Source organism: Macaca nemestrina, chromosome 16 (genome assembly GCF_043159975.1).
Source record: "Macaca nemestrina isolate mMacNem1 chromosome 16, mMacNem.hap1, whole genome shotgun sequence".
NCBI lineage: Eukaryota > Metazoa > Chordata > Mammalia > Primates > Cercopithecidae > Macaca > Macaca nemestrina.
This window is the reverse complement of record NC_092140.1, coordinates 86350035-86494213: the sequence shown is the minus strand read 5'-3', so window position 1 is coordinate 86494213 and position 144179 is coordinate 86350035. Positions and strand designations below refer to the sequence as shown.

Below are 144179 nucleotides of genomic sequence, written 5' to 3'. Positions count from 1 at the left end.
AGACGAAAGCCACAAAAGCAAGAAAAGGTATGATGACCAGCAAATAAATGAGCCCTAATACAGGACGTCAGGAAAGGATGTACAGGCAAGAGGAGGAGAGTGGGAAAAATGAGGGTGTACAGTCTGACTGGGGGAAACTGGAAATATCTGAGTCTAGAGAGATTGGACTTGACTCTAGGCAGGAGACAGCCATGATTGCTCCCTGTGCAGAACATCCACAGTATGATTAAAGTCATTTGGGAAGAAAAGAGATTAGAGATAAGAAACCCAATCAGAGTTTTTTGTATTAATTCAAGTGTCATATGATGACATGATTATTTGAGTAGAAGTAGGGAAAAGGACAGATCTGAGAGACTTAGTAAGCCAAATCTTGGTGACTGGTCTATATGACATGTAATGGACTGGAAAGAGTCAAGGGTGATTCCAGAATTTCCTGATGAGAAGCCTGGTAGAATGGTGGTACCATCAACAGAAAGGGGAGCCAGTTAAGAAGGAAATATTTATACTCCCCTTTTTGGCCCCTCCTTTTTATTGTGGTACAATATATAACATAAACTTTTCCATCTTAGCCATTTTTAAGTGTGCAGTTCAGTAGCATTAAGTATATTCACATTGTTGCGAAACTGATCCCCAGAACTTTTTCATCTGCAAATCTGAAACTCTGTAAACAATAACCCTCCCTTTCTTCCTCACCTCAGCATTTATGCTCCTTTTAAGTAGACTCAATAATGCAGAATTTCAATTTCAATCAGAAACGATGCAGAATTTCAATCAGAAACGATGAGTTAAAAGATTCCTTTGTTTTTTGGACCTCGAATCTTATATTTATGAAATTTGCAGGCTGAAGCACATCACATGCTACATTCATTCATCCAACAAATGTTAATTGAGTACTGGCTAGTAGCTGATAATTGGGGTATGCTCTGGAGATAATAACATGAATAACAAATGACGCCTACTTTTAAGGCAGACAATAATACATTTGGTAAAGAAGATCCCACTAACAGTGGAGAGAGACTTGAAAAAAATAATCCCAGCTAGGTGGTATAAAGACTGAATCAGAAATGGGTTCAAGGCACAGTGATCAAACAACCAATGATCATCAAGCAATCCTAACTTAACTGGTGTCAGATGATGTCATAATTATAAATGGAAAGAATGCAGGGGAGGAGAGTAAATTTCTCAATATTGAAAGTATGGAAACAAGAGCTCTCCTAAGCAAGGACAATATTACTAGGGTCAGAATAACAGGTAAAAATATTTAAAACTGAGGTGAAAAAGACAAGTAACATTTGAGAAAACACAACCCTTGTCTCAAAGGTCATAAAATTGCTTACCTTTGTATATTCATTTAACATTTAATTATTTCCTAATTGAAAGTTAGTGACTTTCCTCCTAATGCTACAAAGTTTTAATTATAGGGAGCAAATTCACTTTATAATTAGCTTTAGACAATTTGGGTGAAGTATACTTTTTTCCATAGAGGACGGATATTTAGATAGCATTTCATCACTACACAATGCATTACAGCTCATCTAGTTCCCTAGAAAGCATATAGAAGGTGTTTTGGAAATTTATTTGTGTAGGTATTTTTCTGTTTCATTGATGCAAGGGGCTCTACTACTCTTTAATGTGGGAGGGCCAGAAATGCCAGCCATCCTGCAATGTGCAGGGTAGCCCCACACCACAGAGAATTGTGCTACCTCCTGCATGACTTTCTAAGATGCTACACGTTCATGTAAGTGAAAAACCTTTTTGTGATTAACTTAGCCTGCAGCCTAACTTCATTCTATATATAAATGCACTTTTTGGCACTATTTTAGTAAATACTGAATTTTCTAGGAATGCAAGTACACTGAAAATCCAAAGACAATTGTGATGTCTTGCTTGAAACTTTACCAACAGTTGTCTACCACTTTGGACATTCATGTAGGAAACTGTGTTACCAGCAGCATTGCCTCTTGTGGTATGAGAATAACCAATACAAAAACATCTTTAGCAGTCTGCACTTTCAGCTGTTTGTTCCAAGTTATCCCAATTTAATTTACAAATATTTTTATGTCACCCTTATTCCAAATGACAAATTTAAAGAAAAAGTATAAACATAGCTTAGTCTTACTGCTCTGAAAACCAAAGTTATTCATTATAGGCAGGTGCAAGTATCTGACCACTTTACTACGAGAAGTGGAGGTTGCAGTGAGCTGAGATCGCGCCACTGCACTCCAGCCTGGGTGACAGAGCAAGACCCTGTCTCAAAAACAAACAAACAAACAAACAAAAAATCCAGGATCCCCCATGTCCTATCTGTGACCATGGATCAATTATTTAACCTCCTGTGCCTCAGTGTTTGCAGGATGAGTGGCGAGTATTGAAGGTGACTCTTAAAGAGCCCGGCTCATAGGAGGAGCTCAGTAAAACAATCTTTACCAATTTCTCAATATTGAAAGTACGGAAACAAGAGATCTCCTAAGCAAGGAGAATATTACTAGGGTCAGAATGAATAATAGGTAAAAATATTTAAAACTGACATAAAAAAGACAAGTAACATTTGAGAAAACACAATGCCTTTCTACAGGCATGCCTTTACCTATGGAATACAGGCAATTTTATTATAAATTACTTTCCATTTATTTCTTACAGGTTTACAGATTTATATTATATTGAATTTTGAAATTTTATGTTTGTTAAATTAGTTATGAATTTCATTTCATATGAAAAACTTGAGGCCTGGAGAGGTGATAGGTCTTACCCAAGTTGGCTACCTATTTAGCGGCAAAATCAGAGAGAAGATTGTTTTACTGAGTTCGTCCCATGAGCCGGGCTCTTTAGGAGTCGCCTTCAATACTCGTCACTCATTCTGTAAACTCGTACTACACGTTCACCAGCGCTTGGCTTGTGCTAGGGCCTGATCTTGCCAAGCTGCACAGTTCTTGCCCTCAAGTGAAGGCAGACCAGAAAAAAATCAACTCTCATAAATGCGTAAGTATATGAAATGGTGGTGGTACAGAGAGAAGGAATCCAACTAAGCCTGTAGGGTTCAAAATCCTCTTCCAAGAGGAGGTGACCCTCAAGCTTGAATGGCAGATAGGAATAAGTGAGGTGAACAGGGAGTAGAAAAGCATTTCAAGCCGAGAGAACAGATAATCCTGGAGGAACGTCCAGGAGACTCCTACAGAACACGAAGTACTTCAATTGGTGTCAGCTGAGGGTAAGAACACAGAAGTGGTGAGAAATGGAGCTGGACAGAAGGGAAGGACACACCTTATGGAGAGCTTGTTCTCCCGAGCCAAAGAAATTGAAACTTCCCCTTGAAGTTCACGAAGGAGATGCTAAGGATTTGTTTTTTTGTTTTCTGGTGGTGGTGGTGGTGGTGTTGTTTTGAGACGGAGTCTCGCTGTGCCGCCCGGGCTGGAGTGCAGTGGCGCGATCTCGGCTCACTGCAAGCTCCGCCTCCCGGGTTCGCGCCATTCTCCTGCCTCAGCCTCGCGAGGAGCTGGGACTACAGGCGCCCGCCACCGAGCCCGGCTAATTTTTTGCATTTTTAGTAGAGACGGGGTTTCACCATATTAGCCAGGATGTCTCGATTTTCTGACCTCGTGACCCAGCTGCCTCGGCCTCCCAAAGTGCTGGGATTACAGGCTTGAGCCACCGCGCCCGGCCGAGGATTTTTAATAGATGTGTGACACTCTGGTGGCAGTATAAATTTTTAAATGGAACATTTTGCAATAACCCAGACAAGGAGTGATGAGGAACTGGATTAAGGGAGTGGCCTTGGGTGGGGAGGATGAAATAGAGAGCAATGATATAGGGGAAGCAGAATTCACAGAATTTGGTGACTGATGGAATTTTCCAGTTTGAGGGAGAGGGGAGACTTGAGAGTGACTTGTTACTGGCTTGGACAATGGGAATAATGAAAACCTTCACTACAGTGAATGTGGAGGAGGAAGTGGGTAGTTTGGAGGGTGAGGAAGAGAAAGAGTGAGTGTGGAAGGGGACATGCTGGGTACATGCATGGATGGGTATCCCGGTGCAGACACAGGTCTGAACTCAGAAGGCATTTCTGGACTAGAGGGATTAGGGATGCTGATCTAGGAAGTATCAACACAGACCGTCCCTCATTTAATCCCCACAACTGCCTTATGAGGCAATTGTTATAGCCTTATTTGATAGACAAGAAAACCAAAGCTTGGCCAGTCACAATGTTGTAGAGCTAGGACTTGCTCCTTGGTCTGAGTCCAAAGCCTACACTCTTTCTATGACCCCATGGGCCCTCCACATCAGGAGTTTTGTGATTTGCAGTGAAGCATTTTCCATTATCACATCGTGTTCTCCATAATGGTTGCATGGAGAAGCACATCTTTCCAGAAATCACTATAAATGACTTCCAGGTTTCCCAAGAAATCTGGAAATACCTGATTGTCAGAAACAGAGCAATACCTTGATAAGTGTGATAGCAAGACAATGGGAAGTCTCTGTTACTGCATTCTTGGAGTTCACATTACTAAGTCACAGCTCTAGACAAAGAGTGGGCAAAGGAGGGTCCCTCAGCTCTCCTTAAGGACGCCAGCATCCAGGAAAATGCCCTCATTGTTTTACACAAAGAACAACCACCACTCTCAGCTAATGGGTAAAATCCACTTCAGATAATAAACTGCTGCATTTATTTGATATCTTATTAGATTTGCTTCAAAGACACTAAATCAAAGAGTGGCATTGCTGTTCATCTCCTGAATTTCACATCAGGGAAAGAAGAGAGGGGGAGGTAGGTAGATAACTAGGCAGAGGACTTACTTGGAAGTCACAGATGGACTTAATGAGAACAACGAAATAAGCAGCCAGCAGGCCCCTGCCCTCCTGTGTCTGCACACGGTTCTCCCCCGCCAGGTGCTGACTCTTTCTGCAGCCCTAATCCCAAGGAGGTTCAAGATTGATGGCAACACAAGGTCCAAATATCTATCGCGTGCCAAAGTGAAGGAGTTTACACGCGATTAAAAACACTTTCACGTCACCACAAGACAGCAATCTGAACTGTGAGCTAAAACCTCAGCATACTCTGCCCCCATCATACCCCAGCCCACCCATGCCCTATGTTCTCAAAGAGCTTATGCAAGAATTCCCCACCTGGCTCCGCTCATTCCAGGCTTAAGCCATCCATAGGCTTCCTGGAAGCCATAAGACTTGAAACGCACCCTTGACCCTCAGCAGACTCATGACACTGGCCAGAGCTGCAGGGAGAAACCCTCACCAAGAGCTCTGTGCTCACTCCCAGATGGCCAGTCCTTCCAGGACTGACCAGATGGCTCAGACAGCAAGGCCTCTCTGTCTGGACATGCTAGTCACTTGATGAAAATCAAAATATGTGATGGCTGCAGTCATGACCCAAGGCTTCTGTCACCATCACGTTCCCAGATTCTTTGCATTTGGCTGGGCAAACAAACTGGACAAGGCTCAGCTGCTGCTTTTGCTATTCACAGACACCACTTACACTGAGTGATCCCCTTTCAAAACCTGCCCCTGTGATCCAAATTCTTCTGGAAGATGAGATTTCTGGTTAAGCAAAAGCCAGCTATGCACGGATAGTTTGAAAATTCTTCCCTCTCCTCATCTTCATGTACATCTGTCATTGCCATGCCATTGCCCCTCCCAGGCCCTTTCTTGTAGCAGTGATTATCTATCCCACCAGGCCACACTCCTGGGCTGGAAGATAGAAGCATGACCCATGACATGACTGAAGGTACAGAGTCTTCAGTCTGGACAGTTTAAACCATGATTTAACAGGATGTAGACAAAGAACCCTGCAGCTGGGGACTCAAGTTGCTTGCTCCAACTAAACCCAGAATCTGCCCTTTCCTAGTAAAGTAAACTGTAACCTGAATTTCTCAAAATTAGGACAATACTAGTCACTCTCCCTGTCCTGCTAACCTCTCATGCGTAATGTGAGAATAAAATGAAAGTACAGATGTGACTATGGTCTAACAAAGCCAAAAATATAATATATAGTATTACTACCGAGGGCAGATCAATTCCTCTGCACCATGTATCCCACCTAAGCAGGATTAATGTTTTTAGCACACTCAGTTTTTCCCACTCAAATATCAGATCCTTGGTTCTTAATTTTTTTTTTTTTTTTTTTTAAAGAGATGGGGTCTTTCTCTGTCACCCAGGCTGGAGTGCGGTAACTCACTCATAGCTCACTGTGGCCTCAACTTCCTGGGCTCAAGTGACCCTCCTGCCTCAGCCTCTTGAGTAGCGGGAACTACAGGTACGAGCCGCCACACCAGGCTAGAAGCTTGATTCTAACAGTCAGTAGTATCTGGAGGAAGTCTTTAACTGAATACCATGTGAAATTGAGAATAAGACTTTTCGAGAAGACTGGACTGGTATTCTGTAATGAGAATTGCCTATTATTTCACTAGATATTCTTGGACAATTGAACCTGATCCTAAATTTTCTCCCCCTCAGAAACTGGTGATAATCTTTAAGCAGTGTAGCTAAGATACAGCTGTCTCCTGGATCCGTTTCTTATTTCTCTACATCCTGAGCAGTCTATGTGCCAGGACATTTTCTTCTATTAATAAAGCCATCTTAGTTTGTGTCTCTGCAATTTCCCAAAGCAAGTCCCTAAGAACCAAGTTCATATCCTCTGATAGCAAGCTCCATTTCCGTTGACTGTGCTCAGCAGAACATGAGTTGCAGCTTAACACAGGAATCGATACAGGGCCCTCAGCTCTGTGCTCCTCCATCATCAGTTTCTTCACCTCAGACTGAGTCCCCATGATATGCCATACTCTGCATAGGACAAAATAGTGCACAAAAGCAAATGAGGTCCTTCCCTTAGAGGAGTTCATACTCCACAGCTGAGTTTGCCCAGGAGGCTGTAGTTCTCTTTATGAGAGCTGGTCCATGGGGTTTGTTGTAAACATCATCGGCAGAAAGAGCCACTTCCTGCTGGTATCTGGGTCTAACACAGATCCCTAATCGCCCAGAAATTTGGGTGCCATAACAATGGTGACATCTCCCCAGAAGTGGGCCCAGGGGAGCAACTTAGGGTATTCTCCTTTCATCACTTCCCAGGATTCCACTCCCAGAGACTTCTTATACCTGACTCCATGGTAAGTCTCTTAATTACATCAATACTCCCTTTGAGCACTTCCTATGGGCCAGGCCATGTGCTAAGAACTTTGCAATTAATCCTCTTAACAACTGTTATCATTTCTTTTTCAACAAATGAGGGAAAAATAGCTCAGGAAGATTAAGTAACAAATCCAAGCTCACTAGAGGCAAGTGCTGGTAGAATCAGGACTCTAACCTAACCTGACTCCAGAGACTCCCCCCAGATTGAAGAAGGTGAGTACAACACAGGCAGGAGGGTCCATCATGTTTACGGCAATGAGATTTTTCTTTTTGATCCATCTGTGGCTGAGAACAGAAATGACTCCCTTTCAGAAAAATCTAGTCTGGTCTCTGTGACTTGGAAAAAGAGTCAAGTGCTAAGTGAGCCATTCGGGACCCAAGAGGGTAAAATTAACAAGCATGACAGCAGCATTCATTTTTCAGTGTCAGCAATGTTCCAGGTATAGGGAAGGACCCTAATTATTATCAGGCCACACGCATGGTTTTCCTTCCTGCCTTGTGGCTCTCAGAATGGTCGGCAGGAGCTACAGGCATCTTCCTGCCACATGAGTGGAGCTAGCGGAGCCAAAACGTCACTCAGAGTCACCCAGGCCTCATCCCAGAGACTGACAGGAGCAACCACCACACTCAGTCCTCTCTCGGTTCCAGAAGCCACCATGTCCAAGCCAGTCCGAGCCAGAGAAAGGGGCCGGGCATGCCTTACGCCACCTCCCAGGATAGGCTTTGTTATTTGAATTTAAGGCCACCCTGAACTGCATGGCAGTTTTCTTAGTGGCCTTCCACAGAGCCACCCTTCTCAAGGCAGCACTCTCCGGGTTCTTGCTTCTTACAACCAAAGCTGGAACGAGGAACCTCAGATTCCTTTATGGGTAGGGAAGAGATTGCAGAGAAAACAGCCTCTTCGTGAAAAGCTGATTTGAAAAGGCATGCATAGATGAGTTAGAATCTGGGACTGTGTCCAGGTGGAAGTCTTGCCTGGAATTCCTAATGCATTCTTTCTGTTATTAAAATAATATAAGCAACCGGGGTGGCTTGTTGCTTCTCTGCATGTAGTCAATTTGGCTCACGCTGTGTGACCATTTAAAATCTGACCTCAAGTGGTGCCAATTTAAAAATCTTTTCATTCCGGGTATGTTTCCATTCCACACAACAAGCCCATGGCTATTCCCTAAACTATTTCTCCAAGCAAAGAGTAACTCAGTAGAACCAAGCCTCTTGCCAGACGTGATGCAATCAGCCAAGCCACCCAATGTCTTGTGTCCCTGGCTCCACCCCACTTTTCTCCCCATGGCCAGCTGTCTGGTCCACTTTTCCGGTCTGTCCTCTCTTTCCCTAGAGCACAGTCTTCCCTTTATTGTCAGGGAAGGTGTTTCCAGGTGGCTGGGTACACATGGCATTTTCTCCTTCTCACACAGGCAGAGAAGCTCTGCCCGGCCTCCCCCACTAAGCTGTGAGTCATCAACACACAAGATGACAGAGTCTTTTGCAAAGATAAATGATGGAGGTGGAAGCTCAAGATGTACCTAGATTTGCCTTCTAAGAGCTAGTTTGCAACTTCCTTTGACCTCTATATTCTCCCAAAGAAACATGAGGTAAAACACAGAAAAAGCGCCATGTTTTCCCTGAGGCGTTCAGCCTTCCAAGATGTAGCCAAGAGGAAACATTATATATGTATATAAATCTATAAAACCCTTATCTTGGTAGCTCTGATTCACCTATTTGTGTTGCCAAAATAACCTATTCAGGCTTTTAGGCATCCGGAGAAGTAAGAGTCACCCCTGGAACTCCTAAAGACCAAAGAGATGAGCTCATGCAAATTCTGCCATCCCAGTAACCTGCAAAGAAGCATCAAGAAGCTGCACAGGCGGGGCACAGTGGCTCACACCTGTGATCCCAACACTTCGGGTGGCCAACGCAGAAGGATCTCTTGAGGCCAGGAGGTCGAGACCAGCCTGGGCAACATGGTGAGACCCTGTGTCTACAAAAAATTTAAAAATGATCTAGGTATGGTGATGTGTGCCTATCATCTCAGTTCCTTGGGAGGTTGAAGCGGGAGGATCGCTTGAGCCCGAGAGTTTGAGGCTGCAGTGAGCTACAATCACACCCCTGCACTCCAGCCTAGGCAATAGAGTGAGACCCTGTTTCTTTTCAAAGAAGCAGCAGCAGAAGCTAAGGAGCCCAGCACCTCCGCCCTCCTGCCACCACTGCCAGTTCCTTCGCCAGGGCTTTCCTCTGGCCCTCTAAGGACATCCTATTTTATCTGAGGCTCAGAGCAGATGAAAAAGCAATTGTAGCACTTACAGCATCCACATAGGAACAGCCAGTTGTCATGATCTCTGAGAGGAAGGAAATAAGATGGTGTTTTATTTTTAAGTAGCCCAAGAGATTTCAATGATGGCATTAAAATTTTAATCACAAACTCCTTAAGTTAGAGGGAAAAAAATGAAAAAGCCCACAAAGGACTCATTGTAGAAGAGAGTTTCACCATTTGGAGTTCTTTTAGAAATTTGTGTCAGATCACAATTTGCTGTCTGGGAAATGTAAATTAGTTATTAATGAGCCAAAATTCTAACATCAAAGGCTGCGCAGCCACATGCCAGGGAGAAACAAAGAGCTCTCCCAGCACCGTCAACTGCTCCCCGCACTGGCCTGAATGCGGCATTCATCTTGACGTGCTTTACCGCCTTATTAAGGACAGCACTTTTCTCAAATGCGATGGCACAGGGCACCTGGATCATTAGCGTCACCTCCACCGGAGCGCCGCGTGACTGTCAGAATCCCAGGCAGTAGGCAGTGAGCGTGCACCAAAAGGCAGCTTTCCGCAAAGCTGGGCCGAGGCCCCCTTGCTGCCTGACTCGCACAGCTGACCCTTTTCAAAGCACATTTAATGTCTGCAGCATAACCGACCCGAGGGCCGTGGGGAACGCGGGTCTGTTTTTGAAGTATGCACATAGCCTTCATATCGGCAGCCCTTTTTATTTCCATTCTGATCAACAGCCTAGATATAAAATGCACACAGAGAATGAGAAAGAAGGACAGTTGTTTTTGAGCCTGTGGAAATGGCAGTGAGAGTCATCTCCCAGAAGTCCTGCAGGCGTTTGGAAATATTCATGTATTCGTTCTTTCAGCAGATATTGTCATGCTCTTGTTGGGTGCTGACAGTGGAAATATAATGATTAGCAGAATAGACAGACCCTACCCTCACGGGGCTCCCTGCCTAGTGAGGACAGACAGAAGTAACTGCTCTGATAACTACAGACAGTGCTGAGGGAACCCCCAGAGGCATGGGAACCCACAGCAAGGGGTCCTTGGCCTTGCTAGGGGACTGGGAATGGTTTCAATGAGGAGACATTCAGGCTGACAGCAGAAGGAAGAGAGAGAGTTCACTAGGCATTAACAGGGGAGAGGTCAAGGTTGACAGCACCCAATAAAGAGGTGAGAGTTGGAAGCAGAAAAATGAACGCCCTCCATGGCTCCCTGGCCTAGATTCCTTCTCTCTTCAGAGCGAGGCCCCTGACCTCGGCTGCCAGAATCTCTGGTTGTCCTTAACCAGAAGCTTGGAGCACCCCAGGTTCCCAAGTCCAAGTGACTCAGCCTCAGGTCACACTCGCTAGTGTGCCTTTTCCCTCAATGAGATTCTCATTTCTGTGATTCCAGATCCAGTAAGAAGGACCCCCTGTACCATGGTCCCGATGGCCAGCCCTCCTGCCATCACCGACAGACCGCCTGTCTCAGTGTCCTCCTGTTGTCTGCGCTCAGTTTCCCTGTTGCCACGTTTCACCTGTCCTCTGGACGATCCCCACCCTTGTGAAACCTTCCTGATGGGCCATCTGCCTCAGGTAACTCCTACAACCCAGGACCATCACTTCGCAGCACAGGGTCCACCTGCCTGGCTGCCATCCTCCCACCACAGCAGGCAGGTCACTCCCAGGATGACCCCCAAACTCCCCGTCCCTACAGGATGAGTCAAGCTCTCTGAAAGGCAGATTTAAAAGGTGGAGGAAGCGAAGGGGAGCTGGAGAGGAGAATAAAGCAGGCAAAATCAGTGTAGGAAGAAACCAGAAAGTATCAGAGCATCTGAGAGCGAGGCCCAGGCTTGGTAGTTTTGCTGTGAGGGGCCGGGATCTCTGGTCTGTGATCTGGGCTGTGCCTGCCTCGGCCTTGTCGCTCTCACTCCCCCATCCCCACCTTGACCCCTCACCTGGGATTCTATGTTTACCCACGTTGAATGTCTTTCAGTTCCTCCAACAGAATATAATTTCTCTTACCTCTGGATCTTCAAAAATATTCTTTTCTGGGCCTGGAATTTATATATCCTCCACTTTACCTGTCTAATCCATCTTTCGGCCCTCAGCCTGGACAGCAGTCTCCTGTCCCCCAGCACATCCACCCTAAATTGCCCTCTGAGATGGTGCCTTTCCTAGGCCTCCCGTATCTCTCTGAACTTCCTGTGCCAGGGGTCTCATTCCACTCATTTCAGCTGGAGGGTTATTTGTCTCCTCTGCTAGACTCCAAGTTTATAAGATCTAGGACTGCTTTTTTGTTCACTTTTTATCAATTTGATCTCATTCCTGGTTACTGGGTGCTCACACACAGTAAAAACCCAGTAAATATTTGTTCCATGAGTGGATTGATGAATATCCACACTAACATCTCCCCTTTCATCACCATCCAAGGAAGAAGCAGAATTATTTTCCTTAGACCATGGCCCTGAATGAGGAGCATACGCTACTGTCACCCGGGCACTCTCCTCTCTGAAAATAGCTTGGGAACATGGCAACTGTGTAGGGGTGCACGGATGCCTTCACTACAAGAAGCAGAACCCAGGGTCTCCCTGGTAAAAGGACAGATGTCAACCACTTAGCGTTATTAGAGTTGACCTCTTCCAGCCTCACCCACAGGGCCTCCTTAGGCAATGTCCTTCCCTGAGCAATCTCAGCTCCAAGGCCTTACAGAAAAGAAAATTCCTTTCACTTCCATTCTTGGATGAGACTGCTGACATCCCCCCGGGCAGCCTCCCTACATCACTGGGCTGACACTTTCTCCCTGTTTCCAGAGGTACCTACTGTTCCTGGCATACTCAGCCACAAGAGGCTCCCAGAGCAGCCATTCCTCCTCCCACTCTTCATTCAGATACGTTTTATAGATTTTCTAAAGAACCTTCCTGTCATTTTCATCTCATTTATAACCTTCCCAAAGTGCGATTCACAGAACAGGCAATAGAAGAAGCCCCGTGAAGGAGGACTCCCATGATCACATGAATTTGGGAGATAGAGCATGGGTCATTCCCATCTTGGACAGTCACAGAGAATAAAGCTGCAAGATGTCCTATAGGAAAGAATTCTGCTGAGAACTTGTGGGGCGCGCACGCGCGCACACACACACACACACACACACACACACACACACACACACACACAAAACCCTCAGTAAACCAGAAATTAAGTGGAAATACAAAGGACAGACCTGCCAGTCCCTTGTTCAGGATGCAGGCAATGGACTCTGAGAATTCTTCTCCTGTGGGACAGAGAGGACTCAAACCATTTTGTAAGAGAGGAGAGACTCAGTTCTCTGCTCACCAAACATGTGTTAACATCCTGCAGACAAGTGTTTTGCAGAACACACATTTGAATGTGCTGCCTTTGAACTTTTCTCCTCCATGCTTGCTGGCCCATGCTGGCCTCAAGGCTCTCAGATATCAAGAATTCGTTCATATCCTCTACACTCTTTTTTTGTGTGTGTGTGTGTCTCACTAAATATTGGCCTTCCCAAAGCTTATAGGGAAAATGTGATTACAGGATTCAAAATGAGAGGTATTCTGTCTCTTTCACTCTCTCTCTCTCTGCCTCTGTCTCTCCTCCATCATCATCTTCTTAGGTACCCTCTGCCTGGCCTCCAACTCACCTCACCCCTGACATCCTTCACGCTCACTAATCTCTGTGACTGTTGCTCTAGTAACCCCCGATGACCATGTCCAGCAACAGGCTTTCAGACCCCATTCTCTGTGATTCTCCAGTTTCCAATGCTGCCAAATGCCCTCCTGATGAACCTAGAGAATCCTTGGCTTCTCCAGTACTTCCCATTTCCTCTCCCTGTCGAAATGCCCCAATTCTTTATTTTTCTTCCTCTGTCTCAGAGATGTTGGTGTTTCCAAAGTCTCTGCCCTGAGCCCTTTGCTCTTTCTCTCTTGTTTGCACAGCCATTCCCCTGAATTATTCTCCATATGCACACATCACTCAACACTACCTCGTTGGCCTTCACCTTGCTCCTCGACATTTCCAAATACCCAGAAGTTTTGGGAAACTTGTGTGTTAAATGCTGATCTGAAAATGGTGAGTTGACTTTGGTTTTGTTTCTATTATCGTTGGTTATGCTGTTTCTGATGTGTTACAGTGGTCGAAGCACAGACTCTGATTACAAAACATAGCTTTCCACTCTGTTTTCACTCATTTACTTGATTGTATGTCCAAGCTCATGACTTCTTTTAAACGTATCAAAGCGGCCTATCACAACCATGTGTCCTATTGAATTACTGACTTCTTCTAGTAGAGTAAATCAGTTTAAACATGTTAAAATTCCCATATACCAAGCATATCTGTACCCAAATGCAGCCACATTACTGAATAATATTGAATGTTTTGTTTTGCTGCTTCAGAAAGAATTTTCAAATGCATTCCCTATATTTTCACATTTTCAGCTCATTTTTAACTTAATTACTATGGTTAGCTGAAATTTTTCAAGTCTATTTTTATCTGCTTCTCAATTTTTCTCCTATCATATTGGTAAAATTTGTTTAATCCTTTAAAGATTTTTTGGTAAATATTTATATATTTGTGCATAAATGTCTAAAACCCTATTCGTTTGTATAAAGTCATAAGGAGATATATATACACATATATATATATGTATATATATATGACTTAGCCAAATATTTTAGCTGTGCTAATCAAATTTGCTTTGCAATGCAAAGGGAGAAAAAGACATCCACGTAAAATAAGCTCCAGCCACATTCCAAATCCACGGTGTCTGAAAGTGAAGTCATCTTCCCTATTTGTCCTCTTACAGTCAGACTCTGTACTTCTTCTCCAGAAAAGCAGCATGAAATTATTTCTTTCTGCTCCTCTCTTTTCAGTTGCTGCTGTCTTACCATCATTTCCCCAATAGCTAAGCTCCAATGCCAGTGTTCTCTTACACCTCTCCTGCTTATTCACTGGCTCACCATAAAGCCCCAAACCCCTCAAAATCAACTGTAAAGTTCTCTCCACTTTGCCATCAGGAAGTCTCTCTTCACATGGAAACAAGTGTTCCTCAAAATACTCCTCCAACCAGAGACAGGGGCCTGGGTCAGCATTAGGATTCCTTTAAGACCCCACATATACCATCACACGTGAGCCCTCTGAAGAAGTACCTCATTGTAAGAGACAGTGTAAGAGATCCAGATAAGAGAAGAGAATAATATGATAAGGTACGAGAGTAATATGTTCTGCCATGAGAACACATGGACACATGAGGTGGGGAACAACACACACTGGAGCCTGTCAGGGGGGAGCGGGGAGGGAGAGCATCAGGAAGAATAGCTAGTGGAGGCTGGGCTTAATACCCAGGTGATGGGTTGATCTGTGCAGCAAATCACCATGGCACACGTTTACCTATGTAACAAACCTGCACATCCTGCACATGTATCCCAGAACTTAAAATAAAAGTTAACGAAAATAATAATAATAATAACATGTTTAGAATCTAGGAAAGAGAATCAGGGCACCTTCACCAAAGGAAAGTTCTGGATTCAAGCCTTGTAAAGAAAGCTTCATACCAGGTGCAGTGGCTCACACCTATAATCCCAGCCATTTGGGAGGCCAAGACGGGAGGATCAGTTGAGGCCAGGAGTTCAAGACCAACCTGGCCAACATGGTGAACCCCCATCTCTACTAAAAATACAAAAATTATCTGGGCATAGTGGTGCATGCCTATAATCCCAGCTACTTGGGAAGCTGAGGCATGAGAATCGCTTGAACCCAGGAGGAAGAGGTTGCAGTGAGCCAAGATGGCACCACTGCACTCCAGCCTGGGTGATAAAGCTAGACACTGCCTCAAAAAAAAAAGAAAGCTTTAACTCACTCAATCATAGTGTGATCTGACTGCCATCAAATCAGTCAAACTTGGATAGTTGATTGAGAAAGGAATCCATCAGGATCACTCCATCCATATTCATCTGCTGTCATCCAAGGAATCCCATCATTATGTCACTGATTACCAGCAAAGCTTGTTCTTTGCTAGACATAGTTTTTTGGAATAGAAGCAATTCAGACGAGACGAAATATTCCATGGGAAAACTTGGTCCCCTTTGTCTACTGCTGCCTCGACTCCAGACTTTTGTAATGTTTGATGATGAAAAATGTGATCTCTGGAATCAGATAGACCTGGGTTCATTTCCAGCCTGCCTCTGATATTTACCAGTAGGAACCACTGGGAAAAATCCTTAACATTATCACCACCGCTCCTATACTACTATTAGTAATAATTGTTATACCAGTAGCAGCTAAAATGTGTTGAGCTTTTATTGCGCACTCTAAAAATCTTCCCATCTGTGAAGCTGGACTAATAAAATCAACTTTAGAGTGTTGTGAGATAAGATGAGCCTGTATGTGTAAATTGCTCTGTGCATAGCATACAGCCAGGCGATTGTAGCTATCATTATTTTTTAATGTCCTTATCTGCAGGAGAGAATGTATTGTGTGCAGATGCACAGTCTCATCTCATGAACAGTAAATTAATAAAGTGATCTTCTTCTGGCTTGTTAATCAGCCTCTCAAGTGCCTGATAAGCTTTGCAAATACTGATAATACTACGTTCCAGTCTTGTATCATTAAGGACTAGAGTTTGGACTTTAAGAGACCAGAGAAGTAAGGTATTCTTGTGGTTGAGGTCACAGATTCTTGAGTCAGAATGCCTGAGTTCATATCTCAGGTCTGCCACTTAGAGACAGTACAATCTCCCTAAGCCTAAATTTCCTCATCTGTAGAATGGGATTAATGATAGTACCTACCTCATAGGAATCTTGTGAGGATTCAATGAGATAATGTAATCTTCACAACATTTCTATGGGTGGGTATCATGAATATCAATCACCATTTGACAGAAGAGGAAACTGACATTTAGAGAAGGGAGATTATTTGCTTTACATCAGATGACTAGAAACGGATGGAGGCAAAATTTGTATCCAGATCTGTCCAGCTCCAAAGCCTGAGTCCTTAACTATATTCCACCATCCAAGTGGCCCTCCAGCCTGTGGTACTGGACATTTACCTGAGTAAATCCAAGTCCTTTCATATACTTTAAGGTGCTTGAGGGAAGAAATTATGCATCTTATTCATCTTCGTTTTCCCTTCAGCACCTCGTCCCATATTTTATCCATTGAAATGTTTCTTAAACCAATGGTGAATGGCTAATAAAATAAATAAATGCATGCATGAATAAAAATAAATCAAAGAAAGAGATGCTTATTAAGAGAATAGGGTTTAAAAATATCCACAATCAAGAAGGGATGGACTTAAGAAGAGGAGGAGGAGAAAAATAAGGAGGAGGAAGAATAAAAGGTATAGCCAAATGCCATTACAATTCTTTGAGAGAAAATGGTATAGGAAGATAACCCTGCAGGTTAAGGAAGGTGCAGGGGGTGAGGAAGGAAAGCCTGAATACAAAGGCAGCAGCATGCACAGATCACTTATGGGAAGGCTAGTCCTGTAAAGGAAGGTGTTGTGAAGAGCTGTAACTAGACAGGGAAAAAGTCAAGTGAAGAATCACATTTGCTTTTTATAAAACAGGATGAACCTGATTATGCTGACAGGAAGAGAGGATTAACTTCCATATAGAAGAGAGAATAAGAGTTCTGGAAGGGAAAGTGATCATTGCAAAAATAATGTCCCAGAAGAGATAAAAGGAAGTGAATCTAGAGTGTTCCAATTCGTGGGTTACAAGTCAGTATTTTGGGGGTGGGATGGGATGGTATGGGATAGGGTGGGATGGTGTATTAGTCAGGGTTCTCCAGAGGGACAGCCAGTGGGCCATCTTTTAATCCATATTTCAGCTAACCAAGCAAATAAACTATTAGAACCTTTTTGGGTTTTTTTTGTTTGTTTGTTTTGTTTTGTTTTGTTTTTTTTTTTTTTTGAGATGGAGTCTGGCTCTGTCGCCCAGGCTGGAGTGCAGTGGCTGGATCTCAGCTCACTGCAAGCTCTGCCTCCCGGGTTTACGCCATTCTCCTGCCTCAGCCTCCCGAGTAGCTGGGACTACAGGTGCCCGCCACCTCGCCCGGCTAGTTTTTTGTATTTTTTAGTAGAGACAGGGTTTCACCGTGTTAGCCAGGATGGTCTCAATATTAGAACCTTTTTTAACTCTCTGAGCTGCAACATTAAATGCAGAGTCCCTATTTAGTGGGCCCAAATCAATAAATTTAGCCTTATCCACTCTATGTTCCTTCCACCACTATCCCACACCCTTAATATCAATTCCCATGCCTGTTCTCCAGATTTCTGCTTATATAAATTAGAAAACTCAAGCAGTTCTTTCCAAGTGTAGCACACCTCCTCATGGGTCACACTCTCAACCTCACCTCTAGGGGCCTGCCGGGACTTTAGTTTAGTTATAGGTCTAGAAGCAAACAGGGCTGTTGGGGGTGGCTCCTGAGGAGGATCAACATTATCTTGCCTAGCAACTGCCTCAGGGGAGGCTATCACTGTTGCCTCAGGCAAGGCTATCACTGTTGCCTCAGGCAGCACAAGGTTTATCTCCTCAGACAAAGGTGGAAAGGCTCATGGCAGCATGGGACGGGGAGGGGATGTTGCCACTACTGGGGATGAGGAAGCTGTTTCTTCGGGCAAAAAAGTTTCATCAGAGTTTACAAACTCAGTGTCCCCAGCTTCATCAGGGTCCTCCCACACGTCCCCATTCCAAGTTACAGGGTCCCACTATTTTCCAATCAATGTCCTCACTTTAACAGTAGACACCTGGCAAGGCTGTGCATGCACCTTCCGTTGCAGGTCAGCCACTCACATGATAAGAGCTTATGTCTGTCTTTCTACTATTTCAGCTCTTTCTCCATAGGAGATAAAACTGTCACTTGGGGCAATCTTAGCAGATTTGAGGCTCAATATCTATTCCTGAAGCCAGGAGTTAGAATCCAAGGGTTCATTTTTTTTCATCACTTTATCCACTGAACTTAGGAGCAGCCAACCAGCTTCATTATGTTCCCTGGTTCTCCACATATAATCAAAGGTATTATGTATAGAGTCACTAAACTCCTTGCCTCTCACGAGTGATGAATCAGGAGTGTCAAATGCATTTATCTTGCATAACTCTATAAACAGTTCACACCAAGGACTGTCAGTGTTCTCCATACTATTATAGAGTCCTTAGCATTTTTGGTCTAATCATATTAAGCAGCCAACTCCAGAAACTGCAAAACCAATGAAAGAACACTATTATTAATATTCTGTTCCTCTAGAACCACTCTTGGTACCAAAATCTGTATTAGTCAGGGTTCTCTAGAGGGACAGAACTAATAGGATGGATATATATATATATACATAGAGAGAGAGAGGAATTTATTAAGTATTAATTCACACAATCACAAGGCCCCATGATAGGACATTTGCAAGCTGAGAAGCAAGGAGAGCCAGTCCAAGTCCCAAAACCAAAGAGTCCCATGTTCGAGGGCAGGAAACATCCAACACAGGAGAAAGATGTAGGCTGGGAGGCTAGGCCAGTCTCCCGTTTTCGCATTTTTCTGCCTATTTTCTATTCTAGCCATGATGGTAACTGATTAGATGGTGCCCACCCAGATTAAGGGTGGGTCTGCCTTTCCCCAGCCCACTGACTCAAATGTTAATCTCCTTTGGCAACGCCTTCACAGACACACCCAGGATCAATACTTTACATCCTTCAATCCAATCAAGTTGACACTCAGTATTAACCATTCCAGATGGGATGGAAATTGTTGGAATGCCTCACATTTTAAGAGACTTGTTTCATGTGTGTACAGGTCACTATGTAAAGCCTATTTTTTACTGTGAGTTGTGGTCAAAATATGTTTGAAGCAATGGTCATGGGTGACAAGGTTAGATTTAAGTTCTCTAGGACAACCTCACTCTGCTGTTAGCAATGGTATTAGATGCCCGTCCTGACCGACTACAATTCAGATAAACCCACCCATTCCATCTTCTTTTTTCCCTCCCCTTCTTCTTCCTTCCCTCCCTTTCTTCCTTTTTCCTTCCTTCAATAAACATTTCTTGAGCATCTATCTACAGCCTACCATTCAGTTTCCTAGGCTCTGGGCACACTCCTATCCTCACAGAGCTCCTAGCACGGCACTTACTATCTAGTAAGAATGACCTCTGGACACCCAAGACTATTCGCAGCACAGGCCTGGGCCCACTCTCCTAGTTCTTGCTTTGCAACTCAATCTCTGACTCAACTTTGCCTTCCCTCTCCTCTCATATCTGGATAACTGGGATGGTCTTACTATGGCTCTAAGCCCTGCTCCTTTCCTCAAACACACTTAACTTCTGCCTCATATGATTCCAGCCCAGCCTGGCCCCAGCCTCAGCTCCCACCCAAAACTCACCCATATGCCCATGCTGCTGGCCAGCCTGCCTGAGCCCCCAGGTAGTGATACAGCCTCTGGCTCCCCAGGTAGTGAAGGAAGGATCCGTCCTCCCACACACGCAAAAGCAGTGTATCTCAGGGAGGTACCAGAAGAATGTAAGTATCCCAAGTGAACTTCACTCTTGTCAGAACACCAAAATTCCAGAGAGGTGTTCTCCGTTGTGACTTGGCAAAGCCTCCAGAAGATGGGCAGGGTGGCTTGCACACCGCGTTGATAGACTCGTCCTGCATGTGCAGGCTGCTCTATTTGGCCATCCATTTAGGTCAGGTTCTTGTTTTTCCAGTTTTCTTCCATTCCACACACATCCCTTTGTGACTGTGGTTTTTACTTCAGGCATTCAGATGCACAGTCTTAAATGTGGCTTCTTGCATTGAGCGAATTAAAACAAGAGAAAACTTTCTGCTGCAAGACTTGTGAAGGGGAAAGTCTACAAAATTTTCAATGTTTTAACACCACTGGAATGAGAGAAGAGGACAGCTTCAAAAGGGCCTGAGAAAATAGCTATTTCCAAAGCCCTCTTTCTTTGTTGTTTTGTTGTTTTGTTTTGTTTTAAGATGGAGTTTCACTCTTGTTGCCCAGGCCAGAGTGCAATGGCACGATCTCGGCTCACTGCAACCTCCGCCTCCCAGGTTCAAGCGATTCTCCTGCCTCAGCCTCCCGAGTAGCTGGTATTACAGGCATGCGCCACCATGCCTGGCTAATTTTTTGTATTTAGTAGGGACAGTGTTTCACCATGTTAGTCAGCCTGGTCTCGAACTCCTGACCTCAGGTGATCTGCCCACCTCAGCCTCCCAAAGTGCTGGAATTACAGGCATGTGCCGCCACGTCCGGCCTCCAAAGCCCTCTTTTATAGATGATCACACTGAGGTTCATGAAGTTAAGAAATTCACCCAATTTTAATAGCAGCCGAGATGTTCTATGAGGGGCCTCAGGAATGACTAGGGAAGGAGGGAAAGGCTCAGGAACTGGGACTCCACACCCCATTTCCTTTTCATCCAAAGCAGCTCTGCTTGTATCTGTTTCACATGCCAGCTTCTGCATGAGAATTAGTTTGAAAAGAGAGCTTCGCCACTTCAATAGCAAAAAAGCACACACACAAAATAGCATGCTATGGCATAATTTTTATAACATTAAATTAGACCCCACTTACATAAATGAGAAAAAAAAGTACCCTAAGAAGATGTCAAACTCCTGTTAATGATATCCATGCTGTTTCACCAGTTAAGGGAGTTTACTGATGCCTGCAAGGAACATTGAAATATATCCCAAAAGTAAGAAGGATTAATGGATGGGAGGATAGATATATGGGCAGATTGGCAATAAATCAAGTAGTAAAATGCTAATGGTAGGATTTAGATGGTGGGTTGGGTTTGTAGGTGTTCTTGGTAGAGTCTTTCATTCAACTTTTCTACTTATTTGAAAATTTCATAATATAATATTGGGAGAAAAAATTGACACCAGGTGCACATGCTCCAATAAATGTTTTCTTACCTTTTACTAGCTAGTTAAAAAAGAAAAGAAAATGAATATTATGCCTGTACTGCTTGGCCAATCTTGCTATTATGAGGAGAAAACAGAAATAAGCAATGTGATCGCTTTGGGAAATTAAAACACTACCTCAAATATTTTGCCAAATTAATCATTTATTAACCAACTTTTAATTAAGTAACTCTTTGAACTTCTAAGAAACTGCTGGGTCTAACTGAAGCCTCTCACATTTCTATAGTGCACTAACCTTTGAGAAGTAATTAAATAAGACCTTTTACACGCGTTGCTTTGTTTGAAGCAGATAGTTCTGTAAAATGTATAGGAAAGCATCGTCCCCATTTTGCAGATGATGAGACTGAAATTCCAAGACCACACAGCCATCTATGATCACATGGCTGGATCTTGAAATAAAGCTCATGATTTCCAGCTCCTGGGGAGGGTGATGGTAGCAAGAGGAGGGCAGAGTAGATCCACTGTGGCATTCATGAAGGCCTTCAGGTTGAAGAAATGCAAAGCAGCAAGATTGAAATGGACACATTAATGGAATGATCTGATCAGGTCTAGTGGTTAAACATCTTTGCATATTTCCTTCTTAACTTGTAAAGTATTACTTTACCTCTTAATGATGACCATTTTGCAGTAAATTATTTACTAATGTTTGCATCAGCACTCACAATTGTCTGCATTTCAAAATAAATTCTGGTTATGTATTGAAGTCCAGAAACAGTAGAGGGAGAATAGGAACTTGGAAGTCTACAATGTATTCATTATGAAGTTCTGGGGCATTAATCACTGAAATGAAATGGACCTCAGTGTCTTCCTCAATACAGTAGGAGATGCCAAATTGACAGGGAGACATAGACTTGAATTTTACAAGTAAAATGGATCATGATGATTATTTAGTCCCTCAGTTACCTACCTGGAATTTTAAAGACTTCTAGACTAGCGTAAGCAATATTTCAAAACTTGTCATAGAAATCATGTACTTATCCAAAATGGTAATGGTCAAATTAAAACACCTCTATTCTTTCATTATATTATTCTCATGTTCAGCCAAGGTTACATTGGCTGTTAAAAATGTCTCTAATTCTTGCAAAAAATCAAAACTAAAATAAAAAAATCACTTAGATGCAATTTATTCTACTGGAAAAGTTTTCTAAACTTTAAAAGGAAGATGGGAGAAGGACAGATAATAAAAAGGATTATTTATCTTTTATCCCAAATTATGAGATAATAATCTTGTCAAAATTCTCTGTTTTACTAACAAGAACTAAAGAATCAAAGAAACTGAGTGATCTAAGTTCATCCAACAAGCAAGACGTGAGCCAGAAATTAACCCAATACTTACTGGGATATATGATAATATAAGGTATATGGATGAGTTTTCAGACAGTTCAAAACAACACATTCATTTAAGCTTCTCTTTTTTAATAAACACATAGCTATACTTTGGGCTATAAATTTCACATTTTGTTTGTCCTCAGATTATTTTGGTGGTAAGAGCCGCTTTTCCAATGTGGCTCACAGCTGCTTCAACTTATCAAGAAATCACTAGTCCTTCAAAAGTCAGATGTTTCAACAAGATTGCCCATTAATTCTAGACTTAAGCAGAAAGGACTGTCACAGTTCCTGTGTCAGCACAGTGGCATCATCTTTTGGATGCAAAACAAGGGAACCCACGCATTCTTCTGATAAATTCTTCAGTACTGTTGACCATATATAATAATTGAGGCTGAGAGCATAGGCTCTGGGAAAAGACCCAGTTCAAATCCCAATTCTACCACTAAACTTGGGCAAGTGACATATCCCCTCAATCTTCTCATGCATGACACAGTGATAAATTAATGCATACCAAATACCTGGCTAAATATATCACGCAGCAAATATTCAATCCATGTTAATAGCTATTATTAAAACGTTGGCTAGCTGGTAACTTGCTACAAGGAAGCGTGTGTCTTTGTTTAACCAGGAGTTATTCCTGCCATTTTCTTTTAGAATGTTTCAGATCTCCAGAGAATGAGTCCCTAATTGCTGAGTTTGATGTTGAACAATAAATTCCAGGGGGCTGTATCTTGAGTCTGGCATAGAGTGAGTCCTCTCTCTCTCTCTCTCTCTCTGTGTCTTGAATGCAACAGAATTTTGGAATGACCACTCAGCCAGGGCCTCTGGGGCACTGAAAACTCAACATGGTCTCTTCACCCCAGAACCTTGGTTTAGTGCTGAGCATGTACCAAGCTTTGTGCCCCAGTGTGTGGGAGGACGTACCCCTGTCACATCAGCCAGGGAGGGCTTTACACTTAAGTCACAGTTTCTTGGCTTGGAGCTCTCACTAGTTCACTTTCTGGGACCCCCGATCTTCCCACAGCTCCTTTGCAGTGGGTCCTGTTGGCTAACACCTCTGTGGCCACTTGACTCTTTCATGCTGTCTACTGCTGGGGTCAGACCCAAAGTGATTGGCACATCTTCCCTCACTCTAGTCCAGCATCTGATTTTCCCCACTGGCACCCCCTGCTCAATGCTACCACCACCATGTTCAGACAGCCACTTCTGTTGTCATTGTTGATTGTACACCAGTCTGCAGATATTGTGGCTTGTGATGAACAGCAAGGCAGAAGAGAACACCAGATGAATGACAGGGCAGGAGGGCCCCTGGAGTCTCTACCCTGAAAGCTGAGCTTGCCAAGTATGAATGTGGGTTGGTTTAATATCCCCGCGATGACCACACTCCCAGCAAACTGAGATGGGAAAACCAGATCGTTCATGTGTCCATTCACCATGTGTGATTGTTATAGAGGCTGCAATTTACTTTAATAAACTTAAAGCAAAGTTAGTATAATGTTTTGAATGTGCCGATTAGTTCAAGCTTCATCCTAGGGTTGCCCCAAAAGACAAACCACATTCCAGGGGTGGTCTGCTCACCTACATCAGAAAGACAACATTCCAGTGTGGGCCATCACAAGAATGTCCCTAGTCCATACCTTGGTCAATACCTGAGGCTTTGCTAATAAGCAGAGTGAATGTTATCAATGAAATTTCTAATTCATTAAAGTAGACTTCTTGAATATCACGATGGATGTTGGAAATTGGTAAAAAGTAAGTCAAGGTAGCTGAGAAATGTGGGTTGATTAAAATATTTAAAGACACTCCCAGCTCTTACAGCAACAGGGTATAAGAATCTAAGGAGGCCTGTAGCCCTTGTCCTGAGGGATGGCGCACAAGGCAAGTTCATAAATAGCCCTGTGTAAACAGACATGACTTTGGAGGATTCTCCTTGCAGGTTGCTAGCCATGAGAGTACAGGAGCCTGACTCTGGAACCCAAGGAAATTGCCTCTGGTGAACACAGCTTTTATACAAGGTGTGGACAGACAGCTGGAACCTCATCAAGCTTCCAGAACAGCTTCCATGAGCCACTTTTGCGCTTGGTTGTTAATAAATGCTCAGTAAGTAAGTGGCTATCTGTGTGGCAGCAGGACTGAGACTGCAGTGAGCCTAGTGAGGCGTTCGCCTCTGGTGCAAAATTTAAAACGGTACCGAAGCAAATATTTTAACACAATTTTTAAAAATCTATGATGAACAAAATACCCAGTTTTAAATAAAGACAGGCTGTTGATGTTTGTTTTATAGCCCAGCATTACTGTGCATCAAGAACAGTTGTTTCTAATCAGCCAGAGATTCCAGGACCCCTGCCTGGGGCCGCCTCCACTGAGCAGGTTTACAAAGGCTAAAGATGGTAAACACAGATTAGGCAATATGGGTGGGCATTATACAGTCATGGTTTTTGACTACAACTTTTATTAGCTTTTGATATTAATATGATATAATTATATAATATGTATTTATAGATCATCTATTTTTATAATCAGTTATATAATATAAAATACATATTTATAATGTATAGTAAACATAATTATAAAAGATAATATACGAGGCTGGGCACCGTGGCTCACGCCTGTAATCGCAGCACTTTGGGAGGCCGAGGCAAGTGGATCACCTGCGGTCAGGAGTTCGAGACCAGCCTGACCAACATGGTGAAACCCCATCTTTATTAAATATACAAAAATTAGCCAGGCGTGGTGGTGGGTGCCTGTAATCCCAGCTACTCAGGAGACTGAGGCAGGAGAATCGTTTGAACCTAGGAGGCGGAGGCTACAGTGAGCCGAGATCACGCCATTGCACTCCAGCCTGGGCAACAGAGCAAGACTCCGTCTCAAAACATTAAAAAAGAAAAAAGAAGATAATCTATACTAATGATATAATAATATAAATATTAACTATTAATAAAGGTACACAGAGGGGCACACATTCTTCCTTTTGCTCAGGCTGCAGCATGGCTGGACACAGCCTAGGGTGGTGGATTTTCATCTAAGATTCACTCTCCTCATAACTCGGTGATGAGGTTGGGCTTGTTGGGAGAGTTTGCAGCAGCGGCACTTTTTCCTGGTGACCTATATGCTGGCCTCCCTCTCTGTCCATGGCACCTACTTTCCCAGGATCAAGGTCACTGGGAACATAAATTAATAGTTAGGTTTCTGGATAGTGTAAAATTACAGCAAAGAAAGGAAAATATATGGATGCCTGAGCTATGCTCTGAGTGTTTGTGTCCCCTCAAAATTCATGTTAAAACCCTCATCCCCAGTGGATGGTATCTAAAGATGGGGCCTTGGGGAGATGATTAGGTCTTGAAGGTGGAGCCCTCATGGTAGGATTGGTGTCTGTGTTAGCCCATTCACACACTGCTCTAAAGACATACCTGAGACTGGGTAATTTACAAAGAAAAAAGGTTTAATTGACTTACAGTTCCACAGGCTGTACAGGAGGCACGGCTAAGGAGGTCTCAGGAAACTTACAGTCATGGCGGAAGGTGGAGGAGAAGCAAGCACACCTTACATGGTGGGAGCAGGAGGAAGAGCGAGAGCAAATGGGAAGATGCTACACACTTCCAAACAACCAGATCTTGTGAGAGCTCTATCACGAGATAGCACTAAGGGGACGGTGCTACACCATTAGAAACCACCCCCATGATCCAATCACCTCCCACCAGGCCCCACCTCCAACACTCAGGATCTTAATTTAACATGAGATTTGGGTGGTGACACAAAGCCAAGCCATATCAGTATCCTAATAAGAAGAGACACAAGAACTCTTCTCTTTGCCCTCCACCCTGTGCAGACACAATGAGAAGACAGTTTTCCATGAACCAGGAAGCAGCCTTCACCGGATACCAGATCTGCAGCATCTTGATCACGGACTTCCCAGCCTCCAGAACTGTGAGAAATAAATGTTTGTTGTTTAAGCCATGCAGTCTATGGAACTTTGTTATAGTAGCCCAAATGGACTAACATAGCATATATGTACACATGTATGTGTGTGTATGCATGCATGAATGTGTGTGTACATGTGTGTTTCTTAACTACTTTCTATTTGTTTAAAATATAATATTGGGGGGATAGTTTAAATTTTTTTTAATTATAGAAAAGCATCAATAAAAGTACAAATATTTTTAGAATCACTCATAATCTTACTACACACACATACTCACATACATATAAAAGAAGAAACTGTCTTAAGAGATTTCAAGAAGTTTCAGTCAAGAGAGCACTTCCAATAAATGGAAACATAAAATTTGGGGGAATTCCTAGTAGCATTTGAGATGCATCTTGATGGACAGATTGCTAGGACAGATTGTTGAGTGAGTAAAGCAAGTTGCAGAATGATAAGTGCAGTTTGATACTAAGTACAGTGTGATACTATTTATGTCACAGACACACCCACACACAAAACAAGTCACACCATACATTCTCTGTGAGTGCATGTGTATGTACATAAATGCACAGAAAGGATGTGGAAGGTGCCCCTCCAGCCAAGAATGATGCTGATCTCTCAGGAGAAGCAGGAGGGGATGAGATTGGGTAGGGGCCTGGTCAAAGAATTTCCTTCTATATAATTTTTTAATATTTTACAAGGGAAGAGTATTCATATGAATTACAAGATGACCATTCCAGGGAGGTGGGCAGTGTGAATTTTAAGTGGGACAGAAGAGGGCAGTTTGAAGACAGTTTGGCAGTAACAAAGTATACCAAGAAGGCTAGTTAGGAGAGCATACCAAAAAGTAGGTGATTTTTAAGATCCAAAAGTAGAAGAACTTAAACTCCAGGCTGAACTTTATTCATAGGTATGCCATAGGAAGATACTTTGGATGCCCATATATAAAGCACATTTGTTGGGAAACCAGTTAGGAAGCCACGTTAATGGCCAAGTGAGCCCAGTCTGGGACAGGAAGAGGAGGAACTGAGGAAAAAGATGAGACAGATTTTGAACCCACCTGATCTGATAGGGAACAGAAAGAGTGAAGGCAAGGACAGCAAGAGAGGGAGGAATCAAAGATTTCATCCATGTGGTTGGTGTGATGTTGATGTCACTTAAAGAGATACAGAATTTTCTACAGAATTTTCTTTTTTTTTGAGACAGTGTCTCGCTGTGTCGCCCAGGCTGGAGTGCAGTGTCGCAATCTCGCAATCTTGTAGTCTCGGCTCACTGCAAACTCCGCCACCTGGGTTCAAGCAATTCTCATGCCTCAGCCCCCTGAATAGCTGGGATGACAGACATCCACCACCATGCCTGGCTAATTTTTGTATTTTTAGTAAAGACAGGGTTTCACCATGTTGGCCAGGCTAGTCTCGAATTCCTGACCTCAATTGATCTGCCTGCCTCGGCCTCCCAAAGTGCTGGGATTGAAATACAGAAAAGAGAAAATACTAATGATCACCAAATTCTCTCTCTCAAATGTATAAGTAAGTGAATGAAATTTCTTTCCAATGATTAACTGAGCTAATGCATGGAAAGCTCTGCACAAAGGCAATGCTTCACTGCAATAATAATAGTGGCAAACACACACGGATAGTTTTTATGTATCAAGCATGATTGTAAGCACTTTAATGTATTAAAACTTTTAATTCTCACCATAATTTTATGCCATAGGTATTATTACTGTGGCCATTTGGCAAGATTACACCTCCAGAATTGTGACGTGCCTTGCTGGAGTCCTGTTGATAGCAAGCTGGCAGAGCAGGCGTGCATGTCCAAGCCACCTGGTGCCAGGGCCCATAACCTCACTCTCACCCAAACTGCTTTCAACAGGAGACAGTGGTGGTGTCATTATTAAAAAACAACTTATTACGCATCCCTATGTCCTAAGCTCTGTGCTGAGTATTGTCCAGATGCCATATAATGTCACATTTTGGCCCATTAACTTAGAAACCATATTTGAAAGGTAAAATTATTTAAAAATTATTTAAAGCTCATTAAATCAAAAAATTCAATTAAATAGAAATCTCTTTCATAAGCATTTTACCTGACAGAGATTTCAGCATACGAAAATTGACCTGTGGATGACAATTCCAGAAAAAATAATGTTGACTGCAAGAGGCAATTTGTTAAATTAGGTAAGGAAGGAACTCGGGGGTCACAGTCATCGTGGTAACTGCTCAGTGCTAATTACAAAACGTTGAAGAGCTGCCAGAGAGAAAGCCGACCTGGGAATCACCATAGCTGTCTAATGGGAAGCAGTTACAGCCAGATTACATTGGAGAAAGAAAAATGGAAGGCACCACCTGGTTGAACCCTACCTTTTAGAGATAATGAAACCTGAGCTAAGGGGAGCCCCCACAGGATCCCTCAGGTAGAGTCAGGCTACAGCACCCTGTCTGGCAATCCCCTCTCCAGGGTGACATCCTGGCTAAGGTAACAGAATAGGTGACATATGTGACTTGAATGCACCAGGGATTCCCAAAGGTTGAAAGGCCTGGGCCATGTACATTTGGGGCTTAGCAGTGGTGGGGACTTCTAATACATTTAAAAAATAAAGATGAATAACACAAAGCTATAGACATGGTCAGTTCATCTCCACCCACTGGCACCAAAAGGACTGACAATATGACTTAGTTTGCCTGGGAAAGTGTCAATTTATGTCTGTTTTCCTGATAGAATGATTCACGAGCCTCCTTTCACTGTTGACAGTTTTCAGTTTGGATATTATATAAGCTGGTCACCTTGATCAAAAAAGTCTGTGTGAATGTGACGTACTGGGCCAGTGGTCCTCCTGCCGCCTGCCTGTCATGCCCACCTAGCCTCACCCAGCCCCACAGGTCATGGTACACGTGGCTCTGTGATTTGGGACACTCTTGCATTTGTATTAAATGAGCCACAGTCACCTGCTGGCAAAGGGCAACATCAGCACGCTAAGATCAACAGAGGGGCTGGTGGAAGAACTGTGGGGCAGGAGAATCTCAATGGCATTGCCTGGGTACCCGGCCTTGACTTGTCCTTGACACGGTCAACTGCATGTGTCTCTACTCTGCTTGTAAAATAAAAAGTGACCACTGGATTCTGTAGAGGCAAGGACACCAGTCTCTCTACCTGATGCCAGAATATGCCTGGATATACTGACATATGATATGGATATATGACCACAAAGATGTCTACATGTGATATACACATGATCATTTAGAAAGTCATAAAGCAAAATACACGAGACCAACAAGTTTGTTGTCGTGGGTATGTTGGGGTGAGGTGGAAGGATGGAACATTCAATAGGACAGGAAGGGGAGGATGAAGGGAGCCAAAAGACAGAGGGAAAAATAATTATATAGACTGCACTAAAAAGAGAGAAGCAAATTGATTATAAGATGACTTTACACATATATGTAAAACTATGTATGTGTGTGTGCATAAAGTAGAGACACATGCAGAATGGACCAAGTGCTAGTCTGGGAGTTGATCTCCCAGTGCTCTCTGAGAACATCTTGTTCACTCCAGCCTCCTCAAGTACTTAGTCCACAGCGCAGATATTTCTGGAAGGAAATAAGAATGCAAGCTAGCAAATCAACTTGGTTTCTACCCCTAAGGACACTACTCCTTAGGTGTGCAGCTCTGGGCAATGCTTCCTTGGCCCAGAGGTAGCTGAGAGAATGAAAGACTGTTTTCAACAAGGGCAGGTCTGAGCAAAAAATTCAGGCAGACAAATTCTCCTAGACATCCCCAGACATGGTGGCCACTACTTTTGCTGCAGTGGCAGCCTGCTTTGAAGCTGCGTGTTTGGTCTGTTAAGCTTTCTTAATTCATGTGCACATACTCACACTGTGTGTGCATGCACACACACAGAAAGGCAATAAAGAAAAATTACATACGGTTTTCTTTTCAATGTATATAAATGTGTTTTCAAATTTATACTTTTAAATATGTAAATGCCATCCCTCACACTTTTTAATTTATACATATAAGCAAACTCTTTTATAACAAAATGAGGTCATTTATATTTTCCTACTAAAGGAGAATTTATATTATTCTGCTTTATAAACTTTTATTCTCACTTAATATATTACAGCTGTCTTCCAGGTTTGTTCATAGAAGGCCACTGTAGTCAGCTAATCATCACAGTAATGATGCATAACAAATCACCAATGACTCCCAACAACTATCTTTTTCTTCACTCACACTGAGGGTCTCGTCTTGACTCTCAGCTTCAGGTTGGGTCCAGTCTGCTTCCCATGTCTGTTCTAGAGACCGTCATTCTTCTTACGGTGATGGCAGAAGCTCAAGACGAGTGAATGGAAACACATAGTGTCCCTCAAGTCGCCTCTGTCTACATCTCATGGCCCAAAGCAAGTCCTATGGTCAAGTCCAATATGGGTGGGATGGGGAAATACACTCCATCTCTCCTGGGATCAACGGCAGAGTCATTGACACAGGGTGTGGTTGGGGAGAGGAGGGTGAGGCAAGAAGGAAGATGCAATATGCCATGGTAGAAATGTATCAGCCTTTATTTAACCAGGCCCCTACAGATGAAAAACTAGACTGATTCCAATCAACAGTCATGCAAGATGCACTCTGCTAAGCCCCTCATTTAATTCTCACAGCAACTCTGAAGAGCAGTTACTATTAACCGCACTGAAGAATGAGGAGGAAACTTGATCATGCTATAGATGATTAATAATTTGCTCTGGGTCATTGTTTCAGTGAGAAATGCAGGTATCCCTCAAACCCAAATTTTCCCAGTACAGCCCCATAAAAATCTTTCTGAGATTTGGTGCATGGTCAGATTTATCTCCTCCAGGGAGCTGTGAATAAAGACACAGTTCATCCTATTTCCCTTTTGTCTAGGCTTCCATGAAGCTCAAAGCCAAGTTTAAGTCTCAAACAAGGCAAAAGCAATTAGTATATTCATAGACTCATTTCTTTGGTTCAAGTTTCCTTCATTTTAAAAATAAAGAATCAAGGTGTAATTAATTTGAATTTGAAGGGTGTCAGAATTTCCTGACTGAGCATTCAAGGAGCTCAAGAGTGTTGGGTTCTGATTGTGGATGGTCAGTGCCCCAGACTCTGCCTCCTACACAGTGCAACGTTCTGAAGCCTGGGCTCTAGGTGAACACCAGTCACACTCACTACAGCCAGAAGACAAAGAAGGGAAAAAGAATGACACTCAAATGAATCAATTGTATTGATTAGCAGGAACTCCAGTAGCAATTCAAGAGCACTGGAAAATTAATAAATGATGATGTTCCTCCCTGCTTACCAATACCAGAGATAATCTAGAGTTAATTTTAGTGCCCTACACTGCATCTGGCCCGTCAGGTACTTGATAAATGCCTAATGATGCACAGCTATACATTTATCAAAAAGAAGTAAATACAATCAATACCCAAAAGGCAAATGTCTTTTAAAATTTTCATTCTTATGTTTTAGACTATTAAGGTATCAATTTAAAGACAAGCTCCTGTAATCACCCAATGGAGTCTTCTTGCCCACTGCACAAACAAAACCAATTCACTGAAACAATGGCATTGCAGTAAAGAAAGAGTTTAACTGACATGAGGCCAGCCGCACCATGCAGGAGATGAAGTTATTACTCAAATTGGTGTCCCTGAACCCTTGGAGGTTAGGGTTTTTCAAGGATAGTTTGGTGGGCAGGGGACTAGAGAATGAGTGCTGCTGACTGGTTGGGGATGCCATCATGGGGGAAATGTGGAAGATGTGGAAAATGGTTCTTGTGTGCTTAGTCCACCTCTGGGTGGGGGCCACAGGACCAGCTGAGTCATGAGTCACAGGTCTGGGTGGAGTCAGCCAGTAATCAGAAATGCAAAAGTCTGAAAAGACATTGCAAAAGTCCAATCTTAGTTTCTACAATAGTAATGTTATTTACAAAAATAATTGGGGAAGTTACAAATCCTGTGATCTCCAGAACTATAGCTGATTATCATTTAACTATGCCTACATCTTAGCAGAATTCAGACTCTTCTCATAATCCTAACCTTGTGGTCTTTCATTAGTTTTACAAAGGTGATTTAGTTCAGAGAAGGACTATTATCATCCTTGCTCTAAGGTTAAATTATTAACTAAAATTTCCGCAAAGTTAGTTTGCCCTATGCCTAGGAATGTCCAAGGGCAGCTTGGAGATTAGAACCAAGACGGCATCAACTGTATAAGATTTATCTTTCTGTTATAATTTTGCAAAGGCAATTTCAATCCCTTCCTTGGGTTTCAGCACATCTCAATCCTGAGGTATGAGCTATGGAGATGAAAAAAGGCCAAGAACAGCTCTAACTTCTTCCTGCTGACAGAGGGCATAGCTGGGGTAGAGGTTGCTCTCAGGGTGAGAGGAATGAAACAGTTTTGCAGTTGTCTGTACGTATTCAAGGGTGCCTGGCTGGGATCCCAAGGTCTGAATAACAAAAACATTTTAGTGCTCTTAACCACAGCTTTAGTACAACACCTAAGAGAAGAGCAGACTATAAGAGTCCTAACACAAGGAGTGAAAACCTTGTAGAACTGACTTGAAGCCTTGAGGGATCCAGGTGAATGACGCCAAGAATCAATCAGGTATTGGGTCATCAGCAGAGACTCAAAACCAATGGCCAAGGCTGGAATCTGGTGTACTACAGTTTTTCTGAAACATATTTTTTCTCTCTCCAGTTTTTCACTTCTACCAAAGATGAATCACAGTAGAACAAATTCATTTGCAAAATAAGTTTTAGTTTTATTATACTTGGCCTAATTATTTGCATAAAGCATAGGAAGAATGATTATTTACTATATAGGCTCTTTTTCTAAATTGGCTTTTCTGGATTTTTTTTTTTTTCATAAGGAATTTCAGATTAGACCTTTTAAAAGCCTCTTAAAACCAACTGAGGATTTTATAAAAAGGATCAGCAAAGTTTCAAACAAAAAGTCATAAAAAGATTATTTACCAGGATGGACATGGTGACTCACGCCTGTAATCCCAGCACTTTGGGAGGCCAAGGTGGGTGGCTCACCTGAGGTCAGGAGTTCGAAACCAGCCTGGCCAACATGGTGAAACCCTGTCTCTGCTAAAAATACAAAAAAAAATAGCCAGGTGTGGTGGCAGGTGCCTGTATTCCCAGCTACTCAGGAGGCTGAGGCAAGAGAATTGCTTGAACCCGGGAAGCAGAGGCTGCAGTGAGCTCAGATTGCACCATTGCACTCCAGCCTGGGCAACAAGAGTAAAACTCTGTCTCATAAAAAAAGATTATTTACCTTCCATTAGTACAGTCCATGCAATTAACTCCTGTTCTGCTTAATATTTGTGAACATATCAGCTCTTTCTGAGAATCCTGGAAGTTTTCTCTCTATTTCAATGGAATAATAGGCAAAGTTGTCAGAAACCTGCATTTAAGAGCACCTGTCGGCGTTTTATAGTTTATTATAAATCACTTTTTGAAAAGGATCAAAGTAAAACAATTGTAGATGACAAAAGTTTCAGAACAACTATGATATATATACATACACACACATGTACCACAATTTCTTTATCCACTCATTGATTGATAGGTATTTGAGCAGGTTCCACAATTTTGCAATTGTGAGTTGTGCTGCCATAAACATGCGTATGCAAGTATCTTTTTCATATATTTTTTTCATACAGTGACTTCATTTAGTTCTGATCTGATCTTTGTTATTTATTTTCTTCTGCTGGGTTTGGGTTTGTTTTGTTCTTGTTTCTCTAGTTCCTTGAAGTGTGATCTTAAATAGCCTATTTGTGCCTTCAGACTTTTTGATGTAGGCATTTAAGGCTATGAACTTTCCTCTTAGCACCACCTTTGCTGTATCCCAGGGGTTCTGATAGGTTGTGTCACTATCATCATTTAGTTCAAATAATTTTTTAATTTCCATCCTGATTTCATTGTTGACCCAACAATCATTCAGGAGCAGGTTATTTCATTTCCATGTATTTGCATGGTTTTGAGGGTTCCTTTTGGAGTTGATTTCCAATTTTATTCCACTGTAGTCTGAGAGAGTGCTTGATATAATTTTGATTTTCTTAAATTTATTGACATGTGTTTTGTGACCAATCATATGGTCCATCTTGGAGAATGTCCCATGTGCTGATGAATAAAATGTATATTCTGAAGTTGTTGGGTAGAATGCTCTGTAAATATCTGTTAAGTCCATTTGTTCTAAGGTGTAGTTTAAATCCATCTTTTATTCGTTGGCTTTCTGTCTTGAAGACCTGTCTAGTGCTGTCAGTGAAATATTGAAGTCCCCCACTATTATTGTGTTGCTGTCTATCTCATTTCTTAGGTCTAGTAGTAATTGTTTGATAAATATCAGAGCTCCAGTGTTAGGTGCATATATATTTAAGATTGTGATATTTTCCTGTTGGTCACTTCCCTTCATCATTATATAATGTCCCTCTTTGTCTTTTTTAACAGTTGTTGCTTTAAAGTTTGTTTTGTCTGGTATAAGAATAGCTACTCCTGCTCACTTTTGGTGTCTATTTGCATGGAATGTCTTTTTCCACCCCTTTACCTTAAGTTTACATGAGTCCTTATGTGTCAGGTGAGTCTCTTGAAGACAGCAGATACTTGGCTGGTAAATTCTTATCCATTCTGACATTCTGTATCGTTTAAGTGGAGCATTTAGGCCATTTACTCAATGTTAGCATTGAGATATGAGGTACTGTTCTATTCAGCATGTTATTTGTTGCCTGAATACCTTGTGGGTTTTTTTTTTTTTTTCATTGTGTTGTTATTTTATAGGTCCTATGAGATTTATCCTTTAAGTAAGTTCTATTTTGGTGTATTTCAAGGATTTGTTTCAATATTTAGAGCTCCTTTTAGCAGTTCTTAAAGTGCTGGGTTGATAGTGGTGAATTCTTTCATCATTTGTTTGTCTGAAAAAGACTGTATCTTTCCTTTACTTATGAGGCTTAGTTTCACTGGATACAAAATTCTTGGCTGGTAATTGCTTTGCTTGAGGAGGCTAAAAATAGGGCCCCAGTCCCTTCTAGCTTGCAGGGTTTCTGCTAAGAACTTTGCTGTTAATCTGATAGGTCTTCCTTTTTAGGTTACCTGGTACTTTTGCCTTACAGCTCTTAAGATTCTTTCCTTTGTCTTGACCTTAGATAACCCAAAGACTATGTGCCTAGGAGATTATCTTTTTGCAATGAATTTCCCAGGTGTTCTTTGAGCTTCTTGTATTTGGATGGCTAGATCTCTAGCAAGGCTGGGGAAGTTCTTCTCAATTATTCCCTCAAATACATTTTCCAAACTTTTAGATTTCTCTTCTTCCTCAGGAACACCAATTTCTTTTTCATCATTATTATTATTATTATTATTATTATACTTTAAGTTCTAGGGTACATGTGCACAACGTACAGGTTACATATGTATACATGTGCCATGTTGGTGTGCTGCACCCATTAACTCGTCATTTACATTAGGTATATCTCCTAATGCTATCCCTCCCTGCTATCCCCTCCCCAAAATAGGACCTGGTGTGTGATGCTCCCCTTCCTGTGTCCAAGTGATGTCATTGTTCAATTTCCACCTATGAGTGACAACATGTGGTATTTGGTTTTCTGTTCCTGCAATAGTTTGCTGAGAATGATGGTTTCCAGCTGCATCCATGTCCCTACAAAGGACACGAACTCATCCTTTTTTATGACTGCATAGTATTCCATGGTGTATATGTGCCACATTTTCTTAATCCAGTCTGTCACTGATGGACATTTGGGTTGATTCCAAGTCTTTGCTATTGTGAATAGTGCCGCAATAAACATAAGTGTGCATGTGTCTTTATAGCAGCATGACTTATAATCCTTTGGGTATATCCCCAGTAATGGGATGGCTTAGTCAAATGGTATTTCTAGTTCTAGATCCTTGAGGAATCGCCACACTGTTTTCCACAATGGTTGAACTAGTTTACAGTCCCACCAACAGTGTAAAAGGGGAACACCAATTATTCTTAGGCTTAGTCATTTAACATAATCCCAAATATCTTGGAAGCTTTGTTCTTTTTCTTTTCTTTCTTTTTTTCTTTTTTTTTTTATTCTTTTTCATTTGTCTTTGCTGGATTGGGTTAATTTGAAAGCCTTGTCTTTGAGCTCAGAAGTTCTTTCTTCTACCTGTACCATTCTATTGCTGAGACTTTCCAGTGTATTTTGCATTTCTGTAAGTATGTCCTTCATTTTCAGAAGTTGTGATTGTTTTTTATTTAATTTTTCTGGAGATTTTTCTGTCCATATCCTGTAACACTTTTTAAATTTCTTTAAGTTGATATTCACCTTTCTCTGGTGCCTCCTTGAGTTTAATAATCAACTTCTGAATTCTTTTTCTGGCAATTCAGAGATTTCTTCTTGGTTTGGATCCATTGCCAGTAAGCTAGTGTGATCTTTTGGAGATGTTAAAGAACCTTGTTTTGTCATATTACCAGAGTTGGTTTTCTGGTTCCTTCTCATTTGAATAGACTATGTCAGAGGGAAGATCTGGGGCACAGGGGCTGCTGTTCAGATTCTTTTGTCCCAGGGGGTACTCCCTTGATGTGGTGCTCTCCCCCTTCCCCTAGAGATGTGGCTTCCTGAGAGCCAAACTGTAGTGATTGTTATTTCTTTTCTGGATCTAGCCACCCAGTGGAGCTACCAGGCTCTGGGCTGGTACTGGGGAGTGTCTGCAAAGAGTTCTGTGATGTGAACCTTCTTCAGGTCTATCAGCTGTGGATACCAGCATTCACTCTGGTGGAGGTAGTAGGGGAATGAAGTCCAATGTGTTTCTTATATTAATGTTTCATTTATAGAAAAACCAAATAACTCTCTTCAAATTTTGGCCAGCTTGCTCACACCCACAGAACTTTGTTTTGTTTTGTTTTTGAGACATGGCCTCTAGGCTGGAGTGCAGTGGCATGATCTTGGTTCACTGCAACCTCCACCTCCTGTTTTCAAGTGCTTCTCATGCCTCAGTCTCCCAAGTAGCTGGGACGACAGACACACGTCACCACACCCAGCTAATTTTTGTATTTTTAGTAGAGACAGGGTTTAGCCATGTTGGCCAGGCTGGTCTTGAATTCCTGGTCTCAAGTGATCTGCCCATCTTGGCCTCCCAAAGTGGTGGGATTACAGGTGTGAGCCACCATACCCAGCCCACAGAACTTCTTTTACAAGATCAATATTGCGCAAATATTTAACAACTTTCTTAAACCTTCAGTTTTGTCCTATCATTCTTTTAACTTAAGACAATCTTTAAAACCTCTAAACTAGACAAAATTACTTTCCCTTTAACAAAAATCATATTTCCATGCCTTCTTATAATCTTTTACCAAAATACATTTTACTGGCCTTACAAACCTTGCATGTAAAACTGTTTCTCCAGTAGTCCCAATTACACATGTTACAAGGTTAACTCTTAGCAACTTTAATTTTCAGTGAAGAACCAGATAAGTAAGTAATTTTAACCATGTGTCAGATTACAGAGCCCAGGACAAGCACAGAACTGCAGACAATGTCTGACTTTTCCCAGCACAGCCAGGGGGCATGGCTAACTCCACATGCCCCTAGGCCTTACCTAGAATCTAATGGTTGTAAAATAGACAGGTCAAATAATTATCAAAAAGTCATGGAAGCAGTTTTTGGCCTTAAAACATCTACCAAAGACAGTATGTGACCTGCCTAATTCATACCAAATTGCTAAATTCTGAAGATGCTTTTATTTTATCACTAATGTTTAAAACTGTCTTTATTTACCAGAGATTACTAAAACCATGTGCACTAAAAGGTACTCAAGTTTTTATTTTTCTAGTAAAATATTTCACTGAAGTCCTTATTCTTCTTTCAGCCAATTAATTAGAGCTCTTTCATATACTTTGGTAGTGAAACATCACACATACAACACATAGAAATATACAGACAGAAGCGGATCTGGTAGGGTAGTAGCTTCTTCATTTGCCAGTTTTTAATTTTCTCTTTCCCATTTTAGACCATCAGTCTCTTAATTACTTATTCCTGTCCTAAACAATCATCAGCAAGACAATTCTAAAGGGACAATTCAGGTGAAACAAAATAGGGAATTCATATTTTACTCAAACCAAGGAAAAATGTGTCAGAAAAAAATTCAGTTAAAACAGCCAGGAAAAGCAGACAACCTTACAGGTGGTGATTTCCTTAGAGATGTAAATTTTTTAATTAAATTGCTAGCTTTAGGGTAGAGCCTTTTAAGGAGTAGGGCCAAGAAAGCATGTCGTTTCTAGGATCTAAGAGGCAGGCACAGCTGAAAGCCAAACAGATCCCTAAGAATCAACAGATCCCATTTTCACAGTGAATCCCGGGTCCCCAACAAGAAAGAAACGCCATGGGCCAAGACAGTGCAATGCTTCCACTGTGCATCTCATTATAAGGGCATTTTCCTGAAGCTATGGGGCAGCCCAGTGCCTATCAGCTCACTCTGTAATCAGGTCACCCTCCCCATTTCACACCTTATGGTGCTTTTCTCATCCGAAACAGACAAAGGAGTATCACCTGAAGTAAAGACCACTCACTCTAAGCAACAACCATTAGCCATGCTTAAAAGTATATTTCCTACCTAGTGATTACACACCAGGGCTACGAGTTCTCTCATGATGCAAAGTCACTTCTGATGCTCCCAAAAGTCAAAAATATCAGGTAACTCAGTGAGAGCAGAGCCTTCGATTTTGAGAGGGATCTGTCTGCTTACAAGTCCTGTGGTTCCATGAGGAAAACAGAGATTTCTCCCAAAACAGGATCTATGGTGCTTCCTCTGTTTCTCCCAAGAACTCCTAGGCTGCCAGAAACTACCTTAGGTCCTCTCATGTGGACAACCAGGGTGGCAAGTGGACAGACACAAATAAGTGGAGGCACAATTCAGTCAACTAAGAAAAAAAAACTTTTTCACAAAAAAACAAGATCCAAGAAGAGAAAAAGCATAAGGCTCTTAAATATATATATGTATATATGTATGTATGTATGTATATACATATGTATACATATGTATGTGTGTGTGTATATACGTATGTATATATTTTTAAAAGCTTGAATATCTACTTTTAATTAAGCCGACTTTTAATGATAGAACTCTTTTTTAAAAAAATCCTTTTACGCCAGGTGCGGTGGCTCACACCTGTAATCCCATCACTTTGAGAGGCTAAGACAGGCAGATCAGCTGAGGTCAGGAGTTCGAGACCAGCCTGGCCAACATGGCAAAACCCCGTCTCTCCTAAAAATACAAAAATTAGCTGGACATGGTGGCTTGTGTCTGTAATCTCAGCTACTTGGGAGGCTGAGGCAGAAGAACCGCTTGAACCTGGGGGACGGAGGTTGCAGTGAGCCAAGATCACACTACTGCACTCCAGCCTAGGCAACAGGGCAAGACTCTGTCTCAAAAAGAAAAGAAAAAAAAAATCTTTTTAAATCTCTTATTACCAGCCTCTAGCCAGGATGACACCTCTTGCGTTTAAGCATTTTTTCCCCCAAAGGTATTTTCCCAAGTGAAACCAATAAGCCTTAACTAAGGTTATGACTTAACTATGGATGCATGAGATATCTCCAAAGACATGGCAAGCAGTTTTTACAAGATCTAGAATTGCCCAAGGGCTGGCTCAGAGAAAGGAAAATTCGAGACAGAAAATGTGAAACAGTCCATGGAGGGGAAAGGACCCAATAAATGGCAAAAGTCCCACAAGTATCAGCCCAGAAAGGACTCACTCCTTATACCAGGAATTGAACCCAGGCTGCCATTGCAAAAGGTCAGCACCTTTAGCTACTGAGCTACAGCATGAGGCAGTCACCATTGTGAAAGGGCAATACCTCAGCTACTGAGAGACAGCACAAGACAGTCACCATTATTCTCCCGAGAAGGAGCCTGCAGCAGTCATTTTTGAGTTTACGAAGGATTTTCACTGCTTAAGAGAGTTTTCTAAGGCTAGCCATGACATTATGCATCCTCCTTTTAATTTAAACCTTTTTTCAATTGTTGAAAATAGGAGATCTCCAAGATGATGATGATGATGATGATGATGATTATTATTATTATTATTATTATGTACTCAGTTCAAATAGCAACTCAATTCAAAAGCCATTTTAAAGACCCAGTGATAACTTTCCAGGTTTTTAACATTTAAGCAAGAGGTATTTAGAGAGAGAGGATAGAGGGGGCATCCCCATGATCTCTAAAAATTCTTTGTCAAAAATGGGCTTAAGGTAGAAAAGATGACAAAAAGCCTAGTAGGGACGGGACTTTTTAAGACAAAACTCACCCGAGGGCTTGATACATTCCGGATGAAGAGACTCCCGGTCCTTTCAGACCAGCTGCCTGGCATAAACCTGAAAATTCCTGCCCTCCGGATAGCAGAGACCAAGAGAGTACTCCCACATGGTCACAAGGTCAAGCTCCCAAGGACATAAAACAAGACAAGAGGGAATCTTCATCTGGTTTTCATTTCAGGGGCCCACAGCAAAGTTTGTAGCTGACCATTCTGAAAAGCCAGATCAAACGGCAGTCTTTCAGGGTCCCAGGCCCATGTTCTATCCTATGGTACCCCTCTTCATGACAGAGCAACACAGAAAGACAAACTCATAGCACAAAGTACCACAGATTTGCTGCAGCCTAAGACACTTCTCACAAATCCTTTTTCCTGTTAATCAGAATTTTGCAGAGGAGACAAACAGTGATTTTTACCATTCACTCAATGAGTTTGCCCAGAGAGAGAGAGAGGCCAAATACCTGGATGGTAAGAAATTCTTACCCTTTGCCAACTTGCCAGGTTTCTGGGTTTCCTCTCTCTGCATGGCTTCCAGAAGAGTAGATTGGCTTGGCTTTTAATGGCACCATAGCTGCAGAGGCCAAGCTGCATTATGAAAGAAAATCATCCTTTTCTGTTTTGTGGAACCATAGGCAAAACCTCTCAGTTTTGTGAGATGCCGTCCAACAGACTGCGTGAGGGGACTGAATTAACACTTCTCATTCTGATAGGAGCAAAATACACACAACGAAACACACGCAACAAAACACAGACACTAATCACCATGTTTATCACCCAAGGATCCACCTGGCAAGACTCCGACTTGCCCCTGCTGGCCCCTGTCATCTTTGATCCACTCAAAGTTGGGTTGGTATGATCTCCAACCAGGAGTTTCAATGGGTGGTCTCCAGGAAAGATGAAAGAGTAGACAGTCACCTTGAGGGTCCACTGAATGTGACTGACCAAACTAGGAAAGCCTGCTGGACTTCTGTCAGTAATTCCTTCAGGGAATCCTCTCCATACATACAAACACAAACAATGAGGTAAAGACAAACAGAAAGGTCTTCCAAACCAAGATTCTAAACCAGTTTCCAGACCAGAAGAGTATTCTTCCAAACTAACCTCCTATTCTCCATCTAATGGGGAGAAATATCCCCAAACCAAGACTCTTTCTACTGTTTAGGGAGAGGCAGCAGAGATCCCTGAAGGCACAGAATCAATATTCCCAAAAGAGCCAAAGCAATTGGGAGAAGGAAGTGTTGGTTGCACTTAAAATACTCACCAGATCAGTTTAAAGACGTATTTCAAGGAACCGTTTCTCTATGAATTAGTCCTAAGCATTATGGGTTGACAGTGCCCCATGGTCAGGGGCAGCACCAGGGATGGCCATCAATTCCAAAGAAAAATAAGTGGCCACCAGAACTCACCTCCAAGTCTGTCATACTGGTGCAGGGCTGACAACCTGTGGGTAGGCACCTAAAATGACAGATCTCAGATGAGCCCCTGAATTTGTAATTGCCCAGTGTTTCTTCCTGCCTGCTGCACAGACAAAACCAATTCATTGGGACCATAGCGTTGCAGTGAAGAAAGAATTTAACTGAGGCGAGGCTGGCCAGCCACACAGGAGGTGGAGTTTTTACTCAAATCAGCCTCCCTGAACCGATGGAGGTTAGGATTTTCAAGGATAGTTTAGTGGGCAGGGGACTAGGGAATGGGTGCTGCTGATTGGCTGGGAATGCCATCATGATGGTATGGAAAATGATTCTTGTGCACTGAGTCCACTCAGGCCACAGGACCAGTTGAGTCATAAATCGCAGGTCTGGGTGGAGTCAGCCAATCAGCAGAAATGCAAAAGTCTGAAAAGACATCACAAAAGACCAATCTTAGGTTCCACAGTAGTGATGTTATTCACCAGATTAATTGAGGAAGTTACAAATCTTGTGATCTCCAGAACTATGGCTGGTTATCATTTAACTATGCCTACATCTCAGCAGAATTCAGATTTCTCTCATAATCCTAACCTTGTGGACCTTCATTAGTTTTACAAAGGTGGTTTAGTTTTGGGAAGGGCTATTATCATCCTTGCTTTAAGATTAAACTATAAACTAAATTTGTCCAAAAGTTAGCTTTGTCTAGACCCAGGAATTACCAAGGACATATTAGAGGTTAGAAGCAACCATGTCAGATTTCTCTTACTGTCATTATTTTGCAAAGGCAGTTTCACTTTTCACCCTCAGTCTCCAGACGGCACCTTTCTTGACAATCACCTACCTTTCCTATCTAGAATCCCCATTCAGGATCTCACCTCCCTCCTATCAAAGAACAAAGGGCAATCAGTAGATAGAGACTCCAGCTCACTATTCGACTATTCTGGTGACCTTACAACAGTCACCAATCCCATAGTCCCAGCTTTCAAAAGTAGTATTATTAGCAGCACCCATAGGTATGCCATCATCATTATGTTAAGAAATGATTCTTCAGAGATCTTAACATGGAGAATGTGGAAAGGGAGAGGATGACCAATAGCTGGTTGTTAGGCAGATTTATGGTTTGAATTTACATGAATCAGGTGTACATTAAGCTTAAATCTTTTCCAAAGAGTCTAACTCAATCAGTGAAAAATAAGGAAAGGAAATATTTTTCTCCACTATCATTTATAGAAAAATCCAGGTTCTTGCCTCATGCAAAGGGAAGAAAAGACAGTAAAAAAGTGTGAGACAGAGCAAAGTTAGAAATCTCCATTTCAAAGAGCACTTTGACCTACACACCTTGAGGCTTCCCATCCACTCTACAGAACTCAATTCATTTTGTCACTCCCTTTGCTCCTCCTTGAATTTCCCTCAGTACAGGTGGTTTCATGAAAGCCAACCAAGAAAAGATGTGGAAAAGAAAAACCAGAAGATACAGTGCTTCCTCGACCCCTTGTTCAGCTCCACCTTCCCGTATGGAGCCTCTTTAGGGTCAGTCACAGTAGTCAAGAATCCTGATTTTTCTGACTTTTGCTCATCTCTAAGATTGTCTATAACCTTTGCCAAGCAGTATTTACAACAACTGTAGACACCTTTAAGGTTGACCTGTTCCTCAATGTCACTTTTTGTTTTTTTGTTTTTTTTTTTTTTTTACATTCTAAACCAATCTAGAAAGAAACCCAGATATTGATAGTAAAGAAAAGAAGTTTAAAATACATTCTCAGGAAATTGCAGTACCTGCACATCAAATAACACTGTAAAAGTGTTGCTACTTTGTCCTGAAACAAGGAGTTACCTGACTACTAAAGATAAGAACTATCACCCAATGGCACCATAGAAAAAATTGGTTCCATTATCTCTCCCATCTCCTGTGGACCCTCCCAAATGGTCCCTTTCATGAGTCCAAACCCAAGCTCTCTAGTGTGGACAACCACTTACTCAGTGGACATCCAGCAGCCCCACAAGAACAGTTTTGGGGGATGCTGAGGAAAACAACCCCTAACATTTGCACTTTGCACCCCAACACCAGTGAGGATGAGGACCACCCCTGTCCCACACTACCACTGGCCCACTTCCCCACAGCCTAAGCCTAAGCTTATAGACCATTTCTCCCCTTTCCCTGAAGATACCTGCACTAGGCAGGGTAGAGTTTGGAGGCTCACACTGAAAACTTAATCTCAACATTTTAGCTGGAAGCTCCATAAAATGAAATAAATCCACATATACAGGCAATGAAAATGATGGCACGGAAATCTCTCTTATCAAATGACACTTGCATATGAGTGGAAAGGCTTAGATCCAAAGTCATAGGTCTAACCCTGACCACTTAGAGAATGTGACTTTGGGCCAGCCACTTAACATCTCCGAATCCATTTCCCTGAGTTAAAATGAGGTTAGGTAAATAGCAGTGTTGTATACACTTAAGCATCAGGCGAATTAAAGAGATTTTTATAAAAATATGCCAGTTAAAGAACTAGGTCATTGGGCCTATATCTCCATATAATATATGAGCACTGTTTGTCATTTCCATTGAACTGCCTGAGACATTCTTCACTTAATCCACGTCTCCATCTTTCTGTTCAATTGCTTCCACATAGTAAGTGCAGCCCTTTGGACCAAACAACTGAAGCATTTTGGTGTTATCTATAACTTCTGTATACACAGGCATATATAGTGGCCTTCAAAGGGAAGGAAAGAGAATGATTACTTTTTTGGATAAAACAATGTAAAATATGCAAAGTTATGATAAGCTACACACTCTCCAAAGACACCAACAACCTTAAGAGATACTCTGAGAGCTCAATTAATCTTTTTTCAAGCCCAGTTCCATCCGTACTATATTAACATGTTAAAACCCCTCACAAGCGCCTTTTTTGTGAGAAAGCAAAGTGTCATTCTGTCCCTTGAGCTGGCTGTAAATTCCTACCGTTTATGTTTCCCCAGTTAAAGACCTCTTTAAATGAAGAAGACAATTTTCTACAGACACACTGAAAACATGCATCTGGGCTCAGACTGGCCAACCCTGGTTGTGGGGAGGCAGGGGGATGGAGAAAAAAGACTGCTGATAGCAGAATCTCAGCCCTTGGTCCAGAAGAGTAAGTGGCCTGAGGCACCCCCACTGCCTGGGGCCTAGACCAAATCTCCCAGAAAGAGGTTTGGAAGCGCCCCCAGCAGTAGAGGAGAGCTCTTTCTATCTATTGATAGACAAAGCCCAACGCAAGGCCCTGGCTTAAGCTTGGACAGAGTGTGCAGTCTAGAGCAGTAGGAGGTTGATGAAGGTTAATACCTTGATGCTCACACTAATCTCTGGTTTTACTCTAATCTTTCCATTTTTAATGACAAAAGGTTTTAGGTATCTGAGCAATTTCAGACTGGCATGTTTGCTAACTGTGATAGCAAAGTGCAAATGGATTTAGAGAAGGGAAGTTCCAGGAGATGGAAACCCAGGCAGGAAGCTGAGGAAAGATTTCAGGAAAGAGGCAAATTGAGTGCCTGAGCCAAAGGAAGTACAGAGGGATTGCCCCAAAGTGGAACAGCAGTCCTAAATCTTCAACAAGATTAGGAAACAGAGACCAATGAGGACTCCCAAGGAAGCCTCCTGAGAGTTTACAAGAATATGTCATTTTCCTAATGTTTTGTTCATATATTAGCTCCTAAAAAATTAAAAAATGATGCACAACAGTTTTAATGTTGGATTCATACAATTTTAATGAAATCAAGATTCATGTATATGAAAAATATAGAAGTTACTACTGATCCCAATGATTATTTCCATTAATAGGAAAGTATCTTGAAAGGAAAACTGGTAGTGATTTTTAAATAAATCTTTTGAACTAATAGGAATTTATAGTTACTAAGAATTAATGCCACTAATAATTTAATTTAAAGATTTTTAATATACATATGGATTATGCTACAAGAATGTTCACAGTAGCCCTATTTTATTTATTTATTTATAGTTTTAATTGACAAGAATTGTATTGTTAAAACATGATGTTTTGGACTACGTACACATTGTGGAATGGCTAAATCAAGCTAATTAACATAAGCACTATCTCATACACTTACCGGTTACTTGCATAATAGCATTATTTCTAATTTCAAAATTTGGAAACAGTTGTCCAAAACAAAAAGGATTAGTTGAGTAAATTGTAGCATATCCATATGGTGGAATACTTTTTACAAACTAAAAACAATGTCATAGCAATGTATTTATATTTAAATGGAAAGGCATTTACACTCCGCTGCTAGGTGAAAAAAAAAAAAAAACAAGCTACAAAATACTATGCATTGTATAAGTTCATTACTGCTTGAAAGGAAAGGATGTCATACAAAAAAAAAAAAAAAAAAACCTAGAAGGAACTATACCAAAATGTTAACAAGGGTAATCATAGATGGAGGAATACAAGTAATTAATATCTTCTTCTGTTTCCTTCTCAGCATTTTCCGTTGTTGCTCTTTTTCCCTAACATAAACATGTATTGCATGACAATGTTACCTTTTCAAAGAACGTGCATGTGGTGTTACAAATATGAATGTGAGTTTTTAGGAATAAGGCAATGAGCACCTGACTTAAAGGTGAGGCAGGGAAGAGGACTGGCCCACTAGGAATCTGCCCTGCTGGCTATACAGTCACAGAACTCATTCAGCAAACGGCCCAGAGCACAGGGCATGGATCTCAGCTCAGCCACTTGTGGTCCAGGCCAAGTGACTTCATCTCTTTCCAATTTCCTCATCTGTAAAATGGCTGCCTCACCATATTGTCAGAAAGCTAAATGAGTTGATACAGTATATGTAAAGTTCCTCAGCTTAAAATAAATTCTGGCACATGCTAAGCTTTATGTGTGCTTGCTTATTTAAAAACAAAATTTTCTTGCAAAGATTCTTGAGATAACTAGGTGGAGAAAAAAATTACTTATTATCCCACCCCCTTAGGGTTGAGTCAGCTGGGTAGAGAGAAGGCTGGCGATGGGTTCTTTCAAACACAGTTCATCATCTTAATTTCTTTAAAAAAAAAAAATTTAAAAAAAAACAAACACCAATTCACTTCCTTTCCTCCTCCCCATAAAAGCTCTTTGGGAAGTTTTGCTTTATTGCTAATGGTTTTCTTTATAACTGGATGATCAATTCAGCTGAGATTAATTGAGCATGAAGCTGGCAGCATCTGTGGAGCCATTTATCAGAGAGAAGGAGCCAGCTCACACTGAAGCCCACCAGCTGTCATTATCCGCGCCAGCTCCGGCAGCCTCAGGCACACCTGAGCCTCAGGTGGCTAGCGACATGCTCACTGAGTGTGTGACAACCAAGGGCGAGACCTCCTGCACTCCCCCCTCCCCAGCAGAAAGGCTGTCTGGCTGGAAGTGATCCTCACAAGCCCAAAATGCTATATTTACTCCAATGCCATGCAAGCGTCTTGCTGTAACGCTGCTGACTTTAAAAAGAAAACATTAATTTAATTTAGAGTGAATATGACCTGGATTCTACCCAATTGAATTTTGTTAATAAAGTACCAAAAAATATCTTTTTATGAAACAATATCCAGCACGGCCCCTGCAAGCATACATTAGAAAGATTTTGGCATAAAATTCCCACTGTATGTGTATTTGCCAGAAGTATAGGTTGCCTTTGCTTACCAATAACCATGTGTAATATGTGAACACAGACAGTTGATGAGCACTGTGTACATGATCAGGATAATAATGAGAATTGATATTGTCCAGGACTTATGTGTCAGGCAATCTTACAGGCACTGTACAGCTACTACCTCATTTAATCCTCACAGCCTAGGATGTATGAATTCCTTCCCTATTTTGATGAAGGAACTGAGCACAGAGAGGTTAAGTCACTTGCCCACAGTTACACAGCAAGTCTGGCATAAGCCAGAATTCCAACCAGGCGGTGCGGCTCCATACCCCATATACTCTGTGCACCACCAACCATTCTGTTACTCTGCCTCCCACGCGTATGTGTGTGCGTATGTGCACACGTGCTCTTCATACTCACACATCTGCTATTTGCCTTTCTTCCCTACACAAACCTAGGGCTGCAGGCAGGCTGCAACTGGCTACCACCAGCTTTTAAAGTCTCTGTAGCCAAGGCTGCTCTTAATCAGCCATAGCCCAGGTGCCAGAGCCCTTGCCCATCCTAGGTGGAAAGGAGCGAGAAGAGGCTGTCCTCACTCAAGGCCTGCCCTTCCTTTCCTTCCACAGAGGGGGAGTCCAATTCGTGTGTGTGTGTGTGTGCGCGCGCGTGTGTGTGTGTGGTTTAGTTGCTGAACATTAGTACATATAATATTTTAGTTGTTGAACCCCACCGTGATGGCTAATTTTATGTCAATTTGTTTGGGCTGTGGGGCCCAGCTACCTTGTTAACATTATACTGGATGTTTCTGTGGGGGGATTTTTGGATGAGACTTATATTTAAATGGGTGGACTTTGAGTAAAGCACATCACCCTGTCTAATGTGGGAGGGCCTCATCCAATCATTTGCAGGCCTGAATAAAACAAAGGACTAATGAGCAAAAAGGAACTCTGTCAGCAGGCGGCCTGCAGACTTGAACCGCAGCATCGGCTGCTCCTGGGTCTTCATCCTGCAGACTTTGGACTTGCCGGCCTCCATAATCCTGTGAGTCAGTTCTTCAAAATAAATCTCTTTCTATACATACACACATGCCGTTGGTTCTGTCTCTGGAAAACCTGGCAAACACACCCACACACGATCAGATAGGCTGGGAGCACACTGGCCTCACAGCTGTCACTGGGAGAGGGCAGGGAGGGGGCGGTTCTTCTGCTTAGGAAGGAGGTAGGAAGAAGTGACCTTTTAACTCTACAAGCTAAAATTTAGGATTTGTTTATTCCAATGCATAGTATTTCCCTTAGCACAGAGTCTAGCTTCAAGGAAACCACCTTTCACCCATGTGACCAAGTATAAACATGAGACAGAATATGGAGCACCAGTCCCAATATTTAAAGGGACAGACGTATGAAGCACGAGATCTCACACAAGAAGGAAATCAAGGCTGTGACCCAGATCCTGTCACTGGCCTTTTAAACTCTGAATCACAGAACTCACAAAGGGGGGGAGATTCTTATCCCTCCCCCATAACATATTTTTCCTAAGCAAAAAAAAAAAAAAAAAAAAAAAAAACAAACAATGACCAAAGGAAATCCTTTGTAGGACACTTCCTACCATTCCATAGTTACCATTCAAAAAAAAGAAAAGGCCCATGGAATCGAGCCACCTCTCCTGGCAAGTGACTCACATTGAACTCAATGAGAGAATCACTTTGCATTTCCTGTTGAAGTTATTTTACAAGTGGTCACAGTCATCATCACTGAGCCAAGGGAAGGACATGTTCATAGCCAGGGTGCCCACCTAAATATATCCGACTCTACAGCCGTTTCCTGTGCTAGCTCCCCCCACAAAAGGGACCTGTCACCCACGGGGACACTAAGGCTGAGACCAGTCTCAACCAGGCATTGCCAGGAGACTCTGAACAAATTCAGGTCTAGTATTTTCTAACACCTCTCACCTTCCAACCACATATTTAACATCAAGAAGAGATTCTTGAAAATCAATATTCTGCACAAAAACTCTAACCCAGAGTCTTTCCCATGACTTTACCTGGGAAAAGCTACAATGTTTCACATCCACCACCCAAGACTCCCAGTCGAATTTTTAAATGTAACTAATATACAGCAAAACACCTATCTATCTGTATATAAATAATGAACTTTCATGTTAGAATGTAAAATGCCTCAAGCATGGCTTCCTGGTCACCAAAAAATTCATGTTTGCAACAAACAGTTGCTTGACAACCTGCAGTGGCTCCCCTCTTAGTTCTAACCACCACCAAAACACACACCCCATGCCGACACTCAACATGCCTTTCAAGAAATTGTACGGTATTTAGAATGGGACTCAAGACTATTTCTGCAAATCATTTCGTTGAAATGTTGTACTGAGCTAGGTGGTCATAAATATACATGGTTTTCTATATAATCCTTGACTCAAAAGCATTGTATAGAAAGGCATATACATTTATGGAGCTTGGGCTTTAAAAAAACAAGAAGCATTCTGTTGAGAAAATGTTCCCTGGAGAGACATTGTGGAAAATCTGTCATTTGTTTGTTTATTGTGTTTATTATGTCTCCCATCACTCAACCATAAGACCCTTAAGAGCAGGGATTTATTTCTGGTTTGCTGATAAGTCCCCAGTGCCTAGAAAAGACCTGCCTCACAGGAGGTGTGCAAGGTGTATCAGATGAGTGTATTAATATTAGTAACATTCAGGGAGGCTGCAGAGAGATGGATGGATTGCTAAAATCCTCATGGTTTATGGAAGGATGCTTTGAAAACAGCACTGGGCCAGGAGTCAGGAGGCCTGAGTTTTGAGTCCTGGACTGGCCACTCAGTTACTTGCTGTGTGACCTGAGTTTCGTTTTCCTGTCGGGTCACTAGATTATCTACAAATCCCCCAGCTCCATCCCAGAGTCTGTGATTCCAGTAGGGAAAAGCCCCCTGAACTCTAATGGGACGGGGGGGAAAAGACAGCCAGGGTCTCCACTGGAAGGAATTAGGGAGCAAAAGAGAAAGAAACATAGTATCTGGTTTAGAAAACGAGGAATCCCTTTACATCACACTAGACATGGTGGTGATGTTCAAAAACAAAGAAGAAATCTCAGAAGTAGCATATAGTGTTCCAGGAGCTCCAGCCTGCCTGCAGAAAGCACATTCCTGCCTGCAGAAAACAAAAACGAAAAAAAAAGGAGGCTGAGCTTCCCACAAAGAGTCATGAAGCTGGGTTTCCCCTAAGGTGTGTCACCCAGCCCTGCTACACTGTATCTTGTAGGTGTGTTGCCAGCAGCTGGGCTCTGCCAGAGGCTCTCCATGCAGCAAATACAACCTTGACATCCCAGAGATCAACAGGGAGCTGCACACTGCATCTGGGACTGGGAAAGAGACCTTAGAGCGCAGACAATGATCCCTCATCCTGCTCACGATAGAGGCAAACACCTGGAGGAGGCCTCCAGCATCTTTACTGAATGGACAGGCTACAGACATGCAGCCATCCTTCTGACGTGGAATGACTGATAAGAAAGCTAGACAAAGATGCACGTTCACCAGGCACTGCGCTGACAGCTTTATGTACACCATTGCATTTGATTTTTAAAATAGCTTTACGACGTAGGTTGTATTGTTGCAGATAAAGAAGCTGAGGCTCAGAGAGATTAAGTGGCATGCTGAAGATCGCACAGCCAGGATATGGAAGTGGCAGGACTCAGCCCCCACCGTCTGCTCCCAGAGCTCAGTCCCTTACCCCCGCACACATCAAATCGGGTTCTGGGCTTGCCATAATGTAGGACACATCTTCCACCTGCTCTTCTCAGAAGCCACAGCAAACCTAAACAGAGGAAGCCACCCCTACCTCTGCTGAAATATTCTAGCCTTCCATGGCCCTCAGTAAGATTCAAATATACTCTCACCTCTTACATCTTAAAAATATGCTTCCGTACCAGCGTCTTCCAGTTCCAACCCATCTCTGTCTTGCCATCATGCCAAAGGGCTTAGAAAAGCTGGCCACACTGTTTTCTTACCTCCTACTCAGTCCTCTACTCCCCTCCCCATGTCTGAATCATCAGGAAGCCTCTGACCAAGGTCACCTGCCATCCCAGGGTGCTGAGTAGACCCTTTTCTCTGTTTTGGTTTTACTTGATTTCTCAGCCCCATTTCCAGTGTCAATCATGGCCTTGTTCTTAAAACCTGCTGACCCTCACTGCCACCACTCATGGTTTTCTTCCCAGCTCTCTGCCTCAGTTGGCATTGGGTGCTCCTGGGACTCTGCCCATTCCTTAAATGTCAGGGTTTCTTGGGATTTCACTTCTCATCCCAGACACTCTCCGGGGGGTGGGGGGCAGGGGCGGGATTTATTCACTCTCAGGCCTTCGATTAATAGCTGCATGTGAGTGATTCCCCAGTCTTTGCCTCCTGCCTTGCTCTGTGTTCTGAACATCAGCCCCACAGGCCCAGCCTGCCAGCTCATCGTCCTCACCACCAGGAGAAACAAGCCTCACCAGTACCTGGCCAGGTTATTTCTGCCTTGTTTCCACCACTGAATATTCCAGCCTTTCAGAACTATTGACTCTTCTGAGCCACCGTACAGCCGTTGTCTCCTCTTGCAGTAAACTCTTTAGCCCTCCATTTTCCCCCCCGGCTCAGTTCCTCTCATCCTTCATATCTCCCTGTGGGTCTCACTTCCTTTAGAGAGTGAGGAGAGCATCTGCCCATCAGGCCCACGTGAGCTCTCATTGCCCAGCTTGCTGCCCCCTTAGGATCCTGGAGGATGCTGTTCTGCAATGGCCTCTTCATTTTCCCTATATCTTCCACTAGGCTAGATCAGGAGACAAGGTTTCCTATTTTTACTGTTTTTACTGTTTAATTTTCACCAACTAGTGCAGTTGTTGATTCATGCATTAAAGCATTCAATAAATATTGGTCAAGTGAATGAATACAAGTGACAGCATCACCTAATCTGGTCTCAGGACCCTCCCAAGTCCAGCGAGCCCACAGCTCCACGAATCAACAGCAACATGTGCTGGCTGTGAACCACTGCCCTGTTTCCTAGCAAGCCCTCTTTGTTTACTGCAGATATCTGCTCCTAACAACTGAAATTTAACCTTGTCTCCTGATCCCTATCCATAGCAACCACCGTGACTATCAACACATTCACCACTGGCTTGAGTCTACCTGCATTCTTTCCCTGAGCACATTATCCTACAGTGTTCTCTCATCACTACTGATGCTAATGACCAGTGCTTGTCACCAGTGTGCACAGGTGTGGGCTGGTTCAATGACCTGAACTCTGTGGGTTTAGTAGGCTGCTGCATGACCCTTTTTTCAGTCCAGAGGGGGGGTCTTCTTCTCTCTGGAAGTCCTGGCACACTGTACTTCTGGAGCCACACAAGCAGCCTCCAACTTCCTGTGTGCTTATTTGTGTGTGCATGTGTGCCTGTTAAACCACAGCCCCAGCCAAATCCAGCCACTTCCCATCCAGTGAAATCCTTCGAAGAATGTGACAACGGTGAACCTGCTCCCTTCTGACCAAGACTGTTCCTCGCTCAGGTTTGCCCAAATGTGCCACATATGTTTAAAACAAACAAACAAACAAAAACAACAACAACAAAAAAAAAACAAGCTTTTCTACTTACCATTCAGAAGTTTTCAGTTTTCAGATACTGTCACATTTGTGGATAGGAAACATTGGATGTCTGATTGGTCCTGCCTTCCCTTTGTGTCCTGTTGTTTGCTGTTATGTAAACTCTGATGAGCTGATCTTTCCTTTCTCCTCAAATCTGCCATTTCTTGACCTCCATTGCGTAATCCCTGAATGTGCCTTCCAGGTGCTATTGTCATTCTGGAGCAAGTATGGCCAAGTCATCTTATGAGAGCTTTGTGAGGATTATCTACAGGCATTGGCTGTAGGACGCGGCACTCTGCCAGCCAGCAGGAACACTTTGGCATTCCCCTCCATTCCAGCTGGGCCAGTGGCTCACTCAGGTTCTGGGCAAGCTGTGTGTCGCCTCCCTCACCTCAGGTCCCTCCCCAGAAAAATTCCAATGATTAGTGCTTTTCACTGCAGCTCACACAGGGACGTATTAATAGAATCCAGAGCCATGTTTGTCTTAGAGAAAAGCTTCTATAAATACAAAACAGTGCTGTGATATGACCCTATCATTCTCCAACCAACAAATTTTTCCTGAGCATCTGTGATTTACAAGTTCTTGCATAATAGGGTTCCAATTTACCATATCAAAGTAACTTCCTCAAAACCGTATCTTATTTACTTATCATGTCAAATTTGTTTATTTATTGATCAATCAATGAATTAATCAGTTGAGAGATGTCATAAACATGTATTTTGTCTTTACTATATGACAGGCTTGGGGCTTATGATAAGGATCCCAAGAGAAACAAGGCGACCTTTTCCTCAAATTGCTCACCATCTGTATTAGTTTGCATGGGTTGCCATAATAAACGCCACAGACTGGGTGGCTGAAACAATAGAAATTTATTTTCTCACCATTCTGGAGGCTGGAAGTCCAAGATCCAGATGACAGCAGGTTGGTTTCTCTGGGGCATCTCATTGGCTTGCAGATGACCACCTTCTTGCTATGTCCTCCCGTGCTCTTTTTTCTGTGCACACCTACCCCTGGTACCTCTCCCTCTTCTTATAAGGATACCAGTCCTCTTGGATTAGGGCCCCATCCTAAGGGCTTCATATGAACTTAATCACCACTTGGAAGACCTTATCTACAGATTCTGTAACATTCTGAGTTTCTGAAGATTGGGACTTCAACATAGGAATTTGGTGGTGGGGGAACACAATTTAGACCATAATACCATCTTCATTTGAGAGGTAGAGAAATTAAACAGTAGTTACAAGTAAGTGTACTAAGGAGTATGGTAAAGGAGATACAGGGTGATGCTCCAGCATTGAAGAGGACTCCTAACCCAGCCCAAGTGAGAGTGGAGGTCAAGGAAGGCTTCCCGGAAGAGGAAGTACAGCCCATGCTGAATAAATGTAGCACATACAGAGACCTGCAATGAGGGACAGCACAGCCAAGCAAAGTAATTCAGTTTGATTAAAACAAAGAGTACAAGAGAATGGGAGCAAGACGGGAGATGGGAGAGGAAGGCAGGGCCAGTAGGAGAGCCACACAGAGGAGACTGGACTCTGCTATAGCAATGGCACATTAAATAAACACATGTTGGGAATGGAGAGGGGTGGCCACAAACCACATGGGGCTTTATGACAGATGATGGCCGTCACTGTTAGGGATATATTACAGGCTGGGAAAGCAGTTAGGAGGCTGACAAAATTATCCATGCAAACGGTGACATATTAGCAGCAGGCAGAGAGGCTGGGGTGGCCTCTCAATGAAACTAAAACCAGGGGAAAGGCAGCATCCGACAAGGGGAATACACAGAGTGAGTAGAACAGCAGCCAAGGAGGGAACTGTAGGAATATAAGCATTTAAAGAAGCCCTAGCAAACTGGTTGTCAAAAGTAATTTTTTCTAATGCATAAAAACTTCAAAATCATAGAGAGGCTCTGTGCTACTCCATCTTTTAGGGACAAAACGGATGATGATTCTGCCATCATCAATATTTGAAATGCATAGCTTAGTTGTCATGATATTTGCCTGCAGTTTATGCACAGTTTATGGACAGAGGAAGTGAGCAAGTGAAGAATGAATGTGGTGAGTTTCTACAGGTAAGACCTGGAAGTGGTACAAATCAATTACACCCACACCTAACTGTAAGGGAGGCTGGGAAATGTAGTCTAACTGTAGTCTAGCCATTAGATGAACAGAGAGTCAGGGTCTGCCCAAAGAGTACAACTTTCCCTGCCAGAAATGGGATGAAGGAAGGCATTCCAGCCAGAAAGCATGGCATAAGCAGTGCCAGAAATTTTCAGTATGTATTCAGGGACTGTAAGTAGCTGAAATGGTCTATGACATAGAATTCTTGTAGGAGCATATTGGGAGCTACAAGGGAGGCTGAATCTACATTGAACAGAGCTTTAAATATCTCACGAGAGTGTTAAGCTTATTATAATCACCAAAGACCTTTGTTAAAAGGATCTAAAGTGATTTTCACTGCAAAAGATCTTTCAAGTAGATAGAGGTAAAGATATTCATCAATGAGGAAAAAAAAGGAGATAAATGAAGAAAATCTGGATAAGGATAATCTCTGCTTATTTTTGAAAGCCTTGATTTAAAAAATGTTTTTTAAAAAAACTAAGGGCCCAGCCGGGTGCAGTGGCTCACACCTATAATCCCAGCACATTGGAAGGCAGAGGCGGGTGGATCATGAAGTCAGGAGATCAAGATCATCCTAGCTAACACAGTGAAACCTCATCTCTACTGAAAATACAAAAAATTAGCGAACGTGGTGGCACATGCCTGTAGTCCCAGCTACTTGGGAGGCTGAGGCAGGAGAATCGCTTGAACCCAGGAGGCAGAGGTTGCAGTGAGCCGAGATCATGCCCTTGCACTCCAGCCTGGGTAACAGAGTAAGACTCCATCTCAAACAAACAAACAAACAAACAAAACCCAAACAAATAAACAAACAAAAGATAGTAAGGGCCCTTTAAAAATGTTTCTCTGGACATACTATGAGATAATAAAACCAGTAAGGAGGAAAAATATTTTCATCTACTTATGCGTTAGCTTATACTTTCATATAAAAACAACTAGGCAATGTGTGACCGCTTTGAAAGCTCTAGGACAATGAAAATTTTAGCCAAAGGTATTATTTTATGGGAATCTGGAATATTATCACAGCAGGAATGGCTCGCCCCTCTGCTTAAAATCACAGCGTTTTGATTCACTTCTTCTCCACATGTGTCAGAATTGACTTTGCAAGCAATGCCAGACGAGACTATTTCCATCAGTATTGAAAATCTATTCAGTAGATAAGCTGCCATTAGAAATGAATTGCCCGAAAGAGTCACAAAATTCTTCTGTAGCACCATGATTTGTTGTTTTTCATCACCTCTACCCAGCCTTGTGATGCTGAGTCCAATTGAAATCAACACCAACACCATATTTGCTCATAAATCTCTTTTGTTTCAAGGCCAAAGATGGGGTCACCCTTACATCTTTTTGCTAAGAAACACTCATACAGAATACATTCCAGGTATCCCATTGTGGCAGATATATGGCCTCACCCCCAAAACTTAGGAGGCTGGGGATTTGCCAAGGCTTTTTAACAGCTGCCTTCATAAAGAGATAGAGTTTTTCTGGGCCCATGCTCCTCACGTCCTAGAGGGATATGCATACCATTCTTTGCAGCCTAGCGAACCTGGTCTTATGGAGACAGTTGATAAAATGGAAAAGATTTTTAAAACGTAGAACCACAATGATAAGACAACCCTTAGCACCAGCTGTTAGCAGTTGTTGACCTTGGACAAATTATGTAACTTCCATGAGCTTAACATGAAAATAATAATACCTATGACACTGGATCCTACATGAATAGCTAGTAGATATCAAGTGCCTAATAGTGCCTGGCACATAGTATGATATAAAATATGTGTTCTTCACACAGGCTCCACTTCCCCCACATATACTGTGTTGAACTGTTGGCCTTGCCTGTGATGGACAACGCACTGAAATCCAAATGTCAGACCCTGTCCTACTTCAGGTATAAAGGCCCTGCTGTGCTGCACGTGTACAGCCTGTTGTCCAGGTACAGTACCTCCAGTGGGTCATATTCTCTGCACATTGTGTACTACCACAGTCCCTGCAGTCGTTGACAAGGATTGGTTCCCTTGAAATTTAACCTACATTGGCTGTTGTAGCTTGATAAAGACATGCTACGGTTTACAAGGACTATTAAGTACAGAGTACAAAGAAAAAATATTGAGTTTTCAAGGGCCTCTGTGGAGGGGCAGCACAAGAAACTCTTGTTTGTTTCACTGCCTTCACTACCGCCAATCTTTACTTTTCCAAAGATGGCAGCATCATTCCAGCTGGACAATTCTTGTGTTTTTTTTTTCCCTGTTCTGAGGTCAGCTACGGTTTCTCCCATGTTTTCTTCTAGGTGTTCCATTGTTTCAGACCTTATATTGAGATCTCTAGTCTATTTTAAGTTAATTTTGTATAACATTATCTATTGGTTTCTGTAGATGCTTTTTATCTGGTTGAGGAAGTTCCATTCTACTCTTAGTTTATCAAGAGCATTTTTCCACACTGGATTTGGATTGTATCCTGTACTTTTTTCCTATACCTATTGAGATGATAATGTGGTTTTGCATTTTTAGTTTTTTAATATGGTGAATTAAATTGATTGATTTTTTTTTAATGTTAAGCCAGCATTCTTGGGCCCTGATGTATTATCCCTTTTATACATTGTTGGATTCGATTTGCTAAAATTTGATTTAAATGTTTTGCATCTATCTGCATGACTGATTTTTTGTTTTATAGCTTTTTTTCTTGTGATATCTTCTTGGGTTTGGTATCTGGATAATGCTAGTCTCATTGAATGAGTTAGCATATATTTCTTTCACTTCAATATTCTAGAAGAGATTTGTCATGTAGAATTGGTATTATTGCTTATTTAAACGTTTGGAAGAATTTCCAACAAAGTTTTCCTTATAGGAAGACTTCTAAACTACAAATTTAATATGGCCATGTAGATTATCTATTTCTTCTGGAGTGGGCTTTGGTAATTTCTGCTTTTTTTTTTTTTTTTTTTTTTTGTTAGACGTAGTTTTGCTCCTGTTGCCCAGGCCGGAGTGCAATGGCGTAATCTCAGCTCACTACAACCTTCACCTCCAGGTTCAAGTTATTCTCCTGCCTCAGCCTCCCAAGTAGCTGAAATTACAGGTGCCCACCGCCACCACACCTGGCTAATTTTTGTATTTTTAGTAGAGATGGGGTTTCACCATGTTGGCCAGGCTAGTCTTGAACTCCTGACCTGAGGTGATCTACCCACTTCAGCTTCCCAAAGTGCTGGGATTACAGGTATGAGCCACCATGCCAGGCCTGGTAATTTCTGGCTTTCAAGGAGTTTTCTCATTTCAATTAAGTTGTCGAATTTATTGGCCTAAAGTTGTTTATATATTTCCTTGTTATTCTGTTAATATCTCTAGTGATGTCATCTTTCTCATTCTTGATATTGGTAATAAGTGTCTTCTTTCTTTTTTTCAAGATCAGCCTGATTATAGGTATATCAATTTATTTTATCTCAAAAAACCAACTTTTGGTTTCATTGCTTTTTGCTATCGTTTTTCTGTTTTCCACTTCACTGATTTCCATTCTGATCTTTATTATTTTCTTTCTTTCACTTATGTTCTAATTTGCTGTCATACATTTTAATTTTATGTATGTAATAAAATCCACACTACATTGTTATTTTTAAGATGCAAATTATCTTTTAAAGATATTTCAATAACAATCAGAAGAAAAATCGTACATCTTTGTCCTTGTCAATTTCTGGTGCTATTTATTCCTCTGTGTAGAACCAGACTTCCATTTGATATTATTTTTCTCTGCTTGAAAATCTTGTTTTAAATTTTCTTATAATGTGAATATGCTGGCAATTAGTTGTTTCAACTCTTGCATATATGAAAAGGTCTTTTCTTTGCCTTGATTTTTTAAAGAGATTTTTCTGGAGTATAGAATTCTAGGTTGACAGGTTTGTTTCTTCCTTTTAGTACTATAAAGATATTGCTCCACTATCTTCTCATTTTAATAATTTCTAAGAAGATATCTTCTGCCATCCTTATCTTTGTCCTTGTGTATGTGATGTGTCTTTTTTCTCTGGCTGCTGTTAAGATGTATTCTTTCTCATTAATTTTGAGCAACTATAATCTAACTTGTAGTTTTTATTGTATGTCTTGTTCTTTGGGTTCATTGAACTTTGGATCTGTGGAGTTTATAGTTTTCATCAAATTTAGAAAACTTTTAGCCATTCTTCTACAGTACACTGGGGCTCTTTTTTTCAGTCTATTTTCTCTCTGTGTTTCATTTTGGATAGTTTCTATGTCTATGCCTCCAAGTTTCTCATCTTTACTTTTGTGATGTGTAATCTACCATAAATTCTATCTGCTGTACTTGTCATCTCAGATATTGTAGTTTGCATCTCAAGAATTTTGATTTAGAGATTTTATATATTTCATGTCTGTAATTATCTTTTTCAATGTATTGAATAAAATTATAATAACCATTTTAATATTATCTGCTAATTTTAGCATCTATATCAGTTCTGGATGATATGTGTCAACTTTGCACTTAATCTTAACAAAAATAAGTGTGCTTTTTATTCTCATTTTGTATTTTACTGCTTCTTTTCATGCTTGGTAATTTTTATTGGATACTTGGCATTGTGAATGTTATAATGTTGCTGGGTATTTTTGTGTTTCTATAAATATTCTTATATGTTATTCTGATATACAGTTATGGTATCTAGAAGATTTATCTTTTTAGGTCTTGCTTGTAAGATTTGTTAGACAGAACCCAAGCAATGCTCAATCTGCAGCTAATGATTCCACTACTGATAGTCTCAGTACTCTACCTAATGCCCCATGTGTCATGGATTTTTTTCCAGTCTGGCTGGTGTAAACAGTCATTATTCCTGGCCCTATGTGAGCACCGTGCATTGTTTTCTCTAATCCTCTTGGATGGTTCTTTCCCTAGCTTCAGGTAGATTTCCTCATTTGCATATACCTGTCCACACTCACCTGAATCCTCAAGCAGGATCCTCTGTAGGTCTCTGGAGTTCTCTTTCTGTGCAGCAACCTCATGTCTTGTGCTCTGCCCTCTGAACTCTAGCTGCCACGGTCTGCCTGGAAACCTTTCAGCAGTCTGTCTTCTCAACTCAGGAAACCCACCAGTCCCCTCCTGGGTTCTTCCTTCCTATGTCACATCCTGAAAACTCTCTGAAGGCAGTAAACTGTGTAAATCAGAGGTGGAGTCACTTATCTATTTATCCATACAAACTCATACATTTGTAACAGAAAAGACTCCTTCGTCCATGCTGTTTGTGATATGATATCCCACAAGGAATAGGTTCTCAACCAACTGCTGAACTGAAAGAAAATTGAATACATTCTCCAAAGTAGAATAAATTAAGACCTCAAGGGATAACTTTCCTTGCTTGTACTCCAAATCTCTTTCACATCCCTTTAATCCACTTGTTTATCAGGAGAATTCCAGAAGGTGGTCTGGTCCACATGCATTTTATTTTATTATATTTATAATTAAAAGTCAAATAAGTTGGGTGTTTTTCCTTTCTCTTCGAGAGTTAGAAACAGATGTTTTAACATCCAGAGGAAGCCCTAGTATGATAAGCCCTTAAACTGAGAACATTATAATATCACTGGGAACAGATAAATGTAAAAACAAAATATTTCAGCTCCCAGAAGTCCAAATCTGTGAGGATGGAAGTAACAAGACGAACAGGAAATAGCATTACTATCACCCACAGACATTTCCCAGGATGTTTCAGAAAACTGGCATGACTTGTAACAACCAGTGATAATTAATTACTAAGCATTGCTGCTCACTGAAAAGTTGTAAGTTTTGGGGAAAAGAAATTTTCTTTCTCCAGCTAGTCTTCTTCTCTGAATATGACAGTTATCACACCCATCACACTCCAGCAAGCAAAGGAAAGGATGCTTTGATTTGTTTTTATAAAGTGGCCTGGGTCCTCATACACATGTCCTTTTTTATTTTCTTTTTTCTTTTTTCTTTTTTTTTTTTTTGAGATGGAGTTTCACTCTTGTTGCCTCAGGCTGAAGTGCAATGGCACGATCTCAGCTCACCACAACCTCTGCCTCCCAGGTTGAAGCGATTCTCCTGCCTCAGCCTCCCGAGAGCCGGAATTACAGGCATGCACCACCATGCCCAGCTAATTTTGTATTTTTAGTAGAGATGGGGTTTCTCCATGGTGGTCAGGCTCAAACTCCTAACCTCAGGTGAGGCACCCGCCTCGGCCTCCCAAACTGCTGGGATTACAGGTGTGAGCCACCACATCTGGCCACACATGTCCTCTTCAGAGCAGTGGCTGGTCCGTGGAGATGGCGCTCTCCTTTGCTGCCTCATGGCACCACCATCAATTTCTCCGGAAAGAGAAAACACCGGGGGCAGTGGCAAGACTATAAAATTGGAAGTCAGATGGTGGATATCCAAGTCCTGCTCAGCTGCTTATTCCATGTGCAATGTTGAACACAATTTCCTCAATTTTTGTGGGTTTTCTAGGGCTACCATTACAAAATACCACAGAGGAGATGACGTAAACAACAGAAATTTATTTTCTCACGATCCTGGAGACTGGAATTCCGAGATCCAGGTGTCAGCAGATTAGGTTTCTTCAGAGATCTTCCTCTTTGATTTGGAGGTGGCCACCTTCTCACTGTGTTTTCACACAGTCATCCTTTTCTCTATGTGTGTCTGTGTCCTTTGAAACTAGGGCGGACCCTAATGACCCAATATTAACTTAATTACCTCCTCCCAGGTTCTATTTCCAAACACAGTCACATTCTGAGCCACAGGGGATGAGACTTTCAATATATGAACTTTGGGAACACACAAGTCAGCCCATAGAATTCTCAAAGCCACGTTTTCAACAGACAAAGGACAAGGCAACAATAGTTGTCTTGAAAGTTTATGACGGTCAGGCACAGTGGCTCACACCTGTAGTCCCAGTACTTTGGGAAACTAAGGCAGGTAGATCACTTGAGCCCAGGAGCTTGAGACCAGCCTGGGCAACATGTTGAAACCCCATCTCTACAAACAAATACAAACACTTAGCCAGGTATGGTGGCATGTGCCTATAGTCCCAACTACCCAGGAGGCTGAGGTAGGAGGATTGCTTGAGCCTGAGAGGTGGAGGTTGCCATGAGCTAAGATTGCACCACTGCACTCCAGTCTGGGTGACAGAGCCACAACAACAACAACAAAGTTTATGTATAAGAATCTAGTGAGATTTTAGTTGACTTTATTGAAATAAACATACAGAAAAAAATACAAGTCATAAATGTATGGCTCAATGAGTTTTCATAAAGTGAACACGTTCAGTTGAATCTCCAAATCAAGAAGGAAACCCAGAGCCCCTTGTTGCCCCATTCCCCAGGGGGTAACCCCTACCCTAATTTCTAAGAGGATGGATTAATGGTGCCTGCCTTCGTATATATTCTTTGTGTATCCCTTTTCTCACTCAGTGATGTTTGGGAGAGTCACCCATATTGTTACATGTCACTGTAGTTAGTTAATTTTCATTGCTACATTGTATTCCATTGCATGGATATGCCACAGTTAACTTATTCCTTCTATTGTTGATGGGTATTTATGTTGCCTCCAGTTAGGGCCAAAGTCAGTGCCACTGTGAAAACTCTTGCACCTGTCTTTTGTTGAACATATGTACACATTGTTATGGGTACACACCTGAGAGGAGAACTGCTGAGTCATAGGGTATGCACACATTCCACATTAGTAGATACTGTCAAACGTTTTCTAACATAGTTGTATGAATTTATATCCCCAACTAGAGAGCTCTAGTTACTTCACAAAAGGGTATGGTTATTTTTCATACAGAAAACATGGAAACAAGCTGCTAAACATTAGGAAATTGGTTAAAAAAATCATGATGTTTCCACGTAATGTATTAGAAAATAAGAATATTATTCTCAAAGCATATTTAAGAATATGGGGAAATGGGCCAGGTACAGTGGCTCATGCCCATAATCCCAGCACTTTGGGAGGCCGAGGTGGGCAGATCACTTCAGGTCAGGAGTTCAAGACCAGCCTGGCCAACATAGCAAGACTCCATCTCTACTAAAAATACAAAAATTTACCTGGTCATGGTGGTGCGTGCCTATAGTCTCAGCTACTCGGGAGGCTGATGCACAAGAATCTCTTGAACTCGGTAGGGAGAGGTTGCAGTGAGCCAAGACTGGGCCACCATACTCCAGCCTGGGTGACGGAGGAAGACTGTTTCAAAAAAAAAAAAAAAGAAAAGAAAAAGAAAAAACAATATGGGGAAATGATTACAATGTATTAAAAGGGGAAGAAAAAAAAAAAAAAAAAACCAGGTTACAAACAACTGGTACAGCTTGTGCCAATGTTGTTTTTAAAAAAGTAAGTGTATATATTGTATCTTCATTAAAAGGAACCAAATGTTAATACTGGTTTTCTCTGAGAGATTGGATTATAGATTTTTTTTCTCTTCATAGATTTCAGCATTTTTTTCCTTAAAATATTCTAAAATGACCATTTACTGCACTTACAATTAATTAGGAAAAGGGCAATTAAGTGTTATTAGTAAAATCATCCTGTCTTATTTCTCAAGTTACCCATGAGACTCAATGAGAAAATGCCCATGGAAGCCCTTTGGGAAAAGACCAAATGCTATTTGAATGTCAATTACTATTACTATCATACCCAGTTCTACTGGACTGCTTTCCATCACTAGCTGAACAGAAAGTTTGAGATGCAGAGGAGCCAAGCTGACCTGGCCACAGGGGTGGGGCAGGTGAGGGAAGAGGGTCCAGGCTCCACCTCAGTGCTTCTCAACCCCAGCTGCACTTCAGAACCATCCAGACAGCTTTAAAAATATACATCAACTGGATAGGAATTTCCAGGTATGGGACCAAAGCATCAGCATTTCCCAAGAGCTCCCCAGTGAATTCCCACATACAACCAGGCTGAGAACTCCTATTCTGGTTGAAGGCAAGACTGTGCACTTTGAGGCACCATGTTGTCGTTTGTTGAGAGTGAGGGGCAGGGATGAGGGTCTGGGATAGGTCAAGCCCTGAAAGAAAGCCTCAAGGGTCTGGATTTCCTCACGCAATCAGGCCAGTGGTGGGTGTTATAGTTTGACATTTGACATTTTCCACTGGGCAGGGTTGGGAAAATTAAAGTCTAAGGACACTCAGAAACTGTGTCTAGTTCCCTTGCAGGAAACTTTCCTAGTCTATGTGGTATAGATAATAATGACAATGTACATTTCTAGAACAGATTACAGCTATCAATTTAGTTTCCTGGGCATTACTGAAACCACCCTATAAGCTTTATAAGATTAATCAGGGCAGAAGGGAGGGAGAGAAACAAAAATAAACCAAGTTTGCAGCACACTTAACATGAATCATTAAGTCAACTTACTCTCTGACCTGCTTCCTAAAACTATGGTTACTTGGTGTTTGCTGTCCTAGAATCATGCAGACCCTGTTACAAGATTACAGTTCCCCTAAATCTTCTAAAGATAGCAACTTGAACATCATGAAACATTAAGTTTTCCCTTTGAGACATTCTTTCAGGTGTTAGGCACTGATGAAACTACTGCATCAGCTGGTCTGAAGAACCCCACAGACTCTATTGGTCCGAGCAACCCCAAGAGAAGCTGACTCACCAAAGAATGGAGTTTCCACATCCTGATGATTTCATCTCCCTTGCCCCGACCAATCAACAAACCCAATTTTCCAGCCCCTTGCCCTCCATGATCCCTTTAAAAACCCCAGCCCAGAACTCCTTGAGGAGATGAATTTGAGGTTCACTTCTCATGTCCTCACTCAGCAATCTGCGATCATTTCATTAAACTCTTTCTCTGCTGCATCTCTGCTGTCTCAGTGTGATAAGCCTGTTACTGTACAGTGGGCATACGAACCTCTTGGTCCTATAACATCACCTCACCGGGGCCTTGTAATCCTTTTCTTTTTTTTTTTTTTTTTTTTTTAACATTGGTGGATATTTACACCAATATTAGAAGCTTTAGTGAGGTATAATTGATATACAATAAACTGTACATGTTTAGGTATATAATTTGATACGTCTTTATACATGTATGCTCCTGTGAAACCATCACCCATTCTCATTGAAATTATCCATAACCCCACAAACTCTCCTCCTGCTTCTTCATAATCATGCCATGTTTTCCTCACCCCCATCGCTATGCAACCACCCATCTGCTTTCTGTTACTGTTATATATAAAGTTTCGGGGCTGCAAAAGAAATAGCACTTGAATATAAAATTTTAATTCTCAGCAAGGCAAGGTGCTTCTATAGAAAGGTGCGCTCTTACAGACGGAGCAATGGTGAGCGCACACTTGGACAAGGGAAGGGAAGGGGTTCTTATCCCTGACGCGCTGGCCCCTGCTGCTGTGTCGTTCCCTTATTGGCTAGGGTTAGACTGCACAGGCTAAACTAATTACGATTGGCTAATTTAAAGAGAATGACGGGGTGAGTGCTTTGGTGGGGGGAAAAATGGCTATGCAGGGTGGAGAATGAGTCAGGGCAGAGCAGGTAGCAGGTAACTGAATGAGTCAGGGTGGAGCAGGTGATTGGAATGAGTTAGGGTGGAGCAGGTGATCGAGTCAGGGTGGAGTACGAAATCGAAAAAGGTTGCTTTATGAGGAAGTTAAGTTTAAAAGTATTGAACATACTGACATATTAATTCTCTGAAAAGAAATTTAGAACTCGTATCTAACAGTTTCTAATGATTAGTTTGCATTTTCTAGAATTTTTATATAAATGGATTTATACAGTATTTGTATCCTTTCATGCACCATAATTATTTTGAGATTTATCTATGTCATTGCTTAGTAGTATTCCATTGTACGGAGATGACACAATTTATTTATCTGTTTTCCTATGGATGGACATTTGAGTTATTTCAAGTTTGGGGCTTTTATAAATCGAGCAGCTATAAACATTTGTGTCCAAGTCTCTGTAGGGATATATGCTTTCAGTTCTTTAGACACCTAGAAGTGAAGTGGCTGTCATATGGTAAGTATATGTTTAACTTTTGAAGACACTACCAAATTGTTTACCAAAGTAGGTGTACCATTTTACATTTTTCACGAGGAGTGCATGAGGGTTCCAGTTCCTCTAAACTTTTATCCACAGTCAGTATGGTGAGTCGTTTTCATTGCATCTATTCTTATAGTGTTGTGATATCTCATTGTGGTTATTTCCTTAATGGCTAATGATAAACTTCAACCTTGATCTCACATTGTGATATTGTGATTTTTATTAAGAAATAAGTATATTTTGGTCTTCCTCCCCAGTTCCTGCCACAAAGATCCTAAAACCCTTGTAATTTCCTGAGCAATAGGGGTGCTAGGTGCGGCTTTTGTTCTCATTTTGATCTTTGACCTTGGTTCCTGACAGAGATCTTAATCCTTTGGAATTTCCTGGGTGGTAGGAGTGTCTTTTGTTCTAATGAGGCAACTCTTGGTGGGTTCCTGGATGGGAGTTGGTCACCAGAAAGACCAAGCCACAATCAGAAGCTTGAAACTTCCAGCCCCACCTCTCCTCTTCTAGGAAGGGGAGACTGAGTTAATAATAGGTCATACCTATGTGATGAAGCCTCCATTAAAAGCCCTGAACTATGGGGTTCAGAGAGTTTCCAGGTTGGTGAACAAGAACACATCTTCATGCCAGAATAGTAGTGCACTCCAACAACGTAGACAGAAGCTCCTGTACTCTGGACCCTTCCCAACCCTTCGTATATCCTCATCTGGATGTTCCTCTACATACTTTAAAACATCCTTTGTAATAAAACAGCAATAGTAAGTAAAGTGGTCCCCTCAGTTCTATGAGTCATTCTAGCAAATGACTGAACCTGAGGAAGGGGGTCATGAGCACCCCGGTTTATAGCCAGTGGTCAGAAGTACCAGAGGCCTGGGGGCCAGTCATAGTGGATCATGCCTGTAATCCCAGCACTTTCAGAGGCCAAGGTGGGTGGATCACTGGAGTCCCGGAGTTCAGGACCACATGGAAAACATGGTGAAACCCCGTCTCTACTAAAAATACAAAAATTATCTGGGCATGGCGGTGCACACCTGTTGTCCCAACTACTAGCGGAGGCTGAGGCAGGAGAATCACTTGAACCTGGAAGGTGGAGGTTGCAGTGAGCTGAGATTGCATCACGGCACTCCATCCCAGACAACAGAGTGAATAAGATGCCGTCTCACAAAAATAAAATAGAATAAAGGAAGTACCAGAGGCCTGGACCTGCAGTAGCCATGGGAAGGTGGGTAGAGAGGTGTCAGGGTTTTGGGACTCAACCGTTAATCTGTGGGATCTGACTCTAACTCCAGCTAGTGTCAGAATTGTACAACACCCAGTTGGTGTCCACCAGAGAAGTAAATTAATGTGTGGGGAAAATCCCCACCTGTCAGTGGACAGACATGTTCTCAGTTGAGTGTTGATAATATAATAGGAAAAATCAGTTTGTTTTTTCCTACCGCACACTTTTGATATCCAACTATTAACTCAAAATGAAAATAAATTATAGACCTAAATGTAAAGAAAAATAAAGCTTTTAAAAGAAAATACCCTTGCAAAACACATTTGCAACCTTGGGTAGGCAAAGCTTAGGATGGGACACAAAAGACAAAATAATAACATTTATAAAATAATGAATTGAGCATCTTCAAAACTAAAAACCTCTATTCCTCTAAAAATAATATTAAGAGAATAAAAATACAAGCCACACACTGATTTTTGCAAAACCTTTATCTGCTAAAGGACTTGTGTCTAGACTATATAAGGAACTCCCAAAACTCAATAAAAGAGAAAAAACAGTCCAATTTTTTTTTAAATGGGCAAGAGATTTAAATAGCTACTTCACCAGAGAAGATAGTATGGATAGCGAATAAAAATACAAAATATGCCCACAATCATTAGTCCAAGTAATCACTTTTTAAGTAAGCTGTGTAGGTATTTATTATTATTATTATTATTACTATTATTAGTAGTAGTAGTATTCCCATTTTGCAGATGAGGAAACACAGAATGAAAGTGACCAAGTGACTTAAGATGATGCAACTAGCAAGTAGGAAGTCTGTGCTCGAATCTGACTCTGGCTCAGTGTTTTTCCGTGGCATGCCTGGTAAGCAGAGAGCCAGCAGTGTCCCGTGAGGAGAGCCGGGGGTGAGTGACTGGGCATGCGGAGGCATCACCCAGAGACAGCCACATGTAAAAAGGGATGAGATGAGAGGTAGGGACAGGAAAGTTTAACCAAACCACGGTCAGGAACACACTGAAACCAAGAAGCACACAGATACCGACAGGCTGGGACACAGCTGAGGCTGGAAGCAGGTAAGCGGCATGGGGACCAGAGGTCAGTGCAAGTCAGAAGGGCAACACCCAGGCAAGAGATGCAAGGAGCAGACTCGGAGGCTGGCTCACCCACAGAAGCAGAGAACAGAGTGATGGCTACCAGGGGCTGGGGGCAAGGAGGTTTGGAGCAATGTCAGTCAAATAATACAAAATTTCAGACAGGAGGAACACATTCAAGAGACCTATGGTACAGCATGTGACTATAGTTACGAACAACATATTGAATTCTTGAATATTGCCAAGAGAATAGATTTTTAAGTGTTCTCACCACAAAAAAGAAGTATGAGAGGTAATGCAAATGTTAATTAAATCAATGTAGTCATTCCACAATGCATACATATTGTAAAACGTGTTGTACATGATAAATATATATAATTTTACCTGTCAATTTATAAAAGAAGACATGTTTAGTAAATGTAGTTGTGCAAACTGTCTCCAAAAAAAAGGAATTTTAAAAAAAAAAAAGGGAGAGTAAGGGCAAAAGCCAATTTTTGTTCAAAGACAGGAACCATAGCCCCATGCTGGAGAGATGACAAGTAGATCCACACAACCAGAAACAAATCAGAGCCAGGCAAATACAAGCCCTTACAGCGGAGGTGGCAGAGATAAGAAGGAAGGTGCCTTGCTCAACCATCAAGGCCACTCCAGCAGAGGTGGAGTAGGGATGGGAGGCTGTGGCGTAGGTCTCAGCAGCCCACCCTGGGGAGGTGATCATCAGTTTCTCTTGGAGACCGAGACATAAAAAGTCACTGGTAGGAGCTGAGGGTCAAAATGTGATTTATTTGGCATCTTTACTTTCAGTTCCCAACTTCTGTTTTAATTGTACCTTGATTATGTGGCCCTGAAATGAATACTGGATTTTTTTTTAAATCCTACTTATCTTAATGCTTTCAATCACATCATCAATCTCACTAATCAGCAGCCTCAACCTGGTGCTTGATTGTGTTGTTTTACAGATCCGGGGGTAATTCTGAAGCCAACAGGAAGGTCCAGATCACCTCTAAACCTGACAAGAAGTCACTCTGTGCCATTCTCATATAAGAAGATTGGCATTGCCCATCAAGGAGAAGATGCAGAGGGTGGAGGACATGATGGAGGGGATTTCTCAAATGCGGTGACCTGGCCCAGCTGGGCACAGTGGCTCACACCTATAATCCCAGCACTTTAAGAGGCAGAGGCAGGTGTGTCGCTTAAGCCCAAGAGCTCCAGACTAGCCTGGGTAACATGGCAAAACCCAATCTCTATTTTAAAAAAACAAAAATTAGCCAGGCATGGTGGTGCACACCCATAGTCCCAGCTGCTAGGGAGGCTGAGGTAGGAGGACTGATTGGGCCCTGGAGGTCAAGGGTGCAGTGAGCTGTGGTTGCACCACTGCACTCCAGCCTGGTTGACAGAGCAAGACTCTGTCTCAAAAATAAAACAAGGCTAGACGCAGTGGTTCACACCTATAATCCTAGCACTTTGGGAAGCCGAGGCAGGTGGATTGCCTGAGCTCAGGAGTTCAAGACCAGCCTGGGCAACACAGTGAAACCCTGTGTCTACTAAAATACAAAAAAGTAGCCAGGTGTGGCGGCATGCACCTGTAGTTCCAGCTACTTGGGAGGCTGAGGCAGGAGAATTGCTTGAACCCGGAGGGCAGAGGTTGCAGTGAGGCAAGATGGCACCACTGCACTCCAGCCTGGGCAACAGAGGAAGACTCCGTCTCCAAAATAAAACAAAATAAAATGTCCCAAATTAAACATTCCAGGTACTTTAACCCCCTGCTTCCCTTATATACAGTTAACGGGTCATTCCATTTGAATTACAGATTCTGGGGTTTACTCTTAAGTAAAGATAACCTTTGAATCCGTATGTATCATTCCTCTCAATGACTTACTATGTTTTCCATTGATTTAAAAAAAAAAAAAAAAAACTTACTCTAATTATTAATTTGACCTTAAAAGTAAGGCATATGATACAACAGATCCAAAGATCACCTGAACAAGCGAGAGAGTACCATAACAGATGATCATGCTGAGCGCTGAGTGTTGGAACATCTTTTCAGAATCACTTGTGTCTTTTGCTTAGGAGGCCGGGCCGGCCCAGCCATGTCAGTGCACACACGTAAGCTACCTTTCACCATGCTGCTCCAGCTGAACCATCCTAGGCTAAGCCACAGGCAGAAGCACATCAGAGGTTGGACAGAAAGTAACAAAGTCTCCAGCGATGTCCAGTACTGTCCAAGTACAGGACAGAACACCCAGAAGAATAACCATTCACACAAGTCCAAGACTCCTGAAAGCAGATCCTGCAAAGAGCCTCTAGGCTTTTTGGACTTTGGACCCAGAGCTGTGTTGTCAGGGAGGCCAAACACAGCCCTAAACCAGCGCTGCCCAGTCCAGTCCATGCCCAGAGACTACCTGACTTCCTCTGTGATCATTTCAGATTCACTAAAGGAACCATTTGCCTTGGGCAGTACATTTCTAGGAGGTTAACAGCTTCAACTCCTTAGCCTGTAGCAGAGGGTACCACAAAATACTTTCCTGGCTTCCCCTCCTCCCAGAAAAATACAAGTGCAGTTGCAAAATAGAAATGCTTCGAGGTGTGTTTAATCAAAAGGCTCCATTATGTCAGTAAATGTCACATAACCCCAAAATAGCATTTGCTATTGTCACAGACTTGGAGTCCTCATGTGAACTTTGGCCTCGTTCCCCAAATGCCAGCTAACCAAACATCCTGGAGGTCATCTGCCACTACATTTTCCACAAAGTTGAAATAATTAGAGTTATTTAGTGCTGGATGGACCCTTAGAGACTGACCATGCCAAGGCCATCGTATCACCGCTAAGAAACAATAGCAACAGTTAACATTGACTGACCACATACTATGTGCCAAGAACCATGTCAACATTTAAAACTCCCCGCAATCCCCTTCAGAGTTGGTACTTTCATTATTCCCATTTGACACATGAGACTTTAAGAGTGGCTAAGTAATATGTCCAATGTCACACAGCCGGGAAATAAAAGTGCCTTACCCCCACCTTGGTCCTTTGAGCTCTAAACTGCCGCAGTATACCGGCAGCTTCTCCAGTAAACAAGGCTATGGGAACTTCCAGACTACGGAATCCTGGTGAGACTGTCTTTCAGCTGGAGCTTGCCATTTCCATAGCTAGCAAGTCACTTACAATCACAGAAAACATTGCACCTACCTGCACCACAAGCCCAAAACCGCAGTTACTGCTTCGTGTTTGGGCTGAATCACAACATGCTCAAGCTACAGGGGGCTTTAGAAGCCACACAGCCCACATCTTCATTGTAGAAATGAGAATGCAAGACCTGGAGAGATGAAATGGCTTTCCTAGGATCCCATCACTAGGTAGAGACAGAGCAAGGAACAATGTTTTGGAGTTAAAAACAGAATGCTGTTCCAGTTACTCCATCTCTATTTTTCTTTTTCTGAAAATACAGTTGGGCCTATTAGCCCGATGTTAGAAGCTGATGAAAAAGATCATCCTCCTCATCTGAAAAAAATTCCCTCTGCCATTGAGATTATTAACCTTTTAGAGGCTTTAACTTTCATTTTAGAATTCATGAAACATGTAGCTCAAGGATCTACAGTGACTTAACTTGAAAAAGGTCACTTCCCTCTTCAGAGTATTCTAGCAATTTTATAAAAGGATGTATACATATATAGATTTCTTTCCACTAGAGGAACAAGACGATCAAAATTCAGCATCTGTCAGTTGTTTTGGAAGTGATTGGCCAGTGTGCCTGTGGGTAGATCACTGAGCTCTCAGCACTGGGGATGCACTTGGAAGAAGGAGAACACGGCCCCTCCATGTAAGCAGTTCAGACTCCTGGGGAACCTGCTTCCTCTTTTCCCATCCCATAAAAACAAGCAACAACAGAAGAACTGAGAGGTATGTGTGTTCTTTGAGATTAATTCAATGTAGGAAAAAAGAAGAAGAAGGTGAATGAGGGGTTGGGGGGAACAGAAAACCAGTGAGAATAAAAGAGAGGGAAAAGAAAGGAAGAAAGGTGATGAACGAAGATTATCGGTGAGGTAGAGAAAAAGCAAATGTGCCACATCCAGAGAATGTACCATGGCACAGTTATTTGCAGGTGCCAGCAGGCAGAACCCCCAATCCAGACTTACTAGCTAGGAGCCGAGCTCCAGCCTTGCAGGTGGGCGGTGAGGGTCAGGGCCTGGAAAGACAAATACTTGATGGATTCTATGCTTTCCGGCAGGGCGGAGTAAGCTGGGGCCTTATCACTGGGGCAGGAGGGAGATAGACCAGTGAGAACGAGGTGAGTCCTCGCTAGGTGATTGACACAGGAAGTCAGGCCAAGGAATCAGGTCAGAGGGCCCGGGCACCGGAAATGGGGCCACAGAGAGTTGGATCTTGCAGCCAGGCCAGAGCACATTGGTGAGAATCAGGTCACCAGGTGAGGGCTAGACCTGTGGCAAGGCTTAGATGAGGTTGAGCTATAGAATGTTGGCTCAGAACTTTCTAAGTGTCCCTTGTCCATGGTCGACAAGTGGCCCTAGAGACTCTGACAAGGCTGGGTAGACAGGGAAAGGGAGGGAGTCGAGGAACTTGAATTATGGGGAGAAATGAGTAGATGGATCCTGGAGGATGGAGACCCGTGGTTTCTGGGAGCCAACGCCTGTGGTACCTAAACTGACCTCATCAAACGGAAGCACATTCAGAACCAGAGAACCCCAAATGTAGTCATGCTAACCTCCAGGTAAACCTTGAGGGGATGGTGACAGAAACAGGGAATGTTTAGGCTGGAAAAGAGACAGTTCAGCACAGGGGAAGCAGTCTATCAACTTAAAGATTTAAATGCCACATGAAAGAAAGTCTAGGTGCGTTCTGTGTGTCTAGTCAAAAACAACTGAGCTCAGTGGGCAGAATTCCTGGAGAATTGTTCTTTTAATCTCCATATTAGGAAGAACATTAGTACAGCCTGCCTCTATGTATTCCATAAACGCATTTACATTTCATACACTCAACAAGTGCTTACTGGTTAGGGTAACCATACCATCTGGTTTGTCTGGACAGTGATAGTTTATGCTCTGGTATCAGTTTGCATCTGGTCAGCACCCCCTTTACTCCCAAAATGTCCCAGTTTGAATAAAAAATTATATGATCACCATACTCGTGGGGCACCTGCTACATGCCAAAAATTAGACTGAACATTGAAGACACAATTAAAACATAACCTCTGACTTTAATGAGTTCATAGTCTAGTGAGATAAGGTGATATTAAAAGAATAAATTAGAATATAACAATGTAAGAGCTCTATAATATCAGGAATAGAAAGGAACTCACAGCTCATTCAATACCACCTTCATTCATTGACTTAATAAATATTTGTTGAATAAATGTTGTGTGCCAGGCACTATACAGGGACCACAAATCTAATACTGAACCAAACAGAAATGCTCCCTTCCCTCATGAAAATTAACTAGCAAGCGCACCAAACTGATAAAAGTCCCATTTGTTTCTGAAAATTCTACCTGGTGGGTAAATTTTTATGTGTATTTAGCCAAATTAGGCTTTTGAGAGCTCCCAGTCATTGGTCCTAAACCTCCTCTCTGAAGTCCCATAGAATTAAATCCCTTTTTGAGGGAAACATCACACACTGGGGCCTGTTGCGGGGGCGGGGACCAGGGGACAGAGAGCACTAGAACAAATACCTAATGCATGTGGGGCTTAAAACCTAGATGAGGGTTGATAGGTGCAGCAAACCACCATGGCACATGTATGCCTATGATCTAACTGTGCCTCTCACTGCATTTCTGATTGCACCTTGTATAGGCACCATCTGTGCCCCTAACACCTGATGACTTGTTACTGTCTCTTCTTTAAAATGACCCCCTTGAGGACAGGCATTACATCTACCATTGAATAAATACTCCTTTCATTTATTCAATAAATATTAGTCCAACACCTATTAGGTGCCAAGCTCTGTGAAGTCCCTGCCCTTATGTATCTCACAGCCCAGGAGGATAAGTGTTCACCAAAAACAAGTAATAACAATGGAGTAGAATGATGTTTTAACAGGAGAAGTATTGTGAGCTATGGGAGCAGTAGGAGGGGGCCTAATCTAGCTGTGGGGTCATGAAAGGCCTCTCTAGAGAAATATCGTTTAAGCCAAGACCCAAGACATTATCCAAGTGAAGAGTGAGATTAAGTTCAATTTATCAAGTTTATTTGGTCTCCAAGTGGCATTTTCTACCATTTCTTTAAAGCCATTAGTTAACGATGAAGACAAGAACAGAGGTCTGTAGAAGTTGACTAGAGATTCTCCCCTAATCGATATTATGGAGAATATGTATGAGCAGGTATGATTTTCAAAATATTCAACAACAGGTACAACACGTCATCAACCACTGTGAATGGACACTAGCCACAGGCAACTGGTCTACCTTCCCCCATGGATACAGGCTGAATGCCAGGTCTTGGGCAGAAAAAATCCAAACTGCTGTGAACTTCTCCACCTGGTGGAAGGCACAGATGCCCTAGACACAGATGCAGCTCCGGTTCACTGCCTTTTACAGAAGGCTTCATTCTGCACATGAGGACAACAGGTACACATGCCAGACTTCATGCCGTTTGCCTAGAAAATACCTCCAAAATGCATGGGCTGCACGCATAGCTATGTACCCACTCCCTCCTATGACGAGGATCTCTTGAGTCAGATGAAATCACTGGCTGCTGTTTGCACATACTCTTTCTCATTTAATGCTCCTTTAATACCCAGAATAAGTTCAAAAGTGCCCAGCGTCTGCTTTTCTTGCTTGGGGCTTTATTCGCCAGCCTCACAGTAGACTGAGGAATTCTAAACATGCGTCTGCGACCCGGTGAGGCTGCTGCTATGTGAGGCCATACGTTTTATTGGGGTCTATATCCTGAGAGAGATACCAGAAAGAAACTCTATCTGAGATGTCTGCCAAGGAAGAAAAAAAAACAGGGAAGAAGAAATCTGCCACTGATAGCGCTCTAGCCAGTTTCTTTGTGGACAGTAGGCTTTACTAAAAGATCTGAAGTAGGAACACACCTGCTTTAGACAGGCAAAATGTAAATAATATTAAACAATCAGAAAATCACCTCAAGTTTTCGGCAACTTTATAGAAGTAAAGAACATGTTTTGTTTTGTATTAATGCTCTCTTCTGGAGAGCAGTCTTCTGCCTTTATCCCAGGACACAAGGAATGAATGCCTAACATAACTTTGTCTTTGTTCCTTTCTCATCTATTCATTCAAGGAATGTTTATGGAGCGCCTACTCTGCATATTTGACTTTCTTCAGCTCAGAGGGTAAAATTGTGATCCCTAAATTTTGAGGGATGTGGATCGGTATGCGTTATAGGAAAATAATGAGTTATTTATATTTCTCTTTATAAATTTTGGAAATTCAACTATTTATGACTTCATATTACCTATCGGTGCAGCTCAGTATTTTATGACACTGGTTTTTGTTGCCAGAGGGGCTTTTACTTAGCTCTTGCAGGAGGTTTGTGGCCAGAGATTAAATAGAGTCCTTCCTCGACCTTTCGATCTCAGACTGATCCCACAGCCGGGAGGTACTTGTAAGCTGGGAAGAACTGCTGATCATATCACAACCCCCTAAGGCCGACTCCCACTCCTTCTTCTTCCTCGGATGCCAAAGCTGGGTCTGACTCCCAGGCTACTGGTTTCCATGGTACCCAGAGAAGGTTCTGGTTGCTTCCAGGTCTAGGCTCTTCTAGAGTATTCAGCTCCAGGGAGGTGACTTCAAACACACACCTCAATGTCCCCTGGCACTTCTCTTTGGCTGTATGGTCTCAGGCAAGACTTTTGAACCTTGCAAGCCTCAGTGTCCTCCTCTCAAAGTTGTGGGTGATAACAGCTGACCCAGAAAGTTGTTATGAGGATTCGGTGAGTTTTCTCTAGGTGGACCCTACCCTTCTTACTCATTCCACAGCATCCTGTCTTCTGGGAGGAGAGTGTGGAACCACAAATGTACCATCTGCCCATTCTCTGTATCAGGAAATCTGGTTACATTATTGTATTAGTCTATCCTCATGCTGTTAATAAAGGCATATCCAAGACTGGGAAATTTTTAAAGAAAAAGAGGTTTAATGGGCTCACAGTTCCACATGGCTGGGGAGGCCTCGCAATCATGGTGGAGGGGAAAAGAGGAGCAAAGACACGTCTTCCATGGTGGCAGGCAAGAGAGCACATGCAGGGGAACTGCCCTTTATAAAACCATCAGATCTCATGAGATTTATTCACTATCACAAGAACAGCATAGGAAAAACCCACCCCCATGATTCAATTACCTCCCACTGGGTTCCTCCCACGACACATAGGGATTATGGGAGCTACAGTTCAAGATGAGATTTGGGTGGGGACACAGCCAAACCATTTCAATTATCCAGCAAACTCACCCCGAACACAGTCAGTCACTGCTCCAGCCAAACTGCCTTACTAAGCCCTCAATCTCTGCCTAACTTCATTTTGCCAAAAGGATGACTAAGGCCAGCAAAGTAGCTCACAAGTTCTGCCAACTGGGAAACTCATCCCAGTGCTTCATGGAGAGCCCCCAATACGTCCATCAGGTCGGAGGAGACTGGCTCTCATTTAGGGAGATGCAGCTGGTGCTGCCATGCCTGCCTGCTCCCCATCACCCACTCCACCATTAGCACTCCTGCGCAACTCAAAAAGCCATTCAAAAACCACCACTGGTTCCTCCACAGAAAGGAGAACTGCACTGAGGGCTTTTTGGGGGGCTGAGGTTTCCACTGTTGAACACCTCAAGTCTGAGCTCTGGGAGAAACCGAGAGCTCATAGAATCAACCACCTGCAGAAACCTTCAGAAACAAGAACATTCGAGAGACACAGCTCACACCAGGTCCTTCCATATAGCACACAACTTCTTTTTTATTTTTTCCTGCTTTCTATCTGGACAATTATAGGGGCCTCCAGCTGTTCCTGTCAGTCAAATCACCAGTATTTCCCTTCTGGTAACACATTTTTCCTGAAGCAGCAGATTCACACCTGATGCATTAGTGCTTTTTATCACCTAGCAGTATTTGTCATCCAAAGGGCTGAGTACCTCGGTTACCATCTATCAGGTTATATTTATTTGCTGCTTTCAGCCAGTTGTCTCACTGTAATCTGCACTTTACCCACACAAAATGGCTCTAAGCGAGAAAGTAGAAACACTTATTAGAGTTCAAAAATTCTTAGTTGTTGAGCTCCATCCATTTCTCTTTACTAGTATTTGTCCCTTCTCAGCCCCTTCTTTCCCCCGCAGATCCAATTTTTCAAATAATTTCAGTTTCTGGACACAAAGCAGGTGTTCAATAAATATTTGATAATCTAAGTCGCTGGACATAAAAGAATGTTCCAGAGAGCAGAGATGCTGATCACATAATTGTAGACCTAGCAGGAAACTCGGAAATAAAACAAGACTCTCATTTTGGGGATAAGGAAAGGGAGCTATAGAGAAGTGAAGGGATTTACCCAAATTCCCACCCAGCTGTTTATGGACAGCAGTGGAACTCAAATCAAGACTCTACTTTCAATCCACATGACATCATGATTATGAAAATGTTTTGCTTATTCTCTCCAAGGTCTGAATGTTCCAAGGTTCCAAACAGAATACAATGTTGTTTTGCTATCACCTTGACCATGGGAGTTTGTGATTAATGTAACACTCTCCTTCCAAAGATGGGAAATTTTAAAAAGCTGGCAGATAAAAAACTAGAATTCCTTTGTTTGCCCAAGACAGTTCATTCAAGATTTTAGAAACCTGGCTATATGCCAGAATTATTACCTGGGCAGCTTTCAAAATACAATTTCTCCACCAAATCAATCTTTGGACTTGGCAACACCTGGGAATCTGTCCGTTCATTGCTTGTTTTGGGTTCATTTTTGTTTGTTTGTTCTCCCAGTGATTCTGATGCACATCGGGTCAGGAGACTGCAGATCTAATGAATGTCTGCTCCTTAATCTACCCACACATGGATGGTGGTGAGCGTGTATTTGAAGATATTTGAGGAGAATGGCACTACTGATAACCAGTTCTTCTGGAATCACAAGTAAACCACCAATCAAAATACATGTCAAAAATAGTAACCTATAATAATAATGATGTTGAATATAAAACCCCACTGGCTGGACCATTTGTTCTGGTCTGGGTGCCTGGTCAGCGGGGAGAGTCCCCAAGCACTGCCCTTCCGGACGCATAAGCAGCTGGTGAAGCTCTGCTGCTGCGGCTGAAACCTCAGACAGAGGCAGCAATAGAAGGGGAAATCACGAGGCAAGTGTAATTTAAAACCTTCATGTTTGTGTAGACAAACTCTTGTCTACATATAGTCCCAGCACTTTATCTCTCTTTTGGCTCTCATTCCCTCTCACCACCTTCTTTCCAAGTAGTTCCATGAGTTCTGGGAATGTCCAGAACTGCACATGCCCAGCCAGGACTGGAACCAATTTACCCTGAGTCATCTGTCAAGCCATAGTTCATGCTTTTCAATTGGTTTAGGTTACTAAGCAACCTCCTTGTCACTCAGGATAATGACCTGACTCTGACTTCCAGGGAAGGCAATGCAACGTGGGATCCTGGGTGCAGGAACACCATCAGGTGGGACTCTTGCCAACCTGGGTATGAACTCTGTGCAGTTGCCCTGGGTCAACCATTTGGCCTCTCTATGCAAAATAGGAGAGGAACAGCTCCCCAGCTGTTATGACTTGAGATAATGCATATAAAGTACCTAGCATAGAACCAATGCTCCCTCAACGGTTGCTTTTATTTACATCAGCATGAGAGCAAAAGAGCGACAGCCACAGGGAGTGCAGTGCAGGGCACGTTACATCTAGGTCAGTCCAGTCATTGTCACAGTTAACAGACAGGAGACAATTCCACAGCCCTCCAGACCACTGCTCTCCCATATGCCTCTGGGAAACTACTTAAATAGTTGGCCTATGTTTGTGTTGCCCCAGTTGGCATTGGGAAGTTCCAGTTCGATGTATCATTTCTGCAAAGCCTCCAGTATCCGGAAAGCTTAAGGCTGGCCATGGTAACTGGCCCCCGCATGGGCCCATGTCGGCCCCAGGCTCAGCATCAGTGGCTCTCTGAGGCCATGGCCTTCACAGTCGCTTTCAGCGCTTGTTAGTTTATAAGCTCCGTCCATGACCTGGGGCCAAGGCAGCTGATGCTCTCCCAGCCCCAGGATGCCCATTTAACACAGGATTTTCACTTCTCCTTGAAAGGCACTTGGGGGGAGAATGGAGAGGAAGCATCGAGCCAATTGTGTGAAATTGCTCTCGAATATCTCTGCCAGGAAAAGCCGACAAGTCAAAAAGAGAGGTCCTGAGTGCTTAGCACTCTATGCGTTTGAATTTAAAGATGAGGAGGGATTGGATGATTTCGAAGATTTAAGAATAAACTGGAAACCAGGGCAGGGACTCCTCCAGGACTCACTGACACCCTCTGTGAACAAGGGCCCATGCCTTCACCAGGACTTCATGTCTCAGAGTCCTCTTCCAGAAACAGGTGGGATGGAGGACTCTCTTTGCAAACCTAGTGAGACTTAGAGCAGGCTACCTAGCTCAGAGAAATAGCGCCGGCTGCCAAAAGGCAGGGAGCACCCTCCTACGAGGACTGGTGCAGACAATTGCTTGTAGCCCCGCTGGGAGTAGGTAGGCAGAATTCAAGGAAATACAGTCCTCAGCAGAGGCCAAGCAGGGAGGAGAGCGCGCCCAAGCCCAGGAGGAAGAACCAGGTGAGGCCCACCACGTGCTGCCTGATGCTCTTGATGAAAAGCTCTTTCTACAGGGATGCCTGGTCTCCCTTCCTAAAAATCTGTGCTCAGCCCTACAAGGAGTCAGATTCAGGACCTGGATGCCCATAGACATTTTTATGCTTAATCCATAAAGTAGTTGGGGGAGGGGGTTGGGAAGAAGGAAAGCAGTGGCCGGAAGAGATCCGAGCTGGTCAGGGCACACGAGCTGTTCAGACCTTTAACCCCAGCGGCTGAGGCTTGGGTTTGGCTTCCTGTGGCACTGTGTGGATGGTGTTTGAACAAAGGAGAAAGAGCCCAGGCTTGAAATCAGGAAGCCTGCCTGGGGTTTTGGCTCTAGCTCCACTGAGCGATTTGCAGCCTGACTATCAGAAAGCCTCAAACCTCTCTCTGCCTCTGTAAACTCTTGATTTATTTTGCACAGATATTACAAGAAGCCTTATACCCTCCCAATGATCTAGTCTAAAGTGTGATCTGCACCACTTACATCAGACTCACTAAAAACAGATTCCTGGGCCCTACCCCAGACCAACTGAAACAAAAAGTACCAGGGAAAGACTAAGAAACCTGCATTTTAATAAACTCCTACATGATTCTTATGTACTGTCAAGATTTGAAAGTCACTGAGCAAGAGGATAGAGTCCAAACTCCTTAATACAATTCCATGGGCTTTACAGTCTGCCTTTGGGTCCCATTTTCAGCTTCTCAGTCTACACCACGAGCTGATATGTGAGTCCCCAAACCATAGGGCAGGCACTGGGATAATACTACATACCTCTCAGGCATCTCAGAGCATCTCCACAAGCAAGTACTATTATCATGCCCATTTTACAGATGAGGACACTGAGGCTCAAAGAAGTCCAGTAACTTGGCCACGATCACACAGGAAGTATGTTGCAGGGTCAGATTTGAATTCCTATCTATGGGATTGATTGAAGAGTTTTTGTTCTTAACCAATTCTGTTACACCACATTCTGAGGTCCATTAAACGTGCCTGGGTGTTTGTGCCTGAGTGCCCTGGTCAGCTGTCCCCTCAGCCTCACGTGCCTCATAACACCCTGATCCTTCACAAAAATGGACTTCCAATGTCCTGGACCCAGAACTTCTCATGGATCCCACTAAAGAGCGTTAGCTATTTCCTCCTTATGCTCAGACATCCTTTTATTTATGTCTCCATTTCAACACTACTAAAACTGTACTGTGATTTTTTGTTTATTTTCCAATGTCTTTTACTAGGCTTTTAAAAGCCCTAAGACATAAGGATGTATAGAACCGTGACACTGCTCCTGATGATACCACAATGGTGGACGCATGTCCTTATACATTTGTCAAAACCCACAGAATGCACAATACCAAGAATGAGCCCTAGAGTAAGCTGTGGACTTTGAGTGACAATGATGTGTCAAGGTAAGTGCATTGAATATGTCAAATGTACCACTCTGGTGTGGGATGTTGATAGTAGGCGAGGCTGTGCTTATGTGGACCAAAGAGTTAAAAAATAAACTCTATTTTTTTAAACACCCACACGGTGGCTTATACCTGTAATCCCAGCACTTTGGGAGGCCGAGGCGGGCGATCATTTGAGGTCAGGAGTTCGAGACCAGCCTGACCAACATGGTGAAACCCCCTCTCTACTAAAAATATTAAAAAATCAGCTCGGCATGGTTGTGCATGCCTGTAGTCCCAGCTACTCAGGAGACTGAGGCAGTAGAATTGCTTGAACCTTGGAGGCAGAGGTTGCAGTGAGCTGAGATCTTGCCATTGCACTCCAGCCTGGGTGACAGAGCAAGACTCTATCTCCAAAAAAAAAAAAAAAAGCAGCCTGGGAAACATGGTAAGAACCCCATCTCTTAAAAGAACAAAACATTTAAAAAATTAGCCAGGCATGGTGGCACACACCTGTAGTCCCAGTTACTTGAGAGGCTGAGGTGGGAGGACTGCATGAGCCCAGGAGTTTGAGGTTGCAGGGAGCTGTGATTGTGCCACTGCAGTCCAGTCTAGGTGACATAGCAAGACACTGTCTACAAAAAAGAAGAAATCACCTAAGACTATGTTATCCAACTCTATGACTACACAAACCTGTACTTGGCACATAGAAAAGGCTAAACAAATGCACATCCATGTCAGACAGCTGCTTTCCCAAAGAACTGAGGGAAACAGATCTGAGCGGGTCCTCAGCCGTGATGAGCGGCAAGGAGGAGTCTGGGAGAAAGGGTTAAGTAATGGAAATTTTGGAGGAAGCCTCTACAGAGAGGAAGAGAGTAGGTGCTGTGTCACCAGTTCTGAGGATAAAGTGAAGACTGGTGACTGTTTGCTGCATGGCTGGAGCTGCCAGGGAATAGGAGCAGGCTAGAGCAAAGAACAGAAGAGGCAGAGTGAAGAAAACCAGAAGAAAGGGCAGTGAAACAGAGGCAAACTGCAATGCCCAAAGGTGCCACGGATGCAAGTGATTCTGAGTCTCAACTGTCGTGGAAGGCAAACTGTCTTGCATGAGCTTTCTCCATGCAAGACAGTGTGCCAAGCCTAATTGAAATGCCTAAATAGGGTTCCTGTCCTGCTGAAGCTTCCATTCTAGTGCTAGAAAACGGGTGACAGGCCTTTCCACGGCCCAAGGCCATTGAGTTGCAGAAGTGCTCCATAAACTTCACAACCAATAGGCCCGGGGATCAGAGGAGGGTGAGATCCATCACCATTAGCAGGGAAAAGAGGACCCAAGCAGTGAGTCTCTGAGGCAGGAAGGCAGATGCCAGGAACATCAAAGGGCCATTCATCACCCAAATGCAATGCAAAGGGGAAAACCAGCAAGTGAGATTACGCCACAGGAACCCAGATTGTAATGTCACAGGGAACGAGTCCAAGAGACGTTTTAACAGCAATTCAGATACAGGCATTAAAGACTGTGACATAAGATTTAGAAGAGGGGCAATTAATAATTTATTTTGGAAAGAATATATAGAAGAGGAAAAAAAAAAAAAAAACCACCCAGCACCTGCTGGTATTACCTATGTGGTAGTACTATTGCGTAGACCAAGGATAAAAACACGTATGTTTACGAATGAAATGGTGGCTGAAGACACCTTGCCCTCTCACATTGGCTGAATGAGAGGTTAGGGAGAGCATGTCATCATTCTGACCATGTGCGTCCACAACTTAGATCAGAGTTGGCATCAGGCACACTTGAGTTGGAAATCCAGCCTTTCACTTACTAGCTCTGTGACCGTGGGTGAGTTTCTTAATCTCCCTGAGGTTGTTTCTTCATTAAAGGTAAAAAGGGCATAGTAACAGTTATCTTACAGGGCTGTTGTTAGGATTACATGAGATAAAGTACGTAAAGTGTTTTAGAACAGCACCTGGCATAAAGGTTCTGTCAAGGATCATGATGGTGGTGGTGGTCGTTATTCTAAATCTATGTAGACAGCCTTTTCCCATTCCCCCAAGTAGATTTTATCTTCCAAAGGAGCCTTGGAAATTTGCCAGATTAGTTCTGTGGAAGATACTTTAGAATCTCTCTCTTATTCTGAGCTTTCTCCATGCAAGACAGTGTGCCAAGCCTAACTGAAATGCCTAAATAGGGGTTCCTGTACTACTGAAGCTTCCATTCTAGTGCCAGAAAATGAGTGGCAGGCCTTTCCATGGCTCAAGGCCATCGAGTTGCAGAAGTGCCTCATAAACTCCACAACAACAGGCCCGGGGATGAGAGGAGGGTGAGATCTATCACCACTGGCATCATGGAAGAAGGACAATTCACTAGACAGAACGGGTGGACACTAGAGATGCCAAGCCCACACAAACCCTCTATAAATCAGATTTTAAGGACAACTGCAGATGGACAAGTTGTATTTAAATAATCCTGGTCTGGGGCAATCGGTCCAGAGGACACGCTTGACCAAGGTGGCCTGCCATTGGCTGGCCAGAGGAGAAGAGACAGACTGAGCCAGCTTGAAGTAATGTGAAGGGATATGAACTGGGGTATGTGGCAAGACCAGCCAGAAGCTTGGAGGCAGACTCTGAAAAGAAGTCAGGATGCCATGTTGGGGCCACAGCACACTTTAGTTATGAGGAAACCAAAACTGGAAATGAGGCTGGGAGAGAAGCAAAGACATGATGAAAGAGAAATTAGGCAGCCCTTAAGAGTGAGAGGGACCAACTGAGAAAGAATGATAGGAAGACAGTCAGAAGGAAGGAGAGACTGACCCACAGACGGAGTGACTCCTGGACAGACTGGCCAACAGAGACTGACGGAGAGAGAACAAACCTGGCAGGCTGGGCTCCCTTCTTGAAGCCAGGCTGTGTTGGGCACCTGGCTGCTAAGCTGCAGAGTGGGTCTTCAAGAAAGTGGGGTGTAGGCTGGTGTGAGGAGAGGGGGTCAAAGCGGTCATATCTTACCTTTCAAATTTCTCTACATTTTCTTTCACATAATTATAAAAGCAACACACACTCCAGCACATCATCTTTGTTTTCCTTGCTCCGTGCTGTTCTCCAGCCTCCAGATCACCTGAGTCCTCAGAAAAGCACTGTCACACACACTTCACACTCTGAGAAGCCAAGGACATGTTCCAGAGGAGCTCCGATGGTATTCTGGTAAGAAACATGAGACAGGGACACAAATCACCTACGTCGTTCGAGTATTTTTCAGGGCCTGTTGTTTAGCAGAGGCAGAATAGGGCTGATGTCACAACTCCAGTGTGAGATGAGCTTTGGGGACAGTGAGTAAGAAGAGCTGGCTTTTGCGCCTGCCTTGGCCACAGAACTAGCTCTATGATCTTGAGCAACTGGCTTAACCTATCTGGACATCTGTTTATACATTTGCAAAATGAGGAGGTCGAACTGGATGTCTTCCAAATTTGCTTGCCACGCTCACATTCTAGATGCTATGATTCTAGGAACCCATGGTTATTTATACATCAGACTTTTTCGCAATGCCCAAACAGTATTAACAGTGTTGCCAGCCATGTCAATAATATTTTATGGATGATATTACGATGAAGTGAATAGGTTATTTATCCTCTCTCAGTACAACCTGTGCTTCCATACAATTCTGACGTGCACAGTAAATCTCTCCTCCTTTGAACTCCCAAAGCATTTCAATCTAGACACCTCTTAGAGGACTCATCACATTCTGCCCTATAGCATGGTTATTCAGAAAAATGCCTTATTGTTCACGACTGAATGTTAAGCTCCCTGAATGCTTCCTGGAAACCCAGCTGCGCAGAGGAGGAGGAATGAGGCTGCCAGGGCTACACTCACCTGGATAACCCCAAGAGCCCAAAATAGTACCTGGTGTGGAATTGATGCTCAACACTTGCTGTGAACAAACATGTAGTTGGAGAGAATGTAAAACGTAAAAGGAATTTGCCAGATGAGTCTAACAAGTCTCCCATACTTTGCTTCCTTTGCACCAGGATGGCCAACCTGAAAACTTCGCCTAAAATTAATAAGCCTTGAAGGTGGCCTGCAGTCTCGTTGCTGCTAAAGGGCTTGGGGAGATGATGCCCAATGCAGAGAGAGGAGCAGTTGCTGAGAATGTCAAGAAGCAGAGAAACAGCAGGACACGCATAATCCTAGTCATGGAATGTATTTATGAGATGGCTGTCAATATACAAACAGGGAACGTTATATGGACCTGGAAGAACCAGCCAATCTGATATTGTCTGCTTGATATAACCAGGCAGACAGTTTCTTACCTGAGAAAATGAGAATTAAAAAACAAACAGCATTAGGAGATATACCTAATGTAAACGACGAGTTAATGGGTGCGGCACACCAACATGGCACATGTATACATATGGAACAAACCTGCACGTTGTACACATGTACCCTAGAACTTAAAGTATAATAATAAAAAAGATTTAAAAAAACAAGCAAAAAACGGAGTAACCACAAACAAACGAACAAACAAAAAACAGAGTAGTTATCGAGGACCCTCTCAAGGCAAAGTCCCCTCAAGCCATATTTTCTAATCATCCTGCAAGAAACTTCAGACTGGGGCCCAGTGGTTTTGTTCTAACGTGATTTCATCAGTCCTCTAAATGTGCAGGCAACTCTCAAGCCCTCTGTTCCCTGGGCTTTCCCCACCCAACTCCCCCTGCAGATCCTCTGGGATCCTGTTAATAATCTACTTCCAAACGGCTCCTCCGTGTCCTAACCCCTGGCCACCTCTACCCTACCTCCAGGCCTCATTCCCCTGCCTGCCCGGCTGAGGGACACAGGCCTCTTTTGTCACCGGCAATCCCTGCACTTGCTGAGGCCAAGGACCCTGCCTCCTTCCTCCTCCACTGGGGCCCACATCCTGCTTCTCTCCTTCCACCTCAGCAACCCTCCACTCACTGTCTCACATTCCAGACACCTTCTCCCCTCCCTCATTCCTTTCTTCCATCACTAACGCTGACTCTAGAAAAATGCTCAGTCAGGGATCCAGGAGCGAGTGATTTGGGGTGTCCTGCAGTGCACCACCCAAGCGCCTGCTAGTCTGGATTTCTGTGAGCTAAAGTTTTGTTTGTGTTAACTTGCAAGCTCTTTTTTACTTCCCTCCTATGTTGATTCACATTAAAACAGTTACTGAGTTCAAACTTTGGGATGCGGGGGAAGGGAGTTTACTCAGCTGAGGCTGGAGATGGCCAACGGGATGGCCAAAGGGCCTCGAACCTGCCATTCCTGGACAAATGAGTGTCCTCCCCAGCCTGCCTGCCACGGGCACGGGGTGCTGGGCTGCAGCTAGCTTCTTCCCTAAGGACTGCTGGCCAGCCACAGATCTCAGGGCTGCTTGCTTCTGATTGAAAAACTCACAGTACAAACTCCCTCGGACTAGCAGGAAAATGAGAGGCTGTTAAGTACTGAGACCTCTGTGAATCGTGCCAAGAATCCTCTGTCACACGGCCCTAGTGTGCTGAAACAGGCTAGAAAGGCCAGTCTTACAAGAGTTAAATCAAGGCCACATCACCCGCCTGCTGCTGCAGATCTGACAGGAACAAGACGTTCTAGAATGGCTCCACCCTGGAGCCTCAATCCATCAATCCCAGCACAGAATACCCAGCACCAGGCTCTGACGGCCGCCTGCAGACCCCCTCTCTCACCTCTCTGCCAGGCTCCTGCTTTGTCACCAGGCTCCTAATTAGCTACGGAAACAGCACACACTTTGCATTGCGTCACTTGCATCTCTCCATGTCCCACACATCAGCATGCACGGCACAGACAGCCCATGAGTTCAGAAAGACACAGCCTAGTGCCCCAGTTGGCTATTGCGTATCATCCGTCTTGATAACTGGCATATGCTCAGGTGGCCACACAGGTTGTGTCTAAAACATCTGGCCAGTTGTTGATCTCCCCAGATGCATGGCAGTTGGCAGCTCTGTCCTTGTCTCCCTTTAGCCTCCTACAAAAAGTAGTCCGGCCCCTCCCCTAGCGTTCCTTCCTCATGCAGTGTGGAAATCAGTTTCTGGCAGCCTGGCCGCAGCTGCCCCAGCCTGGCCCCTCTTCACAGCCCACCTGCCCCTCCACCAGTCATCCCCACGTGTGCAGCCACATCCATTTCTGTCCTGGCACCTTCCATCAGTAGATTTATCTCTGTCAAGTGCTCCTGCCAAGCTTTTTTCCAAGGACTGCCTTAAGTACAGCAACAGGTAGACACTACCCAGAGTCTCCCTGACAGATGCTGGATGAGTCTTCTGATCAGGTAGTTTGTGTTTTAGCAAGAGGAACCCAAATTTCAAATTCCCTTCCTAGCTGGTATTTCCCTTCCTGAAATACAAGGGCTCCCCAAGCACTTCTCCCTGACTGATCCATTTTTCTGCCTTACCAATGTCGACAACTTTCCTACCTCCCACCCCCGCGAATTCCTCCAACACAGCTCCGTCGATCAAGTCATATTTGCCTTCTAAATCACAACCCAGAATTTTCAGAAAATTTCCGTGACTTCATTGCAGGCTGCTCTTTGCAATCCCTTTTTTCCTTTGTGATTCTGCCCACCACTGCTGGTGCCCACCTAATTCCTACCCTCACCCTCCCTGGAGAAGCACTTGGTGCTGATGGCGGAAGTGAAGATGATGATGGTGAGGAGAGCTAACATTTACTGGGCATCCATATTGCACCAGGCGCTGTTCTAAGCACTTTACATATAAGATTCACCAAGTCTTCCCTCTGCATCTTATTTTGGTTTTTCTGAACTCTTACCTGAGAAAACTACCAGAGTGAACAGAGGAGGGAAGAAGCCATAATAGCCAATCAGATCAATATCAATATCTCTGATGTCCTAATTTGGCATGTTTTATGTTCTTTATCCCTCTATCTATAACTCCCACATATTCGGGCCTATGTCTTCTTGGTCCTGAACATATAACCTTGCTTTTAAACTAAGAAGTAATATTTCATTTTTAAAAACTGCATGTTTTTGTAAAGGAAACATTGAATTTCCAATGGTAAATCAAGAGAACACAGATTTGGGATAAGAATGATACATGTTTTTAAGTCCTGCCTCTGCCAATTACTAGCTTTGTGATTCTGGTGTATTTCTTGCTTTTTTTTAATCTTTTTTTTTTTTTTTGAGACGGAGTCTTGCTCTGTCACCCAGGCTGGAGTGCAGTGGCGTAATCTCGGCTCACTGCAAGCTCTGCCTCCCGGGTTCACGCCATTCTCCTGCCTCAGCCTCCCGAGTAGCTGGGACTACAGGCAACTGCCACCACGCCCAGCTAATTTTTTTGTATTTTTAGTAGAGACAGGGTTTCACCATGTTAGCCAGGATGGTCTCGATCTCCTGACCTCGTGATCCACCCGCCTCGGCCTTCCGAGACTTGGTTTCATTATGTATAGAATGAAAACAATACAGACCTTGCAGATTTTTGAAAACTGCAGGAAGCAATGTTTGCAAAGTACCTACCCTACTGCTCTGCACCTAATAGATGCTACAGAAATACCTCGTCCTCTTCTAAAAGGATGTCTATTGTCTAAGTGTAGCAGGTGGGTATGAAAGGCACAGATTTCTCTGCAATACTTTTCTCAGTGCAACATCTTTCCCAGAAACCAGGGGAAAACTCCTCATGTGACATGCAACACAAAAAGTCACCTTGTCCATAGCATACCAGAGCTAACAATTGTTATGCATTCTGCTCCAGGCAAATTGCAGCCCTAAAATCTTCCTCTGCCCTCTACTTCCCTGGAGTCTCTCAGTGAGTTTACTTTGACATCTGTATTAGGCTGTTCTCACATTGCTATAAAGAACTACCTGAGACCAGGTAATTTACAAAGAAAAGAGGCTTAATTGGCTCACGGTTCTGCAGGCAGTACAGCAAGCATGATGCTGGCATCTGCTCAGCTTCTGATGAGGCCACAGGAAATTTACAAATATGGTGGAAGGCAAAGGGGAAGCGCACACTTCCCACGGCCAAAGTAGAAGCAAGACGGGCAGGCAGGGAGGTGCTACCCACTTTTAAACAACCAGAACTCACTCTCGTGAGAACAGCACCGTCGGGATGGTGCTAAACCATTCATGAGAAAACCACCCCCAGGATCCAACCACCTCCCACTAGGCTCCACCTTTAACACAAGGAATTACAAGTCAACATGAGATTTGGTGGGGACACAGTTCCAAACCGTATCAGGATCCTCAATAGGATTTTGTCTTCTGACTTGTTCACCAGGCTCCATGTCTTGTTGGCCTGAGAACACTTCAGGGTGGTGGGCACTTGAGGAAACAAGCTTTGCAGCAGTGGCCCCCAAGATATTGTCAACAGATGGACCGTCAGCATCAACATCATTTGGGAGCTTGTCAGAACGCAAGTTCTCAGGCCCTACTCCAGACCCACTAAATCAGGGAGTCTGGACATAGGGCCCAGAAATCTGTGTTTTCACAAACCCTCCAGGCGATGCTAATGAAGGCTCGGGGTTGAGAACCTCCAAACCGAATAAGTGGTGGCAGTTCCAGCAATATGACTGCAGATCAAAGGATCCAGCCTCTGGAGGCACACTGCCAGCTGCCTCCACAGGTAAGGCCACTCACCATGGAAGGGAGTCGCCGTGTCTCCTCACAGAGGCGTCCTTCTCCCCACACAGCCTCCCTAGCGTTTCCCGTGCTGCTCTGCCTTAAGAGAGACAGCACACCTGAAACAGATACCTGCAAGCCCAACCCAGGTGCTCTGTTACTGCTCAAACACAAGGTTTGGAATCTGTTCTCCCAAACACCACTCTTTCCTCATCCTGAGACGGAGGAAGCACCTCCAACTTGCACCTGGTTTATTCTCACTAAGGATGGAGTGGAACAGATAAACCAAAGGTGTTATCAGTCACCGCCCAGTCACCCACACTCTCTCAGGTGAAGCTATGTCTTCCACAGTCCCAGGAGCCTGGCTAACCAGTTACAATTCTCCCGAGTCAGCAGGAAGCAATGAACAGGAAAGGTCAGCGCTCAGAGCTCTGGCTGTAATTAATAACCCAAAGGACATACTCCAAACACCCTTCTTCCTCCATAGAAAATGCTCCTTTTCAAGTGCTGTGGTTTGAATGCTTCTGTCTCCTCCAAAAGTCATGTTGAAACTTAATCCCCACCAAAATTCAGCTGTTGCCAATGCGATAGTATGAAGAAGGGGGCCTTTAAGAGGTGCTCGGGCCATGAGGTCTGCTCCCTCATTAATGGAATTAAGGCCCTTTTAAAAGAGGTTTCATAAAGTTCAGCTAGGTGCGCCCTTGCCCTTCTGCCTCCTGCCATGTGAGAATGCAGTAAGAAGGCCCACGCCACATGCCAGTGACTTAATCTTGGAGTTTCCAGCCTCCAGAACTGTGAAAAATACATTTCCATTCTTTATTAGTCTGTGGTATTCTGTTACAGCAACACAAATGGACTAAGGCATCAAGATTGTGGAAGAGGCCAGGCACAGCAGGTGTGGTGGCTCACAGCTGCAACCCCAATACTTTAGGAAACCAAGGCAGGGGATTACTTGAGGACAGGAGCTCAAGACCAGCCTGGGCAACATAGCGAGACCCTGTCTAAAAACATATATGTTAAACATTTAGCCGAATGTGGTGGTGTGCACCCATAGTCCTAGCTTCTAGGGAGGCTGAGGTGGAAGGATTGCTTGAGCCCAAGAGTTTGAGCTATAGTGAGGTATAGTGGCAGCACTGCACCCTAGCCTGGGCAACAGAGTGAGATCCTGTCTCTAAAACACAAACAAAAAAGGATTGCAGGTGACCTCTTCACCCAAACCCAATGGATTTGACTGTCAGTAGCGCCACCTTCCCTCCTTCCTCCAACCTAACCTCCAAGGCCTCTGTCTTCCTCTGACTCACCACTCCCCAACCCTGCCCCACACTCTGGCTGCCTATGGCTTTGCTTCATATTCCAGTCCAGAGGAACTCACACTCCATATTTGTAACTACCCAGGGGGGTAGCTCAGGAGCCCAGAGTTTTGACTGGAAAGGAAGTGATGAGGCCGGCACAAGGACAACGTGAGCGAATCATTGAAATGATTCTGTTCTCTTAACTCTAGAAATCAGGAGACTTTTTTTAATCAGGAAACTGGAGAACTAAAACCTATGGAAGCGGACAATGTAGCCGACAGGGAAGGTGGCCACCTTCCTGCTCTGGCTCCTACATTTCCCACTCACTAAGAAACTCTGCCCCAGCCGTCCTCCTCCTCCTCGGCGTTTTCTTCAGTTCCATGAGCCACCAGCATCTTTCCAATTAAGTAAACCTGAGTAGGTCTCTTGCCTGTGAAGAGTCTGATGGATAACCCCTTCTCAGAACACCGCTCAACTCCCAGCTCCTCCTCAAAGACCCACACAGACCCCTCTCAGACCCCCTTCACCTCTCGTTTGGGCCTCACTGATCATCTCTCACCTAAGGTAACACCAGGCATTCTATATCACGTGTGCATGGCTATGAGGCATCATGAAAACCCTGCAGCATCAAAGGGACCTGCATTTGAATACTGTCTAACCAGGATCTAACTCTCTGCCCGGGAGATGCTATTTAACTTACCTTCTGAACTGCACTTCCTGGGGATAATGAGTAACAAATGAGCAACAAATGCAAGGAGCCCAGTCCACTCTCTGCCAATTGCTACATACACAGCCAGTGTTCCTACCTTCCCTAACTACTTGATGTCCCTTTTTAGATGGATGGTTCTTCTTGAGGCAAGGACTACGGTGTTTACCTCTGTATCTAAGCACGTAGGAGGTGGGCTTTGTCTTTGGTGTTGTCATCTCATGCCCAATCCTAATCCCAGCTATTCCCTATGGAATCAGCAGGAGCACTTTGACATTCAATGATGATGGTATTAATGACTATAACTGTATTTGCCGTGAGTTGTATTTGGAGCAAATGTCTCTAACTGTATTTTTTAAAGTTTTGTTTTGGTTGCTATTCTATTAATATGCAGGTCCACAAAAGCTAAGAACTAGAAGAAAAAACCTACAAGAAATCAGAAGCAGGATGAAATTCTACCCAAGTGTTTAATCACCCCTAGAGTCGTATTACTCTTCATCATGACCTAATCTTTCTTGCTGAAACTTCATCTCATTTTCTATGACATTCTACATTTTCATAATATACTTTAGATAGTCTCCAAGCTGCTTTTCAGCTTTTATCTCCAGCTTCTTTTACATTTTTCTCATAGCAGTTCATAGTAAGTACTCTGCTAAGCACTTTGCATATATTTTACCTTAATTCTTATAAGGATTTATGAGTCTCTCCTATACTATATAAACATTATAAACAGTATTATTATCGCCATTTTATAAATGAGTGAGCTGCAGCTTAGAGGTCATGTACCTTGCCCAAGGTCATGCGACAAGCAACTAATGGTGTCAGCATCTGCACCTGAGTAGTCTGACCCCAGCGCACAGACTGCATCAGAGATTCCATAACTTCCATAACTTTTAAGGTTTTAATGTTCTTATTGGCCTTTCTCTCATTTCTCTTTATCCATCATGACAAATGTACACCCATATTGATAAGAACTATCCTGATGGTAAGAATGGGAAAAAGACCTTAGTGTCCACGAGGACCATGTTTACAGCACAGAATACTAATGAAGAGGCATCAAAAAGAACCCACCTCATGCAATTAAATAACTGCAGGAATTACTGGACAAAGACTTGTGGCAGCTAGAACCTCAAGCCAACGCCTGACACTAAAGAATCTTTGTTTGTAATTAACAATAACTCTGATTTCATGAGCAGCTATGATGTGCTTTTTAGCACAAGGCACCCTGCAGATGGCTCTTGTAGATGAGAAAAAGAGAATTCAGAGTCATTAGGTGACTTGCTCACAGTCATGTAGCCACAAGTGGCAACTCTGGTACCTGTTTTATTTTGACCTCTGTTTTGGCCCAGAGCCTGCGCTGACCACATAGTCTCCAGAACCCAGTACTATCACCTGATGGCCATGGGCAACACCCCTTGACTATCTCAGACACTTGGTGGGAGAATGGTCAGCACACCCTCTCCCCATAACATAAACAATTCATTCATGCCACCTCCGCCCACATGCAGCTCAGCCGTCTATTCCTTCACCCACTATTCAGGGAGTAGATGCCAGAATTTTAACACCTTATATTTATAGAAGGTTTTGTAGTCACAGACGCTTTTTTCAAGATGAAGCTCAGGTGAGCTTGGTAAATTAGTGAAAGGCTCCTAATTTAGTGTTCTTCCCATTTTGCCTTCCTCTCTCTTGTCAAAAAGTGCTATCTGCATTAAAAAAAAACAAAAACAAAAAAAAAAAAAAAAAACAAAAGAAAACACTCTGTTGTGGTGGAGGTTAGTAGAGACAAATTCAGACTTCATTTCTCCTCTACCAACCTGAGATACTTCCCCACACCCGGAGACAGAGTCTTGCTCTATCGCCCAGGCTGGAGTGCAGTGGCCCAATCTCCGCTCACTGCAACTTCTGCCCCCTGGGTTTTCAAGCAGTTCTCCTGCCTCAGCCTCTGGAGTGCTGGGATTACAGGCGTGCACCACACTCCTGGCTAATTTTTTTATTTTCTTTGTTTTTTTTTTTTTTTTTTCTAGATGGAGTTTCGCTCTTGTTGCCCAGGCTGGAGTGTAATGGCATGATCTCAGCTCACTACAACCTTCGCCTCCTGGGTTCAAGCAATTCTCCTGCCTCGGCCTCCCCAGTAGCTGGGATTACAGGCACCTGCCCATGCCCAGCTTATTTTTTTGTATTTTTAGTAGAGATGGAGTTTCACTATGTTGGCCAGGCTGGTCTTGAACTCCTGACCTCAGGCAACCCACCCGCTTTGGTTTCCCAAAGTGCTGAGATTACAGGTGTGAGCCATCGCTCCCGGCCTAATTTTTGTATTTTTAGTAGAGATGGGGTTTCCCCAGGCTAGTCGGGCTGGTCTGCGAACTCCTGACCTCATGATCCGCCCGCCTCGGCTTCCCAAAGTGCTGGGATTACAGGTGTCAGCCACTGCACCCAGCCCTGAGGTGCTTCTTAAAGTAACCTTTTTATGTTATGGTGGGGACAATTTGTAAAACACCTCCTTAGTGTCTGTTATGTCTCAAAATCCGATTTGTGAAAACCCAATTGCCAGAGTGCCCCCAAATGGCTTCCATCAAATATTAGATATTGAAAAGGCATGTGTCTGTGTGACTAAAATGACCGCAATACCCCTTCCAATTTCCCGGGGACCCATAGGACACTACACTCAAAGGCTTGTGGCCTGAGGTTGCTTGTCACCCCACCGAGAGTAGAGGAAGCAAATGACTGGATAGCAGAAAAAAGATAGAAGTCTTTTCAAGCGCTTGTCAACGTGGGATCCAAGCTTTTCTCTCCTGGTGGCCTTTGAAATCAAGTGAACTGCTCAGGCAGAAAAGAGTTATCGGCTCCCTCATTGGCGTCTATCTGTCAGGCCACGTGTTGGGTGTTTTTTCTGCTGCAATGGAAGGGCTAGTATTACATCAATGGCATAAAAGAGACTTTATTCATTGAAAGCATCCAAAATAGAAATGTTGCTGTAAAAGTAATTAGACTTGAATTTAAAAGGATCAGTTCCTCATTAAGGGTTTCCTCAAAGGCTTTTTACAAGCTTACAGCTCAACTCTAATCTCCAGTGTCAACTGTGAAACGGAGCAATGCAGAGATGCATATTCACATCCTAAGAAGCGTGCCCACTGGTTTCACGGAAAAAGAACAGCGAGGATTTCACCGTACACAAATACAAATACATGCTCATCACCACCAGCAGCCCATTCCCCACCCCAGAAATGTAGACCCAGGAGATCAAAGTCAACTCTTACACTTGTAAAACCCAGAAGAAAACTCTATAGTCATAAAACCCAGAAGAAAATTCTGTAGTCATGATTAGAATTATAATTGGTTATTCTCAAGCTGCCCGAAATGTCAACGGAAACCCTTAATTAATAAATTAGTTATTAAGATCATGCATTGTAATTCCCTCTCAGTAATTTTTGGATGTTTACCATGTGTCTAGCTCTGTTCGAGGTTTGAGGATACAAAGATACGTAATTCAAATTCTGCCCTTGCAGAACACAGTCTCTATCTGGGTTTCTCAAAGTGTGTCTGCATTGGCTCACACATGCAACTGAGTGAAGTAAAGCTGCAAAGTATGAAGCAGCAAGTCTTGCTTTCAGACTCCTAGGACCACTGAATTGGAATCTTTTTTTTTTTTTTGAGATGGAGTCTCGCTCAGTTGCCCAGGCTGGAGTGCAGTGGCATGAACTCAACTCACTGCAACCTCTGCCTCAGCCTCCCAAGTAGCTGGGATTACAGGCACCCACCACCACACCAGCTAATTTTTGTATTTTTAGTAGAGATAGGGTTTCATCATGTTGGCCAGGCTGGTCTTAAACTCCTGAACTCAGGTGATCCGCCCGCCTCGGCCTCCCATAGTGGTGGGATTGCAGGTGTGAGCCACCGTGCCCGGCCTGAATTGGAATCTTAATCAGAACCTCAAAGCACAGGCTCAGGAATCCTTTTGCAAGTCCTCCAGGTGACTTTTATGTACACAGAAGTCATAGACACTGTCAAAGTATTTGTAAATAATTCATGAATTTCAAATCCTAGGCTTTCTATTGCAAACACATCTCTTAAGAGAATGGAAACAACGCACTCCATCCTACATGAGCTCTTCGTAGGGTGCCGCAGAATCAACCCTCGCCAGTTGATTGCAGTAGACCCCCCTTGGTTCTCCCTTCTCTCAGTGAGTTTCTACACCTCCCATGCTCCACAAGGCCCACCATAAGCCCCCAACTTTTCTATGGTGGGAGTGGGAAACTTGCTGATGTGGGTAAGAGTTAAAAGGCATGTTGGAATCAGACCTGGGTTTAAATGCCGGCACTTTCACTTACTGGTTGTGAATCCATAGGCAAGTTACTGGGTCTTTTGTTTCCTCTGTGAAATGAAGATAATAACAGTACCCTTGGGCATACGAGCATCGGGGTTGGATGAAATAATGCATACAGAGAGCATACACATGGTTTCGTATACAGTGAGCATTTATTAAGTGTTGTTAGCATGGTTACCAAAGTCCTAGGTGGAACTCTTTTGGGTTAGTGGCTCAGAGAGCTCCAGAAAAATCTCACAAAGTTCACACCAGGCTAGGGTTTTCACGAAAGAGGCTCAAAAGTCATGAAATGTAGGCACCTAAACGTTGGCATGAACGAACAATGGTATACTTCTAAACCGTGCTGTGAAGTTTGCAAATTATGAAATTGTATAATTTGTGGCTGGGTGAGGGAGGGTAAGCAATGGTTGATATTTAAAGTAAACTTTTTTAAATTGAATTTATAAAACACACAGATATACTGCACCTAAAGCAAGCCAGATATATATAAAATCTGAACTTGTTATGCACATGTTTATCAAAGGACAGACATTCAGCTCCCCAAAACGTTCATGATTTTATTTGCAAAATCTCTACCACAAAATTTCAGGAGGGCATCTATTACAAAGTTCAAATAGGGTTGCTACATTTAGCAGATCAAAATACAGGACTCCCAGTTAAATTTGAATTTCAGATAAACAAACTTTTTTCTTTTAGTATCATTATGTCCTGTGAAGTATTTGGCAACCCTGGCTGCAAAGCATGATTGTTTTTCACCTAAGTTCATGACTTCAATTCAGTATTCTTAGTAAGCTTGATGTTAGGAAAAGAAAAACTGCCTGGAAGTAAACTTATCACGAGTCAGGTAAATCAACAAAGTTTTAAGTGCTATGAGAAATTAATTAAACCAGCCCAATCACAGGGATTAAATTAAACCTGAGCTTTTCATTAAGTGCTAAGAAGTTCAAATTTCCCTGTATCCCTGGAGAAATTCCTGTTATAATCAGAGTGTTCTAAAGTGCTATGTTAGAACTAGAGGAATATATGGAGGAAAAGTTAACTTAGGAGAAATTAGTTATTAAGATTAGAAGCCAAGGTTCATCGTGTAATCTGGGCTCAAGGTTCACACTTGCTTTCACAGTGAAGAAACACTGACCCGGGGCTTCTTGCTGCTGTGTGATAAACTAACACCCCCGTGCATATTTTCTTTCATTCCTTTAATTTCCTCTAACCCAAGAGCAGGTAAATGCTTTTTCTCTGAGTTATAATACTCTTTGATGTACACATGCACAAAACAAAAACAAACAAACAAAAAAAACTTCATTTTAGATCTACCAAATAGTTCCCACAGCGAAAAGTGAAGTAGTTTGGAAATTTTCTGGTCTTAAATAAGCTTTGCATATGGCAGGGCAACGTGGGGGCTGAAAATCAAGAAATTTTCAGGACCCTGGCACTATGTTTTATTTTTTTTTAAATGCTCACACCTGTAATCCCAGCACTTTGGGAAGCCAAGGCAGAAGGATCCCTTGAGGCCAGGAGCTCAAGACCACCCTGGACAACATAGCGAGACCCCCATCTTTACAAAAAATTTTAAAAACCAGGTGGGTGTGGTGGCACGCACCTGTAGTGCCAGCTACTTGGGAAGCTGAGGAGGGAGGATGACTCGAGCCCAGGAAGTCAAGGCTGCAGTGAGCCACAATTGCACCACTGCACTCTAGCCTGGGCAACAGAGTAAGATCCTGCCTCAAAAAAAAAAAAAAAAAAATCTTCTGCAACTGATGTTAATGTTAGTACATTTTAATTCCTCCTAAATTAGTAGGTCACAAGCGTTAAGAAATTATTCCACTGGAAATGAAACTACTCCAGCAATCAAAGGAAATTAGATAGGGCAGTAACAGGCAGGGCATTAAACTTGAAATCAGAAGGCCTGGCTTATGGGCCCACCTCCCCACTCACAGGTTGAGTGGCACTCGGCAAATCAGTTTCTCTCTCTGGACCTCTTTTTCCCCATCTGTAAAATACATGTTCCCTAAAGAATCCCATGATTCTCAGTCCACTTATTTGAATTCAGATCTCTCATCTTTTACTGTAACATTTGGAAAAATCTGTGCAATCCCTGTTTCAGGAAGCCTGCTGTGTAGATACCACTCACCCCATTCCGAGGATGAACTCACGTGCTCTTTACAGACCACAAACAAGTGTCAGGCAGCTCAAGAGACAAACTAGCCACATGTCCAAAGACAGAAAATGGCTTTAAACACTCATCACCATCAAAAAAGGAACTAGAATACTAGAGAAGTGGAACATCAGAAGGGCTGTTGTTACAACTCGGGCTTCAGACATTGAAAACTACTTAAGGTTGAAAATCCTGAGTTCATAACTATCTGAAGGGAGGGCAGAGAAACAGAGTCCTTTGAGAAATGGTAGGGAAAAGAGACTGGCCATGGAGACATGGGGAGACACTCACGGGTGCCTTCTTAATTTACAGGACCTGCTGCTTGCTCACCAGCACTCTCCCCTCCCTCCCAGCTCACAATCGAAGGCCAGCCACCTGTGAGACCATCTCTAGGTGCCCCAGCTCCAGGAGTGGGACTGGCACTCAGCTCTGAAAGCCCTCCCTGCCGCACCCCTGACACATCCATGTCTGTAGCAATGTGATGAATAAAAGACTTTTAGTGACACCAAGCAAAAGAGGGCTTCTCCCCCTCAAATTCCTGAGCAAAATCACTTTCAGAAGTGCCAGCCCTGAAAAACAGTGTGTCTTTTGAGTTATTTCTTCAAGCATAGTTATGACTTGCCTGATTCACATAGTGACTGGGGACCCCTCTTCAAAGGAGCTGGTGAACAGTCTCTAACCTTGGAGTTACCGTGCCTCCCCATTTCCATACAGATGTCCAAATCCTCCGCAGCCACTGTTAGGAACAGTGAGAGGTTCCTTTTTGAAGGAAAACCTGGCAGCAGCAGAATAGGCAAAAGGAAAACTTTAAGAACTAGGGTCTTCTAGGGCACATAACCCTGGTAGATAACTCTGTATTATAGTTTCTGTGCCTAAGGAACGAGACATAAGGCAAAGTTGTTATGTGATTTCTTTTTAGGAAGACTTCCACCCAGTATGACAGAAGGAGAATTAAAAGTGTCTGCGCTGAAAGAGGTGAGCATCAGCCGTTTGACAATGCATGCCTGGCAACCGCACTAGTGGGTTCATTGATGGTGCGAAAGTACTTGGTACCTTTCTGCAGGCCTCGTCAATGAAATGTGATGAATCTGCACACAATGCAATTTTGTCCTTCTGCCTATGGATTCATTACTGGCTTTATGAAAAGACACTCAGTATTTCTGAATTGTCAGGTCTTACCCCAGAAAAGGCTAAAGGAAAAGCTGTCCACAGGAGGTCCAGGGAAGGTGGTCGCTGCCAGTGAATAAAAAGGGTTTCTCCCGGAACCCAGAGAAGTGGTACATTTAACTCTTTCCATTAAAAAAAAAAAAAAGAAAAAGAAAAAATCCTCCTGTCATTCAGCTCAGCAGAGCTTTGAAATCTATTCAGAAGAGTTTTTTTCCCAGGAGTTCTTCAAGCTTTTATCCAGTCCCCAATCTTTGAAAGATTTGAGTATGTTTCCTATTTTTCATTTTTAATGTCTGACCAAGATGCTACTGATGTTCCTGCCTCGAGTTTAGCTTGTCCTTTAGGTTATTACCATTTTCACTTTCATTGTCACTTTTTGAGAGGTAAATATTTGCAGAGGAAATCAAGAAACATCATAAAAATCTCTGGATCACTATTAAAAGGGAACCAAATCTCTGATAAAATTTGGTTTTTCTTACTGGAGAAGGAGACCTCTTGTGCCTTAGGCATCTTTTGATTTTTTCCTATGCATAAAGGTACTTAAAGCACCATTGAGGAGTGAGTTTACCCATTCCCCGTGCTCACGGTCAATGTCACAATTGAAACAATGCTGATGTAACAGCCCTCGCCCAGGGAATGGAAGACAATGTGGCTGATGGAGAGTGTGCCCACGGGTCCCAAGATGACTGCAAGAGACAGATGTGTGCCCATAGACGTTTCTCAATGTGATGTCTGTATTACTTGCAAGGCTAAATGTTACATGCCATTCTCTCAGTCTTGTAAAAAAAGAAAAAGAAAAAATTCCACTCTCCTCATCCCTCCCTGCTGGCCCATTTGGTTGGGACTATAGATTCCCAGCTGTCTGGCAGCTGCTATTCTGCTTGTTTACAAATGCATCAGCTTTTAAGCAAGGTTCCATGGCGCCAGAGCTTCCTATAAAGCCACTCTCGAGGCGCCCTCCAGAGCAGGGGCTGTGCAGCCATTCCCTGCTATGCCAAGAGATGGCCAGTGGAGCGTGGAAGCAGTATGGAAGGCTGCCATGGCTGCAGACCATTTCAAAACTGCATCCCTGATCCTGCTGCACCTCGATTAAAACGCGCTGCAGCCTTGGGACTTCCCTACCAGGCAGGAATCAGACTCTCGAGCCCCAGCTCTGCCAAGCATTTGATTTGCAGTCATGGACTGTTACGTGCCTGTCATACCACTAAATCTTACTTAGCTTGTCTCTATCATGGAGGTAAAAGTAGCAGAGGGCTACACGGGGAACGGCTCCTTTAAGCGTTTGCGATTGTGTTTGGTGGTTTGTTGGTTTGTCTTTATGCAAAGTTCCCAAGGCAGAGAGGTGTGACGGGAAGATAAAGCGGCTACAGGGAAGGAGAATGGGCTTTGGGATCAGCTGATGGTGGGCTAGAATCCCTGCTCTCTCAGTTACTGGCCATGGAAGCTTGAATTCCATCCTTAACCTTCACCTGTAAATTCAAAGATGAGTTCTTCTGAGAATGTAATTAGAAAGCACATGTAAGGCAATGGTTCTTCACACATGATCCCTGGACCAGCAGCTTCAGCCTACCTGGTAACGTGCTGGAAATGCAAATTCTCAGGTCCCACTCCAGACCTGTTGAATCTAAAACTGTGAGGATGGAGCCCAGTGATCTGCATTTTAACAAGCCCTCCCAGTGATTCTGACATAGTTTGAGAAGCACTAATATAAGGCCTCTAGAACGGTGCCTGGAGAACAATCATTGTTAGTTCATCCTTGTAGAGATTTTGAGCATATGTGAGGGATTATTGACTTGGAGCCTTATATGTCAACTGAGCACATTGCTGGGCCCCGATAGCATCTCCACTCTCAGGCTTAGAATTCAGCCATGACTGTGCGTGCCCCCCTGTCAATTTGTACTTGGTATAAATCAGATGATGCACAGGTCTGAAGTATACCTAAGTGTATAGCAGTATGGGTGAAAGGACCTAAAGGAGCAGCTTTCCAGACCCTGCCCACACTCCCCCTCCTATCCCCACTCAAACCTTCTCTATGCCAAGCGCAGGAAAGTTCTCCTGGCCCTGGGGAGACACAGGGGATGCAGCCAGCACCTCTGAAGCAGCAAATGTGAAAATTCCAAGGTTCTATGGGAAGCTGTATGACCTCCTGCTTCTCTTTGAGTTGGAAGGAAAGACGAAGCCTCAGATGAAGCCGCCAATGCTTGCCATTTTTTTGTTGGTTATTTGGTTTTTTCTTTTCTTTCCTTTTTTTGTTTTTGGCCGTAAGTTGTAAAATAATTTTTTTATTCTTTGGATGAGACTGATATCCATGTTTTGTCATGGATGCCTGGAGTGCAGAGAACATTATGTGACAAATCTATGATATGCTAACTCCAGTGAAACATTCTCTGGGCTAGGGACTCATCCAGACACTGGGGGTGCTGGACCCTGCCTGGGTCATTGGGTGTGGAAGGAAGCCTTCTTGATAAGTTATCTCAGGGTGTATGAAACCTGTTTATCCTGGAAAAAAAATTAAAAAGAAGATACCAAGTTCCTCCAGACAAGGGATATCCAAGACTTTTGTTAATGGGGAAAAAACAGGTCTGCTTGGAGGTGATAAAGGCAGAAAATCACATGTGGCAAATATGAAAACGTCAAGTACCAGGTGTTATTTGTCTGGTCTCATGCTGCTAATAAAGACATACCAAGACTGGGTAATTTATGAAGGAAAGAGGTTTAACTGACTCACAGTTCAGCATGGCTGGGGAGGCCTCAGGAAATTTACAGACACATCCTTCTTCACGTGGCAACAGCAAAGTGCCAAGCAAAAGGGGGAAAAGCCCCTTATAAAACCATCAGATCTCATGAGAACTCACTCACTATCACAAGAACAGCATGAGTGTAACCACCCCCACGATTAAATTACCTCCCACTAGGTCCCTCCCACGACACGTGGGGATTATGGGAACTGCAATTCAAAATGAGATTTGGGTGGGGACACAGCCAAACCACATCACCAGGCCAGAAGGAAGACAGTGAATACCACAGATGTGGCCTGGAACCATGAGCCAGGAAATATCATCCAGTAGAGTAACAAAATAATCCATTTAACACAAACTGAACACCAAACAGCAGTCATCCATTCACTACACAAATATTAATTCAGCACACACTCTGTCTTAGGCCTGTGCTGTGCCCTGGGCACACATGCAGCTGGAGAAACACTGTGGACAGTCAGCAAGGAGCATGAGAGCACAGCTGTCAGCAGGGGAGCCCAGAGGAGGTGAAGAAAGCTGTGGTCTGAAAGATCAGGGTCCCTTAACCAGGGAGACTGACAGGCTGGACAGACAGGTGTCCTCATGCAGATCTGGACCCCAAAGGGAAACAGAGCAAGGCACCTCGGGGATGTTGAGAGAAGTGAATGGCCGTGGAGTTGATGGACGAAGTGAGAGGGACCAAGCCTGTGAAATATGCAGGGACCAGCCTGGAGGGCTCCCAGGCGTGCTCAGGTGCTAGCAATGTGTCCCAGGGGCTCTGGGAAGGCACTGGAGCTCTGAGCCAACTGTATCAGCACAGGTCAGCACAGCGGTGACAGACCGAGGCCACGGATTCAGAACCGGGTCTGAACCTCGGTTCTATCACTTCTTAGCTTATATCCTTAGGCAAATTTCTCAATGTCTTTATGCTTCCACTTCCTCGTCTCTAAAAGGGGACTTTCATTATCTCACAGGGTTTCAATAAGGAATAAATGACATAAACGTACATAAAAGGCCTAGTGGCCAGGTGCGGTGGCTCACACCTGTAATCCCAGCACTTTGGGAGGCCGAGGCAGGTGGATCAACTGAGGTCCGGAGTTCGAGACCCGCCTGGCCAACATGGTGAAACCCCATCTCTACTAAAAATACAAAAATTAGCCTGGCATGGTGGCACACGCTTGTAATCCCAGCTGCTCGGAAAGCTGAGGCAGTAGAATCACTTGAACCCGGGAGGCGGAAGTTGCAGTGAGCCGAGATGGTGCCATTGCATTCCAGCCTGGGCAACACAGCAAGACTCCATCTCAAAAAAAAAAAAAAAAAAAAAGGCTTAGCATAGTGTTTGGAACATAAATGCATAATAAATATTAGCGACTATTATTACTACTGTAACGGTAAATATTAACGTGGGGTTGACACAGCCTTTGCCCCTCCCTCCCACTGCCCATCAGTGAGAATTCTACCAGCCTGATTTCCCCTCTTCTTTCTTATTTCAGCAGAAGATTCTTGCTTGCTGGGATCAGAGCTGACCAAGTCATCTAGTCTGTCCTAGGAGATGTTGGGGGCTGGACCCTAGTGCAGTGGTGTGGAACGGAGGCTCTTCGGGGGGTGCAAAACCTGCCTATCCTGAAAACCAGCAGATATTGAGTTCTCCAGAGAAGGAGTATCCAAGCTTTTTGTAAATGGAAAAAAAAAAAATGGTCTGCTTTGGTGAGGGAAGGAGAGAAAAGCAATAAGGAGCTCAGACAGGGGAGAAGTCGGGGACATTTGTGTCAGGCTGGGGAGCAGCTGGGGGTGAAAGAAAAGTGGTTGGGAGGGCAGAGGGAATTCAATTGAGAGCTACATTTGGACTCTTTTTTCTAAAGATGTAAGAATAAAATTCCCTTGTAATTAGTTTGGCTCTTGTCCTGTGTTTCTTTAAAGTTGACTCTACATACAGGCTGAGCCGCACAGACTCCTCCTCTAGGATTTAGAAGAGTTATAGTATTAATGTTGAAAATGGGTATATGAATACCTGCCCTCCAGGGTTATTCTTAGGATTAGATGTGGTAATGCAGGTTGTATCCACCAGCTTTCGATAGATTATGCTGCAAACAACCCTCAAATCATAGTGGCTTACAACAACAAAGGTTGATGTCCTGCTCCCGTTCCATGTTCAGTGCGGCTTGGCTGCCTGTCTGTACTCTGGGAACCAGACAGAGGAACCCGCCCCTATCAGCGCCAGGCGGGGCTGATGTGGAGGGAAGACAGGCAGAACGGCAGTGGCTCTTGGAACTTCTACCCAGAAGCATGTCACTTCCAATTCCATTCCATTCGCCAAACAAGTCACACATGTTGTCAACAGGGTGGAGCGCATGATGGCCCCACTGGGAGGGGCAGCAAAGGCTCGGGAACAAGAACACAATCTGTCACAGATATAAAGTGCTTAGGACAGTGCCTGGCACGTGGAAAACCCTCAACAAATGATTGCAATCATTCGTATCCATGTGCAAAATGGGAAAAATAACAGTATCAGTCTCACAGGGAGTTTGATGGTGAAGGGCAGAGATAGGCAGGAATCCCTTAGCACAGGGCCTGGCACCTTGGAAGCTGCTCAACAAAAAGCAGCTATCGGTGAGTTGTTGAGGGAACGGCACTCCCAGGGACCAGGACAGGCAGTGAGAGAAGGCTGCGGCAAGGAAGCATGTGGTGATCTGAAGCTATAAAAGCTCTTAGGGTCCTCATGGGAAAAGATGCTCCTGTCTCAGGGGTTGTGGGGGGTCAGAAGCCAGACCATGACCCCAGAGAGCCAAGACCTGCATGGGAGCAGGAAGCCAATTAAACTCCCATCTGGCTGAGCAACCCACGGCCCAACTGCAGAGCAACAGAGACCTCACCTTTTATCCAGTCTTTCCCAGGCTGCAAGGCCAAGCTGTGGCTCTAGCAGGAAGCTTCTGCTGCCTGTGTCAAGGCCCAGCTGCCAAGGCACCTGCTCCCTGCTCTTGGGCATTGCAGCTGGCAACTGTCTTCCCTCCCTTTCTGCACACCAGAGAGGCAACCCCAGGCCTCCCAAACCCCAAACCCATGCCGTCCTCCACCCAGGCCAGCAAGGCTGCTCTCCCGGTCAGGAAAGCAGGGCCAGAGTAGAAGGAGGGTCTGGGGACTTCAATAGGCTTTCAATAAAAATAGATTAAGATCAGGTTTGTTTGGAGAGGGTCCCTCTCATCCTTTTACCCCCTGTCTCTACCACCCCCTACCATGCTGCTCTCCATGGAGATCCTTACCCCCTCCCCAGTGCCCCTTCCTTCTTCATCATTCCACCAGCAAATGCTTATTGGAGGCCCTCCACATGGCAGGCATGTGCTAGGTGCTGGGGATAGAGCAGCGAACACGTCTTACCTCTGTCCAGTTTATGCTCCAACACAGGAGAAAGCGAGAATCAAGAGGGAGACATAAAGTACTTCCTATGTTGGGCAATGGTGAGCGCTAAGTGGCATAGGAGGGGGTGCAACTGTAGTGTGCGGCACAGAAGGTCTCTCTGGAACGATGCAGTAAGGAACAAGCAAGCCTAAAGGCAAGTGTAAGGAATTAGAAAAAGAGCCAGGGACCATGTTGGCTGCTGCAAAGCAGTTTTTTCAAGGTTTCCTCTTCCCCTCAGTTAATCCTCCCCTTCTCAAAACGATTCAGACTAGGAAAGCAGCCAGGGAACTCCCTCTTGGACTCAGTTTCCAGAGCCATGCTCTGCACTCCTCAGATGGGTCGGTGGATGATGACGCAAGAGATTCTTGAGTTCAAATCTTGATTCTGCTCCATTTATCAACTTTAAAGGTCGTCTACATCCCTGTGACCCACTGCCGGCAGTCCCAGGACAAGCTAGCAGCTTCCTGCACCTCTGCCTGCGGTTTTCTTTGGCCCCAGAAATGCATCTGGTCCTCCCCCAGGACAAACTAGAAGTGTTGAGGAAAGCCCCTCGTGCAATCATGAAGACCCCCCGCCCCAGCCCTCGGTGGTCTGTTCTGCATTGTCTCAGCAGGTCCTCAGCAGGACAAAGCCCAGGTCCCACAGTATAACTGTCCTCAACACACGTGACTGGCTTTCCTCCCATCTTGCACTAATGCTCACACCCCCATTCCCTCCCGAATAAGCCACCTGCAACTAAATCCTTGTTCATCTGCTTTGGGGGAATCCCAAATTGAGACGCCAGCCATGAGAATCTGAGAAAATGCTGTAAAGTCTCTGAGCCTGTTTCTTCATCTGTGTCATGGAGACCATGAAGAGTAATGAACAGTCGTCAGTGGGCATGGTGGAGGGAATGAGTCATGAGGGGTGAACAGTTCAGCGTGAACGGGCTGAACTGTAAGGCAGTTAGCCTTGGGCTGGGCACAGAGGGGCAGACAGTAACCCCTCTGAGAAACAAATGTGATGATGTATGTGAATCTGCTCTGTAAACTACAGGCAATGCCACCATTGCACACAGGCTGCACTGAATGGGGTTAAGAGCATGAGCCCCACAGTCAGAACACCTGGGTTAGATTCCCTATTCTGCCTCGTAGCAGCAGTGTGACCTTAGGCAATGATGTACTTTGGATATTTGTCCCCACCCAAATCTCCTGTTGACTTGGAATGCCCAATGCTGGGCAGAGGGGTGTCCTGGTGGAAGGTGTTTGGATCATGGGGGAGGATCCCTCATGGCTTGGTGCTGGCTTCATGATAGTGAGTTCCCCTGCAATCTGGTCATTTAAAAATGTGTGGCACCTCCTCCCCACCCTGTCTCTCTTGCTGCTGCTCTGGCCAGGTGATGTGCCTGCTCCCCTTCCACCCCTGCCATGATTGGAAGCTTCCTGAGGCCTTCCCAGAAGCTGAGCAGATGCCAGCACCATGCTTCCTGTACAGCCTGCAGAACCATGAGCCAATTAAACCTCTTTTCTTTATACATTACTCGCTCTCAGGTATTTCTTTATAGCAATGCAAAAACAGCCTAAAACAGGCAACTTACTTCACCTCCCTGTGCCTTGGTTCCTTAATTTGTCAAAGAGAAATAAAAATATTTAATAATAACATGAATCTCATTGAGTTATCATGAAGATTAAATAAATGAATGTATGTAGTGTGTCTAGAACTGTCCATCTTCATAACAAGAACTACATAAGTTTGCTGTGTCATTTATGTTATTATTATAGGTTTATTGACATTCATTTTAGTATTACATTATTTTTATGCTGTACTGAAAATGCAACAGCCTTTTACCTACCACTCCCGATGTGTCTCTCCAGCTGCCTGCTCCAACAGACTCTACAGTTTGTCAACATGAGTTTTTTAATTGCATAAATAATTCATGAATACATTTTGATTGAAAGAGTTAAGCAGTATATAGAACAAAGCTTCTAAGTTCCTTCAACATTCGCCCCTACTACCTTCCCACTGTCAACAATGTGAGGTTCTCTCCTAGTTCCCTTTTATATACTGGCATATATATGTATACACATTTTTTTACAGTAATATACTAAATTTGCATTCCAATTGTTATTCAATTTGCATATTTTCCTTCAACTATATTTTGTAGATTTTTTTCCTGTGATGATACAATAAGCCTGCTTCATTCTTTTAATTCTTCAGAATGGATATATCCTAATTTGGTTCAACAAATCCCCTATTGATAGATATTCATGTGGTTTCTAATTTTCCCCCTTTTAAAACCGCACTACAATCAACATCTTTGTGCTCACATCTTCACACAGGCAAATGAATATTTCTTAGGGTAGACTCCAGGAAGTGGATTTGCTGGGTCAAACAGTGTGTGAATTTTCTGTTTTGCTGAATACTGCCAAATTGCCTTCCAATTTAAACTTCTACCAGCTTTGGGGGAAGGTTTCGTTTTTATTTTATTTATCTATTCTTGTTCTAAACAGGGGTTTGTTTTTATTTAAAGGAGGGGTTTTCTTAAGGCAGTTGGTCTCAGCAGAGGGAAGTGTCATGTTTTTCCCTGACAACCAGAAATAGGAATCTGTTCCTTCTTTTCTTTCTGGAGATCCAACATCCCAACTGTATAACCCCTGCCACTCCATCCACCCTTCTCCTTCCCAAACCACACACACACACACACACACACACACACACACATACAGTCAGCAACTATAATGGGGAAGAAGAATTATCTTCCCCCAATATGTTGCTGACTTAATTTGAGATGTTATTCACACTAAAGTGTGAGAGGTTGAGCCTCTTCCACTGTAGCTACCATAGAGTTTGCTCTTCTGAGAAGGGGCCAATGATCGCCTGCTCAACACCCCTGCTTCCTTAGAGAAAGAACCTTAAATGGTTGGAAATATAGGACACCTTATTAGCACAGAACTACATTTCCCAGCTTGCATTGCAGGTGTGGCAGTCAAAGAACCTTAAATGAAAGCTGGTGGAGGTCTTCTAGGAAAGGCTCCGCCAAGGAGACCAACTCCCCTGGGAAGTGAGCCTTTTGCTTGCCCCTCCTGCCTCCCTAGCTGGATATGGGGGTGATTTTGATCAGGTTCAACCATTCCAATGGACATCAGCCTTAGGGCTGAGCAATCTTGGAGGGTCCTGCTGGAGCCTATGTTAACTCTTTAGTTGCTGGATCTTCGAGACGATCAGGCATGCCAAGAGGCAGTGGCTTTTTGCCCAGCTGTTCAGAAGTACATTGATGTTAAAACAACTAATTGGCCAAACCTATGCATTCTGCGTGAATACCAGCACTGCCTGAGACAAAGATGTGATGGCTAGGGATGTCTGGAGCCCAGCTGTCACATAGGACCATGAGGTAATCATCAAGATGGAAGCCAGGCACTAAGGATGATGGACAAGACAAAGCCTTGGCCTGTGATGAACATGGGGTCATCACACTTGCCCTCTAGAGTTCTTTTACAGAAAGCTGCAGGGCTTCAACCGAATCAGTTGCTGGCATTCCATCTTCAACGTTTTGGTCCGTTATGACTGAAAAAGCTCAAATCCACACATTTTGTGGCCAAATGGGTACCCCCCAGTCTACAAACTTGGAAGTGCTCTGAGGGCTCCCTCGAAGAACCCTCCACCACCCTGTGTCCTTCTCTAGACAAACTCCCATTTGCCAATTCCCCTGTTATAGTTATCATCAGACCTTTTCACAGTTCTCCAGTCAGGGCCTGACACTTTCTCTTCTGGACATTGTTTTATTAATCCAAATAAAAGTTTGGTTAATTTGCGAAGTTGCCATGTCACTCCATTGGCTCCGAGATCCCAGCCCTGACTCCTGCAGGCAGCGAAGCTCCCACATGCAAATCATAATTCTTCCAACCTATGATTCAGAAATTCAAAGGTCCCCCCACAACTAACTTTGCACCCGTTATAAAACAGAATGTGGAGAGGTTTTCTATAAGCATGTACAGTTCAGGCTTGTTTCTAATAGTGAAAAAGTGGAGACAATCTATGTCCCACAATAGCGAATTAATTTTTAAAATTACTGTCCATCCATCCATCCAATGGACTACTAAGCAGCCATTTAAACATAACGATATAAAATAAAAACTTAGCAATGTTCAAAATATATTAAGAGAAGTTTGTATTGTACAACTCCTTTTGTAAAAATAACGTATAAATATGTGTTCATGTATTTATATGTATTTGCACAAATGCATAAAGTTCATCCCAGAGGGCTAAATACCAAAAATCTTTCTGGTGGTTCTCTCTAAATTTATGGGTGATTCTAAATTTTCCCCTCTGTGACTTTGTATATCTTTGTAATTTTCTAAAATACATATTATTTTTATAATCAGAAAAATAATACCAATATCTATCTCTATGTCTATTGATCTCATGATCACACCTATTAATCTATGTATCTTAATAAGTTGGGAATAAGCAAAGGATTAGCTAATGAGGAAACCCCAGCCTGGAGCTTCAAGTGTTTTGAGTGATTTTTTTTTTTTTTTTTTTTTGAGACGGAGTTTCACTCTCTTGCAAAGGATGGCGTGCAGTGGCACAATCTCGGCCCACTGCAACCTCCGCCTCCCGGGTTCAAATGATTCTCTTGCCTCAACCTCCCGAGTAGCTGGGATTACAGGCATGCGTCACCACGCCCGGCTCATTTTTTGTATTTTTAGTAGAGACGGGGTTTCGCCATATTGGCCAGGCTGGTCTCGAACTCCTGACCTAGTGATCTGCCCGCCTCGGTGTCCCAAAGTGCTGGATTAAGTGCTCGGTGTCCCAGACTTAAATCTATTATGCAAAGCTCAGGCTGCCTGGATTTTGGAAACCTAAACTTGTTGAACTTCCCTGTTTCCTGAGTTGTGTCACATGCTCCAGTGATGTGCCCCGAGTGACAAGCTGTCGAGTTCTTAGTTCTTCACAAACAAAGGCTAGAAAAGTCCACTGGATGACCTTCCACATCTGGGACTGTCGGTGGCCAGGCCTGGAGTGGCTCCTCCTCTCCTACTCCCCTCAGCAGCAGCTTCCCTCCCACGAACTTGGCACCAGCCGCCACCTCTGCCCCAGATCCTTCCGCTCCCCTCCCCAGGGAGAATGTGTCCTGCCAGCTCTTGCCCCACCAAATGAGGAACGGGGACTTTGCCGCTGTCCCATTCTGAGAGGTTTGCTCATGCAACCAACCCTCCCCTGGGGCCTCAGACCAAGGCTGTCTCGGCCCAGCCCTGGACCTCAGCCTCAGCTAGGACACAGGAGCGGGCCGCCTGCTCTGTCGGTCCTCGCAGCTGCCTCCGAGTCCAGCACCCCAGTTCTCAGGCCCAGCCCCGTCTCCTCTTGTCCTTTTGGGTTCTGTGGGTGGCAGGGGCCAGGCAGCGTTTTGGGTTGGGAGCACTGGAGGAGTCCAGGTGAAGTAGGATCTGCCCATCTGTTCTGAGCTCTGGGCTAAGCAGGTTGTCTCCGAGCAGCCCGCCCTGGGCTGGGAGGCCTTAGCCCAACCCTCCCACCTGACCCAGGGCCGAGGTGACTGCCTGCCGCTCTCCCCGCCTCGCCTACGCCTGTTAGGCCTGGGAGAAACCGAAACCCTCCTCTGCAGACCATCAATCGGGGTGATGGCAGCAACCTCACCGCCTAGGGTCTAACACATTTAAAATATTAAAGCACCTGCCTCTCCCCCTGCCTTTTCTACCAACAGCCCCGAGTTATGTTGTTGTTGGTTGTTGTTGTTGTTGTTGTTGTTTTTGAGACAGAGTTTCACTCTTGTCACCCAGGCTGGAGTGCAATGGTGCGATCTTGGCTCACTGCAACCTCTGCCTCCCGGGTTCAAGCGATTCTCCTGCCTCAGCCTCCTGAGTAGCTGAGATCACAGGAATGCGCCACCAGGCCTGGCTAAATTTTTATTTTTGGTAGAGATGAGGTTTCTCCATGTTGATCAGGGTGGTCTTGAACTCCCAACTTCAGGTGATCCGCCCGCCTCGGCCTCCCAAAGTGCTGGGATTACAGGTGTGAGACTCCATGCCCAACAAGTTATGCCTTTTCTTTCTTTCTTTCTTTTTCTTTCTTTCTTTCTTTCTTTCTTTCTTTCTTTCTTTCTTTCTTTCTTTCTTTCTTTCTTTCTTTCTTTCTTTCTTTCCTTTCTTTCTTTCTTTCTTTCTTTCTTTCTTTCTTTCTTTTCTTTTCTTTTCTTTTCTTTTCTTTTCTTTCTTTCTTTTTTTTTTCAGTGAATAAAACCAGAAAAATGGTCCACTTGTGTAGTTACAAGTAAACCAAGTTACTCACTTGGAGATTAACATACTTGTGCCTGCCCTCTCCTGCCCTGGCCGGCACATGGGTCTCCCTGAGGGAATCGGGCAGAAGGCACAAGAGCAGCCCCTAGACAGTGACTCTTCCAGGGAGGCCTTGGCCAAACCACCGGACAGCCCTTGCCCAGGATCGTGATGAGCAGGCAGGGCTCTAGGCTGAGCAGGGAGTCCCACAGGAGAGCCGACCGGGCTGTGCTTCCAGGAGAGGGCTGCAGCCTACAGAGCTATGCTCCCGTGGAGGGCCAGACCGACCAGCCTGCCCCAGAGGTGGGGAAGGGAAGGCCTTTGTCTTGCCAGATGCTCTAGTTTTGCTATTTATTTGCTGAGTGACTGTCAGTAGCTTAGTCTTTAAGGAGAGACACCTCAGACCCTTCTCTGTAAAACGGGCATAATATCCGTAGTTACCTAATAAACAGGTTGTACAGATTAAATGAGTTAATGCTTTCCAGCTGCTTATCACAGTGCACAACACAGAGCAAGTGCCTAGAAAACCGTTAGGGGTGCAGCGACAGCAGTGGGAGTCACTGTGACCACCACTAGCGCCTTCTAGAACTCCCACAAAAAAGCACTAAGTCATCCACAAGCCGATCCCCCACCCCACAATGTCGTCCCTGTCACCCAGGCTACACAGTGATCACAGCCGAAAAAGGAACACTTCTGAGGACAAGCGGAAAGTGTGCCTGGAACATAAACGTTTGCTGAACGCATGCTGGAATCAAGAGATTGCAAATAAATCAGGGCTCATACGCTCCTCACAAAAAGAAACTGAAACTCACAGCCCACTCACAGAGGGCAGTTCAGTCCCCTCAGTAGCTGACAGCACCAGAGGGCTTAGCTATGCTGGCTGAGTGTGATGCTGGCTCCTCTCTCCCTCTGCCTAAGGGAGCATGTGTTCAGCAAACATTAACTTCTCTGTGCCTCTGTTTGCTCATCTCTAAGCTGGGTAGCATACAAATAGCAATTACTTTGTAGGATTGCTGTAAGAATTAGATATGACACTGTACATGTAAAGCACCTAAGTCGGTGCATTTGCACACTGTAAGTGTTCCGTGATACTAGTTTTTATCATTTGTTTTCAGAAGATAAGAATTTGATCCCTGCTTATACTATACTCTCCTAATACTCTGAGCAAATTTTAGTCATCTCTGAAGTTTGTTCACCTCCTATAAAATGGGAGTATTATCCATTCAGACTCATTAGACTGTTGTGATGAGTAAATGAAAGAAAATCAGTGAAAGTGCTCTCTGCCCCCTCCCATCTTGTTTTGTTGTTGTTTTTTCATTGTGTGTGTGTGTGTGTGTGTGTGTTTAAGATGGAGTCTCTCTCTGTTGCTAGGCTGGAGTGCTGTGGCACAATAGGCTCACTGCAACCTCCGCCTCCCAGGTTCAAGTGACCCTCCTGCCTCAGCCTCCCAAATAGCTGGGACTGCAGGTGCACACCACCATGCCCAGCTAATTTTTTGTATTTTTTAGTAGAGATGGGGTTTCACCATGTTGGCCAGGATGGTCTCGATCTCTTGACCTCGTGATTCACCTGCCTTGGCCTCCCAAAGTGCTGGGATTACAGGCATGAGCCTCTGCGCCTGGCCTCCCATCTTTATATGACTTACATCTCTTCCAGTGCCTGGTATATAAATGCCTGTCAAATGAATGAATATAAAACTCTAGGATATGGCGGCTATTTAACTGTTCGCTGAACATGTGAATTAAAATGGAAGTACTTTTATGTGGCTTCAGCAATGGTGGCTCAACAGATGGGATGGTTTCAAGAGAGATTACAGACCGGCAACCACCCTTGGTTCTGTCTGTTGCTTCCTTTTTTTCCTTTTTTAGGAACATGGGCTGTTACAATCAAGTCAAACACATCCCAGCAACTTTGATCCTTTGGGTCCTGCCTCCCAAAGGGAGGACCAAAGGTCACCTTCTTTGTTCATCTAACAGATGAGTAAAAGATACACTGCAGCCACCAGATGATCTCTGCCTCATTCCAGAATCAAGATCAACTTTGAAACAATTAACAAATTGTTGTCTCTTAGTCCTAGAGGACTTGGAGTCTACTCCAGTTCTAGTTTAGCTTTTTCCAAGGTCGTGCCCTAATTTTATGCCTGCAGTTCTTCTTCTTAACCAATCTCATTCTAAAGAGTTGTCCATTTTAATGGCCCTGGGCCAACAGCCTGCCAAAGAAATAAAAATAAAATAGCAGAAGGAAGAGAGAAAAGAGAAGGAAAAGAAGAGGAAAAGGGAGAGGAGGAAAAGAAACAGAAGAAGGGGAAGGAAGAGGAGGAGAAAGGATGGAAGGGAAGGAGGAGGAGGAGAAAGGATGGAAGGGAAGGAGGAGGAGGAGAAAGAGGAAGAGGAGAAGGAGGAAAAAGAGGGAGAAGAGAAGGAGGAGGAGAAGGAAAAGCAAAAGGAGCAGGAAAGAAAAACAATAGTTTTTTGATTCCGTGGATTAGTCAGAAACCATTAACACTGAGTAGGCATTTCTCAACTTGCCCTCTTGGAACTCTGGAATGAAGCAAATCCCCTCGTGGGCTCTACTAGAGCACGTTAATTCTAACAAGATGAAGTTGCTGTTCCAGTAATTCATTTCAAGAAAACTTTCCTGGAAAGCTGTACTTTCCCCATAAGAAACCACTGCTTTATTAAGGTGCTTAAGATTACGGGGACTTGGCATGCAGGCATGCTGAAGGCATCACTTAGTTTCTGGCCAGGCCCTGATTGCTATGTGGGCTCACAAAACAGTACCGAGCAGGGAACAGAGGGAGCATAGCGACCCGGTATGTCTCTAGTCCTTCCCAGGTCTCCGTCCCCTTTTGAAAATGGAGATTCCAGTGTCTGCCCAGGGATTCCACCAGGGTCGATGAGATCATGTGTGTAAAACTTGTTTGAACTCCTTGGAGAAATAGTGTTCTTTAAATATCATTTCATTATCTGGTATGATTTTTAAATCTGTGCTTGTGTAACCAAGCAACAATACTTGAGGGGCATCTCTAACCCCATTAGCCAGTGTTCCCTAGAAAGTCACCCACTCTCAGTTCTTGCTCTCACCCCTTTTATCCTTTCCCTCTGACCAGCCTGAAAAGAAAAACAAGAAAAAGACCAAAAAAAAGTAAAGGACACAAACATCCATGGTACACCTCCTGTGTGTCAGGTATGAGGCTAGGCGCTTTGTGAAAATCTGCACAGCACCCGGTAAGAAAGGGATTATCATCATCATATCCCTGAAGAAATAGGCTCAGAAAGGTTAAGTAATTTGTAGAACCAAGATGCTAACCAAGGTGTTCCTGGCTTACTCTTTCTATTCGACAGTGCCATCGTCCCTCAAAGAGCTCTAAAAAGATTCTCCTACCCCATCACATTTGAGAGCTGCTGGCATGGACCTGGTTAATGAGCTCAACTCATAAATAAATACTGGGGGCTCATTATTATGAAAGATGACCACTGCTAATCGGATTACAATCTCATTTAAACAGAAGTCCTGAACCCATTTTTTTCAATAGAGTTCAGTCTAGCTGAGTTAATGACTTGTCTACCAGCCCCTCTTAACCTAGTTCTGACCTGCCTCCCACTGATTGGCAATAAGCCCATCTAATCCTTCCTGGACCTTGTACCCTGTGGATAGGTAGATAGAGTGAGACAGTGGAGGAATGCAACCAGTGATGGAAAATTGTTTTGACACCTTGCCTCTCTCCTCCCTCATCTCACACACTACTTCTTTCGTGTTCCACCAACCTTCAATCTCTTTTTTACCCCACACATTCTACAAACATCAAGGATCCTTGCTAAAGCTCAGACAGATCTATGTTTAAATCCAAGACCCTGATCCTTGGGCATGTCCTTAACTTCTCTCAATCTCACTTTCTCCAACTGAAAACTGTGGGAGAATAGGGTTGCTGTGAAGATTCAATAAGATAATATATCCATAAAAGGTACTTAGCATAGCACCTGCACATGTAAATAGTAGCTGCATATTATTATTTCTTTTTTCAAAAGTCTATCCCTTTTAATTTGAGGGATCATAGTCATTGTACCTCAATGACTATAACCAAAAGGGATCACAGTCATTGAGTCATAGTCAAATTAAAACTCCTTAATTGTGGTTTAAGCTCCTCAATAGTTATACCTATTTTTCATATTTATTTATTCTTTCATACATCAAATATTTACTGAAGATCTACCACATACCCAGCCAGGACAATGTACATCACAGATGCAAACACCTGCTTCCCTGTTATGTATTAGTCTGTTTTCACGCTGCTATAAAGACACTACCCAAGACTGGGCGATTTATAAACAAAGGAGGTTTAATTGACTCAGTTCCGTATGACTGGGGAGGCCTCAGGCAACTTACAATCATGGTGGAAGGGGAAGTAGGCACCTTCTTCACAAGGCAGCAGGAACGAGTGTGAGCCCAGGGGGAAGAGCCTCTTATAAACCATCAGATCTCATAAGAACTCAGTCACTATCAGGAGAATAGCAAGGGGAAACTGCCTCCATGATCCAATCACCTCCCTCCCTCAACACATGGGGATTACAATTTGAGATGAGATTTGGTGGGGACACAGAGCCAAATCATAGTATTTACACTATAGAGGACAGAAAAAAAAGCAGCCAATTAACCAACCAAGACTTAAAGGAGATTTGAGAAGGAGCCACACAAATATGAGAAAGGGAGAGCCAGGAAAAGAGTGTGGCTTGTGCAAAGGCCCTGAGGCTAACAGGTAGCTGGCAGGCTTCAACCACAAGGGCAGTGGACATTCTGGCTGGAGGAGGGAGGCAGGGGTGGAGGGACATGAGGTCAGGCAGAGCAGACATTTGCCATGGGTACAAAATTAAGGGGCAGGCTGGGAGCCATGGCTCACGCCTGTAATCCCAACACTTTGGGAGGCCGAGATAGGCAGATCACCTGAGGTCAGGAGTTCAAGACCAGCCTGGTCAACATGGAAAAACCCTGTCTCTACTAAAAATACAAAAAATTGGCCGGGCATGGTGGCACATGCCTGTAGCCTTCCTAGCGACTCGGAAGGCTGAGGCAAGAGAATCACTTGAACCCGGGAGGCGGAGGTTGCAGTGAGCCAAGATCATGCCACTGCACTCCAACCTGGGTGACAGAATGAGACTCTGTCTCAAAAAAAGAAAAAAAAAACACAACAAAATTAAAGGGCAGCAAAAAGCTCAGTAATCAAGATGAATAATATTTTAATTAATCGTATTTAATACAAAAAATCATGATAAAACATCAATATTTTAGATAAAGACAGGATCAGTATGAGTGATTCTCCATTTTGCCTCAGGCTCTGCCACGGCCCAGCACAGTGTCCATCTTGAGAATGGAGAGCCCCCTTACATTTTGCTCCTGGAGCCAGTGCCTCACTTGCCTCACCCTCCTCCCAGCCCTGAGTCCGAGAGGAGCAGGACAGGCAATGCAGGGCCCTGAGGTCACTGCATTTTTGGAACATGACCTGACGTGCACCCGACTCCTCCAACCACTGTCCTCTGTGTGCCGCGTCCTCTCCGCTGCAGTCATGCACATGCCATCATGGCCCGTGGCCACCATCCTCCTCCTTGACACTCTAGAAGCTGCTCTGTCTGAGGGAGGCGGCAGAATTTACAACAGGATGTGGTTATTGGCGCTGCACAGATATGTGAGGGGAGCCTAGACGTCCGGTGTATTCATTCAGCAGGGTGGCTAAGGACCTTCTCTGTGCCAGTCACCAGGCTAGATGAGAGGATGTGACAGGGAGCAAGAAGCCCGTGGAGCCTGGGCTGCCAGCCCACTCATGACCCTAGGAGTTCTCGCACAAGATCAAGGAGACCTGAAATAAACAGCCAGAAACAAACCCTCAGATGATACAGTCAGCCAGCAGCCTCAGCTTCAGAGGCAAGGTAGGAAACGGCCATGAAGATGTTCTTCAGCCCAGACAGATGTGGGTAGGAGGCTGGCTGTATCACCTCGAAGCTGAGGGATCTTGGACAGTTTACGGGGTCATTCCAAGGGTCAATTTTCTCATCTGTGGAGTGGAAACAGACTCCCTTCAGAGGCCCCCTGTGAGCAGCAGAGAATGACTGTGAGGTGTGTGACGCGCTTGACGAGCACCGTCTGTCAGGATTATGATGGCAGCACTGAAGTGCTTTCTGTTTCTATTCTGACCTACAACGGTGCCTCCTTCTGTCACCAAGTATAGGTAAGAGTTGGGAGAAGAATGGCAGACTCCTCCGGTGGCTCCCATGGGGTTCCCGCAGGGAGGCAGCCGGCAGCAGATGTAAGGAAGCCCTGCCGGTCAGACGCTTGGAGAAGGAACGAGATGTTGCCAGCACCACTCACGGGGTTTGCAAATAAACTGTCACCTCTCAGCTCTCACCAGTGTGCGGCTGTGACAGACAGGTTCATGTGTGTGCAACACCCTCTTCCCTGCCACCCCCAACTTGAACACTTTCTGTTGAAAAATGCCAGGCTGCGCAGCTTTCAAGTAGATGGAGGAATCTGTGAGCATCAGGCCTTCCCGGCAGGGGAGTGAGGACAGCCGGTGCCTGCGTCCTTAGCCTGATTGTCGGCTGAATTGCGGAATTTGCAGCAAGGTTTCTAAGGATCGCCAGCCTGGGTGGTTCAAACTGGCAAGGTCCAGTGCCCATGCATGGAGCCCAAGCTACCTGCCAGTTTGATGACAGTCAGGTTTGTAGGGCTCCATCTTGGAATTTTAGGCCAGAGAGAAAAGGTCGGAGCCCCTCTCTGTGGTACCTTTGGGGAAAGCCAGAAACAAGGATGTCAAGAAGAGTTCAGAGTTTTGAGCTGGAAGGTATCTCAAAAATCGGGTAGTCCAGTCATTTTCACATGTCCACTTTTACAGGAAAAACTTTGTTTATCTCAAATATAATCATATTATAAACTTAATATGTATTTTTAAAAGGAAAAAATATGCTCTTCTGTGTTGCTCGACAGGGATGCTATTGAACATTCCAGAAAGAATTTGCTTTGTGGAACAGTCCTGTTGTACAAAATATTTAGTATTCCTGGCCCCCATCCCCAATATCAGTGGTGCCCCCTCCGCCACCTCAAGTGACTGAAACTAAAAAGCGCCACATATTCCTCCATGCCCTCTGTGGTTACCATTCCCACTGGGAACTCATCTAATTAAGTGGGGTTGCAAGGGAGAGGGCAGCCACTGAGCCTGAGATGGCGCCCTTGAACCTGGCCTTTGCAGAGCATCCCCTCTAAAAACCACCGTGGAGTTGCCTGACAACACCGGAAGCAGCACATTCTCACTGTATTGCCTGGAATAAGCCCTTTAGCCTCTGGGGGCCTCCATTTTCTCCTCTGCAAAACAGAAATGATAATCCTTGCCTATTCCATAGCACTTTTGTGGAGACCAAATGAGGTCTTGCGCACAGCATACTTTGTAAACTCCCGAGCCCTTGCTGATGTACAGCATCCTTCATCATATTACTCTCCTGTGTATATAAAGACACTGTTATCCAAGTCTTTTGAAAAGACTTACCATGGAAACCAAATAATAAAAGCAAAAAGCTCAGTCATAAGGCTTTCACTGAAACCTGCTTCTATTCGCATCCGTTGCACACACAGCCCCTGGAGACGACGGCTGTGCTCCACTCCCACTGAGACACCTATTTCGGCTTTTGTTAGCTGCCAAGACAGTCAACCAACCTCGACCTGCAGCAGAGGCTCAGCCGGCACGACTGGGAAGCCCACAACTTAGAGAAAACTGCTTAGTGGGCCTCAGTCCTTTCCCTGCTACCCAAATGGTGCTTTTGACTTGAAAATATATCAGGAAAAAAGTTATGAACAGACATTTCACCCAACTTCACACCTGTACCAGATCCAGATGTCACCATTTTGACAATGTCTGCATCATTTTCAGTGTTTTGACAGGTTGGAACCTAATTTGTTAACAAAAGTTGAGATTTTCATTGAAAGGAGAATCAAGATGACATCACATCATTGAGGTCTCTCTTTCCCCTGGATTATTTGAAAAGTAGTCCTCAAGTCATAAAAGAAAAGGCTGTGCAGGTATGTTTTTCAGAATGAATGCAGGCAAAAAAGTCCATTTTAACTTCACTGTAAGCTACAGCCAATGTTTTTCCAAGTTCCAAATCTTAGTAGGTGAAATAGCTGGGTTTATTTCTTTCTTTTCCTCTGTTCCTCATTCCTGTGTTCGTGGTATGCATTACCCTGAAATGAGAGTCCTTCTAACATTCCCAAGTAAGCCCCAGGAGCCAGGTGGAATTGCTTTAGTAGGCTTAGGATCAGCTTTGCAGGATAAAATCTCACAATATGTCCACTTACTCCCAACCCTTGGCCATTGTTTTCTCTAGTTTGGCTAAATACAACTTATGGTTCAAAGAGAAAATGCATGGCGTGGTTTTGCTGGCTTCCTCAAAATATCCAAGGGATTCCACATGGGTAAATCTAATATAAATAAGAAGGAGATGATTCCATTTCTCCGTAAACATGCCTGGGCTAAAGATACATGGAAAGGGTGCCTGGCTTGAAACATTCTACTTTCTCCACTTCAGAAAAAAATAGCATGAACAAATAAAGCGGATCCAAAACACTAGCCCAGGATCACCAAACACAAAGGAGGAAAATACTGAAATGGCAAAAGAAAACGTAAGTGAAACTTTCCATCTTCATTCACACTGGGGAGCACAGAGAAGCTAAACCAGTAACTGAATTTTTAAGGATCATGTGTGGCTTTATTGTCATCCCTGGCAGTAGAGGTCAGGCCATCTTACCCACTGACCTGGAGCAGCTGCACTTTGGCTGTGTTCGTCTTTGCTGGTGTATCTCAGTTTGTTGCCAAGGAAAAATGAAATAGAAGCCCAGGAGCAAAAGGTCAATAATGGCAGCAGAAGAAAGGAAACCTGTTAAATTGTCTCTGCCTCTCCATCACCTTTGCTTCTTTTTGAACACTTACTCTTCTAGACCAGACACTTGTGCGAATAAAGGCCTATTATATAAGCAATTCAAAAACGATACAGGGGCAAGTTTTCCCATGATAAATGTCGATTAACCCATAATGGGCAGTGCACCTTCAAACGGAGGATCTGGGTGCTAAGCAGCAATACAGCTAGTTAGTAAGCACATGACTCCTCATTCAGTCGAACCAGCTTTGCCACTTGCTTTCTGTGTGACATGGGACAAGTCAATCTCTTTAATTTTCAGATTTGGCATTCGTCTAATGGGATTAATAACTATGACTATCTCATGATTTTTGTGTGCCTTAAAGAAATGATCCAGATAAACTCTTAACACATTGCCTGGTACAAAATTCTTACAAATGTTAGTCATTGTTATTGTTTTTGTTAGAGATTTGAAAATATGCCATATGAGAGGCAAGTGAAATACCTTCTCTAAACCGCTTCACTCCACAATTCTGCATTACTCACAGCTACGCAGCGCTCACCAGTTACAGTGCTTAATTCAAATTTTAAAATTTCTGTTCCCATTGCTTAGGCACCATTAAATCTGACAGAGTTGGAATTCCTCTGGGTACCTCGCCAGGCCCCTGCCTGCATCCAGACCCACCTGGATATTGCATGGATATAAAGAGCACAGCCTGGAGTTTTCACCTGCAAAGAAACAGTCTCACTCCGGCCAGTACTGCCTACGCGAAAAGCTGGCCAGTCTCTAAGAGAAATACTTTGTCTCAGAGAGCAGGCACAAGGCTGTTCCACAGACTCCCTATCCAAGAGGAACTTCCTGGTGGTGAACCACACAGTGTGCTCAGATTTACACATTAGGCGTACCTGATGTCCAAATTAAAGGCAGCCTGTAGCATTCAGGATGACACCAATAAAGGGGGTGGCAGCAGCATCCCAGAGCATTGAAACTGCCAAAGGATTATAAATCATTCTACTGTAAAGACACACGCACACATATGTTTATTGCAGCACTATTCACAATAGCAAAGACTTGGAACCAACCCAAATGCCCATCAATGACAGACTGGAAAAAGAAAATGTGGCACATATACACCATGGAATACTATGCAGCCATAAAAAAGAATGAGTTCATGTCCTTTGCAGGGACATGGATGAAGCTGGAAACCATCATTCTCAGCAGATTAAAACAAAACCAGAAAACCAAGCACCACATGTGGGAGTTGAATAATGAGAATACATAGACACAGGGAGGGGAACATCACACACCGGGGCCTATTGAGGGGTGGGGGGCAAGGGGAGGGAGAGAATTAGGATAAATACCTAATGTATGCAGGGCTTAAAACCTAGGTGATGGGTTGATGTTGCAGCAAACCATATGGCACATGTATACCTATGCAACAAACCTGCACATTCTGCACATGTATCCCAGAACTTAAACTAAAATAAAAAATAAAAAATATACACATATGCAAACCAGTACAGGAGAAAGAAAGAAAGAAAGAAAGAAAGAAAGAAAGAAAGAAAGAAAGAAAGAAAGAAAGAAAGAGAGAGAGAGAGAGAGAGAGAGAGAGAGAGAGAGAGAGAGGGAGGGAGGGAGGGAGGGAGGGAGGGAGGGAGGGAGGGAGGGAGGGAAAAGAAAGGAAAGGAAAGGAAAGGAAAAGAAAAGAAAAGAAAGAGAAAGAGAAAGAAAGAAAGAAAGAAGGAGAGAGAGAGAGGAAGGAAGGAAGGAAGGAAGGAAGGAAGGAAGGAAGGAAGGAAGGAAGGAAGGAAGGAAGGAAGGAAGGAAGGGAAAGGAAAGAAGGAAAGAAGGAAGGAAGGAAAGAGAGAGAGAGAAAGAAAGAGAGAGAAAGAAAGAAAGAAAGAAAGAAAGAAAGAAAGAAAGAAAGAAAGAAAGAAAGAAAGAAAGAAAGAAAGAAAGAAAGAGAGAATGCCATCCATGGGCTAAGGGACATATGCAAGTCTGAAGAGAAGCACTCACTGATGTAGGGTACCAGGACAGTGCCCAAGTAGCGCTGATGGAGGCAGGCACAAAACAAGATGCCTTGCCTTCCTCCATCTCCCACAGATGGAATCTCTTTGCTCTAACAGGGTTGTTGTGGGTCTGCTACATTATCCAGTTTTTACATTTACTTTTATTTGTGAGACTGAGTTGGTAGTGTCATTTACCCACTCAGAATAAGGAAATGTGAAATTCCCACTTACAACCAAAACTTTTTGGCTGGGTATAGAGCAAGAAATCTGTCCATCCATCAGCAACTCCATCCAATCAGTCAGTGCATCAAAGCAGGAGAGTAGTTGAAAAAGCTCCAATAAGATGATGAGTTAATGAATGCACTTTGCTGCTTCTTCCCCTGAACCAAATTCTGAGATACCCTGGGAGCAAAAAGAAATGTGGTGAACCCCAAAACCCAGTGTTACTGCTGTGAGACTCACCTGAGAACACAGAAGGTAGCTGGGTTGCTATGCGGACACGGCATCCTAGGCTGGAGGAGGGTCAGGCCACCGATGAGCATGGAGGCCAGGGAGAGCTGTCAGTCTCTGCCCTTTTCTTTCCTCAGCATGAACCTGGGAAGATCCGTATCCGCCCATCATCTAAATGCAGCAATGCCAGCCCAGCCCAGTGCCTGCTGGAAATGAAGGGACACATTGGAGCAGCTCAAAGCAGAGTTAAGAAGGTCTCTGAGAAGCAAAGTCACCCTGTTATGGAAAAGGTACAAACAGAGAAAGGGTCCCTAATACAGTTCCAAGGCAATATGATTCAGGAGGAAAAATGAGTCATTAAACAAGAACAGCAGCTCATTTAACAATGTCTGCCAGAGGGAGCAGATATCATGGACACAGAAAAAGAACCTAAAAGAAAAGAAGCCCTATAGTCCCAATGATTTTGGAGGCTGAGGCAGGAGGATTGCTTGAGGCTAGGAGTTTGAGACCAGCCTGGGCAATATAGGGAGACTCCATCTCTACAAAAAATAAAGAATATAACAGGAATTGTACAAATGTAAATGAGTTGAACTCACCAATCAGATTAGATTTTTTTTTAGATTTTTTTATTTATACAGCATTATGCATTTGCAGGGCACCCTTTTAATAATCATTAAAAATGTAATAAAGATAATCAGAAAAAACTGAACCAAAAGTAAGCCAACATAATTAATTGTCACACAAAGATTTGTAAGAAACACAATAATAGACAAAGAGGAATATGAAAAATTGGTAAAACACTCAAGAAGAATATGAAGATAAATGAATATCTATGTACTTAACAATGTGGTCTCAAAACATAAAACAAATCTGAAGAGAATGCAACAAGACAACTGTGGTTAGATTTTAATAAGCCCCTTTCAGGAACTGATGGAGCAAAGAGACAAATAAAAGTAGAGAAATATAAATAGTTGTTAAGCTCAAGTGTTAGGTATATACACTTCTGCATGAAAGAAAGAAAACATTCTTTTAAAACAATCATGAAATCATGAAATGTTCACCAAAATCTGCCATTTACAATCTTACAAGGAACCTCAATAAATTTCCTAAAGTCATACACACTGTGCTCTTTGAATATCAGGAATAATTTATGCCAGAAAATTAGATAACCTAGAACAGTGGCTCTCAACATTTTTGGCACCATGGAAGACAATTTTTCCATGAACCAGGGTTGGGGGATGGTTTCAGGATGATTCAAGGGCATTACATTTATTGTGTACTTCATTTCTATTATGATTACATTGTAATATATAATGAAATAATTATACAATTCACCATAATGTAGAACAAGTGGGAGCCCTGAGCTTGTTTTCGTGCAACTAGACGGTGCCATCCGGGGATGATGGGAGACAGTGACAGATCATCAGGCATTAGATTCTCATAAGGAGTGCCCAGCCTAGATGCCTGGCATGCACTGTTCACAAAAGAGTTCGCGCTCCTAATCTAATGCTGCCACTGATCTGACAGGAGGCGGAGCTCAGGCAGTAAGGCGAGAGATGGGAGCAGCTGTAAATACAGATGAAACTTTACCTGCTCTCCCAGCACTCATTTCCTGCTGTGTGGTCCAGTTCCTAACAGGCGATAGTCCGGTACTGGTCCATGGCCCAGGGGTTGGGACCCCTGACCTAGAAGAAATGGGCAAATTATTTGAAACACACAAATTACCTAAACTAACTCAAGAGGACAGAAAATATCAGCAGACCCATAACAAGAAATTGAATCAGTAATCAAAAAAAATATCCAACAAAAAAAAATGTTCTACACCAGAAGGCTTACTGGTGAATTCTACTGAACATTTTAAAAAGAATTAACATCAGTCTTTTTCAAACTCTTCCAAATGCTTGAAGAGGAAGAACACTCCCTAAGCCATTGTATAAGGCCAGCATTACTCTAATACCAAAGTCAAAGACACTACAAGAAAAGAAAACTACAGACCAATAATCCTTTATGAATATAAATACAAAACTCCTCAACAAATTAAACAGAGTCTTCACTTAAGGTCATGGATAGGTTATTGGAAACTGTGACTTTTAAGCAAAATGACATACAGCAAGTCCTTCAATAATGCTTCCTGTTCTATTTCATTTTATGTTAATTTTAATGAAAAAAACCTGTTTTTGTTTTAGGTAATTTTGCTTAAAGTCACGGTTTCCAAGGACGTGTTGATGATGTTGAGAAGTTACTGTACTAGCAAGCAGAGTTCAGCAGCATGTTGAAAGGATTACACACAATGACTAAATGGGATTTATCCCAGGAATGGAAGGGTGGTCCAACATATAAAAAACTAACCAATAATAAATAATTATCAAAATCCCAATGGCATTTGTTGCATAAACAGAAAAACTCATTCTAAAATTCATATGGAATTTCAAGGGACCCCAATTAGCTGAAAGTATGCTGAAAAAGAAGAACAAAGTTGAAGAACTCATACTTCTCAATATAAAAACTTGACTGACATAGCTTCAGTAATCCAAACAATTTGGTACTAGCATAAGGATAGACATGTAGACCAATGGAGTAGAATTGAGAGCCTAGAAATAAACTCTCACATCTATGGCCAATTTATTGTTGATCATCCAATGGGGAAAGAACAGGTTCTTCAAAAAATGCTACTCCAAAAACTGGATATTCACATGCAAAAGAATAAAGTTGGACCCTTCCCTTACACCATATACAGACATTAACTGAAAATGGACCAAGCACCTAAACGTAAGAGCTAAAACGATAAAACTCTTAGAAAAAAAAAAAAAACATAGGGACAAATCTTCATGGCCTTGGATTTGGCAATGATTTCTTAAATATGACACTAAAAGTATAAGTAACAAAAGAAAAAGAATGACAAACTGGATTTGATGAAAATTTAAAACTTTTGTTCATCAAAGGACACTATCAACAGAATGAAAAGACAATCCACTGATGGGAGAAAATATTTACAAATCACATATTTAAAAGGTCTAATATCTAGAATATATAAAGAACTCCTATAACTCAACAACTAATAGACAACCCATTGTAAAAAAAAAAAAAAAAAAAAAAAAAAAAAAAAGGAAAAAGACCTGAGTAGACATCTCTGCAAAGAAGACATACAAATAGCCAGTAAGCACATGAAAAGATCTTTAACATCATTAGCCATTACGGAAATGCAAATCATAACCACAATGAGATACCACTTAATACCTACTAGGATGGCTATAATTGAAAACACACACACACACACACACAGAAAGAGAGAGAAAATAGCATGTGGACAATAATGTGAAGAAATTGGAACCCTCCTACATTTCTGGTAGGAATGTAAAACTGTGTAGGCATTGCAGAAAACAGTTGGCAATTCCTACAAAAAAAAAAAAATGTAGAATTATCATGTGGCCCAGCAATTGAACTCTTAAATATATACCCCAAAAAACTGAAAACAGGAATTCAAACAAATATGTGAACACCAATGTTCAAGGCAACATTATTCACAGTACTCCAAAGATGGAAACAACCAAGGTATCCATCAACAGATGAATAGATAAACAAAACGTGATATACACATACAATGGAATATTATTTCATCATGAAAAGATATGAAGTTCTGATACATGCTACAACATGGATGAACCTTGTAAACATTATTCCAAGTGAAATAGGCCAGACACAAGAGAACAAATATTGTATGATACCACTTATATGAAATATCTACAATAAGCCAATACGTAGAGACAGAAAGTATATTAGAGGTTACCTGGGGCCAAGGGAAAGCAAGAATAGAGGGTAATTGCTCAACAGGGGTAGAATTTCTGGTTGGGTGATGAAAATGTTTTGATGATGGTTGCACAACATTTTGAATGTAAATAATGCCACCGAATTGTACACTTAAAATGGTTAAGATGGCAAATGTTGTCTTATCTGTTTTAGCACACACACAAACACACCTTCAAATAACCAAGCAAATGAGAAGAAAATACTTAATAGGAAGCCAAGAAGTGGGAAAAAAGAAATAACTAGAGGAAATTCAGACAATGGAATTGTCAGTCATTGAATTTAAATTAACTATTTAACTATGCTTAATATGTTTGCAGACATTTTTTTTTCTTTTTCTTCTTTTTTTTTTTTTTTTTTTTTGAGACAGAGTCTCACTCTATTGCCCAAGCTGGAGTGCAGTGGCGCAATCTTGGCTCACTGCAACTTCTGCCTCCTGGGTTCAAGAAATTCTCATGCCTCAGCCTCTCAAGTAACTGGGACTACAGGCTCCTGCCACCATGCCCAGCTAATTTTTGTATTTTTAGTACAGATGAACCGAAATATACCTGTAATGACAATAAATGCAAACCAATTAAACACTCCATTTGAAAGACTGAGAAATCAAGCCAAACTCAACTATACACTGCTGACAAAAGACTCACCTTAAATATAAAGAAATAGAAATGCTGAAAGTAAAAGGATGACAAAGATATATCATACAAATCCTAACCCAAAGAAAGCTGATGTAGCTATACTAATATTAGATAGTGTAGACTTTAAGGCAAGAAGCACTCCTAGAAATAGAGACACTTCATAAGTGTAAAAGCTTCTACCAAGAAGATATAGCAATTTTAAATTTCTAAGTACTTAACATCATAGACTCAAAACATATAAAACAAAAAGACAAAACTAAAAAAAAGTAAAAATGCATAATCTTTGTGGAGTATTTTAATACATTAATATATTTAATATATTTCTCAAAGCAGACATAAAGTCAATATATAAAATATATGAACCACACAATAACCTAACTGAGATATATTAGTCACTACAGCCCAAAATTAAATAATATGCACTCTTTTGAAATTTGCATGAGAAACTTACCAAAACAGAACATATCCTAGTCCATACCCTGGGAACATTTCAAAAGGCTGAAATCTTACAGTGTCTATTCTTTAATCAATAACAGAAAGGTAATTAGAAAATCTGTCAATGCTTGGAAATTAAGCACCACAAATGCTTGGACATTAAGCACTACACGTACACAGTCCAAACACTATACAGCCTCCAAAGATATACATATCTAAGGACTCATACAATGAATTAGAGTGGCTGTCAGTGGAGAGAGAATAGTAAATAAGGAAATTTAAAAAAATAAAATGTAACCAACAGACAGGCCATGCACAGCATGATAATTTTGGTGACTCATGACCCCAAAAGTATGTTGAATTCAACCCTGTACACCTGAGGTCAAAAATTAAATAAATAAATAATTTTATAAAGAACTCCTAGAAATCAGAAAATCTAAATTCTAGCATATTCCAAATATACTGTCAATTCCACGTCTTTGGGCTTCATGTTTGGTATCTACAGAGAATGCATACTAATATTAACGAACAGTCTTTGTACGTCATACGTCAATTCAACAAGCAGCCATTGAATTTGTTATGTGGCAGACACTGCACCAGTTGGTGGGGACACAGTTCCAGCTCTCAAGAGTCTTATTCCTCAAGGGCGCTGACGTCATACAAAGCAAAAGGAGGAAATTTTGTAAGAACAACCACAAAGCAAAATTGCACAGAAGCCACGGGTTACACAACGAAGTTCCAGGTATTTGATAACTGATTTTGACCTGGCTGAGGAGGACCTACCTTTTTTTTTGAGACAGGGTCTCACCTTGTCACCCAGGTTGGAATGCAGTGGTGCAGTCATGATTCACTGCAGCCTCCACCTCCCTGGGCTAAGTTGATCCTCCTACCTCAGCCCCCCAAGTAGCTGAGACTACAGGCACACACCACCATGCCCAGCTAACTACAGGCACACATCACCATGCCCGGCCAATTCAGTATTGTAACTTTTGCATTTTTGTTTCACCATGTTGCCTAGGCTGCTCTCAAACTCCTGGTCTCAGGCGATTCACCGGCCTTGGCCTCCCAAAGTGCTGGGATTACAGGCATGAGCCACCGCGACCAGCCAGGACCTATCTTTTGATCCTGGGAATGCTATGCAACATGTGAGCTCCTTCAGGGCAGGGGCAAAGGATTTTCGATTCTGCAATTCCAGTGTTTAGCCAAACAAGAGCGTATTACGTTTTTGTTGAATGAATGAATGTAGAATGGATGTCAGTTTGAGCTAGTATTCCATGTTCTATATTTCTACATCAAGACCCAGGCATAGAAAGAACTGGGACCTGTGACTGGAGGCAGACTTTACTGCATCCACAAGCAGGTAAACATCCTTCAGTGCTGAACTCGAGACAATGTCCAACCCCACACACAGTCATAATTCCAGGGCTTACATCAGAGTACTGGAAAATTTCATTATCTGTCGGCCAACTGTGAATCAAATGCACACAATGCTGAGAAAGAACCACCCATCATAAAACCTTAAAGAATAACCTGCTTTCCAATGCATATGCAGGAATAAATGAGCACCTACCAGAGTGCTCGCTGACAATATGAGCAGGACGATACCCTCCCAGTAAGGTTCTTGGAAGAATGACATGAAATGTTCAAAGGCCCAACAATTAGAGGTGCTCAATAAATATTTGCTATTAAATACACAGTGGGTATTCTGTAAATATGAGTTTTTCTTCTCCCTCCTTTCTCCCACTCTTCCACCTTTCCAAGAGAGGTAGGTAACCATGAAATAGAGAAATACTTTGAGGAATTTTCCTGCACAATTCTAGGTATACTGAACTGCAGAAAAACATAGCCACTGTTGTAGCATCGAAAGGCCAGGGATACTGGGTGCCACAGGGGGATTCTGGAAGAAGGAAATACTAGATATGGGGAAAGAACCATCTGTCTCTGCAAAAGGCCCCAACTTACCTTCAAAAACTTATTTTCCATTAGTCCTTTGCCCAAACTTAACAACAGATATTTATATAAAACTGCCTACGTGCTAGGCACTCTTCTAAGTGCTTTACACGGATTCCTAACAACAGTCCAATTAAATAAGTACCATTATCATCCCCATTTTATAGATGCAGATGCTAAGAACTAGAAGGATGAAGAAGTCCAGAGGGTCTCAAAACTGCTCGGGATTTATATCAGTACCTCTAGGAAATCCTCCAGGATTAGGCAAAGTAGCTAAGAAAAAAAAGAAAATTGAGGACTGACAAGAAGACCAAAGGTGGAACCCTGAGAAACAACAGCTACATTTATGGGACAGAAGGAGGAAGAATTGACCTCAGGGTGTGGTGTGAGAGGTAGTAGGAGAGCCAAGGCAGGGTGCTGTCTTGGCCATTCAGGGAAGGGTGTTCAAATAACGAGGTCACATCAACCATTTCAGGAAGGTATTGGGAAGTGTTTGCTGGGATTGGCAATTAGCAGGTCACTGACAACTTGGTTGAGAAGAGTTTTAGTGTTGTGCTGGGGAAAGAATAATGGCCTCATCCTCAAATCCCTTGTAAGACCCTTGAAAGAATATCTCTCTCTCTCTCTCTCTCTCTCTCTCTCTCTCTCTCTCGCACGCGCATGCTCTCTTTCTCTCTCTCTCTGCATCTGTTACCTTTGACCAGGCTCATACATAGTAAGTGCTCATTTTGCTGGTTTTGCCTTGCTGATAAAGATAATGACATGCTACTATTGCCGTTATGAAGTCAAGAGCAAAAGATGGTGTGTATGTGAGTTGAGATTTCGAAAATATGGGTGCAGGAGGCAATTACCCCTCAATTTCAGTTAGGTAGGAAAGGGGTCAGGAAGACAGAGCTTCCTTCATTGCAGAGAGATGACCACAGGATGCCCCATAGTCAGTGACCAACTCTACTTAGCCAGAGAGAGAAACTGCAGTTCTCAGACAGTAAATGCAGTTGCCCCTTCTTATGGAGACTCAGCTGCCAGAAACAAAGGTGAGTGTTCAAGGTCACTGTGAACCCCGGGCCCACCCTTGAAATACTGTCCATTTGTCTGCCTCTAGTCCTTTTTTGGCTCCTGAAGTCCAATCATTCTTTGCCCTTTTAACCACTCTGGTGTGTCTTGGAGAAAACACAGTTCTTCGTGGTCTGCCAGTCGTCGAGGGAGGAATCTGAAAGCTGACTGTTTCTCCCACAGCTTCAGGAGCATTAAAACTTCAAAAGAGGAACTATTTATGCTGTCATTACCACAGCGGTCACTTCTGCAGGATTTCTTTCTCTGATGCAGCACTGGTTGGACAGGCTTGGCTCACGGCCCGCCGAGAGGGGAGAGGAGGGCGTTGCAGAGACACTGAGTCATCCTACCTCCTCCACGCCCTCCGCAGCTGCCCCTCACTGCACTTCCTCCTCCTCCTCAAGCTAAAGGTCAGCTCTCATGCTCATGCCAAGTTTTGAGAAACACACATACGCCAAAAAAAAAAAAAAAAAAAAAAGGCTTCAGAGAGGGTACATTTTTTAACATGAAAAGAAATAAGGAAAGCCTCCTTCAAAAATAAATGTAAAAATAAGTAACTCTTCCCCCACACTACTTAATAACTCCAGAATGATAAAAATTTTCCAATTGTGAATATGTAAGGAATAAAATAAAAGGAATGAATGCCCCACTGTGTTAATGCAGGCCTCTTTAAAATGATTCTAATTTCTTCCAGAAGGCTCTGGAGGGTAGATTGCAAGGTTTGTCTTAATATAGAATTATTCCCTTCTCTCTACATGTCTTTAGAACCAGTGTGAACATCGTGATATTTTACAGTTGGCAACCTGTACATCGCTGCTCAAAAATCCTGCATTCCAAGGGCTACAATCATGCATTGTGCATTTGAAATGCCTGTTGCTAAGAACAAATATCAACCCCAGGACGACCCCACTCAGCAGATCCAGCGAACTCCCGCACAGAGCTGTTTCCCGACCTCTGGTCAGAGACAGGAAGCCCATTGGACCTCAGGCCCAGGCAAGTGCGGAGGGTTCCTAGGCAGGTGACGTGGTAAAACATTGACGACTAGCTCTCTGTCTCTCTTCAGGATAACGTCTGCCTCCCACCCTTCCTGGTCCCAGCTTAGGAATCTATGCAACCCTTTTATATGCATTGCCAGGAGGCCTGTGAAGTAGATTCGACAGAGGTTTTACAGCATTGTTCCTATTTAACTGATCAAGGACTGAGCCTCGTAGTTCAACAACATGAAGTTGTACCGGAACGACTAAGCAGTTGCTGGAGTAAAACCCTCAGCTTCCAAATCGCACCCCCATTAAATTCACTTCCAGCCCCGTTGTACCCTCTTTCCCCATGAGGCCTCCCCAGTGGTGCTGAAAACAGGGACTGACCTGGTTGCAGCTGGAGGCTGGGGTCCTGTTCTTCACATGTTGCCACGCTGCCCTCGAAGGCCAACTGCCCCGTGGGCACTGTCCGTCTGCAGATCACTCGCTGTCGACACTCAGACCTCCATCTCACGGCAGGGTTGCCCGTGTCCACACCTCCCGCTTCTCCCATGCCACTTACAGCCTGTTTCAGATTAGTTTTAATTTTCTGGAGATTTTCCAAACTCTCCTCAGCCAAACAATCAGGGAAAGGGAGAGGCCTGGCGTCAGGCAAAGGAACAGAGCCCTTCCCGCCCTGGAGCTGCCTCCAGCAGAGGCAACTCCGTGTAGGGTGAACATGGCCACAACGGGGGAAAGCGATGATGTTCAATTATGTTATACGTTATGTGCTTTTGTTTTACGCACTTCTCCGTAAATGACCTTCTTCCTAGTGAGTGGAGGAGTGTTGGGGGTGGAGTGCTAGGATGTGAAAGTAAACACCAAGAGAAAGGTACAGGTTCAACGTGAGCATCTACAATAGGATTATCAAAGCTACAGAAAGGCTTTGTTAGGAGAGAAAGCGTTTTCCTCAATCCCTCTTTCTACCTTTCTTTAGCATTTCAGAAGGCAAGTCTGGCAAACCTGCTCCCGGAGTCCTGCCTGAAAGAGGTCTCACCCATTCGCCTGATGAATAGAGAGAAGAAGGAAGACAGAGAGAGGGAGAAATTTGGGGGCAAGGAGTATGATCCCCACCGCCTAAGTCCCGCATCTCTCAAAGCGGGCCTCAGGGGCTTTAGAGGCACTGGGTTAGGTATGGAGAGCCCAAACCATCAGCTGAGCGCACGCTGCTGGGACCTTTCAGGGCAGTCTGCCATCTGCAACATGAAGCAGGAACAGTGGTGCCCAGGAGGCATGGGATGCAAGGAGTTGGATCATTAGAGGACATGGCCTGGGTCTCCATGGCTGGTGGGCTGCAGGTCGGGGCCCAGAAGTTCCCCCATGGCTCCGTGAAGACAAGTGAAGTAGTGAGAGGCAGCTGGGTTGGCATCGACCTGGACGGGAGTGAAGAGGCCATGGGGCAGGCTGTGAGATCAAACACGTGGCCACCACGTTACTGGAAAATCACAGTATTAACTACAATCACCTTTGGGCGCTAACTTCAAGTAATAAGCAGAATCCCACCGCTCCCCCACCTCCACCAATATCACCCTGGCCCAAGTCAATTGCGTCTCCAATCCTGACTTCCTTTCTCGCTACATCGGCCTCCTTACTGGCCATCTTGTTTCCACTCTTGGCCCTTGCGGTCTATTTTTCACCTAGGAGCCAGAGTGACTCCTTTAAAAATGTAGCAAAGACCGTGACACTTCTCAAGTCAAAACTCTCCAATGACTTCCCAATTGATTTGAACTATAAAGTCCTCACCATAGCCAATAGGATGATACATGATCTGGCCTCTGTCTCCCTCTCAAACTCCATTTCCTACTGGCTCATCCTCTCCCACTCCACTGCAGTCCAGGACGACCTGGCTGGCCCACAGACATGCCAAGCATGCTCCCAGCTCAGGCTCTTTGCCTGGAATGTTCTCTCAAGATCCTTCTTCTCTCAAGATCCTCTTGGCTTGCACCCTCATTTCACTCAGGTCTCTTCTGTCACCTCCTAGGCCAGGCTGTGCTTAAACCACTCTTCCCAAAGTAGCACCCTGCCTGGGTCACTCCCTATTTCTTTATACTGCTTCATCTTCCTAATGCTTACCACCAATAACATTTATATTTATTTGCTCCCTCTCTGTCTCTCCAAACTAGAAAGGAGGCTTTGTGGGGACAAAGACTGTTGTTCACTGCCTGTCTCCAGCACCAGTACACTGCCTGGTGCATAGTACATGCTCAATGAACGTTTGTTGAATGAATAAAAGTGGCACCCCCCAGGATCTGTAAACTTCAGAGCTCATGCTCTCAACCACTTTTCTATGCTACTCCCCGGTATTGGGACGTGTTGATCAATCCGAAGAGCAGCTGTAAGCAATGGACACACACAGGTGTGACTGGTAGTCCTCATTAAATATCTGTTCAACAGAAGGCACATCCTAGATGAAATCCTCAGTTATTCAGCTTCTAAGGATGGGGAATGTATGAATTATAGAAAGGTCAGTCAGCTAACGAAGTGAAACTATTAAACGTCTAATTCACTATCATGATACCTGTTCTACACTGCTTATACCACTAAATGCCACTTGAGATTACCATGCGTATTTGTTGTTTCTTTATCATCTGTTTCCTTTATTGCCTTGTAAGCCTTATGAGAGGAGACACCTTGCCTTCAATGTGGAATAATCGGAACAATAAATAAATTAATGAATTCAGGCAACTGATTTGTTTAGTTCTGTTTCCACAACTCCCAAACAACTTCCAAATTATAATTTTACTTCACAGAAAGATGATGTCCAGGTCAAACTAATGCAAATATAATACTCACTGAGTAACTAATATAGTGGTGTTTTCATCTATACATCAATTTCTTAAAGCCTGATTAGTGTGAATCTGTCTTTGAAAATCAACCTTAGTCTCAACATGCAAAAAAAAAAAAAAAAATCAGAAGACCAGTCTCTGAAATAGAATGAAGTCACCAAAATAAACTTCTCTTTAAGAGGCTTCATGACTGTTGCGATACATTAGAAAAAAGGTAGAATGAAATCCTTTGACTAAAATATCAGTCACTTGTCTCATGATTCTAATTTATTCCAACCAATAGGACAAAGGGAGATTTCACACAGAGGGAGGTGATCTTTGTGATTTTTCGATCTTAAAATGCAGTATTGAGGAGTTTAGGAGAAAAAAGTGTCATGATTGATTGGTGATGTCTGCCATGGCACAGGAAGAAGGAGGATGGCATTTACACCACAAATCTGACATCCCTCACCTAGACAGTCTTTAGTCTTCCCATTTCCTTTGAAAGTTAAAACATCTTTTCAGAGTCCCTGATCACAGAGCACCACAAAAATCTAATCAAGGGAGTCATCCATCAGGGGATTTTCTACTTCCCTTTCCTTGTTGTTTCCTGGATGATTCACGTAGGAAAAGTTCCTTTTCATCCTTCAATTCCTACCAAGTTTGTTTCCTTGTTCACAGGGAGCCAGCTAGACTTTCTTAGACCCTCCAGTAGAAAATGATAATCTATAGGCAATTATTTGTATGCAAAATCCTGTGCACTTTGATTCCCACACCCCAGCATTCAAGTTGAGAACAAGAACATTCCATCTCAACTTTTTATTGGTATTACTCATGTATGCTTCAACTCATCTCCTTACATTCTGCTTCTAAAATTAGGCATTGGAACAAATGCCATTCCTGCCTCAGATGGGTTTGTTTTTCTTATCTCATAGGTCAAGAAGACATCCTCCACTCCTGCTTCCTGACTCGCCTGGACTACCTGGAAAAAAAAAAAATCGTAAGCATCTTATCAGTAGCCAAGTTTTCTCATTGGGGGCTATAACCCTTATGTGACTAAAGAGAAGCCCAAAGCATGCTGCAGCTTGAAGAGCAGAAGGCCTTTCAGAAACAATCACTAAATACAACTTGGCCGGGCGCGGTGGCTCACGCCTGTAATCCCAGCACTCTGGGAGGCCGAGGCAGGCAGATCATGAGGTCAGGAGATCGAGACCATCCTGGCTAACACGGTGAAACCCCGTCTCTACTAAAAAATACAAAAAATTAGCTGGGCGAGGTGGCAGGCGCCTGTAGTCTCAGCTACTCGGGAGGCAGAGGCAGGAGAATGGCGTGAACCCGGGAGGCGGAGCTTGCAGTGAGCCGAGATGGCGCCACCGCACTCCAGTCTGGGCGACAGAGCGAGACTCTGTCTCAGAAAAAAAAAAAAAAAAAAATCACTAAATACAACTCAAGACTCAAAGCTCAACTTTTGGAGTATGATTCTATTTCACTTCTCATTATGCTACAACTGGACCCTCAGGGCTTATTGGAAATTTCTGGTGGGGGACCCAGCCATGTGTGTACCCATAACAAATAATGATCTTTGTCTGGAAAGGTTGCCCTCTCAAACCCAACATGCAGCTGCAGGAGATCTGGGCCATGGAAGGGAAAGGACATGTCTCTCCAGGGAACATGATTAGCAAGCAATGCAGTGACAAAAGTAGCAGCTGCATTGCCTGTGGGTCTGTATCCAATTCTTAGGGAACAAAAGCTTTTCTCACGATATTATTTATTTTTCACTTTCATCTCTACAGCGAGACAATCAATTATATGAAGGTAGGGGCTATGTCTTTTTTTGTGTATTTATTGCTAAAATTATCTTCCAATAAATATTTATACTCTGACAGTAGGGTGGGCATGATAACCATTTTATAGATGGAGACAGGAGACAGCTAAGGTTGTGTCTGGCTACTAACTAGAAGCTTGATGACTGAATTAACAAATTACTAGTGAAGAACGAAGAGTACACAAAGAGATGACCTGACTTCTAACCTCAAAGCAAACATTTAAAACATGACTTCATATCCTGGTAAAAGGTAATATCTCCTTTCCTTACAGTACTAGAACATTCCATCTTACTCTAGTCTTCCCAATTTCACACAACTTCTACCCCTATGAGGTTATATCATATTCGGGTTATCCACAGCTGGTATGGTCTCAATAGCCAATGGATGGAAAGAAATGAAATATTAAGAATCCTTTGGAAAGTGAAGAAAACACAATTTCTGAATATAGTATGAGTTAGAATCATCAAATTAAGACACCAGTAGATAGCTGGGCATGGTGGCTCACACCTGTAATCCCAGCACTTTGGGAGGCATAGATGGTCAGATTGCTTGAGTCTAGGAGTTCAATACTAGCCTGAGCAACATGGTAAAACCCCATCTCTCTGGAAAAAAAAAAAATGCAAAAATTAGCTGGGTGTGTTGGCACGTGCCTGTGGTCCCAGCTACTTGGGAGACTGAGCAGGGAGGATCACTTGAGCCCAGGAGGCGGAGGATGCAGTGAGCTGTGACTGCACCACTGTGCTCCAGCCTAGAGGACAGAGTGAGACCCTGTCTCAAAAAAAAAGAAAAAGAGAAAGACAAGACACCAGTAAATATTCAAAAGGAACTAATATTTACTGATGTGACCTATGAGTCAACCACTGTGTGAGCATTTTATATAAAATGTCTCACTTAAATATGTTGTTTTTGACTCCTAATCATATAGATATTTTCATGTTTTTGTTCTCATGGAGTTCCAGATCTAGAAACTTTGTGAGACGGTCTATAAATAGAAATGGGGAAATCCACAGATTGATCAATTATTCCCTCATTTCCTTTAAAAACATATCATTTTAGCCTTGATTATGTGTAAATTATGTTAAAATAAACACAAATATTTATGATAAAAGGAAGAACAGAATAAAATTTCAGTGACACCACTAAATCTAATGGCACATGAGCTATTTAGAATAACGTTTATGAGCATTTTTACAATCGGGAATTATTTTAACATAACTCATTAGGTTGACAGGCTTCTCTTAAGAGGAAGTCATGTTGAATCTATGGATTTTTGAAGTGTGCATCCAGGCCTTGATCAGGCTGTGGGCAGACACCTCAGATCAGAGTCAGCCAGGCCAACACCAATTGTTTGGCTGTTGTTTGTTTTGTTTTACACCAGATGGTAAGTGGTTGAGAGTACATCTTGCCCTTGCCATCTCAAAAATCAACACTTCATTTATAAGAAACAGGACTATTTACATGAGTTTAAAACGGAGTTTCTTTGTGGAAAATCTGTTCTGATCAATTAAAAAATACACTTTGATTCTCACCTGTTTTCTCACCAGCTTCCCCAAGTAGGAGAATGCATTGACTCCATGTTGAGTGTTTATAGCTAATAGCATAGATACCATATTTTAAGCATCTGCCTTAAAATGTTTTAGATAGATAGCTCAATTATCCGCATTCCACCCATGTGAGGTAGTATTATTTCCCCTTGTTTTTGAGATGAAGAAACATCTCTAAAAGAGATGAGGCACATCAAGGTTAAGGAATTTGGCCAGAATCACCTTGACAGAAGAAAGCTGTGGAACTGGAATCTCAAACCAGGTCTTCTAGATCCCAGACTTACTGTCAAGCTGAGGTGGGCCAGTACTCATCAGCACAGTCCCAGAACAAAACTCAGGAGATACGAGTCTATAGCCAGAGTGTGAGTTAACTCACATGGAAAAGGCAGGTGTCTGTGTCGCCTCCAAGACTTGCAGCCTGGCTGAGCTGTCTGGGATTTGCTGGTGCAGAAAGAAGCATTCACCTTCACTATCGAATGAAGTTCATCATAGATTAAAAAAAAAAAAGGTGAGCAGGAATGACCAACTAGGGAGAAGCAATGTTACACTTTGGGCAGCTTTAAATCTGCTCACCTACCTTTAAGTGCTAGCAGCAGACAAACAGCCACCACCAACAGCACCAGGACTGCTACCATCACTGCCACTGCCAGCACCGTGAAAATGCTAATGCCACCCAGCTCTGCCACCCCTAGTACCAACTCATTCCCACGCCCCTTAATCTCTTTTGTTCACTGGCTTTTTGGTCTTTCCCATCCCGTCTTCCTCGACTGTCTCCCACTAACCAACAGAAAATCGGGGAGGCTGTTATCACCAGCATAGGAAAAAAGAAATCATTCTGTTTCTTGTTCAACTCCCACTCAATCCTTGGCAGGATTATAGACCTAAACTAGGATGTTTGCCGAATAACTGCATTTGTGCATTTCTTTTTTTTTTTTGAGACAGAATCTCACTCTGTCGCCCAGGCTGGAGTGCAATGGTGCAATCTCGGCTCACTGCAACCTCTGCCTCCCAGGTTCAAGCAATTCTCCTGTCTCAGCCTCCCGAGTATCTGGGACTACAGCCACACGCCACGATTCCTAGCTAATATTTGTATTTTTAGTAGAGATCGGATTTCACCATGCTAGTCAGGCTGGTCTCAAACTCCTGACCTCAGGTGATCCACCCACCTCAACCTCCCAAAGTGCTAGGATTACAGGCATGAGCCACTGTGCCCAGCCCATTTGTGCATTTTCAAAAGCTCACTCAATAATCAGATAACACTGGTGTCCAAACTTGGATCTGCCACTTAAGCACCATGTGACATTGGACAAGGTATTTAAAGTCTCTGAGCTTTGGGTGCCCCGTCTTGAATAGGGATAAAAGCTCTACATGTTAGGATTCTTGTGATAACAGATGTTATGGGGAGGGAGAATTTAGCATAGTTCCAAGATAGTTGCATCTGTATCCGAACCTAGAGGCAATCAAGTGTGGGGCAACCTAGCATCTTCTCTCCAGCTGGCCACTCTCAAATCTAGGTCCCTTCCTGACTGCTGATACCTGGCAATATGGGGACCACTGGCAAGAAAGAGTAAGCGAATTGAAAGAACAGGACATGGGGATCACAGGGAAGATGTGAGTGGCATTGGTGATTGTGTGTGGGGAAGGGAAGGTGAATTTCAACAAGCATTTCATTTGTGAAGGCCGAAAAAAAATTAAACACTGCTTGTTTCTATCAGAGTACAGTACAGGAAGCAAAATTATTTCAGGTATACTAAGCAGAAAGATATTTAATACAGGGAATTGGGTGCTTACAAAGTCTTTAGAAGGGCTGAAAGACAAGTTGTGGATGACCCTTACAGCAATGACTCCCAGAACAACAGATTGTCCCAGTGGGTGAGCTGTTTACTCTGAGGCTTCTATTGAAGCTATGGCTTCAAGACTCTCTCCCATAGCTGTGATCCAGAGATCAACAGGCCACAATCAGGAAGCCACCACACCTGCTTCTGCCTCTGCAACTATGTCTCAATACCCAGGAAGCTGAAGAAGGCATACTGCAATGCTGCTGCAGGACAATCTCACTGAAAAAGAAAAAAGGAAGAAAGATGGCTTCTACTTCACTTCTGCCTTCCAGATCCAAAGCCTAGGAGTACACAATTATCAGAACCTAATTCTCATTCAGAATCCTAGCTGCAAAGGAATCTGGCATATGTCAATTTTAGATTTCCAGTGTCTCCAACTAGAAGGAAAGCAGAATGGAGCTTGAGCAAGCAATCCACAGCACCCACTGCTTCTAAGACCTTTGAACTCCACAAGTTAAGGCTCCCTGAATTTGCCAAATTTCTTCTTCCTGCCAACCTCTATATTTATTTTTCATTCTCCAAAATCTAACACTTTATATAATCAAGACATGTTGTCTTTTATAGCTCCTACTATTTTGATTTTTAAAATCCTTCTCATCTTGTTCTAATACATCTTAAAGCTCACCTACATGGATGTTTATCTTTTCTCTTTTGTAATATGTGATTTGACTTATTTTTTACATATGAATTTGTCTAACTCTGATAAACTTTGAGTTTATCCTTGGAAACTAATTTAGGATGAAGATTACGTAAAAGACACTGGACAGTCTTTTCTTTGGCCAATCACATACCTTCAATTGATATAGAGGGAGAAAATGAGGCAGAGGAATTCTCTATTTTATTTTAAGATTGCTACCAAGAAGATTCTCTAACATCACTAGATTCATATTTCTATTCATTTTGCCTTAAATGGATTCATGTTAAGCTTTTGCGATGGGTTTCTTTGGTTTTTGTTTTGTTTTTTGTTTGTTTGACACGGAGTCTCACTCTGTACCCCAAGCTGGAGTGCCCTGGCGCGACCTTGGCTTACTGCAACCTCTGCCTCCCGGGTTCAAGCAATTCTCCTGCCTCAGCCTCCTGAATAGCTGGGATTACAGGCATGTGCCACAATGCCCGGCTAATTTTTATATTTTTAGTAGAGACAGGGTTTCATCACCTTGGCCAGGCTGGTCTCAAACTCTTGACCTCAGGTGATCCATCTGCCTCGGCCTCCCAAAGTGCTGGGATATCAAGCATGAGCCACTTCGCCCAGCCAAGGATTTGTTTTTAATGACCAAAAACTTTAGCATGAGAAATGTTAATAATAAAAATAAACGCTTGGCTTTCATTCAATTTAGTCATAAATACAAGGCATTTTTACATTCATTATTCTTTGCTGCAATCCTAATTTTTTTCTTCAATTGCAGCCTGGCCTCTTTTTTGTATGTTACCTTAAATTTGGGAAATTTTCAAACGTATACAAAAGTAGCTACTTTTATTTCAATTTTACCCCCCAAGCACTAATTATTTTGAAGTAAACTTTAGAAATCATTTTATATTTTTAAATATGTAAATCTAAATTACCACTAACATGCTTAAAAAATAACATTAACTACTCAATACAATTAAACATGAGTCGGTATTCACATGTCCATATCTTTCTTTCTTAACTTTTATTATGCAGAATTTCGAACCTACACCAAAGTAGATAAAATAGCACAATAGTCTCTTATATGTACATCATTTGACCCCAACAACCATCAACCTTGGTCTTTCTGGCCTCATCCCCATCCCTCTACACTTCCAAAGCAAATCCCAGACCCTATGTCATTTCTGTAAATATTTTAAACGTATCTGTGAAAGATAAAGACTCTGACATAACTACAGTACCAGTATCACAGGCAACACAGTAATAATTCCTTACACAATGTTTAAATTTTCTTAACTCACAAATGTCAAAAATATTTTCATGGTTTAAAAAAATGAGGATACTTTTTGAAAATGGAATTTAAAGATCTATACATTGCAATTGATTGATGTCCTTTAGGTCTGCTGTGATTTTAATGGTTCCTTTTCCACTTCTTACTTTTTTCCTTGCTATACATTTTGAAGAAACTGGGTTATTTGCCCTATTAAGGTCCCTACAGTCTGGATTCTGGCGATTGTAGCCCCGTGGTGTAGTTTAGCATGTTTCCCTGTCATCCGTATTTCCTATACATTGGTAGGTAGAGCTTGAGGCTTAATCATATTCAGGTATTCTTGTCAAGCCTATGTCATACAGGATTTCCATTTTTCCACTGGCAGATGCACAGCATCTGGTTATCGCTAGCTTTGTGATATTACTATTCATTCATGTTCAATGCCTAGATCCATCAATTCATTAGGGATTACAAAATGGTAATATTCCTCGCTTCAGTTATTAGTTGGAATACTTCTATAATGAGAAACTTTCTTCATCTTCTACTTAGCTATCTCATGGTACAGTTCATATTAGAAAGGCAGAGTAGATGCTTGATTCTTTCTCCTCAATTGGTTTCAAATAATAAGCTGGTTCCTTGGCATCCTCCTATGGTGATCAATTCATTTTTACTTTTAAGAGTATTATTATGAACTCATAAATTTAAACATATTTGAACCATTTTTATTCACCACAGTAATTCTTTATGATGCTCAGATTTCCCCATCTTTAGCCAAGTTAGCTCTCAGTTTTTCTAATATGACCCTAGTAGTCCTTGATGCCTTCCTTGCTATCTGATAGGACAAGATTTTCTATATGCACACTGTAAATCATGCCCGAAATTGGCCACTTTTCCTAGGAACCCTGGTTCCTTTTAGTGGGAAGTGATATTAGAGCCCAGATCTGTTATTAGGGGTGTTCATTGGTACTTCATTGTCCTAAAATTATCTTTATAATCTTTTATGTAGTTTACTGTATGAATTGGGATACAACTAAGTTCCATACATTAGTATTGGTTATTGTATCACTTAAGATTGTTTTAAATTACAGGTTCCCTCATTCATTTTTCTCGTGTGGTGGTGGGGTTGAAGAAGAAGAAAAAGAAGGAGGAGGAGAAAGAGGAAGAACTTTCCAGTTTCCTATATCTAGATTTTGCTAACCTCATCCCATGGTCTTTTACCATGTTCCTCTGTTTCTTGTTTTCCTGTATATTCGTTGTTGGATCTAAAGGCTTGATTAATCCAAGGCTTTACTGATTTTATTTTCTCTCCTAGCTTTCAATTTGTTCCAATTTTATATAAG

The 144179-nt window shown here is 43.2% G+C and overlaps 2 long non-coding RNA genes across 4 annotated transcripts; one reads left to right on the top strand and one right to left on the bottom strand.

Moving 5' to 3' along the window:
- Nucleotides 1-63666: 63666 nt before the first annotated feature.
- On the bottom strand, nt 63667-134337 carry LOC105491753 (uncharacterized). Of its 3 annotated transcripts, XR_003020403.2 has the most exons (7): nt 133317-134337; nt 129491-129598; nt 125666-125760; nt 124088-124281; nt 106426-106594; nt 85085-85276; nt 63667-63791 (listed from the first exon to the last, which is right to left on the bottom strand). It is a non-coding gene; the product is annotated as an uncharacterized lncRNA (long non-coding RNA). The 3 variants fall into 3 exon arrangements; XR_003020404.2 differs by lacking the exon at nt 106426-106594; XR_011614880.1 differs by lacking the exons at nt 63667-63791; nt 85085-85276; nt 106426-106594 and adding an exon at nt 117040-119492.
- LOC112428458 (uncharacterized) lies at nt 81984-86250 on the top strand. The gene is made up of 3 exons (XR_003020405.2): nt 81984-82105; nt 85182-85279; nt 86101-86250. It is a non-coding gene; the product is annotated as an uncharacterized lncRNA (long non-coding RNA).
- Nucleotides 134338-144179: the final 9842 nt, after the last annotated feature.